Source organism: Spodoptera frugiperda, chromosome 4 (assembly GCF_023101765.2).
Source record: "Spodoptera frugiperda isolate SF20-4 chromosome 4, AGI-APGP_CSIRO_Sfru_2.0, whole genome shotgun sequence".
Taxonomy (NCBI): Eukaryota; Metazoa; Arthropoda; class Insecta; order Lepidoptera; family Noctuidae; genus Spodoptera; species Spodoptera frugiperda.
Genome location: NC_064215.1, coordinates 2,692,233 through 2,835,590, shown reverse-complemented (window position 1 = coordinate 2,835,590; position 143,358 = coordinate 2,692,233). Strand labels below are relative to the sequence as shown.

General features: G+C 36.2%; 13 protein-coding genes and 1 long non-coding RNA gene across 18 annotated transcripts; 5 read left to right on the top strand and 9 right to left on the bottom strand.

Annotated features, from left to right (window-relative positions):
• Window positions 1–15,282: 15,282 nt before the first annotated feature.
• LOC118281511 (uncharacterized) lies at window positions 15,283–17,795 on the bottom strand. 2 transcript variants are annotated; one of them, XR_007705290.1, is made up of 4 exons: window positions 17,059–17,795; window positions 16,635–16,842; window positions 16,297–16,485; window positions 15,284–15,981 (listed from the first exon to the last, which is right to left on the bottom strand). It is a non-coding gene; the product is annotated as an uncharacterized LOC118281511 (long non-coding RNA). The 2 variants fall into 2 exon arrangements; XR_007705291.1 differs by having other exon boundaries at window positions 15,283–15,981; window positions 16,297–16,842.
• A 9,128-nt stretch (window positions 17,796–26,923) lies between these two features.
• Window positions 26,924–42,959, bottom strand: LOC118272730 (armadillo repeat-containing protein 8). 2 transcript variants are annotated; one of them, XM_050693458.1, is made up of 15 exons: window positions 42,655–42,959; window positions 42,358–42,571; window positions 41,872–42,078; window positions 39,862–40,093; window positions 37,506–37,640; window positions 35,984–36,086; window positions 34,471–34,686; window positions 33,824–33,895; window positions 33,600–33,735; window positions 33,263–33,354; window positions 32,746–32,925; window positions 31,759–31,905; window positions 30,634–30,721; window positions 29,691–29,860; window positions 26,924–29,413 (listed from the first exon to the last, which is right to left on the bottom strand). In XM_050693458.1, the coding sequence occupies exons 1-15, from the start codon at window positions 42,676–42,678 to the stop codon at window positions 29,387–29,389; spliced, it is 2,043 nt and encodes a 680-aa protein (XP_050549415.1). In that variant the 5' UTR covers window positions 42,679–42,959; the 3' UTR covers window positions 26,924–29,386. The 2 variants fall into 2 exon arrangements, with proteins under 2 accessions (XP_050549415.1, XP_050549416.1); XM_050693459.1 differs by lacking the exon at window positions 30,634–30,721 and having other exon boundaries at window positions 42,655–42,956.
• Window positions 42,960–43,178: 219 nt separating this feature from the next.
• Window positions 43,179–44,690, top strand: LOC118272728 (ankyrin repeat domain-containing protein 54). Its single transcript, XM_035589379.2, has one exon. It carries the CDS (start codon window positions 43,532–43,534, stop codon window positions 44,330–44,332), a length of 801 nt encoding a protein of 266 aa, XP_035445272.1. The 5' UTR covers window positions 43,179–43,531; the 3' UTR covers window positions 44,333–44,690.
• Window positions 44,691–44,721: 31 nt separating this feature from the next.
• LOC118272717 (sphingosine kinase 1) lies at window positions 44,722–60,801 on the bottom strand. The gene is made up of 3 exons (XM_035589366.2): window positions 59,867–60,801; window positions 47,426–47,525; window positions 44,722–47,095 (listed from the first exon to the last, which is right to left on the bottom strand). The coding sequence occupies exons 1-3, from the start codon at window positions 60,733–60,735 to the stop codon at window positions 46,244–46,246; spliced, it is 1,821 nt and encodes a 606-aa protein (XP_035445259.1). The 5' UTR covers window positions 60,736–60,801; the 3' UTR covers window positions 44,722–46,243.
• A 259-nt stretch (window positions 60,802–61,060) lies between these two features.
• Window positions 61,061–62,525, top strand: LOC118272718 (tRNA (cytosine(38)-C(5))-methyltransferase-like). Its single transcript, XM_035589367.2, has 3 exons — window positions 61,061–61,271; window positions 61,466–61,944; window positions 62,038–62,525. Exons 1-3 carry the CDS (start codon window positions 61,211–61,213, stop codon window positions 62,494–62,496), a joined length of 999 nt encoding a protein of 332 aa, XP_035445260.2. The 5' UTR covers window positions 61,061–61,210; the 3' UTR covers window positions 62,497–62,525.
• On the bottom strand, window positions 62,488–63,915 carry LOC118272726 (protein JTB). The gene is made up of 4 exons (XM_035589377.2): window positions 63,683–63,915; window positions 63,436–63,590; window positions 63,078–63,171; window positions 62,488–62,999 (listed from the first exon to the last, which is right to left on the bottom strand). Exons 1-4 carry the CDS (start codon window positions 63,736–63,738, stop codon window positions 62,834–62,836), a joined length of 471 nt encoding a protein of 156 aa, XP_035445270.1. The 5' UTR covers window positions 63,739–63,915; the 3' UTR covers window positions 62,488–62,833.
• Window positions 63,916–64,198: 283 nt separating this feature from the next.
• Window positions 64,199–83,223, top strand: LOC118272723 (maternal protein tudor). Of its 2 annotated transcripts, XM_035589373.2 has the most exons (12): window positions 64,199–66,301; window positions 66,421–66,618; window positions 67,331–67,509; window positions 74,708–74,788; window positions 75,461–75,652; window positions 75,901–76,068; window positions 76,881–77,887; window positions 77,973–78,121; window positions 78,365–78,526; window positions 78,862–79,028; window positions 79,327–79,562; window positions 79,720–83,223. In XM_035589373.2, the coding sequence occupies exons 1-12, from the start codon at window positions 64,403–64,405 to the stop codon at window positions 82,479–82,481; spliced, it is 7,200 nt and encodes a 2,399-aa protein (XP_035445266.1). In that variant the 5' UTR covers window positions 64,199–64,402; the 3' UTR covers window positions 82,482–83,223. The 2 variants fall into 2 exon arrangements, with proteins under 2 accessions (XP_035445266.1, XP_035445267.1); XM_035589374.2 differs by lacking the exon at window positions 75,901–76,068.
• Window positions 83,224–83,431: 208 nt separating this feature from the next.
• Window positions 83,432–89,512, bottom strand: LOC118272724 (condensin complex subunit 2). Its single transcript, XM_035589375.2, has 12 exons — window positions 89,213–89,512; window positions 88,810–88,974; window positions 88,083–88,283; window positions 87,252–87,417; window positions 86,811–86,919; window positions 86,409–86,588; window positions 86,025–86,149; window positions 85,451–85,663; window positions 84,973–85,213; window positions 84,672–84,849; window positions 84,355–84,465; window positions 83,432–84,265 (listed from the first exon to the last, which is right to left on the bottom strand). The coding sequence occupies exons 1-12, from the start codon at window positions 89,336–89,338 to the stop codon at window positions 83,963–83,965; spliced, it is 2,118 nt and encodes a 705-aa protein (XP_035445268.1). The 5' UTR covers window positions 89,339–89,512; the 3' UTR covers window positions 83,432–83,962.
• A 459-nt stretch (window positions 89,513–89,971) lies between these two features.
• On the top strand, window positions 89,972–108,769 carry LOC118272864 (protein LSM14 homolog A). The gene is made up of 13 exons (XM_050693542.1): window positions 89,972–90,189; window positions 90,871–91,284; window positions 92,188–92,297; window positions 93,025–93,274; window positions 93,475–93,680; window positions 94,973–95,139; window positions 95,376–95,519; window positions 95,864–96,018; window positions 105,657–105,799; window positions 106,769–106,795; window positions 106,925–107,011; window positions 107,126–107,387; window positions 108,542–108,769. Exons 1-13 carry the CDS (start codon window positions 90,069–90,071, stop codon window positions 108,739–108,741), a joined length of 2,286 nt encoding a protein of 761 aa, XP_050549499.1. The 5' UTR covers window positions 89,972–90,068; the 3' UTR covers window positions 108,742–108,769.
• LOC126910668 (15-hydroxyprostaglandin dehydrogenase [NAD(+)]-like) lies at window positions 97,357–101,619 on the bottom strand. The gene is made up of 6 exons (XM_050693470.1): window positions 101,392–101,619; window positions 100,461–100,584; window positions 100,067–100,173; window positions 99,432–99,605; window positions 98,709–98,863; window positions 97,357–98,395 (listed from the first exon to the last, which is right to left on the bottom strand). Exons 1-6 carry the CDS (start codon window positions 101,482–101,484, stop codon window positions 98,290–98,292), a joined length of 759 nt encoding a protein of 252 aa, XP_050549427.1. The 5' UTR covers window positions 101,485–101,619; the 3' UTR covers window positions 97,357–98,289.
• Window positions 101,866–105,560, bottom strand: LOC118272721 (kelch-like protein 10). The gene is made up of 7 exons (XM_035589370.2): window positions 104,642–105,560; window positions 104,380–104,561; window positions 103,977–104,188; window positions 103,625–103,773; window positions 103,142–103,328; window positions 102,839–102,961; window positions 101,866–102,770 (listed from the first exon to the last, which is right to left on the bottom strand). The coding sequence occupies exons 1-7, from the start codon at window positions 105,482–105,484 to the stop codon at window positions 102,580–102,582; spliced, it is 1,887 nt and encodes a 628-aa protein (XP_035445263.1). The 5' UTR covers window positions 105,485–105,560; the 3' UTR covers window positions 101,866–102,579.
• A 236-nt stretch (window positions 108,770–109,005) lies between the features above and the next one.
• Window positions 109,006–112,614, bottom strand: LOC118272722 (folliculin). The gene is made up of 7 exons (XM_050693464.1): window positions 112,266–112,614; window positions 111,525–111,710; window positions 110,886–111,021; window positions 110,352–110,614; window positions 110,051–110,249; window positions 109,815–109,917; window positions 109,006–109,245 (listed from the first exon to the last, which is right to left on the bottom strand). The coding sequence occupies exons 1-7, from the start codon at window positions 112,530–112,532 to the stop codon at window positions 109,107–109,109; spliced, it is 1,293 nt and encodes a 430-aa protein (XP_050549421.1). The 5' UTR covers window positions 112,533–112,614; the 3' UTR covers window positions 109,006–109,106.
• A 1,841-nt stretch (window positions 112,615–114,455) lies between these two features.
• Window positions 114,456–120,297, bottom strand: LOC126910667 (uncharacterized). The gene is made up of 7 exons (XM_050693469.1): window positions 120,084–120,297; window positions 119,724–119,774; window positions 118,883–119,031; window positions 117,495–117,621; window positions 116,415–116,532; window positions 115,200–115,381; window positions 114,456–115,092 (listed from the first exon to the last, which is right to left on the bottom strand). The coding sequence occupies exons 1-7, from the start codon at window positions 120,201–120,203 to the stop codon at window positions 114,862–114,864; spliced, it is 978 nt and encodes a 325-aa protein (XP_050549426.1). The 5' UTR covers window positions 120,204–120,297; the 3' UTR covers window positions 114,456–114,861.
• Window positions 120,298–120,622: 325 nt separating this feature from the next.
• LOC126910666 (protein arginine N-methyltransferase 7) lies at window positions 120,623–127,854 on the top strand. 2 transcript variants are annotated; one of them, XM_050693454.1, is made up of 9 exons: window positions 120,623–120,799; window positions 120,873–121,108; window positions 121,376–121,621; window positions 121,974–122,152; window positions 122,956–123,181; window positions 123,506–124,287; window positions 124,911–125,059; window positions 125,631–125,787; window positions 127,696–127,854. In XM_050693454.1, the coding sequence occupies exons 1-9, from the start codon at window positions 120,741–120,743 to the stop codon at window positions 127,798–127,800; spliced, it is 2,139 nt and encodes a 712-aa protein (XP_050549411.1). In that variant the 5' UTR covers window positions 120,623–120,740; the 3' UTR covers window positions 127,801–127,854. The 2 variants fall into 2 exon arrangements, with proteins under 2 accessions (XP_050549411.1, XP_050549414.1); XM_050693457.1 differs by having other exon boundaries at window positions 120,624–120,799; window positions 123,506–124,281.
• The last annotated feature ends 15,504 nt before the right edge of the window (window positions 127,855–143,358 follow it).

Below are 143,358 nucleotides of genomic sequence, written 5' to 3'. Positions count from 1 at the left end.
AAAGCCCAAAAAAACCAAGATTAAAGAGATTATACCAGGCTAAAGTAACCGTCACGAGAAGCTATAAATTATGTAAACAAACATCTTTTACTAAGTAAACATTTTATACTGCGAGATAATAATAACTTGAACATATTCAATCGACATGAAATATAGACGGGTTATATGAAAGTAACAACCTATTTAATTTAGTCAAATTATATTTTAACGACGCAAAGCGCTATCGTTTGTGTTTCTTGGTACCGGAACGCGTCCGTCGCAGGGATTGTAAACTATCGGGACGTCATTTTGAAATAAACAGTCATTCGAGTTTCGAATGCTTACGAGTTTGTTTCATTGCTTTGCATATATCGCGGATCTGGTTGTTATTGTTAATTTTGTTATTGTTTCGTTATCACTTTTTACTTTTACGTTGTGAACTCCTGAACACTTGTTTACAAAATTTATAGCTTCTCGTGACGGGGACTTTAGGTGTAAACAAATACCCATAGAATATTCATGGGAAACAAATGAATCAGATAATAGCACAACCCTCCGTGCGGTTGTGTTACATATTAGATGGTGGGCTATCTATAAAAACAATGGCTTTAATCTTAGTATTGTAAATATCTGTAAGTATCTTGTCTTAATCAGATAATGGCGTCGATAATATTACCCGTTATTGTTCTAGATACTAAGTATTGCTTCAAGAGCTACATAATATTCTTTCATTATAACTTTCGTGAGACATACTAAATTAATTATTATGTTAACTCAGTGCTGCTAGTCGAGTTCCTAGTCAAACAGTTATATACGTGAGTAAGCCGATAAAATAATAATTAAATTAGTATGTCTCACGAAAGTTATAATAAGCCGATAACATAATAATTAATCTGCATAATATTATTATGTCTCCAACATTGATGCTAAAGAATGACAGAAGAAACATCCTCTAGAGAAGTCAGTTAAACCGGAGTACGAGTGTTAGTCAAGAGCTGATCTAGTTAGAATTAACCCGGTGCCTCCTCACAAGTGCTGAAGAGTGACCAGGGAATGGCTTTACCCCTCACCTTTCTCCCCAAAAGCTAACGCCTTTAAAAGAAAGGAGTAAAAATGTTTCCTTTTCAAATCTTCACCTTGACACAAAAAACACAAAAACCCATTGACATTATGTTTGCACTGAACAACAAAACAAATCCGGAACACGGCTTTTACGACGCAACCTACTTAACCGGAGGAAATGCTTTGAGGCCTCGAAAAGTCGGTTAATTTAAATAATTTGGGACCGGTAGAGAGCCGTTGTGGGGAATGGCACATAATTAGGTTTAATAAAAATTATAGGCCCGGCCCGTGGTTTATTTTATCATGATTTGTTGAGAAAGTTCACGGGACACTGGCCTCGGATGAGATTTAAGGACAAATTACTGTTATCTTATAAATACTAAAGCATGTTTTGTCCTTGAGTCAGAAGCGATTTGTGGTCTTACAAGTTTGTTGGAGGTATCTTAAGGTGTTACTCGTATGGGAAAGTAATAAACGTAAAAGCTTATTTGTTGATCGGTTAACATCAAGCGTTACAACTAAGGTTCCCAATATTTTTTTGTAGAAATATAATATTTTTTATAAAATATAGTACACTTCAAAGATATTTTAGTGTTTTAATTATAGTATTTTAGTATGGAAGAATAAATAATAGAGCTTTCCGTTTTTCTCAAGTTTTTTATACGGGTTATACCAATATTTTCAATTCGTAATTTTTTTTCTATACTTCTACACTAAAGAGTTTGTTTGTTCAAACACGCTAATCTATGGAACTACTGGTCTGATTTGAATAATTAAATGGTAAAATGCAAAAATATGTGTATATTAATTCCATCAAGTTTGGTTAATCTTCAAAATATTTTGTCTAAGCAAAGGGCGTACAGAAATATAGTATTTTTACATACTATAGGTATATATATATAGTACAGTTGGCAACCCTAGTTACAAACATAACGTTTGATGTTAATGGTGTCTGATTTCTTGACGTATTTGCTGTGTCATTGTTTATTTTGGTGTAAATATTTCTTACTGAACACAAGCCTAAAAGTAGACTTTCTGCTACGAATCAAAAAGGACTATATTTCTTTGTGACCGAAAAAGGTGATTGGTTAATTTCATTTGCTAAAAGTCATTCAAAACTGAACCCTATTTTTGTAGAAAAATAAGACTCAACCAATTTTGTGTTTTATAAATCTAAATACTAAATACAGCGAGGAACCCCAAATTCCGTAGTGGTTAGTATAAGTTGGCTAGAACTGAAAGCTAATCCCAATGTAATTGGTTAAACCTCTGGAGTTAATCTTGTTCTAATGGGCTAAACCCTTGAACAGTTGGTGGCAATCCTAATACAATCTATTTTGGAAACAAAGGAACACCTTCTGCCTTGTTGTTGGATGTATAATAATATATTTAGATCTTAGTATTAGTAGGTACATTTTTAGTTTCAGCATCATTATCAAAACACTGTGCCTAAAGCGAAATTGAACCCTGAACCCTTAAAGGACATAACACACTCAACGAGCACCACTCCAACCCAGAAATTATTATTTAAAACAAACAAACAATTATCTTGACATTTCAATTTGAACTTTAAATCGTATATCGTATGATATATTTCATAACGTCAATACAAAAAAGCCGACAGCGGGAGGCCAACGCGTGGTCCGCACGCTGGAAGCGCACGGGTCACGTGCTTATTGTTATTTAGGAAGCTTTTAATACATAGTTAGTGTAGTTTATAGTTATTCAGGTAAAGCTGAGTAACAGTAATCCTAACAATCTATAAGGTCGATTAAGAGTACCAAAATCATTTAACCAGTAAAATACTGGCCATCCTGTTTCCCAAAAGACTTTAAATTACAATAATCTAATCTAAAAGCATTTCCATTTTCCTTTAAAGTTTATCTAAATATAATTTTCTTGAAGAGTTCTATATAATTCTCAGAAATTCCAAATTAAAACAAGACAAGATTTCACGTGGATTGGCATTCCGAGTAATCGGAAAATATATTTAGTTTTTCCAGTTAATGGTAATACATAACTTAACGTCACGTATTTTATTCGAAAAGAAATTGTCAGAATTGCTTACCTATTTATAAAATGTAAGATCAATTATGTAATGCAAAGGCAGACAACGTTATATCTTTTATCCCCGAAGGGTAGGCAGAGGTAAACATTTCTGCACGCATTAATGCCGCTATATAATGTACACCGCTTTTTACCATTTGTGTAATTTGTGTTATAAGTCCTATGTAATAGGGGGCGAGTCTATAGCCATATTATTAGGCACTATTCCAGTGCCTAATAATATGGCTATCTACTCCGTGCTACTACTGAGAAATTTTCGAAAAACCGAATAAAGCTCAGCATTAATTTGCCCAACCAATCGAACCCACTCGACCAACGAGTCCGTCAGAAGAGACTAGAAATCACTAACACCCAACATTAGATAAATTAACGCATATTTGAGACAAATAGCAAACAACCTTACTTGAATTCAAAATTAAATATCCATGACAATAAAACTTTAGGGTAATGAAAAAAGGGAACAAGAAAGAACCTGCCAATGCCACTGAAATAACTTGGCATGATGATATTGGCAGGAAAGTATTAGAGGCAGGTATTGGCAACGTGAGAGATTCCCTGGCACGCTGCCATTCGTTAACTACAAACCTTATCTACACAAGTTGATCTGGATAAGGGTATAATATAGCCTTATTTATAGGTATTATGTATCCCATGTTTATTAAAAACAACATACATAAGTATATGTATACAACTGACATTTAATCTGACTGAGTCGAACTGAATATGTACAAAATAACGGTTGGCGCGGTTGGCTGGGCTGCCGTGCAACGTATAAGAAATTCGATTCCCGCATAGAGCAACTCTTTGTGTGATATACAAATTGTTGTTTTAGGTCCTGTGAACTTGTATACATATTTGTAAACGCAACCACGACACAGGAAAAATCTTAAAAAATTTATCAGCCCCTCTAAGAGGTATAGAGTTATGTGTCCTATTTAAAACGACGTGTACCTACAGCCATACGTCAAGTAAATTTCCAGACTCGTTGCTATTGCTAAGTACATTTGAAACACCCAATAAGATTCGTCAAAAAGTTATAAAAGGACTGATATTATTCATTCATAGTCAAGGAGCTACCCACAACCCACACGATTGAAGACGGTTCGAAGAAATCCAATAACTTGATCGTTATATCAGTGTTCATTGTTGTAAATGTCACCGCTATTTATTGAAGAAGCCAATACGATTTGTAGAAAATTCCAGACCGTTCAGTGGAAAGCTACAAGCACCTACTTACACCGATTTATTTTTACCTACTCTCAGAAATATATAAGACGAAATCAATTTGAAATACCCTTCAAATGTTGTTGTTTTATGATATTTCATCTGTGTAGAATTTAATAAGTACCTATGTAAACATTTGTAGTTATTGTTTACAATCCAATAAATTGATTATTTTATGTAAAACTATCATTTCTTAGGAAAAAGTATTCGGTGTGTTATTCTAGTCTATATTTTACTCACATAGTGAAAAAAGCAATGTACACACATACAGTTAACTGCATGGTTTGTGCAGTGGCTGGGCTGGCTGATTCGATTCCCGCCCGGAGCAACTCTTTGTCTGATCCACAAATTGTTGTTTCGGGTCTATATAAGTGTCATGTGTTTGTGAACTTGTATGTTTGTAAACGCTCACACTACACTAGGATTTTCCTAGTGTAGGGCAACGTCTTATTAAAACAAAACATTTTCAAACTTTGCATAGTAAGACTATTATGCACTACAAATTGATTTATCGATACTACACGCAGATACTATACCATAGATCCAGTGTCTCCTATCCTAATGTATTCCACTCGTTCCCTTTGTAACGTGATTACGTCTATCTGTTCACAGCTAGTTGCCGCGCCGTCCAATAATGTGGGACGTTCGATACTCTGTGCTCAAAGCCACTCGTGTAAAGAAAAATAGAAAAAAGTAAAGGCAGTATGTAGTGTCGTCAGCTACACTTGTAAAAAAAGTAGCAAGCTCTCTGACTTTAACACTACTCTGTGGAAAGTAATTTGAATTGAATTTGCAAGTTGCAACCAATAGACGTTCGCGTTCATGGATTGGTTGTAAATAGGACTTTTGTAAAAAGAAGGTTCTTTTAACCAAATTGAAAAAAAATAAGGTTACAGTTTTGTTATGGAATAATCCGGTAAACAAGCCCCTTACCAATCCCTGATTCCCCAACAACCCGCAAATTCCTAACCCCCAAAAGGCCGGCAACGCACTTGTAACGCCTCTGGTGTTTCGGGTGTCCATAGGCAGCGGCGACTGCTTACCATCAAGTGATCCGGAGCTGCGGACTACCTAGCGGGTTTACCGGGGCTCCGGCTCGAAAAGCAGGAGAAGGAACGGGGTGGTTTTTAGTCAGTAAGAGTCTGACACTCCCTCTCGCCTCGCCCAAGGCGGGAGAAGACATTGGATGATTTTCCCACCTCAAAAAAAAAAAACATCAAATGATCCGTCAGGTCGTTTACCGGCTCGTACGCTAAAAAATCATTAAACGACTAACAAATTAAAATAAACTATTAAAAACTTTTATAGAAAAGATTTAAAGCTATATTTCATCATGTTTTCAAAACAAATGTTCCCGTAACTTTATGAGTTTAGTTACAAAACTTCATTTTCAGCATCGCACGGAGTCCAGGTGAACTGAAGACAGATTTTCGAAGTGCTAATGAAAAATTGAGAAAGTTCCAACGCTCGCTACAGAGATTTCTCGGCGCCCATCCTAAACATTTCTCCTGAGGCTGCACTGGAAATATATGATTTTGGTCCTTTAAAATGGTACTTTGTGTTCCCAGTACCATTTTAACCTCTTACTGTTGTAAAAGGTCGTTTTTCTTTTGGTAATGTAAGTACTTAAAATTGTCACGTCTGTAATTACTTTTCTCTTTAAACTAGACAAAAGCTAGGTTCCATCGCTCTCTCACTTAAACTCGACCATCGTTCGAACCTTTGGCGAAACCTACGGCTTTGGCCGGGCGTTGGTTATTAGGTACCTATTGGTAGATATATCCATAACTTATCATTCAGTAGTCAACCTTACGGAAATACGTCGGAAATCTAAAAAAAAATACTTCATCTAACATTTATAACAAACATTTATAATCAGGGGGCTTACTCTTGCAACCAATTCCGATCGATCAACATCTATATTATGAAATTCCGTACTCTTGAGTTGCAACACTAGCGCACATTACGTACGTATTGCATGGATATTGAATGCACTAAATGGTATTAAATTTAATTTGAATGCTATTTTAACAGCTACGATTGGGGTTGTATAGTTTTGACATTGAATCATTATTGAGATTTTATTTGATTGAAATTGCATTAACATTGAGATTGGTTTCAACTTTTCTAGAGTACCTAAGCGCCCAGTATCACAGATCTCAATTCACATACTAACCAATTATCTTCAAATACGAACTGAAACTGTCGCCATATAGCTCTAATATCAAGCCCATATATGCCAATCAAATATAACCCTAACCCAGTTAGAATACCAATGAAATTCGCGTGCACATCAACCATGCAGGTGGCAATATGTGACCCAGTTCTAATAACTAGCAAAGTGTAGTGGAAAAGTGCTGCTCGATATTCAAGTACGAAGCATATGAAGCTAAGCTCAATACTTTAGATTTTCGACCTTATAACAAACGAGATAAGGTTGCAAATCAATTTAACAGTATAGAGTAGGTTGATATGCTGTCTACGAACCCTACTTCGCTTTAGGCTAAGATTTTAAAAAGTTTTTAACACGTTGTCGTGTCGGGGATTGCAAAGAGATCTGTAAGTAGGTGACTCCTGTGTACTTTTATGTTCTTACATCAACTATGCAGCATATGACTTATATAATACATAAAATGATCCTCGAATTCCCAAAAACCGAAAAGTTCCTAATATTCCTTTACTTGATCGAGACCTCATACATGACAGGCATTTACGCACACTCATCCATTGATCCAGTACCTCATAGTTCTTCAAAACAAAAGCAGGACTGACACAACCCACACGAGTTCAAATCCTCCAATGATTTAAAGACAGATTAACACTTTCATAAGCCCATGGGGAGTGCAAAACCTATATCACATGAGCTTGTCCCATGGATTGTATTGTGCAAGGATTATGACGGGTTCAACGTCCAGCTGAGCCGCGTATTAACGGACCCTTCATTTTTGGTTGATGTTCTAATGATTATATAGGTATTTAGCAAATATGCCGCGTGTTAGACGGTTTGTATTTTTTTTACATTTATTGGGTCGCCAGTGGCCGCTAGCTCACCTGATGGTAAGTGACGATGGAGCATGTCTGCCTATAAGCAACCTATTCACTCGGGCTTTGAAAACACCCAGGTTATACCCATCAGGAAATATGTCTGCATTTAAATAAAAAATCGTAATATTTTACATCAAAACTAATCTATACATATAATAAAATCGTAGAAAAGTGCTGTCTGTACATTGAAAATAAAAATAAAAAAAATAGCAGGGGTTATTGTTATGTCGATGTCGAACCCAAAAATGTAATTAACTTTTTTTTGTCTGTTTGTCTGTTTATCTGTTTGTCTGTTTGTCTATTTGTCTGTTTGTCTGTGCGTCTATGCGCGCTAATCTCAGAAACGGCTGATCCGAATTGGATGCGGTTTTCACGAATATATTGTGGTAGGCTTCAATTAACATTTAGTGTTTGTTTCATGTCAATCGGTTCATAAATAAAAAAGTTATGTCAAATTAAAAAATCACGTCGAACACTATTCTATGCTTATACCATTAATCTCCGCAACTATTTGACGGATTTGGTTGAAATTTGGTACAGATATAGTTTAGAACCTTAGAAAGGACATAGGATAGTTTTTATTTCAAAAATATTTAGTTTAAGTCCGTTTTTAAACTATTTTTTCAATGCCCTAAGTGAGTATACATCTATTAAATTCAAACGCAGAGCTCATTATGTTGATTTTTGAAGAGTTCCCTGGAATATCTTCTACATCTCATTTTTGAAGAGATTCCGCGAGATCGGGAACTATGTGGTTAAAACTAAAAGGAGATTGACCAATTTGTATGGGACTTTGGCTATTTTTGAACAAGCAGTTTAGCTAATAATATATGTTTGATTTAATAGTTCATATCAGTAAGAATGAAGATACAAACTTAGTTTTGTATCCAGATTTATATTTAGTTTTTTTTTACATTTTATTGAAGCTGTTTATGCATGATATAAAACATTTTTTTATTAAAATTCTTTATTAATCTGATTCAAATGTAATTAAAATATGGTCTAGCAACTGGGCAGGTGGATTAATATTTTCCTGGTACCTTGCCCAGCTCAAAAACCAAATAATAGTCATTATAATTATGTGCACAGCAATCTACTGTTCTACGGCCCACCATGCAGTTGCAGCAATATTGTTTTATAGCTGCCCTCCCTTCAGTGTTATTCTCATATAATATATATACAAAATATGTTTTTCTACTAATGTGTCTACTATGTATTTTCCCACGCAATAAACTGCAGTTGACTGAAGGGAGCGGGAAACCTTCCAGTAGGCTGCTGGCAGTATTTCTGCATAATTCAATCGTATAGGAACCATCGCCTCTTATGTGTTCGCCATAGTAGGTAGTAGTAGTGAAGAATCAGAATCCATTGAAGACTTAGAAAAACAACACTCACAATGCAAAAGAACAAAGCGAATAATATCTGTCATTTTGACGCAAAACACAACAGATTGACAGCACTGAAGTCAAATTCAAAGTCAACTGACTTGGTTATCATAACAAATACTAAAATAAATGTGATTTTTTATACTGCTAATTGATACAAAGTTATTAGGATCAGACATTTACTAAAATATAAATAAAATTATTGGTAAATTACATTTTTGTTGAGCAGCCTGTTCAAAAATAGCCAGTTTTGGACAATCTCCTTTGCCGGAAGTCACTATTCCACGCGAACGAAGTCGCGGGCAAAAGCTAGTGTGATAATAAAGTAAACAATGTAATGTTTTTATCTTTATATACTACTTAATAATATTTTTTATTGATTAAATGATAAGATAATGTACTTTGGAATGTCTCGTTATCTGTTATCCACTGAATAACAATAATATGCATACAAATATATTTCCTACAAAAAATATCTTAGTAAAATGTTAATAACATAATTTTAGAGTTAACTAAGGCCCTAAAGCGAACATGAGCATGCCTGAAACGTTTGTTCGCTCGTTTAATCGTCGTCACATACTGGAATGTGTACCTACGTACTGTGAGTAGCTCAGTGGCCTGAATACTCGAGCCTTACGAGCCCAAAATAACCTAATTTTACACACAAAGCCCTGTAACGTACTTGAACCTAAAAACCTAACCGGGACATTTATTAAACCTTAACTTTGCGGCTAAAATTCGACGGATAGACCTCGCGAGTCTTAACTCACGTCCCAACAATTTTCAGACCTTTGTCTGAACCAATTTATGCTCACTTCTAACTTACAACGACCTTTATTGTTATTTAAACAAAACGACTTTATCTCCACAAGAGTATACACTGCTCACTTTCTTTGAAGAGATAAATTAATCAGCACACAAAAGCAGCAATGTATATCAAAATACAAATTTCTCTCGATCTAAATATAGGCGATTGTGTTGAGAATTTGCGTGTTATTTCGCAGTGGTGCTGGTAAATCGTGGTGGATGCCTTTTATCTCGGTGACGGACCATTACACCTCGACTCGTGTTTTTGTTCAGACTGACTTATTGCATCGGAAGTGGCCGGTGGCTGTGGAGTGAAGAAAACACGCAGCGGTTACGAAGCTCAGGGACCAACAAATCACTGGGTTTTTGATGAATGGACCTTAACAACGTATGCTTTTTTGTTTAGAATAGGATTATGCCGAAAACGTTGTGTTGTGTTGCTATTGTTTGGTTGTTATTTATTTGATCTCTGGGAATCTTTTTTAATAAATGTTGAGAGTAGGCTTCTAATTCTATTCTTTACACCCTGAAACTTTCATAAAGAAAGGAAACCATACAAAGTAAAGAAAAATGTCAGGAAAGTGTTTCTTGGCCCGACGTGACAGAAGAAAAAGGGACGTATTGTGGATCATAAGACGCATCATTGTAGTTCATTATTATATTTTTCGCCTTACTCACGTAATTATTTAATGAGTAACTCGACTAGTTTCAAGCCATGTTAACGGCTCATATTCATGAGCAGCATTCTTCAACACACGAGACGCCGCGAATGTCGCGCTGCTACAAATTCGAGTAGCATCGTATGAGCCTCTAGTATGGTTTGATACTAGTTGAGTTTCTCGTCAAGTTAACACGTGAGTAAGCCGAAAAACATAATCATTATTTTAGTATATCCCACGAAAGTTACAATACAAACTCATTGTAGTTACTATTCAAAACCGTATTCCAACCAGTAACATCAATATAATAACCAAAACGACAACATTATGTAGGTATAAAATTTCTGCAATCTACAATTCATAACATTCACTGTTACCTAATATTTTATCGGAGCAATCGGTCGCAAGTACACCCCAATATGTAAGCACTATATAGGCTATATGTTTCCTATATGTAGGTAATATGTAGGCACTACGTAGGCGCCACGTGCTGCCTGCATATTTCCCAGACGTGACCTATGTTTTACCTAGGTAGACTTTGGAGTCTGAATTTGTTATAGAGCGCTTTAGGGACACCGTTTTTAATGCGTTTTAATTCTTTTTTTTTATCATCCGTGTGCGGTGCTTGCAACAGTGCCGAAATACACATATAATCCGTAACTCATAAAAATTAATAAACATGGTAAATATCCCGTTTTAAGTTCTAATGATACATTTTAATTCTGTTATCACATGGCCATTAATGTACTAAGTTACACTCATACATATTATGTAAAATATAATTGTAAAAATACGTGAACACAAACTGGTTTTTTTTTAATAAATACTATTGGTAAGGACTTATAATGCTTTCCCTATTTTCCTTGATAATTTAAGTAGCGTTTACATTAGTATATTACGTAATATATTTCCCGAATCAGATCAAATATGAGAGATAACATTTGTGGCCATTGTTGCGTAACAATCTTTTATAAAAAGACGGACTTAGCTGAACAACAGCGGAAAGACGAGTGTATATTGTACGTTGTATATCTATACGTTGTCCTATTCATACTCATTGTACGGTTTTCCTCTCAGATTGCGAGTTTCTCACAAGAAATTGAAATAACTGAAGCTAGTCGTATATCAAAGATAAGCTCTCTAATATATTAAATTCTTTCATAATGATGCTGTGTACGATATTGCGAACGATATACTTTACGCTGATATTTTCTTTTCGACGTTAGAATACAATTTGTGAAGATAGAAGCGTCCTATAACAAGTGGTTCCTAAAAATAAATTGTTTAAATAGAAATTAAGTCGATATAAAGAGAAGTTAGGATGTATGGTAAGAATATATATCTATGAGTATGTAGCTGTGCACTGGCCTTTTGTGCCTTATTTATTTGTTTCCTATTTGTAATTTGCTTGTGTTACGGTGTAAATAAATTGTTTTTCTTTCTTTCTATCAATAAAATGAACTGAAGTAATTTAATTCAGTTTTTCTATCAATAATTAATCCCTAACCTTTGCAATGTAAAATTGCTTTATTCTTTGTTGTAACTACAGCAGTGCATGCACAACAAAAAATACACCATAAAACAACATACAAAGATATCAAAATTCCATAGCCATTGCACAAACGCCTGTACAAACTGAAGTCAAAAGCTCTCACATTTGAATGGACGAACATTTTTCAAAAAAAAAAAAACAAATCTGCAATATTTCAAATAGTAGGCACGTACTAACTCAGCGGTATTCTGTGGACGTGGACTATGTTCACGGCACATTAATCTGGGGTAGGCAGAGCAACACACCAGGTGTAGACGGTACCACCGATAGTTCTAAACACCAGTATAACTTGACCCTGCATCACATGAAGTTTATATAGACCGAGAGGTCAAGTTATACTAGTCGTATACATTGATGTGCTATTTGTATCTACAGTTAGGTAGCAGTATATAAGGTATGCACAGTCACGCACTGCTTGCAACCATTTGCATAGTGTCTGCTGTGTGTGAATATTCACAGTAATGGCTCTCACATGACGCTCGAGTAACACCTGGTTTACTAGCGTCATAATATTAACGACAAGGCAACGAGCTCAACAAATGATATAAAAAGGATTATAAAGTGCGTTGGTTCGGTCAAAAGTTGTAAAGGATTGGACCAGTCCAGCTAAATCTTTAGATATTATCGTTGCAACTCAAGGGAGATTTTTGTAAAGACGAAAGTAAAATATAAAATCACATGTAAAAAAGACTTCAAAAGAAATATAAATAGTAAATTAAAGAGATGAGAAAATAAAGGCGTTGTAGTTTATTTGCGACTGAAGAAACGTGGCGGACGCAGCCGCGCAGCAATAGTGCGATAAAACTTAATGCTAATACTGCATTCTACGAACCATGTGTACCTAAGTTTCATAGTGCGATTTACTACAAGGGCCTATTTTTTATTTTGTTTAAATAGGTATCTCGCTAAACACGTTAGTTAAAATTACTCCCAATTCTGAGTATACGATTATGAGTTTTGTTCTCCCCATCCCTTCTACTTACACAGTCATTTTATTTTGCTAAGTCTGCTCCTCGCTTATCTATTACACAATTTAACTTATTAAGTTAATAAACAAAAGACACTGAAACCATACAATACAAACAAAATAATCCAATACTACTACATTCCCAAATACTACTATTTTCTTCCTACTATTTACTTCACCTTGCAGGCCGCAGGTACACAACATAAACAAAGTACAGCATCAAATATTCCACCTCAAGAGGTTCCATGTCCGTACGAGTTACGTACGAGCACGATACGACTCGACCACGTAGATACACACAGTTACACATCAAGTTATACAAAACCAGTATAAGCTGACCCTTGACTGTGTAGAAACATTATACAAAGCGAGACCAAGATAAACTGGTTTTGTATAAGTATATGTGGTCGCATACTACGGAACTACGTGTTTTCTATCTGCAGTTACCGTCCAATGGTGGGTAATGTAATTTCATTTGTTGTGGGTGCATTGGAGTTTTGTAAGGTGTACGTATATTGTTTTTCTGTTACATATACTTATATGTCGTTACGTTTTTCTATGCGTTGGGTAAATAGAGGTAATGGAACGTCTAATGGTATTTATTCCTGCATGATTCATGACTAGTCTCAATAAACTATCTACCTGTTCATTTGACTGTTAGTAGAATTTTCTATTATACGTTATCAGCTTACTCACGTAACTATTTGACGAGGAACTCGACTAGTTTCAAGCCATGCTTAAGGCTCACATACATGAGTTGCATTCCGCTTTACATGAATTTAGTATGTCTCACGATAAAAAATATTATTATACAGATTACATCAAAATGTTGCCTTTAATAAATAAGTTACCATCTAAAATCTGTTAATTATAGTACGGTACCCATTAATTAGTCGTTAACCGTAAATGTTGACATTTACTTCGAGGCTCCCGTAGCAAGCGTAGCCGCGTAGCCTCATAGCCTCGTAGCCGCGTAGTATAATCATGTCAGCTACGGCGTAGCACGAGAGATATTACAAATTCCAACGTGTTCATGCTCTTTTACTTAACGCAATGTCTTTATTATAAGCGTGTTGAACGTAGACTGAAGGGTAAGTAAATATATGAAGGAAAATCCCATTTAAATACATTTTAAATGTAGTTAAATAATAATGAAGTATTTTGACTTGACTTTGACTTTGACTGCAGGGTTGGCGCGGTGGCTGGGCAACTGGCTGCCACGCAACGTGTAGCGGGTTCGATTCCCGCACGGAGCAACTCTTTGTGTAATTCACAAATTGTTGTTTCGGGTCTGGATGTCATGTGCATATGAAATTGTATGTCTGTCAACGTACACGACAGAAAAAATCCTAGTGTGAGACAACGGTTAAAAAAACTGAAGTGTACGTAAATATAAGAAAGAAAAAGCCTAATCAAATACATTTTTTTTAAATGTAGTTAAATAATAAAAATGACAAATTTTGAAATTTAACAAGCTCATAAGAAAAAAAAATAAAAATACAAGTGAAGATAAAAACATAACCTTTAAGCATTACTCGTTGAAATTATCCGAACGCTTGTTTAACGGGTTTAACCTTTTCCATGATCACCCACGCCCGCATTAAACAAAGAAAGAATTAAAAGGAAAATATTTGGGAAAAATAATGACGTAAACCGTTTTTATTAAGGATTTGAGTGGCAGAATTAGAACTTTGGGGTTAGAACCATTCTATTTTCAGCATCCACTGCCATAAAAAATATATTCAAGACCTTTTTATTTAGATATAAATACTTAACAAAAAAACTTTGTTACGCTTTAAAAGTAAGTCTTAAATGAAATAAAGAAAGGTTAATTTTTGTAAGCCTGCGTCGGTGGTAAACATAATGAAGGCAAGAATCTAGGACTTCAAAGGAGAATGGCAGGTTTGTATGGGAGTTTCGTTTAAGCAAAAAAAAATTTCGTGTTCCCGAATATTTTTGGGTTTAATTGGTAGTAAACATGATTGGAAAGCCCTATAAAAATTCTCAGATTTTTAGAAGCTGGGAGATAAGAGATATAGCCAGTTTTATGTTTGAGGTTAGGTTTGTCTATGGCCAATGGGAATATTCTGTAAATATGGATATTTTACAAGATTTTCATATTATTTATAAGGTAGAATATACATATAGTAGGTATGGGCTAGTAGAGAAGCTTGTTGTTAATAATATCAAAAGCACAGGTCAATCGCCAAGGTTAAGCAACCCTTGCCGACTTTGGTGTGTGGATGGGTGACCATCATAGAAAGTCTCCTTCGTGTTTCGGAAGGAGAAAGAGTAGGAAGATAAGAAATGACTTATGGAACATTTATCTTGTAATAAAGTAAGCTACTATCATCATTGTCAAGAGTTTGTTTCGCGTTGGCGTTGTATTTCGTTGAGTGAGTGAGGTTACCGGAGGCGCAATTACCCCTTCCCTAACAACCCTTAAATCCCGAACCCCCAAAAGGCCGGCAACGCACTTCTAGCGCCTCAGGTGTACATGGGCGGCGGCGATTGCTTACCATCAGATGATCCGTCTGCTCGTTTACCAACTTATTGCTTAAGCTTAATTGTAGTACTTTAGTAAGTTTATTCAGTTTGAGAATATTTATCTATAGAAGGGTGTCTCATTACTATTGAGAGGTGGTCCCAACATTACCCTTTGTTCTTTATCATGTGTAAGCACGAAGCACATAAACATTGTTTTAATGAAAAAGAATATAGGAAGTTGATAAATTGACATGAGAATTTACCCATTCAGTAGGGTGCTTAAGGAGTGACCTGTCCAGCAGCGGTCTACAATAGTTTGACAATGATTAAGAGCTGATGAAGTTTTCGGTGTAGGTAAATAAAACAACTTAGTTTTTGTAGGAATTTCATTTACTTTATTTTCTTATAATTACTTGATTGGTTCTTAATATTACTTCATCCAAGAAAGGGGCAGGTCGGGTTACCCCATACCCTCATGGCAAGCATAACTCAAATACCAAAGAATGCTCATAACATGTGAGCAGCATCCCAATGTTCTTAAACCTACAATACAATTACAGCAATCACTTTTGATTATGTCCCGGCTATTCATATTTGTTTCTGCAACTATGAAAACAAAATAAGTTCTAGGAGAAGAGTGGCAGGACTTTATTTTAGCTTGAAGCAACATAGACCATCTGGAACATAGAAGTTCAAATTGCATACTTGGCCTCAGCAAACTTCACAAACTTCATTAATGGAAGGTGTCTGTAAATAAATAACATTCATGTAATTCAAAATTAAGCATTTAGATATGATAGATATAAATTGCGCAAAACATGACCAGGCTAGAGAATAAATCTTGACACACAAGGATTGGTTTTTACTGAAGACCTTTCCAAAAATACTAAATATATTTATTGTTCACTGGAGTAGAGAATGGAAAGACCAGGATCCTTTTGTTGTTAGTAGAGCCAACATCATTAGTGTCTTACATTTAGCAACATAAAATTGTAATTGCTTTTTGCATTGCGTTTTTAGAAGCTAATTACTATAAATATGTTATTTCATATTATTATATACCTGCTGGTGCTCCAACAAACAAGCAGTGTTGTTGGGAGTAAGACTTTGACCACATGCAGCACACATCAGTTCAGAATTATCACTTTTCTGCTGATTAGGTTCAACGGATTGAATATCTTCATTTAGTGAAGTATCCTTAGTTCTCACTCTTAACCAACACCGCACACAAGCTTTATCTTCAGGATGAAGCTAAAATAAATAATATAAATAAAGAAAAGCTTTCATTTAAACATACATGCTATTAGTGGAAAATATTTACATTGTTTTATTTCTTAGTTTATTTCAAATAAATAAAATACCGAATTGATAAAAGTTATAATACATGTTCTTATTTATACCTGTCGTGGTTAGATCCAAGTAGCAATTGTGTACGCCATTCTTTGTTCTTCTTCAATCAAAATTCTGCATTGCCTGATTCTTAGTATGGGTTGTCCACATACAACACAAACACTGATGGCCTATGTGTCTTCTCGGCATATTATCAGAAGAACATGAATGACTAGCTAGCTGCCAGCATTCATGGTAAACATGGTCATCTGGTGTAATCTAGAAATAATTAAATGATTTTGAGTATGGCTCACCATTAATCAAAATAATAGGTACTAATAAATTATAACAGTGTTATGCAAACCAAGTAAGGCAAGTAAATAATACATGTTACCGATTACTTATATGTTTATTTAGTGTGATATCACACGTAAAAGTTATTGAAGTTCGTAACTATGGCCCATTCGTACACAATGTTATGTGGAAACTACTTACATCTCTAAGATATGTCCACAGACGAATAGTGTTGACGATATCTTCACCGTCATTGGATATAGCGTGTCTTCTTCTTCGGGACAAGCGAACATTGCAATTGATGCATTGCAAACTCGTCATTTTCAATAAAACACGTACACACAACACAATTAATAAAGCGTCCTTTCGCGAAAGTAGTATCAACAGATAAAGAACGGAGAAGAAGTTGCTCAACTCAACGTAAAAATGGCCAGATAATTGCTAAATTGTTTAGATGAAGTTACAAACTACAATCCAAAACAAAACAACGGCAAAAACACGGACAGACTTTGACAGATTAGAGATTTTACAAACCTGTCAATAAATAATTGCCATTACAAAAAAAAATATTGATGGCAAAAATAATTCCTATAAATATAAAGATTCTATGCATATATATGCATTAATTATATATTCTAAGGTATAACGTGTAATTGGTTAATTATATTTACTGTTATTTCTATTTCAAAATATTTATTTATCATTTCGTACTTTCTGATATTTTATTAATGGCAACTAACTAAACATGTCTTCTACGTTTTGTTTCATTATATTACGTTTCGTTACTAAAATCTTTCAATTGATATATTTGCTAAACCCCAGCTTCTAAAAATATTATTTTTACAGAAAAATGAATGGTTTAGTTGCCTCAATAAGTGGTACAAATTTTATCAGGGAACACCAAAAAAAGTATGCTGTACGAATTCTGCCATTCTCCTTTATTTTTAAAATATGCTACTTCTTATGGTTTTTAATAAAGACAGCTACGAAGATGTGGAATTATGTGACCGTTTCCACCGATACTAAGCTGCATGAGTAAGATGTTCTATGAAGATGCGCCGCCGCAACATAGCTGTGCGAGGTCGAGTATGCGATGTTGGGAAGCCATCTATAGTACATATACATAGCACGCATCTTTCCATATGAAAACATAGCTTAGCTGAGTCCATTCCCACAGTGCTAAGAAGCTATGTGTGCCAATCATATTGGAAAAGCATTCTAACTGGGCCATTACAAACGTGCGAACTACAACGTTAAAAGAATATGACTATCCCGCACAACTGACATAAGTTTGAGCGAGAGATCTGATAATGGTGACTTACGATAGTTAACACGTTTGTAACGGCCCAACTATAGACAAGACAGTCCTTGGCAAATGTGAAACTATATCTAACCACTCATGCTGCTTATTTAGGCTTAGCAATATTTACTCGTACACTATCTAAACAAATACCTAGAACATACACTTAACATAAACCTTAATAAACATACTGTACATAGTAACTTATGTACAATCTGAAACACTACTAAGAGAACTACATATAAATCGAATTATACACCACTTCCATTACTCAGAGAAACAATTTACATCTAACATGTTACAAGTCTGCCTGTTAGTCTGAGTAATACTCATATTTACTCAGTAATACTCATATTTACTCAGTAAGCTAAGCTTGGTAAGCTCAAACTTAGCCGCGTCATTCGTTAGTCAGCTTAGCGTCACACTGGTCCATTATAAAATAGTGGAGCTCTGAGCTGCCCCACTATAAGGTGCTATGTAGACGAGGAACTTTGACCGACAAACATCAAGATATGTTTAGCAGCGAATTTTGGTACAAATTAGTTTAAGACGGTGATCATCGGCTATAAACAATAGTTCACTTTGTCGTAATCATTAGGGCAACTGGTAATTAGTGAATGATATTTAAACACGTGATTGTACTCATAACTACAATCAACTTTCCCAAAGAAACTACTCATTAGTTTAATTTTTATCACAATAACAAAACCATAAAATTTCATTAGCAGGCGCGCGTAAAGTACTAAAATACCTACTAGTCTTCCGATAACACGGGCGCGGGCGCGGGCGCCTCGCTGCTAACAGGCCTAACAGCTGATAATGCGAAAGCACGCCACTGGCAGAAGCTAGTATGATATACGTCGCTTATAAACAAAATCAAAGATTAACATATTACATACCGTTATGTAATTCAGTCAAGTCAATCGGACGAATTACAAAAATCCCTCGTTTGTGCCCTACGCCAAGTTCTCACGCTAAGCAGGAATTCACTTTACTTCACGTCGCAGCATAATGCAACGATTTCTTTTTGTCTTTGGGAAAGCTTTTATAGCAGTGATATAGATAGATAGTTAAATAATTTATCTTCTATGCATAAATTGCATTATTACCTGTAACAATATTCAATACATTTTTGGTAATTTGACTGCATGGTTGGCACGGTGACTGGGCAACCGACTGCCGCGCAACGCGTAGCGGGTTCGATTCCCGCTCGGAAAAACTCTCTGTGTGATCCATAAATTATAGTATCGGGTCTGGGTTGTCATGTGCATGTGAATTTTTATGTTTGTAAACGCACCCTCACAGGAGAAAATTATAGTGTGTTTGTTTAAAAAAATATATGCTGCACTATAATATAAAGTTAGTAAAAAACGCAAAATTATGCTTGATCACTGCATCAAGCTACCCTAATAGCTTCAAGTGATATTTGGAATCGAATTAAGTCGAATCCGTCTTAATAGTGATTATACCAGTGTGTGTGAAAAGTAGTATAGAAGCTACTTCTACTATATTTCTAATCTACATTATATATTCTTCATTCTAAATACACTTCTACTAAGTACAGTAGAGTAATATCTACCCACCCAAAACATAAATGTGAAAGGCTTATGCCAAGTTCGATAATATTGGAATGCTTCAATAAAAGAAGTGAGATCTAAATAAGTACCAAGTTCCATACACAGACCTCAGTTAAAAATGATATAAAATAAAGTTTTCACACACTTTTTTATAAACCTACTAAACGCAATGGTCAAGTATATATATTAATTTTCTAGTTAAAACTTGCCAAGTTAGTATCATTTTTAACTGAGGTCTGTGTATGGAACTTGGTACTTATTTAGATCTCACTTTCTTTTATAGGCGAAGCATTCCAATTTATCGAATTCTTGGCATAAGAACATTTATGTTTTGGGTGGGATTTCATTTATTTTTGTAAGGTTTATACTTTTTTTCTTATTTTACTTTACTTTGACTAAATACAAACCTTCGTAACGAATTGGTATTCGGTACGACTATTGGAAGATATAGATAATTTTTTTGTTTTAGTTTATTATATGAATTTACACCTTCATTATTTTTAAAACCGACTCACACTTGGCCATTTTCAGATTTTTTCCTTTACCTTGACCTAAAGACCTACCTCCATGCCAAATTTCAAGTCAAATACGACCATATGGAAGTGGTCTAGGTTTTTGATCAGTGAGTGAGTGAGTGAGTCGAAGTCAGTCAGTCAGAGTGTATAGTAAAAATAGCGATTTTCTGACGTCAATATCTCAAGACCTACAAAAGGTACATTAATGAAATTTTGTATTTTAGATAAGTACTAGATCTCGATAGATACTAGAAATTTCATATGCGTAGATAAAATAGATTTTGAGTTATAGGTGGGTCGAACTTACCCGAAATGGTTCGTGTAATATAACCCACGGCCGGTGTGTCGGTTTTTTGCTCGAACTTGGCGGACACAGCTACCGTGTGTCTAGATTGAGCTTAACACCATGTATTTACGTCCAATTACTGGTTAATTAACTACACGACACCAGCTAATGAATATTCGTGTATCGAGCCCATTAGATGGACATACAGACTTGCCAGCTTGTGTTTACTCTGTTGTTAGTTTACATAGGGACTGGCATAATAGATGGTAGGTTGGTTTAATCATCATATACCTACTTACGAGTAAGTAGTAAGATCAATTAACGGACGTATAAAGGTAGATATAATAAAAAAAAAACATTATTTATTTAGCATCTTACATTTCCATAAACAAGTTATCAAAACATTTTTGGTAATTGGTTAATAACACTTGTGTTAGGGTTGTCTCGCTTCTCCCCAGATTTGGTATAAATATTGAGACTTTTAAAATTTAAAATCATTATCACAATTAATTACATTAATAACTATTATTTCATCCATAGAACAGTTAATCAATAATTAGTATTCAATATATTCTGTTGGTACTTAATTTTTATATAAATTCTTTACATAAGTGAAATGATTTCAAGCCTACATTGTTTTAATAATTCAATGTGAAATGTATTACCATAAAGCTAAATATTCAGCTAACTGATTACTTTTTGAGTCATTTAATGATTACTTAAACGGTTCCTACTAACAACTTTAAACCGAAAACAATTACTAAGTACTGGGTTAAGTATAACCATTAAAAGCTTCTGAGTGAGGCAGTAAGACTTTTAGCTTGTAGTAGGTACCTATAACTAGTGAATGAATTCTGTCAGTGGTCAGCCAAGACCCCTCGGTAATGATATCCGTCGTCAGAGACTTACTAAGGAAGTTAAGACTAGCTTTGTCTGATTTTGCAATATAAATCCTTTGACTTCCTTTGATAATAGCATGACTGCATGACCTAACCGTTACAATTATCCATAACCATATATCTATTCACTATCTAACGTTCTTATATCTTTGTCACGAAAATGATAGTACTGTTCAATTGTTCATGCCAAAATTAATATAGGGGAAGTCAGCTCAAAGCGGCCATAGGAGGCAAAGCGGCCACTCTTAATTTTTCAGTTATTTGAAATGATAGCGCAACGTTACCGTTCTGTACGTATAACCAAACCTCCCGCCCCGCGCCAGTCACTCATTTTCAGGAAGGAGAACGAACGCGTGGTTCTAGTAACGACAAATATTTTTTTGTGCGTTTTGTTAAAATAATACGAGGTAAGTTCAACCTGTTTTGGTCAAAACTATTTATATTAAAATGCTTTTATTGCACGTTTAACGTTACTTATCTATTTTGCCTTTTTTGTGTGGTATTTGCTTCGAAATATAGTTACTAATGTGAGTGAAAATATTTTTTTGTAATAAAATGGTTGAAAAAGGCAAAGCGGCCCGGGCAAAGCGGTCAACTGACCGCTTTGCCCTTACTTTCATATTATCGCTGCATAGATATAATTCTTATTTATTTTGTTTACACCACAACAGGAAGAAGGCGTCTTAGAGTACTTGTTTCATATGGACAACCTCTTTTTTGGCCTCACAAAGGAAGATTTTTTGCAGCTTATGTTTCAATATGCTGAAACAAATCATATTCCACATCCTTTTAAAAATGAAACGGCTGGACACGATTTTTATAAAGGCTTCATCATGCGTCATCCTAATTAGACCTTGCGACAACCAGAACCCACATCCATAGCCAGAGCTCGAGGCTTCAACAAATCCCAAGTATATCGATTTTTATAAATTACTTTTATGACTGAGTGTGATTAAAATAGGTAAAATGTTGTTGATTTTTTTTTTAATGTGAATTATATGCGTTGATTTTTGATTTTGCATTTTTATTTTGTCAATCACGGTATTTTCCAACAAAAAACAATTCATTGCTTGAAAACTTTTGGGGTGGCCACGTTGCCCTTACCCCCGTGGCCGCTTTGGGCGACCACTCGGGCAAAGCGGTTTTATGACAAGTTATTCGCAATCTGCAAATCATCGGATCTATTGATTCAACGTGGGCAAATTTCAATTGGCCATTACAAAAATTCGATAAATTCTCTACTAAGCTAGTATAAAATTCTCTTAAAAATCTTTCGTTCAATGGCTTTTTTTTTATACTCAAAGTTAAGGTGGCCGCTTTGAGCTGACTTCCCCTACATTTCATACTGCGTAACTACTGGGTAAAGATTTAATTTAAAAAGTAAACAATTAGTTGAATAATTAGCTTTATAGTTATACATAAGACATTTTATGAAGAAATTAAATCAGTAAATAAATAATGAATGATGTGCAGAACTGTCCTTAGGTTGATGCACAAACAAAATCATTAAACAACACATACGGACACTATGTAAATGTAACGACGTAAGTTCACTATCTCTCAGTTAAAAATGGCGCAGTCTATCTGTGAGTAGTTAAAGGCCACTCCTCGGAAGTCAGCTCGCAAAGTGAAAAATGTCGGCGTCAAAGGAAGCTGTAATCACATTGCACGCTGTTTTATTTTCCCTGGGAATCATGATTGCTCTGTTTGCGTGTTTCTGTGTTTGTGCTAACGCTCACGCTGACTGGGAATTCGAAATGCCTTTTTGTCTGCATTCAAGATGGAATCATTATCGCTTTTGTTTTGTTTTTCTGACAATGCAGTTTGATGGTTTTTGCGTGTTTGTTTCATTACCAAAGTATGGAGAAAGGTGTAGGATAGCTATTTATGTATTGTAACTTTGATTGTATGCATTGTTAGTTCAAAAAGTGGTTGCCAATCCATGGATTATTCACACCTTCCGTTTCAAGAGTGCCTACAACTGTACAATTCAATTGTTTGCTATACACAACTTACGATTTTACTGTACAGTCCGATTGTACAGTAGAACCTGCACAGTTAAATCGTCAGGTGTGTAGCGTGCACTATGGGCTTACGCCTGAACCTGTCACGGTAAGTATTACCTATTAGGTTGAACAAATTAATAGGTAGCACTCTTCTGAGAATTATGTCCACTCCTGAGAATATTGTGCAATGGAACCTATTAAGTAACTAGACGGCAAGTTAATTAATTCCTTTTTCTCTGCTTATTGATCTACAGACAAATTAACTCCACGTTCCGCTAAAACTACACTAACTAACACTGCTAATTTCTTCTCAAAACCTTACTTAACAATTTGAACGTAACAAAATTCGTATTCAAATTCTAAAGACGAGCTCGAAACTTAGCTTCAACGGCGAAGTTATCTTCCAAATGTTTCGAGAACCACAACTAACGCTAAAGTTATCGAACCACCAACTCGTTTCAGTCACAACTTGGATATTGAATTCAACATCAACTATATAAGCTGACTTAGAACTTTTGAACTTCTAGTATAAACTAAAGTAGTTGTGTCTAGGTACCTATGTATGTAGGGTTTGGAAGATTTTAGGTCGTTCGTTGCTGTAGTAGATAAGAATAAAGTTGGGATGTTAAAAAGTTATTTCTTATTATGCAGACCGCACAGATATCACCATGCTTAAACCCGGGTGTCATAACTATAAATCGATATCAATTCTAATCGAGATTGAATTTTAAGTGTGGGAGAGCCATGCTTCGTCATAAATGGGCCGACTCGACCGTATTGATATCCCGGCCTCACAGAAAACCGACGTGAAACAACGCTTGCGTTGTATTTCATTGTGTGAGTGAGGTTACCAGTGGCCCAATTATCTCCCCTTCCTAATTTTCCCAATCCCCGATTCAATAATCAACAACCCTTAAAGTCTGCCCTAGTTGTCCATACCAACACATTATTTTACAGTAATTTATTATTATAAGTTATCGATTACGTAAACTCATAGAAGCCCATAGGTAAGTGCTATAATATATCAGTTACCCGGGTAACCGCACTTAACTGTCCCTATAGACGCACAGGGTCCTAATGACCAATTATGTGTATTGCCAATTTTTCCACCCATAGTGTCGATTACATCCTGAGGTTTAGTTTCCCACCTCACTCGTTATATGGACCCTTTATCGCCACAATAACCGAACACCGAAGATACTTAATTTTTATTTTATTAACCAAAAACATGTCATTGTATTGGTTAGCCAACGCAGTAGTTTCCAAATAAACTGCCTTGTTGTTTGAGTGGACGCAAGAGCGACTGCCAGACAAGGGGTCCCGGGTTCGATTCCCGGGACGGAAAAAGTATTTCTGGGCTTTTTGGGTTTTTGAAAATTTCTTAATAGTAGCATGGCAATAGGCTCAACCCCTATTACATGAGACTTATAACATAACTGGTGAAAAGTGGGTTTACATTGTACAGTGGCTTTACATGCCGTAAAGTGCATCTATGCCTCCCCCTTCGGGAATAAAAGCCGTGACATAGTTTCCAAACACTATAATATGGTGAAAAATGCGACTTCTGATTATACTCGATTCCGATCCGAATCGATATAAATTTATCTTTACACAGCTATCTCCATAAAAATAAAAACACGTGGAACGACTTACGAATCTGTTAATAGAACTTTCCTTCTAGAATCTATTTTGAATATCGACAGTTTTCCTTGACACCGCCACAATTAAACCCTCCTACTCCACTGATGGTCATTTTATCCCCTCTTTGGCTTGATCAAACAGCTTACTTCGCTAGTTGTCTCGATATGCATCGCAAGGTTATACACGGAGAGCTCTTATACGAACAACGACTAGACTACAATAGCCGAGCAGATCACAAAACGTTGCCGTTTTCCAGTAGTTGCAGATTTCAAGATTGTAGCAAGGTTACGAAGCTATTCTTAATATTTAAGGGGTTTTGAGCTGAAGGCTATTCTTTGATAGACTATAAAGGCTTTATAAACTGCTTGTTAAAAACCTTATCTCAATGTAGGTGCCTAAAGCCACGACCTAAATGTTAATTATGTTGTTACTGTGACAAAATATTAATAAGAACATCATTTGTTACTAAAATTAAGGTGGCTTTGTAACATAAAATCACGTTACTTAACCAAAGTCATTATTGTACCTAATTAAGTAAGTCATTATGTTATAATTTCCTCTGTAATATCTTCAGATTGTAGTAGCAATTAAAATCTTAATAGCGGTTAAGAGAGAATATAATGAACTGTGGAAAAGCAAGAACACAAGTTGACGGTAAGTACGTAAAACTATCTAAGGATAAAATTCATGTATGCATACAGTAGAAACGCGCCGCGTCGTGTCGTGGAATGCTGCTCATGAAAATGAGCCTCTAGCGTGGCTTGAAGTAGTAGTCGACAAGGTATTAAAAATAATAAAACTTATCTCGCCTCTTCTACGCTGCTGCTAGATAGATTTCCGCTATTTTCAGTTCAATCCCTTAGTCACTATTTTCTGTCCCAACCGTTCGGTTCGGTCCCATCGCATTTTTTTCACTAAAACGAATTCAATGAAATCCGTAATTAAACATTCTGTAGGTTAGCGTAGCCCACTATTAGAATTTTCTAATGTATAAAAGTGATTTTATATGGTGGTGAATAGTTAAATTTTCTTAGATAAAAATCAGATCGTCTAGAAAATGTGTAGGTACGTTTATTAAAGCTATATCAAATTACGTAGGCACCCCATTTAACAACCCTTAAAAAGAATAAATTACACTCGTATAGTGTTTTTATAAGGACAGAAAACAAAATAAACAAACCTTCAACCAAAATAAGCTGAGGAAACTAAATGTAGTTAACCTGCATGTTGGTTATTTACGTGGGTCGGTCGGATAGTACGTGACGATCGCTGCCGGCCGCCGTAGCCAACCCATTATCGGCATACAGGAGAAATATTGCACCAATAACCGACCAGTGTCGGGAAAAGGTGGGATAATGGAACGAAATGGTTATTGTTTTATATTATCTGTAGAGGTGGTTGTATACAATAGGCAGTGGGGATGAGGAACTTAATTTTATACAAGTGGTGTGTCTAGTGTGGAAAGAAAAGACTTGTGATTTCGGAATTTGCTTTCTAGGTGATATTTTATGCCGTACCAAAAAGATTACTTGTTTTTCAAGGTGTTTCCTGAGTCATGGTAGGAAAAAGTTAACCACAAAAAATCAATATACCTTTTTTATGGAATAGGGGCAATCAAGCAGACTGGTCACCTGATGATAAGCGATCAAGCACCGCCCATGGACACCCGCAACACCAGAAGAGGGGCAGGTGCGTTGCCGGCCTTTTTAAAAGGAGTACGCTCTTTTCTTGATGGTATAAAGGTCGTATCGGTTCGGAAACACCTCCGACGACAGCTCATTCCAGTTTTGCTGTGCGATGCAAGAAGTAGTATGTAGGGTGAATAAAAATAAAACAAAGATAGTTTTCGCATTATCTTCATATTAACATGAAAAACGTAACTTGTCATAAATAATAAAATTTTACAATTTCAGAATTTACATTTACTATGTCAAAGTAATGAGAAAAAATTAACAGACAACTTACAATTAAATAGAGAAATAATGAAATTGATGTTACGACTCATTCATTGAACAATCCAGACATACGTTCGTCAAAGAATTAGCCTAATCTATCAGTCGTTTGAACATAATTTTTATAATTTACAAAAAAAAACATCAAAAATGAAATATTTTCCACACTTGATTGCATTGATTACGACGATGCGATGCATTGATACCAATATTGGCAAATTGCTGAGCTTGCATTACTTATATTACATTCGAATATGTATTAAAAAACTTGAATGACACAGACAACATTGAATGACACAGATTCTTATCATGTAAGTTACGTACATTGAACATTGAGACAACAGCTAATTACAAATGTTAGCAACCAAGTGTGAAAACACAGATTCGTATTAACACAAAACAGAACAGAAACAAAACAATGTTCGCTACGATAAACCGCGTCTTTCTAACATAATCGAATGAGCAAACAATTTCATAAAGCTACCTTGATTCATTCTTAACTATACATACACAGCTTTGCCAACTTCTCATATAAATTCAAGATATTTTCCGATACTTAGAGCTCTTCAAACTATGTTTGGAGTCTACCCGTGTTCGAAAACGTTCGTTAAACTTTCAATATCGAGAAATACTCGAATAAATACGTCGAAAGTTGGGTTTTATAAGTTAAATTTGCATCAGATACATCAATGTTAGAAATCACATCAGTCTAACTGATCAGTTGGACTTCAAAAGAAACGACAAACGGGTATAGAAAAGGTGAATAACTGGTTAGAGAAGTTTCAAAAACTTAACATATTTTACAAGGTAAAGACACTCCGCTCACCCCTCCTTTCAAAGCTCAACCGGTAATAATATTTGATTATATAAATATAGTTTAGATACACAGAAATGGAAGAATTACATTTACACAGCGTTGGCATCGAATACATTTATTATTTTGTAGTTAAAGTATATGCGTATAAGCTATTATTTCGAAGGTAAGAAAGTATAAGGATGGATAAATAAATATTGCTTAACACAGCTGTAATCCCATCGCACAACCGTGACCAGTTCTCTTAGTACGAGTTTCCTTTATGTTTAACAAGATCGAAACGAGCGCGTTCGGCGCTCTTATTGGTTGGGTCATTGGATCCGGTCAATCAAAGCGCCGAACGCGCTCTCGTTTCGATCGCGTTAAACGTAAAGCAAACTTGTATTAAGGGCCCAGCAAGACAGAGACAGGAATATACGTTATAACGTGCTAAGCAATATTTATTTATTGAAAGTTTATCTACATTACATACATACATAGTTACATACATTCATACATTCAATGCGTTATCAAAAGCTACCTGTTTACCGTCGTCTAAGAGACTCGTTCTTAGCTTGGCGAAGCTCATTCCTTTCGTCTTTGAACAATTATTTACAGTATCTTAGGTACAAGGAAATGAGTCCGCCATATTTTCGTTCCCAATTTACGTTTTCTCGTCCGACCGTGGATATGGTGTTACTTGTTTAATAAGCACATTGACCGCCACAGCCTTTCCATATTTTAATTACCCTTCATACCGAGCCTTAGTCTACCTAGGATTTCACACACGCGGTCATAACGACATTTTAAAGACGCATTTAGTCATCACAGGAGATTTATTTCCAAAATATTTTACGTCAATTTATTAGACAAATATTTAATTTGGTTCTACCACACATTTAGTCATACAACTATTAATAAAACAATGATTATGATTTGGATGTAAAGCAAAAAGATATTATTACATAATATGAGTATTAAAACAGTACCAAACACCGTACATTAGGTACAATACTGATTCATTCGCGCAATAATTTCTACATTTATACATCCACTGTCGGACAATGTATACCGATTGAGTTGATTTCGTAAAACACACGCATAAAAAACGGTCGTAATATCAACAACTAACTAAATTACGCTATTGTAGTTTCACTACATTCGCTAGTTACACAAAAATATCCATTCTGCGAGGGATTCTAGCACCTCTGTCGTTGGAAACGCGTATCGATATCTTTGGGAGATACTCGTCAAACTGTTACATTAAAATGGTAGGAAACGTTAAAGGTTAGTAACGATGAACGATGACGACTACAGGATAAATTAATTCAATAAATAGTTGAATAACACACGTCGTCGACATAACAATTTGTGAACTTATTTTATGTACAATTAAATACTTAAAGCTAGACGTAGTGTCGTAATATCATAGGGTTTATGACTGGATAACTCACTGTCGGTAGTCGGTGTCGACTGAATCACAAGCGTTACTATATAACTAACAGACACTACCGCCTCATGCGCTTGTGTCTGTGCCCCTTGCGGCATTATGTGAAGTCGTTAAACTGCGCCAGGGCCGTCTTCACTCTGGAACAAAATATAATAATATAGCCTCTTGTTTTATTTCACGACATGCAATTGAGCTCTATCTTACATGATCTTAGCTTCAAATATAATCTCTAGTAACCAAATCGGATCAATACGACCCTTAAATCTATAAGAAAAGTGTAGCTTTGCATACAAGCAATAGTATCAGGTGATCTGTATACTCATTTGATCCCGATTCCATAAAAAAAATGGCTACTAATAGTTAGATTGCAGAGACTGGCCATAAAAAGCATAAAACGATAATAATGTAACGAACTTGTCGTGCAGATGAGCGGCGTCGTGCCTTGCGCGCAGCAGTTTGAGCGCGCGCAGCACGCCGAGGTCGGCCAGGCGCGCCTGCCGCGCCGCCGCGCCCGCCTCGCCGCGCCACACCAGGTTGCCCGCCACGAACAGCGCCGCCTCCTGCAGCTTGCTCTCCGGGTGCGCCTGCAATACACATACTTCTTTACACACGCCCACATATCTAACACTAGCTTCTGCCGGCAGGTTCGCCCGCGTTTCAGTGGGATTTAAAAGTATGTCTGTGTTATTCCAGACCATAATCTACCCCTGTTCCAAATTTCATCCCGATCCGAACAAATAAACATACAAACTTTCGCATTTATAATATTAGTAGGACTGAACAGAGACGTGTGACAAACAGTACAAGTCATTGTTGGTGGAGCACTCATAACCCTTAAATTGGTCGGATTAGTCTACTTTTGACATTTTCGCGCCTACTGATAATGGCAAGCTACATTACATTACCGCCTTGAGCAAAAAAACTGTTGTCGTCATTTTGCTATGCTTACAAACGTGATAAAAAGAAAAAAGCCTATGTAATAATGTTATGTAGAGTACAGGGAAAATAGACATCTCTGGATCGATATCACTGTTCCAATATAATATGGCAAAATTTAGAGCCACATCTTAAGCCTAACGTTAAATAAATAAACATTATACTTATATCTAACACAGCATACACTGACAAAAAGCAACACTCACATTCACACACAAAATTCACATCTCCGTTTAATGCCAATTTCAAAATACATCATAAACAAAAGAACTTTAGATTCAATTTTCAATGACAATTAACATCGCGGCTCATTCATACATTTGAAAATACGTCTTAATAAAGAGAACTTAAGATTCATTTTTGTAAATGAATATCGCGGTTCATTCATTCGTTCCCTCGCATCGTTTACATAGTGACATACCTTCCGCGGTCACTTGCACTGCCCACTGTATCGCTCTCGTCACGTACTCGGTCGAGGTTTGGCCCCACGACAGTTTCGAGGCCTGGACCTAAGGCCAACATCCCAACATCATCAGACATTCTTGCAAAAATGAACACAATCATTCATTTTAACAGAAACGTCTCTTATTGCTCGATTGTTAGAGTGGTGGGGTAGACTTTGTTAAATTCTGATATTTATAAAAGGGTTTATGAGTTTCTACTGAGGTTTACCAATCACACTTGCTTGCATCCATCACTTTCACACTTTTATTGATCCTATTTAATAATAAGCTTAAAATTTTAAAGATTCAAACACTCCAGCCATACTTCTCGCAATTTTAAAATCACTCATTCTTTATGCAACACACATTGGTTAGATAAGCCTAGTAAAGATATAGTAAAAGAGATATACGAAATTTAATTCATTTTAATAATTGTAAAAACAACAGACCAATCGCAGAAACGTGTCTTGACATTTGACTCTTATTCTGTAGCAATAAGGTCGATATTAACTCGTTCTACTAAGCCGCCATTGATAAACCTATCGACGGAGGATTTAGTAAGGCAGTCATGCATCGGATGATGATTTTAATTTACATATCAATCAAGGACAATGAATAGTGATGAATTTATGAATGACAGAATTGAATGGTGGGGAAATATTCGCTAATATATTTTGGAACGAACAAAATGTATCTATGTATAGTCTACAAAACAATACTTTTATGTGCCTGTGTGCGTTACTGTTTAGGATCAGTTCATATTTGACAGAACATGCGTCGCGCGAAGACAAATGTATAGAAAAACAGTTGACCGTTCACACTCAACCGATGATACGCTCGACGTATTTTACGTCACATATAAACCGACCCTTAAGGGCTCAAAATTAGCAACCTTCATTTTGCTATAGGTACAAAAACAAATTACAACTTTAACTGATGACAGTCCCTAACTCGCAAAAAAAACATAAATCGGAGACTAAAAAACAAAACGATGAATAACGAACATGACAAAACTGAAAGAACAAAAATGAAAATGATACCTAAGAGATGAAAAAAGGAAAAAAATATGACAAAATAATAATAAACATAAACAATGTTCTTACCAAATAGTCCACCAGTTTTCTAAGTACATCTTCGTTGGCCATGATGAGATCCTTGGCTTTCTCTCCGTCTCCAATGTTCCCCAGGATACAGAGCGCTTGCTCCTTCACCTCGGCAGGGTAGGAACCTTCCAGCACTACTATCACAGCCTGGAAACATAGATAGAGTATGATTTTATTGTAACTTTCGTGAGACATACTAAATTATTATATTCATGAGCAGCATTCCGCGACACACGACGCGGCGATTGTCGCGGAATGCTGCTCATGAATATGAGCCTCTAGCATGGCTTGAAACTAGTCGATTTCCTCGTCAAAACAATACGTGAGTAAGCCGATAACATAATAATTAATTTAGATAGAGTATGTTCAAAGTCTTTTATTTTAATTTAATTATTTAATTTTAAAAAGCACTCAAAAAAGGGCAGTAATTAAATGAAAATGTCTGCCTGTTGATCGAATCCAAACTGAAGGTATTTGTGATTGTTCAATAAGTGGCATGTATACTCTTCAAGAGTGGCACTAGGCTCATACCTACTTTATATCCACGGGGATACTGAGAGGCGGACTGGAACTGAGAGTTGGACTGGGACTATGAGTGAGTTTAGGACTAGAGAGATGATCCACTAAGATGTGGGACTGGGCCTAAAACTTTACAGAGACTAAAACACATGAAACGGGTACAGGTAACATAGAATACAATTAGACCCGTGTCAATATTTAAGATCATTTATTTCTACACTAGCTGCTTCCGTGCGGTTTCACCCGCTGTGCTTGGCTCCTATTGGTCATAGCGTGATGTTTTATAGCATATAACCTTCCTCGATAAATGCACTACCCAACACAAAAAGAATTATTCCAATCGGACCAGTAGTTCCGGAGATTAGCGAATTCAGTCAAACAAACAAACAAACTCTTCAGCTTTATAATATTAGTATAGAAATATAGATATAGATTTAGTAATATAAATGATCATCTTAGAGAAGCTACCTGCATAACTTGCGAGGAGTACTCGCTCATGATGGCGTCGATATGGTGCCTGGTGGACAGCAAGTTCCGCAGCAGGCCGAGGGTCTTCATGATGACGCGCGTGTCGCTGTCGCCCAGCAGACGGAACATCTGCTCCGTGCCCAGGCAACTTAGGATGCGCTGTTTCACTTTTTGTTCGGCCTAAAATAAAATATTTAAAAGTATAGCATTTATTCCTAATGTTCCTATCACCGCTCAAACTGCTGTGGTTCTTTCTTCAAAAAACCAGTACTGAATCAACTTGCACGAATCTCTCACAACTTTATTTGATTTGTCTGGACTTTAAAAGACTATGACCTCTGAGTTTGTTTCGGCATTTCTTCTCAGAGTAGTCCGATAGGAAATGCCGGCCTCATCTAGTTATTTTAGAGATTGAAGTGTAAAGGAGTTACATTGTAACCTATTTGCAAAATAAATATCATTTATCATTTATCACATAATAAAGTGGACTTAATAGCGACGTGATTGTGATATTTACCTGAAAAGCCATATTCATAAGCGCCCAAATCCCATTCAGTCGTAACGCAGCTTCGGGCATCTTTGTCAAATTACACAACATTTCTACTGCACCTAGAAAAATTAACGACAAATTGATTTCAATGCATAACTGTTACTACCTAAAACTAAGAAATTTACATTATATAATTAAGTCTACAATAAAGGTGTGCGAGAGTGGTCACCGGTGACCGCTTGGGTGTCGGGAAACTTGGGTATATAAGCAGATCAACAAAATTTGGCAACAAAATAACAAAAATCTGTTATTCTATTCTTACTTACGTACTAATAACAAAGTGCTTGAAAAATTTGTCACAAACCTTGATCCAACATTGGTTCTTTAGCTGGTGAAAACTCGAGAAGTAAATTGCAGAGAGTTGATGAGCCAACAGTTAAGAGTTCAGTTCCGGGCGAGTCACCAAGCAGTTGCATTAGAGGTTTCCATACGGCATGATCCTGAAAACAAAAACGTACGAGGTAATTTGCCATTCTAATTTGAACCTTAACCTTATAAGGATAGATTATTATTATGTTAAGTTGTTACCTGAAATGTTGTTCGTAGCTGTTGTACAGATCTTGACAGCGAGTGTAAGCACCTAACTGCTGCTAATCGTACCTGGAATAACGAGAAAACAATTGCTGATCAATTTATATTCGTAACAGTTTATGTCATACTTTGATTATATCAATATGCACATTGCTGTAGTGTTCTGGAGCTAACATTTTAATACATTTACAACTTTAATATATACAAGTGATGTAACGAATGTGATATTTTAGACATTCGCAGATGCGAATGATTTGTCACGATCATTTTGTCTTATCATCCATATATTATTAAATATTATAAAGCTGAAGAGTTTGTTTGTTTGATTGTTTGTTTGTTTGAACGCGCTAATCTCCGGAACTACTGGTCTGAATTGAATAATTCTTTTTGTGTTGGATAGTGCATTTATCGAGGAAGGTTATAGGCTATAAAACATCATGCTATGACCAATAGGAGCCGAGCAGAGCGGGTGAAACCGCGCGGAAGTAGCTAGTCATCCATATATTCTTAAAAAAATTCCAAAAACTTAAAACTTTCACTTTTGTTCCAAACGTTTCCATTCATTCGTTCGTTCGTTCGTTCGTCCATTCTTTCGTTCGTTCGTGTTTTTTTATTTACTGATTACATTAAAAACTTCCACTCACCGAAGCCTCAGGATTATTCATTCCATTGACAACATGGACCATCAGACCGTGAGTTTCAATGATCCTCTTCCTAATGTCTTCGTCATTGGCACCGAGCGACGCGAAGCATTTGAAGGCACCTTGCTTGGCGGCCGGCGACGGACAGTTAACTATCTCAGCTAGTGACGTCATCAGGTGGTTGGATATTGCCGCCAACCGTTGCAGGGATGTGTCTACCTAGAATTGTGTGAGAATAGATTAATTTATGTTGTTTTGGCTTATTGTAAAGGATGTATTTTAGAATAATTCTGTCATTTGGTGTTCCATTTTCTCTGTTTACTCGAATGAGAGACAGAATATGTGAACACATTAAGTGCCTTTTGATACGTTGCTGGTGCTGAGTGAGCGGTAACAAATGTACCGGGTGAAACCGAATGTACGCAATGGATAGCCATTATATACCTATGTACAGTAGAACTCCAATTATCCGAACTCCGACTATCCGAATCGCCGATTATCCGAATCACAAAAATTGTCCAAAAAAGTCTAAGTGCGCTATTATTCTCCCCCCCCGCGAAGCCAGTGTTTGCGCGTCAAGTCTTGACTTGACTTGTCTTAAATTGCCGTTGTGCCTACACTGACTTCCCCCCGCAATTTAATTCAATAAAAAAATAGTGCAATATCAAAACGTAGCTTTTATTCTCTTCAATGGCAATTTTTTTTAAAAATCCGATTATCCGAATATTTGATTATCCGAATGGGTCCCGGTCCCCATTAATTCGGATAATTGGAGTTCTACTGTATGTAACATACAGGTTTATACACACATGTTTGAGCAAATAAAATTTCTTATTCTATTCTATCTATACTCTTCACCCCCAGGTCTCTGGCACCAAACCGTGCGAAAAACCCATTAAGTTGCTCTTTAAAAACCTAAACACTGGTTGTTTTCTGTTGTAACCCTCGTATGTACTAGTTTCTTTGTTATCCATTACATGATTCATTTTACAATGCCAGTTAATCTTGTATTAGCAAGTTAAGATGATGATTACTAATACTATTGATAGTTAATAGTTAATACTGTGCCCTAGTAAGGTCAATAGTCAACTAAATGAACAGCTGCATGACCTAGTGTCGCAAGAACATGAGATGAATAATCGATTAATATATGTAATTGCAAGTAACTATGCAGTCTGCCATGACAAGATTCTGTATTTAAAAACCTACAAACTACAGAAACTTTCGATAAAATAATAAACAAAATCTATAGTTCCCACTAAAAGCGATCAAGCCTGTGCTTAATATTTTACACTGCCCACCCCTAGGATTTTCTACAAGAGTTCTCAAGTACAGTTAAAAAGGAATGCAAATAACATACAACAGATATGTGCATCCCTTTCCAACTGTACTTGAGTGTCATTCTATAATACAAGCCTATAACGAGTAGTATACAGTCTACTCATAAGACTACTCATGAATAAGATATAGTCTACTCATGAATAAGATGTTCTTACATGAGGCAACTGTAGCATACCTCTGCTAAGTAAGCTAAGGTCTCGGCGGCCGACGCCCGGATGTCCTCCGGCATGTCCTTCGTACACAGCCGCGCCAGGCAAGGCAGGGCTCCGAACACCACTCTACAATACAAACGAATAACATCTGTAATGCTAAATGATAAATGATATTTATTTTTGCAAATAGGTTACAATGTAACTCTTTTACACGTCAATCTCTTAAATAACTAGATGAGGCCGGCATTTCCTATCGGACTACTCTGAGAAGAAATGCCGAAACAAATTCAGAGGTCATAGTCTCTTTTAAAGTCCAGACAAAATCAATTAAAGAAGTCGGCTATGTACATATGGATTATATTACTCAAACAACTGTGAATGTTATATTAAGTAGCCTATTTACCATAATTATACATGTACTATAGACCAGTAATAAAAATCAAATGCTTTACTTATTTCATATGATTTAAATGCGGGAGAGCCATGTTTCGGCACGAATGGGCCGGCTCGACCGGAGTGATTTTGGAGTAATATCGGGCCTCACAGAAAACTGACGTAAAACAACGCTTGCGTTGTGTTTCTTAGAGTGAGTGAGGTTTCCGGAGGCCCAATTACCCCCCTTCTCAATCTTCCCAATCCCCGATTCCCTAACAACTCTTAAATTCCTAACCCCCAAAAGGGGTGGCAACGCATTTGTCCTCTGGTGTTTATGTATATGATTTTGTAAACTTTTTATAATATTATTATTGTAAAACTATCTATTTTTATTTTCAGGGCAAGTTTTGTCCAAAAGGTCCATTATTAATATCAAAATATTAGAAGCCAAGAAGTCTAGTCAATACAAGTAGTACAAGACACATTTGTTTGGTGCTGATAATAATCTGACATTGACCTGTGTGCGATACCTATCAAAGTTCATGCAAACATGACACTTACTTGTGTACCTACACTAAGTAAATACTCACACTTCTGTACACAGTTATTGATTCAGTCATTGTCAATATTACAGTGACACTACACTTTTTTTTAAAGAGTTGTTGATGGTACTATCATCTCTATATTATGTGCATAGGTATGTAAATGCTACTGCTATTGTATTGGTATAAAAGTTGAAGTGTATTATTCCTCAAACAATCAATGCTTGGTTATTATCTAAACTTGTTCTGTTCAAGTAACAAACTTTAAGAAAAAAATGTTTTAGTAAGATAAAAAGTTAGTCAATAAACGCGCACCACATATCAGGCACTTAAGAACCACTAAGTACTTTGACTGTAAACCTATAGAACTAAAGTAGTATTATGTGACTCATTCAAACACTCGGACGTCACACAATTTTAAAACGTTCTCAATAATAGTTCATAATTTCTTATTAAAGACAGAGACAGAAAGATATTTAAGTACAACTACAACTTAAACTTCTTTAGCGTCAGACGTATGGCAAAAGAAAATCGAATTTGGATCTATTCAGTAGCACAATAGAGTCTAAAATTGTTTAAAATGTAGACATACAAACTTCAGACAACTGAAATAAGGCACTATACATACCGAGCATCATCAGCAGGTATGGCATTAGCGCGATGCATGAAGGTGAGACACCGCGCCGCCCCCATCGCCACCGGGAGCGGTTTGTCTCGACACACCAACGTGGACAACAGCTCCGGTATCGTCTTGTCACCATGCCTGTAACAAACATATTTTATTATAAGCTTGTGTTAATTAAATAATACAATATTGCTAGCCGCTGGTGTTGTAAGAGCCAACAAATGGCCTATACATTAGGCCGCAGCGCTCTCCGATGGACAAACTTTTTAAATGATCTCTAAGCTGCTTGCCAGGCGTGGAGATTATGGAAAAACCTCTAAAATATGCTGATAATCCAGTGTGTTTGATGTTGAAGAGATATTTTAGCATGAAGCAAATACAATGAAGACGTGTCATAATTGGATTTCCCTTTAATATAATGCGTGACACTTCATGGGCAGCGCGGGACGTTACAAGCCCCCCTCCCCCTCTCTATTTTCCATCTAGCGGTCTCATACTACAAATATGTTGCCAATTGTCCATGTTTTAATGTGCCACTTTAAGAGTGCCTATAACCTATCTACACCAATTTACTTATAATATCATTGGGCAGAGCCATTGTTTTGTGTCACAGTGCACAATCACGTTAAGGCATCTCCTCTTTGTACTTACTTCATGTATTTTAGTAGATCTCAAATTCCTATAATAATATACACAATGAACATTCTCATGCCAATCGCTCCCATTTGTTATTTAAATACCTTCCCTTTCTTGGCAGCTGACAATGAACTTTGTCAAAGTCGAATCAATGACAAAACGGATCTATGCAAAAATCTGACGATGCAAAGATTAGATTTTCATCTTACATCCTGTACAACACAAATACATGCTTTGACTTATATAGTTAAAGTTGTCATACTATGATAATTATATGGTTGGGAGGGAGTAGAAAGGTATTGCATTACGCATAGAACTGAACCAAATATGTCACTGTTAGAAGATAATTACAAATAACAAATGGTTGAACTTTATTCTGTAGGTAGTCATACTTTTATACGTTAATATTAGCTACTTGTGCCCGCAGTTTCGTGTAGAATACGGACATTGTAAATTATTCTAAATTAAATGTAGCTAGCCTAAGTTACTCCTTACTACATCAGCTACCTGCCAATAAAAGTCCCGTCAAAATCGGTCCAGCTAATCTTTGAGCTACGTCGTTAACTTTAGCTCTCTGTCGGATCACCTCGTTACAGATTTGATCCTTCAGAAAGACTCTGAGCATAGCTCTCTCCATAGCTCGGTGCGCAACCTAAAATTGGTCGACCAGTCGTGTCGGAACCACTGATAGTCTCAGCTCCGTATGTACTTACTGGAATTCTAAATTATCATATTCAAATTAAAATAAACACTTCATGTCTGTTATTGTACAAGTATAGAATATGTAGATAGTAGACACTTAACGTTATTCGACTTGGCAACTAGAGATATCAAGTTGTTGCAAATAGCGAAAGCTATTAACTATAAACATTAATAGATTAACTACATCGACGTAACGTTCTACGGAGCAATAATTAATTACTTGCAGAAATAAATAGCTACTTTAATTAAGTAATCTCTCAGTAAGAGCACAAATTATGTATATTAGTTAGATTTCATGCAGAGACTACAGTAGTCTAAGGGCCGCGGCCGTAGCGACCGTTAATAATTAAGTCTTTGACTGCCAATAGAAAACTGTTGAAGGCTACTATTTAGAAAAAATAATAATAATAGCATAGCAACAAGTAAAAATCTAAAACATATGACTGTCATATAAAAAAAATCGATAAAACATTACATAATATGCAGTTACATCATCACCAATAAGTAACATAAATATATAGTTCTTTTCTCTTTCACTCTTTTGGCAGAGAGTGAGATATAACATACTACTGCTACAATAACATAAAGTACCTTCAGTCGCTATTAACACCAGTAGGAAGAAGTCAATCAAGTTCAACTCAAAACACATAATTTTCAAGGCCGAGGCCACACCTCTATAACATGCTGTATAAAAAAACCTATACTTAATATGTATACTTACTTCTTGATAACTTGGCTTGGCTATGGTATATTTTTTAACTTTAAAAAAAAATGTAATAGGTAGATTTTAAATTAGGATCTTAGTTATTTATTACATATTTAACCCTTTAACCGCCAATTTAAATATAATTACCGAGCCAATAGCGCGCGGATACAAAACAAAAAAATATGTACACTATACATATAAGGAGGAGCAATCATGTGAATAGAACGAAAAAATCATGCATGTTCTGACACGGAAATATGTACACAGGCAGTTATAGGGTTAAATTCTATTAAGATAAACACAAAAAGTATTTACCTAGTATTCAAGGCAATCTGTGAGACGCTGGTATTCTCAAAGCACATGGCAGCTAGAAGGTCGAGGGCCGGGAGAGCCGGCGCGGCAGGCGGCGTGGCGGCCAGCAGCGCCGCGGCCGCTTCACAAGCCCCCGCAGCACACAGCGCCTCCTGCTCCCCCGCGCCCGTGCACCAGATCGAGAGGATCCTCACCACGCAAGCTCGAGCCGTCGGTGATCCTTCCCGTGCTATTTCTGTTGAACATTCTTTTGTTAACTTCTGACTGATAAGCAAGGTCTCCGAAAATGAGTATTGGTTGGGTATTATTGGGTTTTTTGAAACTGCTCAGTGGGAGTAGCAGGAGTCTGGTATTCATCCTGAACATAATAATAGACTTGCCCCTAATTACATGAGACTCATAACATTTGGGGAATGTATGTATTACATTGCTATAGAAATTAAGCTAGACTAACAAAATGTACACTATCTAGGTATCTATTACAGGTTTTCTATAATAATGTATCAAGAGATTTCTTTGCCTTTATTGTTTATAAACTTGGTAACAAAAATGAATAGGTAGTTTTACCTAGACGAATGCCAATAACATTACTTCACATGTGTATAATTTAACGCTTATTTTAAAAACAAACAGTAAACAATACCTTGGCATTGAACATACTTAAAGTTGATTATATATTTTTCAATCAAGTTTTTATAACATAACACAAAGATTTCTAAAAATCGAAGTCTATTCGAAATGAAACTTTAAAAATGGGCTGTAGGGTTTATTTTTCCACTGCAAATGTAGAAAGACATGAGTAATTGTTAGACAATTGGACAGCACTATTTGAAATATTTGTACAATCGAATATTTTTGCATTATATCAATTCTTTGGTATAGATTTATCAGAAATAGTAAAATAGAAATACAATTAAAATTTCTGTCAATATACATTTTTGTGGGTGAGACACTACTGTAACATCGTGAGGAAAGCTGGGATAATAATTTCTAATTGAGCAAGCATGGTGATTAATACTCAAACATTAAAAAGAGCAAGCATTGTGATTAATGCTTCAACCCGAACCTACTGTACAACACTATTGTATAAAAATATTTGTTGTAAACTCATGTTTTTACGATAAATATATTCTATTCTATTTATTGACCAATATCTGGATTATGATTTAGCTTAGACCTAAATGTTATTATACATATCTAAAATACTTATTATAGGTATTAAATAACAAAGAATATTCTGTGTTTATTAAATGGTTGCAACCTCGCCTGATGAAGTATAAGGGTTGATCCTTATAACCTCAAGTTTAGCATAAAGTTATGTTATATTTTATATTAGAAACAAAGTTTATTTCTATTAAGAAATACCCAACAAGTTTCAACTCTAACATAGAATAACATAACATAAGGATAAAAAACTAAAAGTGAATGTTCATCCTATTTGCTGAAGGAATCGCTAAGATTACGCAATTGATATAAACCAATACATAAGACCTTATTATCTTAAAATCCTAGAAAAAAAATCCATGTAATATGATGTGCATTATAATTGAGAAATGTAAGAACATTAGATATGACCTTGTGGCATAGAAAACATTCACCGTTGTCGAAACAACCTTCAGGCAAGTGAGATCAGAACATTGCAACATCTGCAAATAGTATTGTCTTAAATTGCAAAGTTGATGGACTAGAAGATTAATTGCTTGTATTATATTAAATAATGACTAATAATGATAATGATTATTATTTAAATAATTATATTATTAAATTTCATTTATATGATTAATTGCTCAAGAGTGAAACTACAATGCAACCTTGCTTGAGGGCTCTTGAGTTAGTCTACTAAATATGTAAAGGCTTGGTTCAAGTAGTATACTAGTTGTATCAAAATACTTATTCTTTAAATAATCTCAATATGCAAACAGCTATCAGTATCAGTTCCACTCATGAAAATGACTAAAGATTACTTTTATGTTCAATTATATTAGGTAAATAAGTAACGAGTTTCCAACTTACGTGTAAGTCTGCTCAACAGCCTCATATCTGCTGGTAAAGCAGATATTGGTGCCGGTGGATGCAGGAACACACTCCTTAGCGCACATAGTCCAGCTTCTGCCAACTTTGTACCAACGGGGGCGTTCCTTAAGAGGTCCACTAGAGCTGTCGCTGTGCCTTGCTCTACTAATGATCTGACATTTTCTTCTGTGCCTTTTGCAAGTGAACCTGTGTGAATGAAACATTAAATATTAGTTACAGATGTTGAACTTAGGTAATACTGGGTGGGTCATCTTATTTTGAAGTTGCTATGCTTCAGAATAGTAAAAAAAGCATATAAACAATGTCACAATATCATTTTTAAGACAACTATTATCAGTATCATAAAACTTATAGGATTTGAACTCCAATTTAATTTAAGTTTGGACCACAGCATTAAAATATTTTCTTAAATCAGACATTATTTTTAATATCTATAATTTTAATTACTAATTTAGGATAGCTTACCAATTGTGATAGTAGCTTCGAGTCTTATGTTAGGGTCCAATGTTTCATCAGACATTAGCTGAAGAAGACGCGGCACTACTCCTTGCTGTATCACTGAACTCTTCTGTCGATTGCTGCCTATCACTGAGTTCTTCAGCGTCACTAAGGCATCCACAACCTTTGGCGTGTCTGGTGAGTACAGCTCGTCGATATACGAACGTGAACTTTCAATATCCTATCGGCAAAATGTTTTAGGTTAAACACATAATAACTGACCAATCATAAGTTTAAACCACAACATCGACATCATTAACTTACCATGAATACTGTTAATTGTTGCATGTTTTATCTATAATTTACGCAGTATTGTTGGTAAAAATAACGTTCGAAATTTCTTCCGAGGCCGAATACGCTGTCAATTCGCCACCTGTCATTGAAGCTCCCGTTCGTCCACAGTCAATGAGTTTTTATTTTTTCATGGGAACTGTATGGGTGCGTTCCTATTGTATTTTTTTGTAACATTAACGCTGGTGAGATTCTATTTGTTTTATCTTTCAACTCAACAATATGTCATATTACCAAAAATAAAACAAGGGTATGATTATATTCAGTTTTTAGTAACTACCCAATCAACAGAAATAGAAACTGAACCCTTAGCCTTTCCACTTTACTATTCTTATTGTCTATGATGAATATTTTTGAACTTTGGACTCGGACTTGGATGCACATTACACTCAGGTGGCGTACTCTAGTCATCGAGTTATTGTTTATCATAAGACTGGATGAGATATATTTGTTATTGAATTTGAAAATTTTATCCAAATATTAAATTTAATTATCAAATGAATTCATTTTCATTTACGTTCACGTGAGAAAACCTTACACCGTTAATAATTTTCAATAATAAAAACAAATAAACAAACAAAAAAAGTTGCATCTATTAACAATGTTACAATACCAAAAAAATATCAGGTGAAACTTGGTGAAAGAAAGAAAGGAAACAGAAATATAAATTATGACAGCTCCTCGCCTAGTATAAACAAGTCGATTTTAACTTTCTTCTACTTTGTTTTATGCTTAACTAATTATTTCTTAGTGCAAAGTTTTATGAATCCTGGAACAGAAGTTGACACAGAAAGTTTGAAATTATCAAGAACATTGTTTCTACTGTGTGGTGAATAGATATTGGTATACCATGGCCGACTCTGGGGTAGACACCAGTAATGAGAGCAGCGATAATCCAATATTTGACCACTCCCAGTGCATTTTAGAATTCAGCCCACCAGCTATACCCATCAATCAAGCTGGCCAGCCGATGCCAATAGACTTTTTAACAGAACCACACGAACACGTCGGAAAAATCAAGTGTTCTACTAAAGCCAGACAATACAGATTGAAATACAGGTACGGTGGTGCAAAATGTTCGTCCAAAAACCACAAACTACGCTTCGCCGCCTCCACTAACAACACAGAACTTGTGGAGAAACTTCTGTTATCAGGAGCTGACCCAAATTCTTCAGATGAACACAAAAGAAGTCCATTGCATTTAGCTGCTTGTCGTGGTTACGTTGACGTCATTAAAATCTTGTTGAGACATGGTGCTAACCCCAACATTAAAGATACATTGGGCAATACACCCCTTCACCTTGCAGCCTGCACCAATCACATTCCTGTTGTGATCGAACTACTTGATGCTGGCACAGATGTGAGTTCTCACGACAAGAACGGACACAATCCTATACAATTAGCCCAGAGCAAACTGAAATTAATACAAATGCGTCCCAGTGGGGCTGGGCACTTTGAGGAGACGAAACACCTGATTGGAGAAATATGTTTAGTTGTTGAAATGATGCTAAAGTATATGAAGATGCAGAAAGCTGACGCTAGTGATTTGGAGTCTGTCTGCCAAAGACTAGAGCGTGTCAGTACTCGTGAACAAGTTGATTCTGAAGTACAAAACCTTTTGGACAGTTTAGATTCTCTCAAATTGAGATAATTGTTTAAAATTATACAAATGTTCATGAAGACTGTTTTTGAATGTAACTTTGAATGTCTAAGATTAAGAGAGCTCAGTAAAATGTTTAGATATTCTAAACCATTTTATTGACAAGATAAATAATAATGTTAAAATTTAAAACTTATTTTTTGGCAATTTGTTATATTTCATTATAGTCTATGTATGTAAAATTGCCATATAAGTTAATTGTAATCACAAAGCTATGATTTTGTATTGTGTGTTGGTTTTCGTTATAATTATTTCCTTTCAAAATGACTAACAAACAAGTCATATTAGTTGTAAGTATACTTTAGTGATTGATCAGATGAAGATTATAATAAAGAGTTATTACTATTTCCATATTTTTTTATTAATATAAAACTCCAACAGCTTTGAAATGATCATTTATTGACAACAGTTTCATAAAATTGAAAATTATATAACTTTTATTCACAACATTACTCATTAAAAATTTGCTAATATGCTACTGTATTTAAATCTAAAATTCTTACACTTGATAAGTATTAAAAAGCCCAAAGACACCTAAGATTACGGAATGTACAAATAAGATTTGTCCAGTAACAAACAACTATGATATTAAGTAGTATTTTATTTTTTTAATGTGCAAATGAACACTATAACTTGATACATAAAATAAAGTCTTGTGCAGAACAGAAAACGAGTCATAGACAATACCACTGAAACAATTCTACGAGATATGTACACGGAACCTTACATCTGTAATTCTCTAACTCTATAGACAACAGCAGCACTTACTTTTGTACATTACATCTTTATATTTAAAAATGGACATAATATTTTTCAAAGTACACAAACTGGAATTATCACAAAGTTTAATCTTTCTTTTCATTTTATGGGGTTTTGTCAGACAGTTCTCATGTTGCCTTGGTACAAAATTCAAATGAAATATGGCAGAATAGTTATTATCACAGAAAACATAATTGCTATAATAATAATTAATTAATACTGCTAAATAAATTACATTAAGTTATACCAGCAGTCCCAAACCAGTTTAACGTTAATAAATTAACTAAATTATATAAAAGAGTTGCCCCCATCCCCAGCCCTCGGTCCACAACACCAAACGGCAAGTTATATAACTTCAACTTCATAAGTATGGCAAGTTATATTTGTATTTACTAATTATCTGATTCATTTTGAACTCTTAACAAGATAACTATTATACAAAGCATGCAACAGCTTCAGTAAGTTGATTTGAAAAATTACTTTAACATAAAAAGTAAGATTTTCTAAAATATTCTATATGTTACCAAGAGAGCGTAAATTATGTTCTCTTTTTCATTAAAATGCAATTATAAAGTATTACATAATTAATATAGTTTGCTTTGAGCTACATACTATTACTTAATACATTTTTACATTTAAAATATTTATAAGTAACACGATTGCTGAAACAATAAATATCCTAAGTAGGAATAAAAGTGCAAACAATTGCTCTACAATTGAGCAAGTACTGTGAATGATCAATTCCTCATTACAATTTAAAATGAATGTATTTAGAGTGCTAACATTTGGCACTAATTCATTGTAGAAGTGTAAGCCTGGACTAGCAGCTATTTGCTCATATTTAGGCTCTTAATTCACTTACAAAATTATATCACATTTTCAGTTTTTGAACCAATTCATAATAAAAAAAAAATGTTTAACATAAATCACAACATTCATGGAATGATCAACTCAATTGCCACCGCAATCAATAACTTTTGGTAAGTATTTAACAATATAATAACATATCTCTCACACAACCATTAATTTACACCTTTGCTCGGAATCTTGATGTTCCCTTATATTGCACATGCATCGGCTCGGTTATGGTTCAAATAATTATATCAGTCATTTTAAGAATACCTTTTACTTATTTACGCGACGTTATTTCATTTCTGGCACTAATAAATTAATTATGTTCGGAAAGATTTCAGCCTGTATGGGTCCGTATTCCACAATTTCACCGTCGACGGTGATGTTGCCCGTGGTACCCTCCGGAACTATCCTAAACGCACTGACAGGAACCATCTTAATGTATTCATTGTTCATATCGGCGTGCGTGCCTTGGCCCACACCCATGAGGAACGAGAGTAGTTGAGATCGAGAAATCCCTGCTTTGATGATCAACATCCACATGACTCCATCAGACAGCTGCGATCGCGGAGCAAATAAAAAGTCTTCACCGATGTATGGTTGATACGATACGTGCACCATGACAAACTCTCCGTGCTCGTGCACCCAGTGCGCGGGTAGCTGCGACATGAGCGAGGGCAGGTGTGACGCAGGCCCGTGCATGCACGCGTGCACCGGCGACCGCATCTCCGAGCCGCTGCTGGTCACGCTGTGGTACTCCGAGCCGCGAGTGCTGTAGAACGCGCTCCTCCGTGAGTTGACTGAGTACCACGAGTCCACCCTTTGATGTTGTTTCCCGCTAATAGCGTTCACGAACACTTCGGAATGCTCATCCGCATCAATGAACGCTTCCGCATCAGGGGAGTCGAGCGCGCCGTCCTGACTGATACTGTGACTGAGGGTGAGCGGTTGTTTTGGTTTAGGTAGATTGCTCACATCCTTAATTTTCGCATAACTCACTACACCTTTGTATTTCCTCAGTCCAACGAGCCTCGCTAGTGCCCAGACAGCGAACCTTTGGCCACCGATTGCTCGTAATCTTTCGCTTTCGATATCAATGTCTGATAGGAGGCCCCAGCCAACGGAAAGAAACGAAAACATAATCTGCAAAAAAAGAAACGCTCATTAAATCAAATATTAAAAATAAACACAAGCGGATCTGTTGACGTCATATTATGGTCGAGAGAACTCGTTATTGGCGGCTAAAGGCCGGCTGGACCTCACAAATGGTCAGCGTTTGAGTTAACTTATAAGATAATAACATAACGTGTAAATATCAACAGTGTCGTATCAACGTGGGGCTAATTGTATCCGCAAGGCGACCTGTTGTTTGTTGTGACGGACGTAGTCAATTGAATATTGTAACGTAACACATCCCCACGGTGGCCGTGTGCCGTACCACGTTACATAAACTGCATTCTCATGTATACTTACACTGGTTTTTGTTTCGATTCTAACAACATCCATAGGTGCTGTTTCGCCCTTCACTATTCCCATCGTAAGACCAGTCAGGTTTTGAGGAATATACGGTTCACTGAAACAAAAAAATAATGTAATTTGAGTTCTTTTCAAAGATAATTATTTGGCAAAAGATTTTCATTCTACCAGCACAGCCAAAATCACAAGATCAGAATAACAGAGAAAACAACAACACAACAACAAACAAGTGTATAGTTTTCCTCAAACAACGTTTTGGGTTTTTCCGTTATCTCAAAGAAACTCCATAAAATGTAAGTAATTACGGCCACACAAATGATCTCCCATAATTATGTTGTAAGAAGATGATGCTTTACAACCGTAGCAATTTTCATGCCAGACGATGACAGAAAACAATTCTTTATGGTTCACATAAAACAATTGTTTATACGATTGTTACTAGATACTTAAGGATACGGACTAAATCCCTGAGTAAAGAATTGTAAATGTAACTTAAAGTCTGAGGTAATCCACAGGTTAGTAAATACTAAGATCAAAATCTCAATGATACGTGTGGTCTTGTCTCGGAACTACTCATTAAAAACTTTACTGCAGGTTAAATTAATACGAAAGTTTGTGAGGATGCATGTATGTTTGCTATGACTTAACGGATCTGAGTGCGATTTTCTGGACTTTTTACCCCGATAACTCGACATAACTTAGTGTTCAATAAATATTTGATCAATAGTCAGGTCTATGGGAATGCAACAGATGGCTTGAAAGAAAATACACTGCAATCGATAGCTAATGAATCTAACCTATGATTAAAACTACAAAAAATGTTATAACTTAGTGAGTTTAGTAGAACACACACTTTAGTGGATTCATAGGAAACCTTACACGTATTAAATGGCTTATATTTTTAGCCGAACTTCTAAATATTCAGGTGAACCGTATATGACTGTTCACAGTAAAGATTTAACGCAGTAGGTAAGTGTTATACAGGAAAAAGTAAAAGTTCAATGGTTCAATGACATCATATTCATGAGAAAAGATTAAATCATGCCGTTTTCTCTGATGAGGTAAAGGTAAATTAAGGTTTATTATGCCTGTACCGACTGTTAGCCTATTTAGCTCTTTTACTAACTTATGTAAAATGTTATGAATGTATCTTGCTGCATCTTGCGAATAATGAAGAAAATCATCAAATCTTAGGCATAATAATTATGTACTCTGTACTGGTTTTAACAAAGAAACTATTATCAACTAAAAATTAATGGATAATATTACTGGGTTTGCTGTTAATACAAACATGCAGTCCAATAACGTAACGAGCTTACCAGCATTCAAAATTATGGCACTGCGTCACAAGCCAACGTTGCTATCGGTGTTACCTATTCAAATCAAAATTGCCATTTATGTATTTTTATCGCAAACCGTAAATTACGTTTGCCATTTATTTTGTTGATAAAATAAATGGTCAGTAAGTATTTTCTAAGGAGACATTGTCTTTGAAAATAAATCCACTATAAGTATGGAAAATTGTTGTGTGAACTGAGAATCAAAGGTATTTGAATGACCTCATGCCGACCTAAGGTTTTGTATAAGAATAACAAATGGTATGGCCATTACAAATTGAAGGTACGAAAATATTAAAAAGAAGAAACTTGTTTTTGGCTGTTGTGAACCGATTACGGTTAAGAGTCAACACAACATGAGTATCAAAATAAATACTTAAACATGAATGACGCTGCAAAATGTTCATTTAGATATTATAGTCATTGCGTTAAAAAAAAACTAATTAAGATTAGCAAATAAATTAAAAAATAACAAACAAAGAACAAAGTGCAAAATACACACATAATTTCGAAAATCCGAATTCATTGACATTAAAATAGATTAGTACAACACTTGAAATACCGGTTTCATTTCTAAAAGGTAACGTGTGATGATATCTAGTCATTTTACATATCTGTGACTATATCATGTCGCGGACTTCTGTTATTTGCATTAGTAGATATAATCCACACAGTTCTTGGTACATTTTAGGTACACAAGCACTTATCTTAGGCTTTTAACTATTAACTTTAATCTATTAATTGCCCAAATATTTAACTCTCGCTGAGACGTTTACACTTTTTTCATAAACAAAATGGTGATCTCATTTTACTTATAAAAAAATACTACTTCAAATGATTAAATGAAACAAAAAGCACTTAGTTTAAAATTTCGCAAATTACTTAAAATACTACAACTAGGTATTTTTAATGGGATAAGGCCGCCACAACCTCCCAAAACCGCTGCAGCTCCTGTAAGCCAGGATCTACAGTAGATACAACCATGAAAACACCGGTACATTGAAGAAAACGATAGTTTCCATTTCCCTCGGTGAATTTAATGCAGGCGACAGAATGACTTAACCCTAAAAACCACAAAAGAGACTGCATAACTGGGAGAAGCCCAGTCGCCGAGCACCACGCGAATTTATGTGTGAGCTGTTATATTTGCTTCCAACAATAAGTATGGCAAAAACACCAAATAAAATACAACAAGGTATATTATAAGTTAAATGAATTTGCAGTTGCAGATATGGAACCAGTAGAAGGCCTTGGGTTCATTCGATAAGAGTCAGCGTAACACCGTCGCGAGATTCGTCTCACATAGGTTTACAATTACATTATATACAGTCATGCACCTACGTCAAATAATTTAAGTACAAAACGTTCATTGTTAGTAGAATAATATTAATATCCGACCATTTTTGTAAAATAATCGCAAGAGTAAATTTAAATACGGATTTGTTCATTACGGATGCTAGAACCATGAAGATAATTATGTTAAATCATAACATATTATGTTGTGTACCTATGACATATAACATTTTTCCTCTATTGCTTGTTGTTTTTGTTAATTATTCTACTATGTATCGTTTTTTTTTTTGCATGATGTGTTAAGCTATAATTAATTGTTGCACTTGTTTATGTTTCTCTAGCCATTTATCCACTCTAACGTCCGGCCCGCGCGACCGTTTATCTCTCTAACGTCCAGCCGCGCACGGCATCCGAACCGCGCGCGACTCGCAAGTTCGTCGTAACAAAAAACCTTTATAGCTACTGAACCGTAATGCCTAGAATAAAGAAAAGAATACCAAAAAAAAGATTGAAGAATACTGATCAATCTTAACGATTTTTTTATATCTTTAGTTAATCTTTAAAATACAATAAAACGGGTTAAACATGAAACACAGAAAAAAAACAGAATTATTTCTACCTTTTTAGAATATACGGCACAACTATTGCATATTTTATCAATAAAATATTTTTACAACAAACTAGACTCATTACCCTTTCTTTTGATGTATATATGATTATATTCGGTTAACCCTAAGTATTGTAATTAAATCGAAAGAAAACACTACTCGTAATTTTACACATCAAAAAACCTGAGGAACACATTGACATTATTATGGAATCTTCAATGAATTTAGTATATTTCTCTTTGAAAAATGTATTATTTTGCTTATTACGAAATGTATTTCGATATTTTATATACTATTGTAATGCAAAGTATGTAAAATATGTATAAACAAAACTAAAAGTGGCCAACACCAGACCGGCCATTTTTTTCGAAACAACAATCGTTTGAAGTTAAAATTAGACTAGATTTATCAGCTAAAACTGTGACATTTATACATCATCGTAAAGCACAAATCTTCTAGTTTATTTTGATGTATAACACTTGCAAGATGAATTAAACAAAACTGTAGTATTTACGACATAATTGTTGGAACTCACAAAAACACTTCAAAAACGAGTCAACTAACTTTAAAAAATTATATTTTGTTTGTCAAAGCATATTACAACGCCATGTCTTATTTTTTCGTCGAACAATTTATTCAGCTGTATAGATAATCAGTCAAAACTCACCAAACAAGACCGTATTTTAAACTAGAGGGAGTTAAACAGAACTCGTCACTTTGGATACTATAGTATCCATGGACGTATGACGCTCCTTTTTTTGGATACCGTGCTATCCATGGACGTTAGAGTGGTTATTTAGTAATGTATATAGAGTAAACATTGCAACGTAACGCCTTTTATAAGTCCCATGTAATGTGAGGTGAGTATAGTGTAAACAATTTTTGATTAATAGTAAAACTAACCAGTTTAACTCACTGAGTCACTGTTCCAAAAGGTCTCTCAGCTAAAACTAGTTAAAAATGATTCAATTGGAAAGTGTCGTATTATGATTACTCCGATAAAATCAGAACCCAGATAAAACCTATAACCTAAGAACGGAATTGCTAAATATATTTGGATTTTTGATAAAGTTGTATACAATCCGATATCTGTTCTACGCACATTCGTTGGTACGACAATAGTGATGACGTCATAGTTTTCGATTATCCATATTATACTTACAATGGACGCCAAAAAAAAACTGGTTTAAAGGAGCTATATAACATTATTTTTGTCTGATAGGAACATCTGTTATGATGATGTATAAAAGATAAGATAACAGCCAATGAGCGGATTAGGACATGTCGGATTTCAATATTCTATGCTTCCATATTGATAGAAACTATGGAATCCATTCAATAATATGATCCTTTAATGGTGTGTCTCGTAGTAAAAGATCCGGTCATGAGATGCCCTTATCTCTTGCACTTGTCTTATCATCGATTGATTTTTATCAATCCATTTCAAACTATACGATGAACTGGATTTTTATTTCGTGTCATATTATTATTGGACTTAATTACTGCGCATTATTTATCAACGATAGCGTTATAGTATTAGAAACCGCAACTTATACATTAGAAAATGTAACAATGGTGTCATTAAAGTAAAATTACGTATCCATCTTTGTTGTTTACACCTTAGCACTGCATAGTTTATAAAACAAACTAATGACTAATTGCATTCAGACCATTATTCATATTGTCAACATAGGAGACCTTTGGCCGGCTCCAGGTATCTACTTAGTACTTAGTGTCGCATATGCACAAAAGGTATTAAAACGTTTAGTATTTTCTATTGTTTATCAGTTATCACACAAGACACTGTGATTGTTTTGCGAATCTAAGTTTTATTTCCTATCTACAACTACATATAACTAAAAATAAATCACTGAATTATATGTAAGCGCAAAACTCCCGAACTACTAGGCCAAATCTGATAAAAATTCTAACTCGTTCACCAGGAGAACGTCGGGAAATAGCACTCGAACAAGGCTAGAGTGACCCGCTAGTTAATTCATTAGAAGATTTAATGAAACTAGTGGTCGCCTAGTGGTCGAAATTCGACCATATACGATTTAATTTACAATACCACTTTCCATACGTTCAAGGATAATTTTTATTTAACGAATTGCTATTAGTTTTGTGAAATTCAAATTAATTTATTCCGGCGGATCATGAATAACCAAACCTCCTTCAGTGAGAAACCTCTTTTCATATGAGACGTGAGAATATCATCGCAATGTCTGTCAATTTTGACATTTTGTCAAATACGATGCTATGCATGGTAGTGTGTGTAATGTTTTATTTATTGATTTAATGTACTTTATAAGCATTATTTTTGAAAAATATTTGCATTTTTCACTTCTCCTACACATAAACTATAAGTGTACCAAATTTTATGCTCCTACGTCCGCGCAATTTTCGTAAAAAGGTTCCGAAAGTTTTTGCATCACGTATTAATATATAGATACTAGCGGCTAATAGTAAGTCATTATCTACACAAAGCTTTTGTGACAGGCACATACCTAATTATGAACTTGATAATCTTCATCACATATTAATTTCAATTATCATTTTCAAATTAACCTGTGTTTTGCCAGAACGTTTGATATAGCAGTCGAGAGGTTAAAATTTACTATACTACGTTTATTATTAAAACAATATTATGTTATTATTAAATAAATAGCTTGTAATATTACTGTCGCTATGTGAAAATTCTACACGAAACACTATTGATTTTCTACACAAAACTATTTCTGTACTTTAAAACTACTGGTATCATTATTTGTTGTATCAATCAACTGCCAATTCAGAGGAGAACCTTTTTATTAAAGACTCATTTGTGATCATTACGTACACAGATATCATACTATATTTCATTGAACATTTCGACTACTTCTTAAGTGGCATATGGTATGTTTCAAAGTGACATCAGTCGCCAATTAAATGCTTTAATATGCCGATTTATTGTCCTACTCACTGTTGTAGACCACTCTATGTCTATCTCAACATTTAAATATTATTATCAGGAGACGCACAACGTAAATAATTAATTAATTCAAGATATGATTTGACAGTACCGAGATCTAATCTAATGTTAGCGCCTCAAAATTATCGGAGGAAACGTGAAAGATTAATTTCTCGGAGTGATAAAGATAGGCTTACAGGTAAGCGTCCACAGTCCCGCCTCGTACGCATCGCACGCAACGGATTTTAGTTTGTCTTGTATAGAAACTCATACAATTGCGACCACTGATCCGCATCGTACGGATCGCATCATCAGCAATGCCTACATGCAATGCGTACTGATGACGTCATACGGAATGCGTACGATGCGTGCAATGCGTACGATGCGGGCCTGTGGACCCATACCTTTAACGAAGAAACTGATAGAAAAGAATAGAACACCTGACTATCGAACAACAGTCAGTAAATTAAGACCATATAGACTGGCTTCCTTATTCATAAAACACTCACAAGACCCCTCTCATACGATTTGTCCACACGACCTTGGGGGAAGCGATACAGATACGATTTCAAGGCGATTAGCACTCGCTGGCCGTAATCCATATGATTATTTAATTAACAGTACTGATTTTTATTCCGACAATAATAAAATCAAGCAGAATATCGATACTGAATCGGTTATGAAACGTCCGTACATGGCCAAATGAATTATGGATACGTGTTCTATTGCAATTTAACTCGCAACTACTTTTGCTATTTGCCACAAAAGCGAATAAATTACACTTTCGCTCAATAAGCTGAAGCCAAGTCGTATAGAGAGGAAATTTAATGTGTTAACTTGAATTTTATTACTCTTTTGTCGTTATCAGAGTAATAACTCCCGAGATTAATTAAAACAATCAACCGTTTAGTTATACTGAATGACTCTTGATCCTAAATTATACGCACTAGGTAACAGAATACCGGTGATCTTAGTTTAAATAGCAACTCATAAATAAATACGTCCTTGTGACAAATCTACTTCTAAACTCATTAGACGGTGCATGATCATTTAAACAAAACTAGGTCTAAATACGCATGCAAAAATTAAAACACGTAACGAATACACACTAATTACAATCCTAAACCGACCGAGATAAGAATTACAATTGAATAAACGTACGTAAAATTGGTATCTGTACCGTGGAAAATAATCGTACCTACGGTAAAACGTGAATGTTTAAGTTAATATCTGTCATGTGCGACTTATTATAACTAATCTGTGTAAACTTGATACGAATTAGTCAGCCGGCGCAGATTACGAAAGGCTAATAATTTTTTAAACAGGATCTCTCTTCGATTAGTGTTTATTTTCCATAAATAGCGTGGCAATTTTTTGGATAGTAAAAATTGGAAACGCTTATGTTACTCGTGGATGGATCGGATAAGCCAACCGATGTTTTTTTTTTTTCTTTTTAGGGACTGGAACACATATCACGTCTATTCCATTGTCTACAGATGATAATGAACACATAAAAAAAAAATGGTTTTGGACGAAGATTCAATAACCAAATAAACACGTTAACTATTGGTAAGCACACTGTTTGGATTTTGTTTGGTGTATTGGGTTTTTTGTGAGATAAGGAATTATCCTTAACTAACTTTGCTAACGAAATAAAAGCGGAAGTCGATGAACGAGTTTTTTTTTATACAGAACGGCAAATTACTATAAAATCATAGTAGCAGACGGCCATGACAGCACGGCAAGCAAGTAATTTCCTTCGCTTCATTTCCCCCTCCTGCTTGCATCATAACCAGAGTTGCGTGAACGACATTTCGATTGTACGGATTAAACTGTCGCGGTCTATTGAAATAGAAAATAAATAATAATGATTGTTACGTAAAATCAAGGGTAAAAGTTCATCTCTGTAAAAGGCACTTTCCCATTCTTCTTTCTGCTCAATCAACCGTAGTTAATTAGTCAGTGATTTCTTCGTCGTTGTATTGAGGGATGTGCTGCATTTTAAGGAATGATCTTCATAAGAATTTCATGACCAAACATGGCACGGAATACAGCAATATATCGATTAAATCGTCAACATTGTAGGAATGAAGAAAATAAAGCTAATATAGGTAAAGGAGGTTCGGAAAGATCGAGTGGATTCGCAATATTTGTCCAAAGATATCGATATCGGTCAAATCAACAGACGTATCACGCACACCTTTATTTGGCGTAAGAAGCATTGTTGAATTTGTAAACAGCTTCTAAAATTAACGACCGCAGTTGTACAGAAACGGTCTTACAGAAAAAAAAATGTGAAAAAAGATTGCTAATTTTCAGAATTCAATCTTTATACCTGTTAAAAGAATGGCCTTCACGTAAACAATTATTGTGGAAAATTAAGTAATTAACATATGTAAATAACGCAAGTCTTACGTGAAAATACTTCTTAAAAACAAAACACATTATATTCATTACTTTTGTTGCTTAATTACTCTTGTAAGACAATTTCATAACTCGTTGGCACAAGGTGCTCAAGGTGACTACAAAATATTTTAAATAAACAAATGTTTAGGTTAATCGATACACCTGTTCATAAATCAATGGAAAACAGTAAATAGGTATTCAGATAACAAAACAAAGTAGGTTATCATATTATAGTTAAGTCAGTGTGTCGAAAAATTAATTAGGTTTTAATAGAAACGTAAACAAGATTGCCATATTTGCCTTTAGTGACCGGGTCATTCAGAACACCTAATTGCTCTTATTTTACAAGAAAATTCGTGTATGGGATCGATTTTGGGTAACTACGGCCCACCGAGATGGTCTTTTGGAATGTAAATAGACAGGTAGTCTACGATTATAATACTTCGATTAAGAATAAGAGTTGCCTAGAATTAGGTTTTTTAGCTGTTCATGTAGAAAGTTTGTCTACCTGTGGATTCGATTGCAAATACATATTATTTTAGATGGTTAAGGACGTTTTTTGGGCCTAATGCCGGACTCGGAGCTGCTGATTACTAGCGGGGCTCCAGTTCGAAAAGCAGCAGTATGACGGAGTGGTTTTTAGTCAGTAAGAGTCTAACACTCCCTCTCGTCTCACTCTAGGCGGGAGAAATCATTGGATGATTTATCCCGCTCAATAAAAAGACGTTTATCGATGACATTTGGCATAAATTACTTTCTGGAAATTTTAATATGAAGAACTTAAATAACAACGAGGCAATCACATACCTATTTCGTGATATCTCAAACTTAAATAAATAAAATAAAAAAGATGCAACTTGTCTAATTAAAAATAACAGGATTTTCCTCGTTGAACTAGTTTTTTGAAGACAAAGATCTTCCAAACTTGCTGCAATCAAGATATTAACCTGTTTTCTGCCGGTATATGATACACAATAGAAAACACATTATGTCTCACGTAGATCTACCTTCCAGCATAGTTACCAGGGGTTCAAAGCTTAGTAGTATCCATTAAAAAGTTCAATAATTTCTGCTACTAAACTATACTTTACTAGGTAAATCAGAATTACTTTTCTGGAGTAAAGACAGCAACACTCCGAAATTTTGAAATTGGTCATACAATAGGTGCATGGACTACACGTAGGTACTTAGAAGCAAGCTTAACATAAACCTATCTAGTTAATATAAAAAATAAAGGACACTTTTATATGATTCATTGATTGGTTGTGATTTTTCGTCATGCTTACAAAGTTTTGTATTTTAAAAACATAAACATTATTTTTTTCTACTTTAAAAAGGGCAAGGTGACTTGAGACGACCCACGATTTAGCGAAAAAAACGAACACAATGGGTTTAAGTTAAGTGTTCCTTTGACCCGATTTGGATGATTATTTTTAAGTTAGCAAATCCACGCGATCATCTTGTATGTGATCAATTTAATATGAAGGAAATTGAAGAACAGTAATGTCTTTGTGATAGGGTTATCATATAAATGACAGCATAATGAGGGTTGAGTATGAATAACCATTTTGGAAGGTAGGGTTCAATTACTAGTTTTAACAATGGATGAGCCTGAAGGACACCAATTCTGTAGAAGTGGTCTCAAACTGTACCTAGTAACATAAATGGGAAAATGGACATAAAATCAATGATTCCACAAAGCCAGGACTTTTTATCAGTAAAATATGAAACAGTAATACTGGAAGTATAATATTTTCACCACTAAAATATTTCTTTTGAGTTTATAATACATTTAGCTATGTTATGTAAAACTCAGTTACACCTTATTTGAATACAAACAAAATATTTAAAGCAAGATTATCGTAATAAATCACTATACCCAAGTTTTTACAACTGTTGTGTACAGAGGTAACTTTGCAATTCCAAAGTGTGCCAACAGTTTTGAGTTCAGAGCTATTTGTCATAATTACTTAACAGATTTAAAAGACAAATAACACAATTTTTTTTTCTTTGAATACAGTATACAGAAAAAAAAGTCTTTATAATTTTAATTGCTTTTGTTTTCGTGTTATTCGTGCAATATCAGCCTTAAACAGTTGATTACAACTATTATTACATAAAATAAACTTTGAATTCCATACGTTTTTTGAAAATAAACCTCGTTTTTTGCCATCACTTATTTGCGGCATTTGTGAGTGTGCCGTTTTCAACATGTAACTATAGTATACCCGGGGTACTTTATTATTTTAAACTTACAACAAATCAGTAGGTATTTATTTTTTGATATTGCAATTATTTCCGTATTATATCAGTACTGGTACCTACAACTACATATTGTATAATATTTTCATAAGTACTTGCTATTCAGGTACCAATTACAACAAATAAATAATCATAAAAAATCTAGCAGTCATCATTTCGGTACTAGTTTTTAAACTACATTTGATGTTGATTTTAATTATTATGCTCTAGATAATCGTGCCTCATAATTTAGTAATTCCATTAAAACAGTTGGGAAACTATTAAACCTGTAATCAGTTCAATGTGTTCTTATCATGCAATTTGTTGATTTCAAAATAGGTAGATAAATTAAATACCTACAAGACAAAGTATAATCAAAATTGTTCTAGCTAGATAGTTTTATTAAATGAAGGTTTTATAATAGGTAGTTAGTATTTATTTATTGTTTTGTCTCTGAACTACCCAAAGACAGGCCAGTAAAGTCTACCTATGCCATGTGCTGTAGCTTGAAATATTTTTCTAAATTACTAACTGACCAGGCAAACTTCATACTGCCTCAAATATTTTTTTTCTCAACTTTTAAGCCTTCCCTGGACTTTCACAAATAATTCTGGAGCAAAATTAGTAAAATAAGTCCAGCTGCTTTAGAGTTTGAGCAAGACTAACAAACAATAATTGATTTTTATATATAGATATTTCACTTATTTGCAAAATTGACAAAACCTGCCATTTTTTAGTAAAATTATCACCTTATTGTTGGTCATTAAATAACAATATTTTTAACATGGCTATATCAGTAACAAAATGACTCAAGAAGAAATTATCTACTCAGCCACATGTTACTTTGAACTCTTACTAAAAGTGTAAAAATAATTGATATTCTGTAAGATAACTTCAATAACACTTTTATCAATCAAGTGCTAGTACTTGAGTAGTTGATATACTTAGGTGACATTCAAATACCTTAATAAACAATAGAATTCCTCAATGCATAAAGTTCAACAGATTATATGCATGAACAACACAATGAGATCTCAGTTTTACTCTGATCGGATTTCAGTTACATTCATCCAAATAATTTTGCATGAAATATTACCGTAATCAAAATGAGTCATGTGTGAAATTATCTGATAATATCAATAATTGTTGCTTTTTGTGTAATGCTTAATCATAGAATGTTCATGGTCATTGGAACTAGGAAATTATGTAAAGTAGCATTCCAATAAGTTAATTAATTATATTGTCATTAAGTGTTGCATTAATTATCTTGACTTTATTTGAAAATCAGATTATAATAGGTACATGTTTGTAAGCATAATTTATTAGAAATTACCAGAACTTCTGTGTGAGTTCTTTTATAAGAATATCAATGTGGGAAATGAGTCTCATTCTACTTATAAGTCTTATAAGAAAATACATTTTGTTATTATGTGTGCACCTGTAATATAAACATGTTGAGATACTAAATTCCAATTGGATCCACTTGTAAGTGAGTAAACATTACTTATTGGGGGACAATGCAAACCCTTGCTTGTTTTGCTATATAAATTTATATCCATATTGCAAGTTAGACAATTGAATAAACAAATGTAAAGTTACTTACTTGTACAAATGGCATATAGTCCTTGCCAATCCATTGCCTGAGCCACAGGGTAATATGGCTAGTGGTACTTCAGCTAGGGCTTGCTGCCAGTCTAGTCTCTCAAACATGCCATTCATCACCTCGTAGAGTACGCCGTCTCCACCAATAGCCACAATAGCGCGCCAACCGTACACATTCCTGGTGCGCACAAACTCCCGCGCGTACTGAGCATACTTCGTAACATGAAGGTCGAACGGCACCTCAGCCTCCTGCAAAATAGGCACCACCTTCGACTGGAACAACTCTCGAGCTTTACCCGGCCCCGATTTTGGATTTAGAAGCACTAGTATCTTCTTTTCGTTAGTCGGCGGCGAGGACGTTATCGGCTGGCGCGCAATCAAACACTTTATTGTAGTCCTCCATTTCTGTGCTTCTTTATTATTATCTTCATACTTATCGAAAGACCTGAAGCGCAGTGTTATTGTTGTCCTCTCTCTTTTCAAGGTACGTCGACTTCTTTTCAGTATGTAAGCATAAATATACAGGTAGGCGCTGATATCGTTTTCGTCCAGATCGCCACTGTTTTCATCTACAACTTTGAGCTGGTTACCAACGAAGGAACTGCAGACACATGAGCCGGCTCCAGGGCGTCGTCGTTTGCTCCTCATACATTTGCTGCCAATGATATCTGCTAGCAATATAGTTTGTTCTTTTGAATTGCCATCTGTTTCTTTTGTTAGAGACAAACCTTTAGGTGTCAACCGAACACGAAATACTGAGTTCTTTTTAGAAAGAATGTAAAATGTTTCCTCGAGATAAACAACATCTTTCGAAACAGAGTCACCCTCGCCGACGTTTGACACGTCCTTCCCATTCTTTAGATCCGCCATGACTAATTTTTATTTTTTTATTTCACATAGAGTGGTGACATTTCGCGACACAAAGATTATGTCAAACTTTAGAGACTAACACAGTCAGTCAGTCACACAACAATGTCATATCGATAACGACAAGAAAATTAAGAACAACGTTCACGGAATTTACAATATAACATTACCTATCATTGATAGGCTATCAAATTCTGTTACGGTTCGTTGAAAATGTAAAATTTAATACTATGTATAATTCATTTTAGTAATTTTATTGGACCTCAGTGTAGAGTCCATAATACGTTTGGGGTGTCTTCTCTAATGTCAATATGTGATACATTGACAGATATATAACTAACTGTCACTGTCATGCCAGCATTGCACGCATGTTGTCAAAAAGTAACCTTTTCATTTTGTAAATAAATATTAATTTTGTTGCAAAAATATCGTTGTTTTCTGAGATGAATAGTACAAATTGTTAACTATACAAGTTACGATGTCGCATAAAATTTTAGAGCTTTATAGTGGCATTGGGGGCATGCACTGTGCATGGAAAGGTAATGGATACAATATTATACAAGTTTCAGTGATCATAACAGTTTTAGTCTGTAACATTAAAAACAGAAACAGAAGTAGTCTTAGATGTATATTTGTATATTTTGGCTACTGCCATTTAAATATTTGTAATAGAATTCTACCCTTTGAATGAATGGTATTCAAATACACTAATTTATTTAATCTTTATTTTCAGAATCTGGTTTAGATGGAGAAATAGTAGCTGCAGTAGACATAAATACCGTAGCAAATTCAGTATATAAACATAATTTCCCAGAAACTAACTTACTGAATAGAAATATACAACAATTGACTCCTCAAGTAATAAAAAAATGGAATGTTGATACAATACTTATGTCACCGCCATGCCAGCCATTCACAAGGAATGGGAAATATTTAGACGACAATGATCCTAGGACTAATTCGTTTTTATACATAATAGGGATACTAGATCAGCTAGACAATGTAGAATATATTCTTATGGAAAATGTTAAGGGCTTTGAGAACTCTACTGTTAGAAATTTATTTATAGACAAGTTGAAAGAATGTAACTTTATTTACCAAGAGTTTCTGTTATGTCCGTCAACTGTTGGTGTGCCCAACTCTAGGCTAAGGTATTACTGTACAGCAAGGAGGAATAACTTGACGTGGCCTTTTAAAAGAAGAGATGAAATTGTAAGTTTAAAATGATATAATTTGAGCCCAGATACTTATTATTTTTCTAGCTAAATTTTGGTGCAAAAAAACAGTTATTCTTTTCTTTTGCAGATTACAAGACTACCGAAAGATTTTGGTGTCCCACACTCTTTAGAGTCCATAATTGAAGAGGATGTAGATGAAAAATTTTTGGTACCAGATAAAATACTGAGGTGTGCCAAAGTATTTGACATCTGCTATAAGACCTCAAAGCGATCTTGCTGCTTTACAAAAGCTTACACTCATTACGCTGATGGTACTGGGTCTATATTCACAGATAAGCCTCGAGAAGTAGTACAAAAATGTTACGAAGAAGCTAAACAAAACGAAATTGGTGGTGAGAAGTTTGTTGAACTATTTAAGGAATTGAAGTTACGGTACTTTACACCGAAAGAAGTATTAATGATAATGTGTTTTCCTAAAAGTTATAATCTGCCTACAAATATATCTATGAAGCAATGTTATCGGTTGTTAGGTAATAGTGTTAATGTTAAAGTTATAAGTGAACTGTTAAAAATACTGTTCGAATGATAATAAATATTTATTTTATATTTTTACAATGTCCGTTTTTTATTTACAAAATAATTATGAATTGAAAATGATGCCTGATGATATTTTGCATTATTATAATTAAAAGGATAACATGATAACTTTTGGCAATTAAGGACAGTCACCATTGTAGCTAATCTCACTTCGTTCTGAATTAAGCCTTACAGGTAGACTTAGTTTATCACATAAATGGGCATAGTGGTATTTAAACATCTACTGTACACAATTTTAGTGCCCATATACAATTATGCAGACAGTAGTCTGTCATATAAAATTTATTAAGTAATCAATAATAGAATTAAAGGATAATACTTATAAATTAAATTGCCCCATTGCTAAGGACTTGTCTTGCTCTTCGTTTCGCATGATAGTTCAGAACTCGTAATCGTAACATAACAGCAGTTGAGGAAGCTGCTCCAATAGCAAATGACCATATTGTGAACTTCCAAAAAGCTCTTTCTTCAAGATATGCTACTCGATCACAACTGAAAACCAGAATGAAATAGATTTAGTACAATTTTACTTCGTATAATCTTACTATAATTCATTTTAGTGTTATTCACCTTCTTGTGACTGTTTCTCCATTTTCACATTTAAGTATTTCTTTGAAACTTGTGTGTATACATACTCCTATGCTCTTACTTCGTATCTCGAAATCTGTAATATCAATAGTGATGTTTTAATAACTAAAATTATCTTAAAATGATGATTCAATATAAAAGTATGATACTGTTTAATGTTTATGAGTTCCTAACGCAGTGTCTGATAAGTTAGTCTGACAGTTCAACTGACACATTTTTATTGAACATTATAAAAATAATAGGCATTAACTGTTCGAGAAGTCCATGTAGGATGGCCCTTAATACTTTCAGTGATTTCATTTTATAAATTATTATGAAATTATTTTGTAGCATAATTTACCTGAACAAGGATGGCATTCACTAACAATAGTATATTTCTGTCGCATCCAACATGTTGAATTGTTCTCTGTAGGGAATGTCTTGTTCTTCATTTTGTAACTCCCAGACATAGAGTCAGCCAAATGGGACTCTAGTATTAGCACTACTATCGTCAATCTGCAAGATATAATGACAAATTTGATATTATTCAATGTTGTAATAAACTTAAAAACAATAGTGTGTGGATACAAATTACCAAATAAACTTACATTCCTAAACAGACGGTCCCAAATAGCATACATTTTTTAGAACAAGTTTCAATCATTTTGCCTACTGAAAATTATAGTTGTTATTTTGTATTATATCAGCAAACACATCCTACAACTGTAGCAGAACTTTATGCTGCAGAAATACTTTCGAAAGCACACAATTTACAAAGAAAAAGTATTTCTTATTTACAGTGACATCAGTCAGACATTAACTAATTGACAAATAACAACATGACATGACAGTAATATACAATGACGTTTACAACATCTGGAAAGTGAAAAATATTTGGATTCTACGTGTTTAAGCAGGCAGTATAATGTACATAAAATACCATTAGGTTATATAAAAACAATAATTTGAATTTAACTATAATAAATATTAATAGCACTGTTGTTAATTTTTACCTTTTTTTATTATTACTATTAAAATTACTGAAAATTCAAACTACTTTTTGAAAAATATTTACTTAATCGACTAAATTATTTTTTTCTGCGTGTCGCAACTCTATTTTTAATATGGTTGAAGTTGAAACGGCGGCGGACGAAGCGCCATGTTTATTGAAAACGTAACGTTATCGGAAAAGAAAGCTGGCTGTGTTGTTTTTTATAAATTAGTTTAGCGAAAGTGCGATGGTATTTACTTCAGTTTGATATTCCTGTTTCTAATAAGACGTGTGAGTTGTACTATTGTAGTTTCTTCTATATACTATTGTCGAAAAAATGGCTGGGCCGTCTGATAATCAAAGGTCTTTTCGACTTTTTGTTACCCATGTAGACGGTGACTCTCATTTTCTGAAAATTAGTGGTCAAATAGATCAACAGGCTTCGTTAATGATAGAGAGCCTATTTGAAAGTTCCCGAGATAGTCTAGAAAAAGGCATCGGAGCGGTGCCACCGGCAGCTATTCACGAAGGTGTCATTTGTGCCGCCAAATACAAAGATGGTATTTATTACCGAGCTAAAGTTGTAAGCACAAACAATTTGTCTACCGGTTTGGTTGGAGTCCACTTTATTGACTATGGGAATAAAGACATAATTTCATTGAGCGCTATACGGTTCTTGGAAAACTACGACCCGCTATTCTTACAACTACGTGGTCAAGCGACTGACTATTACCTGTCTGGGGTTATGCATCCGTCTGGAAGATGGGAAGAACCACTTTTACTAAAACTGCAAAGCTTAGTGTGCTATTCTGACTATATTGTGACTATTGAGGCTCAAACTCGGACAATACCTTTAATATCTGTACAATTTAAGGGCACGGATCTAGCGTCACATCTCGTCTCTATTCGTTTTGGTGTACCTTTACCTATTGCAAAGCAAGAAGTCTTACTACTTCAATTATCTGGTGATAACCAAAATTCATCAAATTGGCAGCCTAGTGTTTCAAATGATGGTCCAAATTTTCCAGAACACATCCCATTTTTAATGAATCAGAACTTCCCAGCTAATCCAGCATCAACTATGCGCATTCAGCAAAATGCATCATTACCATTCAATGGAAGTATACAGATGGCACCATCTTTGATTGGACAACGATTGCTAGTCAACAAAGCATCTAGGAACCCTGGGAATTTAAAAGCTCCAGTGCGCCAGCCACAGCATGCCCCCAATAATAGCATCAACCTTTCAACCCCTCCACCAGCACTAATGATAGCTTCAAAATCTGGTTCTCCTAAAAAGTCATCTACTTATAAGAGCAGATTGTTGGAAGTAAACTCTCAACACAAAGTTTTTGTGTCATTTGCTGAAGAAGGACCAGAACTGTTTGCAGTGCAGCTTGTTAGTGATGCCAAGAAACTTCAGGATATGATGGATGACATTAATAAGAGACCACATAGCAGTCTTACTGAACCACCAATGATAGGCACAGTCTGCTTGGGCAGAATGTCAGGTGACCGTATTATATGTAGGGCTATTGTTATGAATCTCTCTGGATCTCAATGCAAGTTATTCTTTGTGGACTTTGGGGACACTGAAATGGTATCATATTATGATATCTTTGATATACCTGATGAGTTTGTGAAGCCTAATGTGTTTGCAATGAGGTTCTGTTTATCTGGTGTAAAGAAATTGGAAAAGGGCCTCCATTTGAATGAGACTTTCAAACAGCTAGTCAATGGAAAAGTGATGACCCTGAAAGTAGTGGCACCTGAAGGACCACCATTGATTCAGTATGGAGAACTGTACTTGGACAATAAGAATGTGCTTGAATTGTTGATGGCTAATATGAAAGACAAGCTGCAGTTTAAAAGGATTGACATACTGCCTTTGGGATCAAGGCGCTCCGTTCTTGTGTCTTATGTGGATAGCTGTATCAAGTTCTTTGTGCAGTTGTCAGATAACATTGATGATCTGAATGCTGTGATGGATGCTGTAAGGGCTCACTGTGAGAACAGCTCTTCTCCTGGAGAGTTGCCAGTGGGAGCAGCATGCTGTGCACGGTTTCCAGATGATAACAACTGGTACAGAGCAACGGTTAGGGACACTAAGAAGAACAAAGTTGTAGTTATGTATGTGGACTATGGTAATGAGCAAGAGGTTGAAGTATCAGATTTGAGGACCATTACTCCAGACTTGATAAGACTGCCAGCTCAGGCTATGAAGTGTGCTCTGAAGGTGAGTTGTCTCTTTAATACACTGTAATCTAATTCATTCTTTCAATCATTATATTTGTACAAGAAGATTCTTATTAGAATCTTATACACACCTATTACAAAAATATGTTTATTTGTTAGGGTTATGAGAACAAACCAGTAGAGACTAAAACATCAAACCAGTTGGAGATGCTAGCTTTAGAGAAGACCCTGACTGCTCACATAGTTGGTATGTTATCCACCACGATGGTGGTGTCATTGACTGATGAGACTGTAACCCCACCCCTGGATGTGGCCCGGAAGATGACACAACTGTCTCAACCTAGGAGCTCTCATGAGGTAAGTTATTATTTTGCTATAATTCTTACTTTCTGTATTAAAACAATTCTTGTTTTGTGCAGAACAATTTCTAAGTAACCTACTTTACAACATTTTTATGCTATCAATACCTGAATGTAATTAGTAGTAATAAAGCAACTCAAGGCTTAGGTAGCCAGACCAAATAATCCGCTGACCCTATTTCCTTGTGTTACTCTGTGTATATCAATTTGATTTTGCCAGCAGTTTGAACCTACTTATAAAGATAAGTGAAACTTGTGTTGCATACATAAAGAATCTTATTAGCATTGAAACTGCTTGGTGACTCAGATTGCCGAAAAACGTAATGGATGTCATAATCCTTATTTAAAATACATTTACGTAACTTTGCGTGTAAAATTAGAGCATCCCAATAAAAAGTATATCTATCCTTTTGTTAGTCTATAATTTTCCTTTCTACATAACGGAAATGCATCGTTTATCATTCGCAAAAACTGTGCTACAAGAATTGCGTTTTTCGTTTCAATAAAACACTTTTCGCGTAATACAGTCTTTCATAAAATTGGGGTCAGTTTATAAATTGCACAAGAGTTTTAATAAAAACTAGGGTATTGTTATCGAAATGTAGGTAGACGGTGCAAAAATTTAAAAATCTACCTACATAATAGAATTATTCGTAAGAACTCAGTCTGGCTAGAAATAAATCAGTCTGTTATTATTATCATCCCTGCAGGCCAAAGCAACAACCCCAGTAAGGAAAGACCCTCCAGAAACCTTCAGTTCTCCAGACAGTGCGTCTGATGATGGCAAAAAGAAAGGTTTCCGACGAGAAAAGAGCTTCAAGGAAGAATGGAGACCACCAAAAGAGGGCAATGAAGAATTCCAGCAAAGAGGTGGCAGTTTTCGAAACAGGTGAGTTCACCCAACCCACACATTTATAATGTCTTAATGCTATCTTCAGAAATAAATACGACTTTATTTAATGCGTAGTAAATGCGATTCTCCCATGTTCTTAGACATACTATGTTCCGCTAATATTCAATGAAGTGTAGCAAAGATACTGTTTGATTGATTTATCAATAATCGGAACAAATGAGTTGTTAATAAAGTTATAACATGGTGGTCTTTGTAACTGTATTGAAATTCGTGTGCCAGGGCTGTAGTTTTCTTATCTGGGACCATATGCATAACGTGTTGTGAAGTTTTGAGGCCCTTATCGAACCCTTTTTCATAATTCAGGAGATTAAACGTTTCCGTCATATAATTCTAAGAAGAGGTTTTTTAACGTAATATTGAGGTTCGATAGCAAAATAATAATCTTTAAAAATAAACTAAACTTACGGTAGTTAAATTAATTATTGTAAAACGTGGAAAAATACAGTGCAGCAATATTCTATATTCTATTCTATTTATAGATAGTATGTTGTACATATTATATTAATTGGATATTGATAAATAATCACGAAGCGAATCGGGAATTACCCTATACATAACTGTTTTTATGACTCGGTACTGCCAACATTGTAGTAATGACGTTATCATAGCATAGAGTAAATGCATTGATTATGCGTTCTAATTCTTCATAGTTATTCACTTTTGCGCGTGAATTTACAAGATTATTTTGCCAAGAAGCATTGGAAAATACCTATTAAAATTGCGTTGCTTGATTTTTGAGGGTTAGAAATTTAAAGGTTGTTGGGGAATCGGGGATTGGGACGATTGGGAAATTAATTGAAAGTATTAGACCTCCGGTAACCTTACTCACACAACGAAACATAAGGCAAGCGGTTTTTCAAGTCGGTTTTCTGTGAGGTCGTGGTATCACTTTGGTCGAAACGACCCATGGCTCTCCCACACTTAAATAAATCAAGTATAGTAAGCGTAGTATTAAAATAAACCAAGACATAACGTGATATTGTTATACAATCCTTACATATTCCTCGAAACGATGGGCCCCTAGTCTACCAGTACTAAACTAATACTTAATAAAAGCCGGCCGAGCGACTAGGTATCTAAGTATATGTAGCAATGAAGTATGTACTATGCCGCGGCAGACGTTTGCTCCATATTAAATTAAGGCCGCCTTAAGATCAAATTTCATACTTAATTAACTTTGTAAATTGAATATTAGACATATTGAGTTATTGATAAAGATGACTAACAAATATCCTTCTTGGCAATATTTCATATTGTTAATTCGGCGCGTGAAATATAGGGGAATATATAAATTCAGCATCAAGTTTGGTCTCTAATCTTATCCATATAAATCACTCGCACGTGGTTATCGCCTGTTATCTCGAGTCGTAGCTACTAAACCTCAGGGTAAATAATGTCCCTTTTAAAGTTCAAGGTTTTTTGAACTGTAGTAATGGATCTTTGGATTCATGAAATTAAAACTAAAATGTTTAAAGAAAGTCTTGGCTAGCTATTGGTGTTTAAACTTATATACTAAACATTAGTCAGTCATATTGCCCAATTAACCAGTCATTGCACCAGATATTTAGTGAACAAAACCTGAAATTAATCACTTCTGGAAACTCGTCAACGTCTTTGTTCAAGCCACACAAAAGAAAACAGCCATTTAGCTAATTTGAACGGTGGTACTACTTCACAAGAAATTAGCGAATGTGTCTCCGTTAGCGTCAGTTTTCAGAAATTTATCCGCCTTTTTATTTTTTGGAAACATAAAGTGCATGTAGCTGTTCTTGCCATGCAATTGCAGTTACTGTGAATTAGTAAGAACGTAATATAAATTTCCTCATTTATCTTAAGAACGCTTCAAGTCCTTGTATTGACAATATCATTGGCTGAAAGGAAATAAAAGCCACTTGACACACTTATAACTTAGAGTAAACATTTCAATCATAAAAAATATATTATTTAGAGTCCTACTTATAGTTAGATGTCAAATAAAACTTCGTTCTTAAGTGCCTATGAAGTGTAAGCAGCTGTTGTTAATGTTTACATAAGTATTTCCCTTCGTTTCTTACAAACTAATAATCTCTGCTTATCGCATGTTGCAGCTGTATTTATATACACCTTATTTCTTACGCATCAAGAGCTATTTCCGTAACAGTAAAAGTGTAAACATAATCATTACATCGTTCCTCGAAAATAATGAGCTTGATCTTAAAATAAATGTAACGAAACTGTGTCGGAAAGAGTATCTACACCTACTTAGTATAATTCATGTACACTTTTTTTTTTTTTTTTTTTTTTTGAGGGGAAATCATCATTGACTTTTCTGACGCCTTAATTGTAGGCAGCAGTGTCAGACTGTGACTGACTAAAAACCACCCCGTTCCTTCGTTTAACCCGCTAGGTAGTCCGCAGCTCCGGGTCAGGCATCAGCCCTGCTGGGCCCCATCTAATGGTCTGATGGCTATTTGAGGCGCAGAAGATCGCGTTTACTATTTGGTCTGGTTCTGTTCGGGCGGTGAGTAACTTGCTCGCCGTCCAAAGGTCAGGTGGCCGGAGATCGTCTCGCGATCCCCGACGCCCGGACTGTCTCCCGACGGCTGGGGCGTATTTTGTTCACTAGTGCGCCCCGCCTCCTCCTTAGCTAGCATGACTGCTTCGCAGAAGGAGGAACGGCATCCCATCCCTTTCGCTCCGCACCATGGCCTGAACCAGTGCCGGGCGCGAGAGGTCGCCGTCGCCAATTTTTATGTACACTAGTCATTAAATCAAGCAACACTTAACATTTATCAATTTTGACGCCTTAATTGTATAGCAGCAGTTAGCATGATGTTGTGTTTTCCTCTGATAGGTGTTTAACTATAGGTAGGTAGGAGGTACTTAAAGTAGACCAAATTCAAATATGAATATTTGAAATCAGAAAATCTAGTTTACTACTCGGCTACTCCATGCCCCCGCTAGTTATTTTTCTGCATCACCCAAAGGTCAGATTGGCAGAAAATGCCAATGGCATTATATCCACCCATATACCAGTGTACCTATTTATGAACATAAAGCTATTTAATAAATAAATAAATGCTTAATATGAATCTGATCTAGCAGCTATTTTATAATTACGACTATGACCCAGCTGACTCAACATTCGCACTTGCGCATGCGCATACTAAACTATTAAAACAATAGAAACGAATACTAATTAAAATAATTATCCAATAATTGTAATAACAAAGAGGAAAAGTAGGTGATTGCGTTCTCACTTCTCACTTATACCGCTCGACTGATCGAAAGCAATCTATACGAAATACTTGCTCCTTACTTGTGTTGTTGTGTTTCAACGTTTCACCGTTATTTTGCGTTTAGATAATGGATATAATGATACAGTCATATCGTGCACTTAATACTTAGTAGTACATACATATACTTAAAATGCAAAATTGTTGATAAGTAGGTGTATTGTTAGCATTGTAAATATCTAAGTGTCTTCGGGGTTCGAAAAATTCTTCGTATACAGGCCACGAAATTTGGAATTGTGTAGACGGTATAATGCAATTAATTAAGTATTAAATTCTGTGGGATCAGTTTCATGTTTTTTGACCACAGACGAGCTGTAATGAAGTCATAAGAGGTTTCTCCATACGGTACGACAAGACAATCACCCCCTATTACTTTGGCCTCATAAAGTAGCTGATGAAAAGTGAATGTTACATTGTCTATCTACCTTTTCGGGGAATAAACGTTAAACAAACAAATCCATTATTTTAGCAGCCTCACTAAAACAACTAAGCAATTTTGGAAAGTAATACTTACACGTGCTACTTTCAAACGGCAAAAACCATCAATTTACTTGTTGATTGCAACCGCGGAGTATGAAATTTAAAATTTTAATGCATTTTTGTATGTCTGCGCACTATCTATCATACTATTTTAGACTTCAATAGTGGCTGCGCGAACAATGAACGCAGTTGATGACATGACACATAGTTTAGTTTGTCGCTGTGGCCGAGAAAGTAGTTTGCGCAATTTGGATCGCCAGCACAATGCGTACAATTGTTTGACTGCATATAATGTTTTTTGGACTTATTTTAGTCCATTTATAGTGCTGATCACAGTAGTCAGTACAGTCCAAGTACAGCTTGGAGAAAGGTTAAAACTGGAAATGATTTAAGGGTTGTTGGGAAATCAGGGATTGTGGGAAGATTGGAAAGGCGGATAATTAGGCCTCCAGTAACCTCACTCACACAACGCAAGCGTTGTTTCACGTCGGTTTTCTGTGAGGCCGTGGTATCAATCCGGTCGAGCCGACCCATTCGTGCCGAAGCATGGATTTCCCACACTTCGACGTTGTAAACATTCACTCGAATACAATTATTTTTTACCTTAGCTATAATGGATATAAAGTAGAAATAAGTACATAAAATCTGCTGCCCAATAAGATATGATATCATCAGATAAAGACAGTACAATGAACTTTCTCTTCACTTCGTGATTTGGCCGTCTAGTCCTGGTAATCTATTGATAAATATTTACAATTATGTGTTGGCAAACATTAACCAAGAAAATCTTCAGATTTAGAATTGGACAGCTTTAGATTTCATATTCACATCGCTTTCCATTGATGGTTGAATAAAATACATTTTTTTATGGTATAAACCGGTAAACGAGTACACGGATTACCCGATGGTAAGCAATCGGGGCCGCCCATAGCCACCCGAAACACTAGAGGCGTTACAAGTGCGTTGCCGGCATTTTGGGGGTTAGGAATTTAAGGTTTTTGGAAATTGGGGATTGGGAAGGGGCGTAATTGGGCCTCCGGTAACTACACCCACAGAACGAAACACATCGCAAGCGTAGTTTCACGTCAGTTTTCTTTGAGGGCGTGGTATCACTCCGTTTGAGCCGGCCCATTTGTATCGAAACATGGCTCTTCCACACTTAAAAAATTAGTATGTAACCGCCATCCCTACTCTTCCTGCGAGTGTCGCGTGTCGTAAGAGATCAGAAACTGACTACATATTTTTCAGAGAGATTGGCGTGGAAATTAAAGTGTATTTTTGTAAAGGATGCCCCCAGTGCACTGTCACGGCCTGTTGATATTGATTCACGTTGAAAATGAAAGTAGACACGTCAATTGATTTGTCTGATAATATTTTTGCTTTATTTTTTATCGTGCTAGAAAACCGATAGGTATTCTTTTAATCAGGTCTTGCTGTGATGTAATTGATATTGCGACTGTTTAAGTATATTATTGTTAGTAATACAGTGATTCACAGCGAAAATGACATCATTAATATATTCATGGGCGAATAGGAGATATTTGCAGTACGTGTACATAGTTAAACATTAATAGTTTCCTTTTGCCATTATTGAATAAACAGTAGCCTATAGTTAAATATTAATAGTTTCATTTTGCCATTATTAAATAATACATAAAACAGTTATAATTTTAATCATTTCATCATGATCATCATAGCAACCACAAAACAGACCTCCCCTGATAAGTTTAAATCGACCTGATTCCAAAATAAATCCCATGTTCATACTTTGCAAAATACAATGGACACATCTAAAAATATGGCATCGCCATTTTGAATCATTGAAACGTAAAAGCATCTTATAATCTAGACAAAGTAAACAGACTTTCTCTCGCTTGTAAAAATAGCACATAATAACTGCAAAATAAAATCGAAGTTAATCGATTTGGTCAATTACCTACAGTCTACTCAGGTACACTCAATTCTTAAGTAGGTATTCTACAAAATAAACAAAATGACTACATAGGTAGCGGATAGAAGTTGCTTTGAAAATATGATCTCATGAAGACAAACACTAAACTCTGCCCTGTGATGGCAAATCTCGCATACTGTATCGATTATTAAAAGTCAATTTTTGAATTCTTTGATCAGTATTATAACTTTCGGAAGACATACTAAATTAATTATCATGTTATCGGCTTACACACGTAACTGTTTGGCGAGGAACTCGGCTAGTTTCAAGCCATGCTTAAGGCCCATCTTCATGAGCAGCATTCCGCAACACTGAGTCTGAGAGTAGCAGCGCGACAATCGCCGTGTCGTGTGTATATTATATGAAATAGATGTTTGCATCCAATTTGTATTGCAATGTGCGCTGAGTCGCGAGCGGTCATACATCAATGGCAGAATTTACAGGATGAAGATTGAAACTTGTTTTTAAATATAATACTTACATAGAGTTTACAATGTTCAGCAAGCCCAACGGAGACCTACTAAACGCTTAAACAACTGACAAATGTATTATTGAGAGAGAAAACATCATACTTACTACTTACTTAGTAGGTAACTACGATTTTCAATGGTCAAATTGACGTCAACCAAATAAATCATTAGTTAATTTAATGAGAATGCTAAACAATACATTAGTTGGCAAACATAACATTAAATATCATTAAGGAAATACTAAATTGTTATAGCTAATTGCATTTTTAATTTCAAATTTTCAAACTAGGAAAGTTCGCAGTTTTGCTCAGCTAAACATAAATATAGACATCAATGAAATTCGTCGAGTCGGGTGTTAGAACATTTACCTAACTTCATACCTATTTTAGGAAAAACGACTTCAAATACTATTTCAACATAAACAACTTATCTTTAAAGAATAAATCTAATGCGTGATATTTCTCTAATCCGACATGACAAAATCTCAACATGACAGCTAAGGAATCGAGATAAAAATATCGAGTAACAATTGTAATGTGACTAGGTAGAAAAATAAGCAATGAATCTAATAGTAATTTAATGGAACCACGTAATGATAGTCTGGTATTTAATTTACTAACTAGTGCAGTAATGACACTTTTGTGTATAAAAAGATGGCCTAACAACATTATCTTTCTGTGTCTCCCTGTCTCCCAACACCATACCGTGTTCCATTACAAAATCGAGTCTATGCAATACTCAATACGTAATAGTTCAGTTTTTATTTTCCAACAAAAAAGTAATAACAGAGCATGAGTCAGGACTCATGGACAGTTTGACCTTCACATCGGTTCTTTGAACCCATGAGTTTAGTCGAAGCGAGACTAGCTACAGATATGTATAGGTAATCTGTTGTTTTGTGATTAAAATTATGATTTATTAGTTCCTTGGTGATTAAGGTACGTTGTGAAGTGTGTGGCGTGTGTTTTGTAACGTGTGGGTCTGTTTTCTGTGTGCAGAGACAACAGGGACGGCTTCGATAGGTCTGGGCCGGGCCGGCATAGCGAAAAGTTTGGCGGCAGGCCGGAGCGAGCCGAGCGGTGAGTGCATACTATTTATACTTGTTTTATACATACCCTTTTCTTTGTTATAACTTTAAGATTCGATGCTATGAAACTAGTTTAGTTTGTAAAGAGAAAAATAGTTGTTTCAGTATATCGATCGCTATGGCGTTTTCCGCACATGCGTCGTGCCTTAATTAATTTGTTAATTAATACAATTTTTAAGTTGGTAATTAAGTTTTAAAAGCAAACTTACGAAGCGATATCTTAAACTTTATGCATAACGGTAATTTAAATCATGCTAATTGTTTGGCAGCGTACATTAAAAAAATGTGCCTTACTATACTTTGTACGCTATTGAAATCTGACACAAGACTTAAACCACGCGAGTAATTCCGAAGTATGCATTATATCGAATTACAACGCAGTTATGACTGCACATTAATATGTATCAAGAGAAATTGTCAGTAAAAAGTGATCACTCGTGCTAATCGAGACTACGCTCATTTTAAACGTATTCTACTGATGTCTGCTGATATCTTAGTTGTCTCCATGATAGTGTAGTTTAAAATGCTCAGAGAGTACTGTTAAAGCCATAAAAATGCTGTTTTACCATTATATTGCATAGAAATGTATTACCGCTTTAGGTCAGTTGCGTTTAATTTAGTATTTGTTAAAGATTAGTAACTAAAGTACTTGTTTTATTAACAGTCCTCACAACGACAGACGCGGAGGGCCGCCGAAGCCTCGTGAGAATGTGCCGATGTCAGTCGGAGACGACGAGTGGGAGGAGACTCCTCCTCAACCTACAACCTTCCAACCTCCTCACAGGCAAAACAGAGACAGGGACAACAACCCTCGGGAATACGCCCCAAGAGACAGAGAAAATAACCCTAGAGACAGGTATGTAACACCCATCATAATACACTTCCCTACTTATACAAACTTGTTTTTATACGTTAAAACTCCTTCCGAAAGTATAGACCTGTTTCCGATAACATCGAACTAGAAGTACCCATTTATAAACACGTAATTTCCCAACAAAAAGTGAACGCATAAATTAACTTCAAAATTCAACGTCCACTTTCCCCGATACAATGCGTTAATTACGAATTAGGCTGTTTTATAAAACAGTTGCAATGATTCGACAGAAGAAAGCCTAGGTCGGAAAATCAACACGATAAACCCGGTCAAAGACCTGGTTGGAAGAAGGATTCGAGTGGAGTGGGGAAAAGGCTAAGGCAAGCCGCGGAAGCCGCCTCCTTGGACGCCCAAAACGCTCCTACGAAGGGTGCTTCCATACAGGATAGACTGAAACGGTACTGTGGTGTATGTAACTCGACACATCACACGCCCTCGACACCGGCTGTTCCGCTTACTGCTCCATCAACATTAATGCTTTATCGTTTCATCATTGTGTGCCCATTGTATGCGTGCTATTTGCCCAAGTGTTATGTTTTTTTGTTTGCGTTTTTTCTGACCACCACTGATTCTCCCTCTCACTCTACCATAAAGGAGTCAGTAGTTTGTTGTTGTATGTGGTAGCTGGTGATTGCAGCACGTTAGATTGCGCGATACCAAGCAATTATAAACTAAAGCATTAATAGTTGAATCAGCGTCGTTCTCGTTGTCTCGCCCTATTTGCTTGCCACGCTTGGTTTGCGCCGCACATTTGTATCGAGCGTATTCAATACGTTGCATCTATGTCGGCTCTTGTTTATAACATTCCATTGCACAATGATGTCTTGAGGAGTTGTTAAGACTTACAGCAGCACTGCTCTACCGCCTCTGTCATTTCATGAATATAATGTAGATATTCACAGCAAATCCTTCTTCGATTTGGTTTGTATTCACGATATATGCTTGGTGTGGTCAGCACTGTAATTTTGTTTACATTTTAGGTACTTAATATGATGCGTAATTCTATTAATAAGAACTAATTTCATTTAAACTTATTCCACTTTTCACCAGTTTCACAGGCTCTGGATAAAAATAACTTAAATTGTATATATTATTTCCTGTGAACTTGTGAAACTGGTACTTAACACCATAGTATTAACATATTATAACATGCATTAACATAACATTTGAAACTAGTATTGTTTTTATACAATGTTGTTCCTGGTTTCAGGGATAACAAATATAGCCAACATGATGACCGTGATGAAAGACCTCAACGAGAAAACCGTTTCGACCGTTCTGACCGCCCTGACCGTCCTGACCGGTCTGACAGGCCTGACCGGCCCGACCGTCGTGATAACCGGGATAGCCGCGGCGACAGGCGCGATAACTGGGGAGACAAGAAAGAAAACTGGAACCAAAAGAGGGACTTCCGACCGAATGATAGGGCGCCAAGGAGCAACTTCTCGCCAAGAGACCGCGCAGATCGTTCATTCGGATCAGATGATAAGAAGTCTGACAAGAGCTTCAGGTCCCAGGATAGCGGCAGGGGAGAGCGCGCGGGTCGCGCCCCGCCGTACAAGAGCCGCAGCAAGTTCACGCAGGTCCAGTACAAGGAGCTCCCCGACCCAGTGCCGCTAGACACGCCGTTCCTCGAGCCCACGTCCGTAGAACCTGGCGCACAACACGAGGTCTCCGTCACTTGGATCATCAACCCAGAATGCTTCTTCGCACAGATTATGTCTCTGCAGCCTAAATTCCTTGAAATGATGCACAAAATACCAGAGATATACAAAGGCGTTAAATCTTACACTGGTGAAGTGCCCGTGGGCGGATCCGTGTTAGCCCGTTACCCTGTTGATGGCGTGTTGTACAGAGCTACCATCGAATCTGTACAGCCATTCTCAAAGTTCATTGTGAGATATGTAGATTTCGGCAACAAACAGCTGGTGGACGCTAAAGATATTTGGCAGATGGATAAACAGATGATGGAGTTGCCTAAGATGGCGGTCTGTTGCTCGCTATCGGGCGTAATGCCAGTGGAAGGTGAATGGAAGCCCAACAACCTGGATATGGACTTGTGCTTCAACGCGCCGCGGTATCAATGTATATTCCAGGAGTTTGTTGAGGACCGCTACAAGGTGTCGCTATGGAACAATGGAGTCAGTGTGGCCGATATGTTGGTGGAGAAAGGGCTGGCTAAACTATCTGAACACCAGTCGTCTGTTACTTTGAAAGGTAAGATCTGTGAACTGCAATACAAAGCTATGTTCTCTGTAAAAACTCTTAGAAGATTTTGTGCTAAACTCTTCACTTATTTCAGACGAAGCGATCGACCTGACAATCATCGTCGGTCAGCAGATACTGTGCCGAGTGACTCACATAGAGTCTTATGAGAAGTTCTTTGTGCAACTCGATATGGATAAAGCTCAGCTAGTCGAAGAAGCTATTGCCAACTTTGACACTGCAAAAGTGAGTAAAACGGGGAAAAAATTTCATTACAGTAATCTTACCAGAACCCTTAGTACGAGTTTACTTAACGTTTAAACTCGCCGGCTCGAATAAACCAACCAATCAGAGCGCAGAATGCGCTTTCGTTTCGATTACTCTTAAACTTTATATAAAACTCGTACTAATGGTACTGTACACTTAGTTTAACAACTGAGTGAATATATAAAGAGGTGCTTTTACCTACATATTTTTTATTCCCCACAGTTGACTCCATTGACCGCAGACAGCCTTGCCGAAGGGATCCACTGCACGGTGAAGCACGACGGTAAAATATACAGGGCTATACTAGAAAATGTTACCGACCCAGCCAATATCACTGCTGTGTTGCCAGACTACGGAAAATCTATTACTACTTCTTTGGAAAATGTAAGTAAAATCTTATGAGATAAATCTTTATAAGTAATCTAATATTTTGTAATTTTAGATTTGTTAAGCCTCCTTTATTATTTTCTCAAATAGATCTTACATAGTATGTTATTATAATAATATAAAACTGCAAATAGAATACAGTCATTGAGTAATTGCAAGATTACTGCAAGAATTTCTAACAATAAATATCTTAATTCACGTAATTGTTTGACGAGGAACTCCTTTCGTTCCTCTTTCCTCGTCAAACAGTTACATGTTTAAGCCGATAACTTATAATAATTAATTTAGAATGTCTCACGAAAGTAACAATAAAGTTAATATCTTTATTGCAGCTCATGATCTTACCAACGGAACTGAGTGTCTACTACTACCAGTCGCTGGAGTGCAGCCTAAACAACTATACTAATCACGTTAACAAACTGATACTGCTTGAAGACCTGAAGGCCAAGCTTACAGGCAGCAAAGTCATTGTCTATATCAACCATGTGGAAGAGATCACGTAATTATTTTTATTATTTTTTATAATATTTACAAAGATAGTTTAATAAAACCACTAAAGGTTGGCAACACACTGGTGTTACTCCTCTGGTGTTGCCTCCATAAGCGATGCCGATTGGTTACCATCGCCCTATAAAGAACTTAGCCCGACATTATATTTTTTATTTAAGTGAACAAAGATTTTAAATAGTTGATAATGTTCCAACCATATGGCTCAAAGCTTAACCTCCTACTTGCCTTTTTTGCAACTCCTTGCAACAAAGTACCAATATCTAAATACTATCATAAATTGTTTCCAGTTTGGTGACAACATTGTACGACTACCAGACCGGTCACAAGATTGCCGTATTCGAACCGGATGAAGGTGCCTACGATGAAGTTATCCCATTGTGCACGAGATCCGTCTTCAACTACAACTTTGGAATGGCGTACATTGTTCACGCTGTGAACTTGAACGAATTCTACCTGCAGAAAGCAAGCGATGGCGACAGAATCGCTCAGTTACTCGACGAACTTTATAAGTTCTATGAAGAAGGTAAATAAATAATTAAATTGGTCTATTTATTACTATAATGTATGTTATAAAAAGAAGCAGTAACTCTTTTCATATTATGTGGGTTATCATGGTCAATAAGTATTCAAGAGTTTTGGTTCAATGTTCATTATTCAAAATGCATTTATGTTTGTTACAGGAACTCCCAAATCCCTCGCTACTTACGAAACAGACGCTATCTGCGCTGCGCACTCCGCGGACGGCAACTGGTACCGTGCCACTATCATCAGCGTCGAAGATACTCAAGTCAAAGTACAATACCCTGATTATGGTAACACAGAAACACTTCCCAAGGATTCTCTTAAAGTACTTGACCCCAAATTCTATGAACCTTGTGCATTAGCCTTAGTAGCTAGCTTAGGTCTTGTAGCTCTACAAGAAGACACTCTCACTAAACTCAAGGAATGGACCACTGAAAAGGAAGTGCAAGTTACACTTGCTATAGGCACTGATGGATGGCTTGCCAGCTTGCATCTAGATGGTGTAGATTTGTCAGTGAAATTGGTAAATGAGAAATTGGCTACACCACAAATAAATGCAGTTGAAGAAGAGAAAGTTGAGGAAATCCCGACTCCTGTTCCTTCCGAGCCGATATCTTTGCCTGAAGGTTGTACTCAAGTGTACATCAGCCATATTGACACTCCTGGCCACTTCTGGTTGCAAATGGCCGAGAAAATATCCAAGCTCGACGAACTCCAAGCAGAGCTGCAGACTACAGCCAACACCTTTAGTGATCTGGAAAATCCTGAATTGGGTATGTGGTGTATCGCCAAATATATGGCTGACGATCAATGGTACCGAGCTGAGATCCTTGACTCGGATTCTGACATCATTACGATTCGTTTCATTGACTACGGTAATACCGATGTGCTAGACAACCAGCCCGGATTACTAAAGGAAATGCCTGCAGCTTTAAAGGAAGTGGAAGCTTACGCGATCAAATCTAGCATTAACGCCGTGCCCACTGGTACCGGCCAGTGGTCAGAGGCATCCTCCGAATATTTCACGCAACTCGTAGGCGATTTATCAAACGCAGTAGATGCCATTATTGTCCTTAAAGACGTAATAACGTACGTCGATATCTATGTTCAAGGGAATAATGTGACTGACAAATTGGTCACTGCTGGCTATGCCACCAGATCAGAAGAACCTGACTGCGGTGACTTGCCGTCCTGCTTCGCCAGTCATGTTAACTCACCATCCGAGTTCTGGATTCAATTAGAAACCGCGACCGCGGAGCTACAAGCAATGGAAGCTGCGATGGTAGATGCAGAAAACTTCCCAGAATTGACAGACAAAGAAGAAGGTGTTATTTGCGCAGCTAAATACCCTGAAGATGAAGCGTGGTACAGGGCACAAGTCATTGTGGATGGGTCAGAAGGAACCGAGGTGCTATTTATGGATTACGGAAATGCGTCGATAGCTAACGAATTAAGAAGTCTACCAGATGAACTTAAAGTGAAGCCTGCGCTTTCCAGAAAATGTGCCTTGCAGAAACCTCGTGACGTTAAATGGTCACGCCAGTCTGAAGTTAGGTTTAATGAATTAGCTGCCGAAGGAGCCACTATTTTTAACGTCCAATTCATAGCGTCTGGTGATATATCCATCGTTGAATTGTTCCATGAAGGAAAATCCGTGACTGAAGAACTTCTAGGGCTTTGCGAACAAATTCCGACTCCAAGACCCACTCCTGTGGGACAAGATATATTTGGTAGCGGCAAAATCTGCTTCGTCAAAGATTTGGACGAATTCTATGTACAACTAGATGAAGTTAACTCCGATCTCGATAAAGTGACGGTAAGAATGAACGATTTTGAAGAATTTGAACCTGCTACTGATTTAAAAATAGGATCTATATGCGCTGCATTCTGGGCTGACGACGAACAGTGGTACAGAGCCAAAATATTAGAGTTTTGTGATGTTGGTTATCACGTACAGTTTATTGACTATGGCAACAAAGCTAAATGCGAGGAATTTAGAAAACTCCCTGATGATATCGCATCAATTGAACCTTTAGCGAGAGGCTGCCGTATTATCTTAGAAAGTGGCGATGAAAGTTTGCAGGAAGAAGGCAAAAATAAATTAGATCAGCTCACCTTAGACGACACTACTGTTCGTATTGAATTTTTGGATAGTACAGTTAGTCCAAGTCTTGTTAAACTGTCGTATGATGGACGCGACTTCTATACTGACCTTAAAAGTAGTAATGCTACCAGCCAACCGGAAGAAACATCAAAAGAAGAAGCTCTTGCGTCTACTGAACAAGAAGTTGTAAAAGAAACTAGCGAACCAAAAGCTGCAACAGCATCGGATGTTGCGACCAATGACATAGACGCGTTAGAATCAGAAGAAACTCAAAGTGAACAGAATACATCACAAGCTGATCTCAATGAAAGTACGGAGAGCAACCACACTGTTATTGAGAACAAGTCTTTCGAGTCTAAACATGATAATCTGAGTGAAGAAATTGCTGCCGCTGAAGTAAAGGCTGAGGCAGAAACTGGTAAAGACTCTGACAATAACACAGAAGTTCCTGAGCAAACCGAAGTAAAGGATGCGAAAAATAATAGTGCAGAAATTGTCGACGATGCCAAAAATAAGGCTGACAATACTGAACAAGCTAGTGCTCAAGTAGAAACAGTAGAACAAACTGCCGAAACAAAATCTGAAGCCGCCGAAAAAGAAAGTAAACCTGTAGATGTCGTGACAGAAAATTCTGACAAAGCTAAAGAAAACTCGGAAAAACCTGAAGTAAACGCGGAAAATCCCGTTGTCAAAGAAAATGACGTAGAAAAACCTGTTGACAAAGTGACAGAGCCGCTGGCCAGCCCAGTAAAAAATGTGACTGACTCAACAGAAGTGAGTGAAGCCGGTGACACTAAGACAGAAACTGTTAAGTAGACTTAGGATGTAAATACGCCAGTATAAGATATTTTAGTGAGTAAAGAAAAAAAAAATTACATTGTATCATATTTATCTTTTTGAATGTAAAGTGTCTTACAACTGTTTGAAATTATACATGACTTTAATTTGCTTCGTATATGGTAAAACCAAGTGCCGTAGTTGTTTCGGCATTATTGAAGCAGCTTATTTTTATACATTGTCGTACGAAGTACATAAAGACTAAACGTAGTTAGGCTTGGCGTATGATTGTTTTGCGTTATTTAAAATTTTTTAACGTTGTTTTTTGTGTATGCTTCTCGAATCACGTAACTTGATGTTATGAAAGTTTCAGGAAACATTTATCGTTTTAATGTCTGTTTTTGTTGTGTGCTTAAATTGATTTAATGTTATCGCAAAGAGTATAAACGTAAACTAATGAAAGTATATTATAGTGATTGTTTTTACACGCATATAAATACTCATAATTTGATTTATTTTAGGTTTATCGTATGTTATGTCGGTATTAGTAGAGTTGGTTATTAGAGCACATTTCATTTATCAGTTCATGAGTAACGGCTGGAACCTGTGTATGTATACATAATTTATTGTAATTAAACACATTCCCTTCATGATCCGTTTGTAGCATGTCACCACAACTACATACCGAAGGTATATTTGATTATTGTTGTTATGTTTAGTAATCATCTTATAAGATTTAGGACTGATGTCTGTCTTGTCCAGAGAAGGATGTTATGTTTTTTTTTATTAAAGATATGCAAAAAATTTACGTTTTTTATTCAATCACATAAAACTTGCTTTTGTAACCACAAGTGAGCTCGATCGCGTCCGCCATGCCATGGGTTGTGAAAAGATTTCGACCAATGACGTGCGAGAAGTACTTACACTTAGAAAATCTGTTTACGTATGTGAAAGAGGAATTTCTTTATTGGAGTAAAAATAACAAAATATTCTTGTTGAATGTTTTTATTCTACATTTACAATATTACGTAGAAACAAAATATAACAAAACATCTGTACAATGTTACTAATATGGCCTTATTTCATTGCTCTTACAAAAAAATATGAGATTACCTAAATAAAAATTACAATAAAAAAGTAAAATTAGAGGATTGAACAAAATGGGAAAATTGAATTGGATGTACAATTTAATTTCAAATCATGTTACATTATGCGGTTTCTAATTATTATAATTTGACCAGTATGACTGCATTCGCTTTGTAGCGATAAACCAAAAAGTACTCTATATTCCATGGTGTTGATAACATAAATAATATCATATTGAGCATTATTTCGTTTACTTTATTTTCTAGTTTAACTCTTTTTGAGGAAAATACTAATTTTTCCTCGCATGCATTTGAGGTATTTTTCAAAAAGGCGAGTTCTGTACAAGCACAGAAATAGTAATTACAAATGTACAAGACAATATGAATCTGTACTATTACTGAAAACTCAAACACTGAAATATACAAAAATATTAATTATTTTATGAGGCCTATTACTCCAATATCTTTCATATCTTCCCTTTTCTCTAAAATCAGTCCTTTCTCGTTTGCTAGATGGAGTAAAGATAGTAAGGCTAGAGGTATACTGAGTGATTCACGCATATTTGGCGTCAATCTGTTTGGTAACTGTTTATAAATTGTGGCGAAAGAGGTTTGTTTAACTTCCTCTTTTTGGCAGTCCACCGGTTTATCCGTGAGCAGTTTCCACGTGCAGTGTTTGAGCTGTTTCATGTCTACTTTTTTCGCCCGCATCGCGTATGGTATAAAGATTTTCGCGACCTGCAGAAAAAAGTATTTTTTTAATAACAATACTTTTAAATTAAAGGCAATTAGACAATTTGAAAACCATGTAGGTAAAGGAATATTACCTTAGTGGGTGGTTCCAACATATCTGTAATTTCCTCTGGTTCCGCTGTTTTTACTTGATCGTGCAGATCTCCTGCCGCTGTCGCGTCTTCGTTGCCCCAATCGTCGCCATCCTAAAATATATTAACAATGAGTCCTAGTTTCTGCGACTTTAGGCTAAAATGTGAGTGACTCAATGATAAGCATATTGCAGACTATGCATATTTTACTGAGACGTTTGTTTGTTTTTTTTTAAGCAGATTAGGCCGCAAAATAGTTCTAAACAGAGAGGAGTAATATGCAGAGGCTCAACTACAATGGTGTTAGGTACAATACTTACAGGAATATTATTAGGACAATAAGAGGCGTCATTCTCGTTATTATAGTCGTAATCTCTGGCCTCCTCCACGGTGACGGGCTCCGGTTCAGGTTGCTTGCTCTGCTCCAAGTCACGCTTGCGCAACAACATCACATTCTGACGAAGGAACAGCTTCCGGAAATGAGATTCGTCTAATCCTCTGTAAAAGAAAAATGTTTTAATAGAATAATAAACAAAAATTACAAAATAGCTTAGTATTCTGATTTCAAGGTTTACCTACAATTTATCTGACCAAGTCTTTTTCCATCATCATACAACTTACCTATCAATAGGAGTTTTGAAATTAGCTTCATTCCACGTGTGTCCTGTGGCCAATGTCTTCCTACTGATCATGATCTTGGCTGGCTGGGTGGGCTCGTACTCTCCTACGGGATCTGCCCGGCAATCGAACGCAAGACCTGCCCCTAGGAAGTCTAGCTGACGTTTTGTACGCGCCGGCTTTTTGCCTTCCACTGCTGTTATGCGACCGGCGGTAGATTGGGTGCGTTCCGTCATCTTTGAGGCTAGGGAAATAATATTCGAATATTAGAACGCATTTTATTAAACAGGTAAACAATCAGCGTCGGCCAAATAGTGGTCTGCAAAGATAGTGAAATACCCATGGAGAGCCGAAAGTTGGACTCAGTGGTATGTTAATGTACAATCCTGAGCTTAGTAGTGGATGGAAATGCGCTGAAGATGGTAAAATCTTCAAAGCAATCATCTACTGTGCATATAATTTGAAAGAGAAGAACAAATACCTCTATTATTCTTCAGCCTCCAATGCGAGGGTCCGGCCCATGCGGCGACTATAGCGCCGCAGTAGGAGTACTCGAGACGGGTGTCGTGGGGCGCGACGGGCCGCATGTCGGTGATGCGCGCCAGGCCGGGCCCCGCGCCCGCGCGGGCCACGCACGCCGCCACCGCTACGTCTGCTTCTTCTTCGCTTTCTATACCGCCCAATGGTTCATCGTCTAGAAATTAAACATTTCATGTAATTAAAATAAGATCATAGACAGTTTACAATATAATCAATAACTAGGTTTCCCACCTGACTCTGGCTGCGATACACACAAACAATCTTTCTCAAAAATTTCTCTAGATAAAAGTCAAATAAACCGCAAAAGAAGGTAAAGCCGGAGGGGATTTCGTTTTGTGAAACTTTTTTAAGTTGTGTCAGTTACGCCATTTATATCAGGAGAAAAGTTGAACTGATTTTGATGATTTATTTTGTTGATTGATAGCTGTAAATAGTTGACATAGGTATCAACTTTTCCTTATCCTTATTATGTGCTGAAAAATTAGCAGGGATATTACATAAAGTAGTTTACATACCATACAAATCATTGTGCTGTTCATCCTGCGGTATTGGTTCGACCTCGGCATTGACATCGAAGGCGAGCGCCTGTTGTGACAAGTTCAGCCGATTCTCTTCCACCCAGTTGTTTACCCGATTATCACTGGTAAAATAAAAAACATATTGTCAAAACGTGATTTACATCTAAGCAAGTTAACAAGGTTTTTAGAAACTAGAAATTGAGAAAATGATTATTAAAGAGGCACTGAGTTCTTATTTAGCTTGTCTCATTTTAAAAATCTATAATTGAATAAGCAAATAACTTCCCCAAAAACCAACTAACAGAATAACAGTATTCTTTTTTTCAAAATTGCCTTTTTAGTGTAAATGGAGAAAAAATCATAAATTATTAATAAACTTACGTGTCTTCCGTATCCGGATCCCAGTTGGTGATGGAGAAGCCAGTGAAAGGTTCACAAATATGGTCACTGGCTGTAAACGCGGGCAGTAGCTTCGAAGCTATTGTGATGCGCTCCGATAAGTCTATGTTCTGCTCTTCCGGAATATTCTCCTTAATTTCTTCTAAAAACCGATCGTCAGTTCTGGAAAATAAATACAGCATTTGGAAGGAGGCAGTATTTAGAAAAAGTAGAAACATTATTATTAAAGACTTATATCATTTAAAATCAGTTTGTTTAAAATTGTTTCTTAAAGGCTAAGGGCCTTTAGCCGCCGCCCATTGCGTACACAAGCCGTCAGTGAGCCCGGCCCTGATGAGGCATCTTTTTCAACAACATTTGCAGCATAATAATTTGCTTATTTACCTCAATATCAAGGCAAGTGTTTTGTCGTGTATGGGGAGCGTTGCGTTAAACGCTCTATTTGACGATGTCAAATCACCAGTGGTCGCCGCTAGCCTCTCGAAGAATGGATCTGCAAATAAAAAAAAACTCCAATATCAATAAATTCACTGACAAAAACATATAAAACGAGTTCAGTAGGTAGTTATTTTATTATAGCAAATACGCAGACAAATTAAATTTATTTCATGAATGTTTCAGATACCAATTTTTAACGTGTTTTCATTTTATCTCCATTTAGGCAGATACAGGATACACTCCATATAAGCTGAGGTTCCGCATTTGCGGAAGAGGATGCGTATATTCGCAAGTCCTATAATTCCTGATTTGATTAACGATGCTGATTTACATACAAAAAAAGTAATAAATATAATTATATGTATTACAAGATTTTGTATAACCCACCTATACAGTCATTAGTATCAAAATCTCCATTGAACACTGCAGGGTTGGCAGCTATGGCGCCTTTGGCCTTCTTTTTCTTCTTTTTAACTGGTGCTGCGGCTTCTCCTCCATCAGCCGCTCCATCATCTTGTGAGTTGTTATCATCATCCTTTTTACCTCGTTTTGCCTGTAAGGAAAATGTACAATAGATGAAAGTCTTGCTTATAAACAATATGTCTTGCATGTTAATCTGTGACGGATTGGGTAAAGGTGAAAGTGGACTGCACGGTTGGTGTGTTGGCTGGGCAACTAGCCGCAGTGCAACATATATCGGGTTCAAGTTCCACAATTAGCAATTCTTCATGTGTATGTGACCTTTTAAGTTCCACACCACCCACAATACAGAGGAAAATCTAAATTTGGATAAATATTTTTATGAGAAAAAAAAAGGTTCTCATATATTATGTACTATTGGTAAAAGTTATGGCACTTAATAAGTAAATCTTTTAAACTATTTTTATTAGAAATTTTATTTTAAAGCACATTTGCTTTAAAATAATATTTCTATCTATCTAGGATATCTAATATCTTCTTCAATCTGGCTCAATTAATTATCACAATTAAGGATGAAATAGGTAATTGTTAATATTGATTTCCATCTTAGCTAGAAATAAGTTTTCAAATTAAAAAATAGATATCCTCTTCAAATATTTCATTTGACCAGTTTGATTTAACTGCCACATTTAAGTAGAGCAGACATGTTATGACATGTTCAATTTGGGTCAACAGTACAGCAAACACATTTTCTTCATCAAGACCACAAATCTGTCACAAATTATCTATTTAACTTACCTGAGCAGCTTTACTTAATCCTCCAGCCATCTTCAACACATCAAAATGAACAGCATCAACTCTAAATGAGTATATCCGAGCCGACGCATCCACTACAGTTGAGGCAGTCTGAAGGTTATCCATCCGAGAGTCATGTCGCCTCAACATAGACGTCATGAAATCTATGAGCTGGAGGTTCCATGCATTATCTTTTGTTATTTTCTGAAATTGATAATTAAAATATTTTTATTAATTTGCTGTTTGTCTGAAGGTAAGTTGATACAATATCTACACAGCTATGTTAATAGCTGCTAGTCAATACTCTGATGTAAATGTAACAGTAACTTACTAGAATACATTATATCCTGGAAGACATTTGAGGAGCATGTAAAAAAAACAAGATAATAAAAGATTAAATCAACTTTTGAGTGAAAAACACAAACATGCTAAATCCCAATACTTTGCTGTTAACAAATTAGTTATTAAGTATATTATTTTATTTATAATGTTCTGCCGTACATTTGCCTATGTTCCACATACAATTTGTGTTATACCAGATAAGTGCCAATTTATACAGATTTGTTTAGTAGTTTATGAGTGGAAGAGTAACAAAGTAACATACATACATCCATTTCATTTCTATCATTTATAATATTAGTAGGCTTAGCCTGAGGAGGTAGGCAGGGGTCCACATTATGGCACATAAAATTAGTAGTAGGTTTAGTAAAGTACATATTTTGGTACTTACATTTTCAGCATAAAGTTTAAGGCATCCTTGAAAATGCTCTTTCTGTGGTGATGAGGCCATGGTATCTCTGCCTCGCCTGGGTGAGGCAGTGTGTGGAGTCGATGTAGCCAGGGCACGCTCTGATGCCACCAGCGATGACCTCTCAGCATCATCGTCATTACGTTCCTGAAAAGTTTTTTAAGTACTTGAGATATTTATACCATATCTTACACTAGTTTCATTGTCTGATAAGTGTTCTAAAGTGATGTACAGATAATTTTAACAGAAACTACTATTACACTAAACGATTTCGGTGTTCTAGCTAGAAAACGAAACTCCGGCTATGGAACTAGGATTATAAGTTAGTTATGTAAACATTGAAATAGTATCTATAGATGAACTATTAAAGATATATAGATTTTACCTCATTTTTATTACTCGCTGGTGGTTTCTGTGGTATAAGACTTCGCCTTCTAATAGAACTATTGCTACTCCCGCCAATACTTATCCTGGTTAGACCAGGCGTAGAACTTAGCGGAGTTTCTAACATAGTTGCGCATACGTAACATAAACCACTATGCAAACAAACACTACAACAACCACTTAAATAACAAACACATAAAACTAAAACACACAGTAAACACAAGTATTTACAATTTTTCTAATATTCCAGTCAAGCTTCAATCGAAATCAAAAATCAACGATCTTTGAAGTTTGAAGTTTGAAACGGACACAACAAAAATAGAGGTGCCCCACAAAAAAAAGCTGAAACTTACTATTGTTTATGAAAAATGTATTCGATATTATTTTGTTGGTTTTATTTATATCTTTCAGACATTAATGCCTTTATAGATGTTATTTACAATTTAATTAGATAAAATGATGTTATAAACTAATACATTGCTAATACCAGGTGAAAAATTGTACGACATGAGTGGGTGACATGACACTTTTTGTCAACTTATTATTTTTAAACTTATATCAAAGCTTGTATCAATTCTATTATATAATAAAAATACGAATAATTTTGATTTATACATTATCTATTAATGTAATTTTATCTTGGATCTAATATAAAAATTATTTTTATGGAATTATATTATCTACTTTTTTAAAGCCAAATAGTAAGGTTCCAAAGTTCCCCCACTCATTACAGCTGTTTGTAAACGCATCGCTTGTTGCCAACTTCCCGTCAGTCATTTTGTTCAGTGGCTGATTTCTATGGTCGACGATATCGTTAAAAATCTTTAACATCGGCGAGTAATTCCCAAAGTGACATTATGAGTTCTGGAATGCCTGAATTGGGCTCCAAGATAAGCCTAATATCTAAAGCAGACATTCGCTACGAAGGCCGGCTTTTCACCGTTGATCCTCAAGAATGTACCATCGCTTTGGCTAGCGGTAAGTTGACAAATGGATCCTGTTAGCTTCTAACAAGATTTTCTTTCCCACCGAACTCCAGCATTTACCTGTTTTCCCTCCTTAATTTCTTTGCTATGCCGATTTTTCCGTGCAGGAACATCGATCGACGTCTCTAGAAGATAGTTCTCAATTTCCCTCCCGATTTATGCCCATCTTTGTTTATTGTTTGGGAAAGCGTTCCAATATGTTTATTATTGGACATTTTACTTGTAATTTTCCATCATTTTACATTAAATTTTACACATTGTTTTTCTCCTACCCTCAAAGAGAAATTGTTGGTCCCGCCTATGACCGCGGTTTCACATTGATGACGTTGATAACGTCTATATGTATGCTACAATATTGTTTTCTTCAGCAGCCGATGCATCAGCTGAACGTAGCCTTTGTAATAATGTAATAATCTGTACTTTCACTATTTTCAGAACAATTTACTACTTGTAGGTAGTTGATAGTTAATTTCACTTACATAGGTACTTTATTATATGAATAGTGCCACTGTATTGAACTAATTTAGATTGTAATGCCACTTTTTTAGCTTACCATCTGTGTAAAACACAGCAGGAAAAAATAGCAATATGAAAATTAATATTTTTTTCCACCTACCCTACATATGAATTGTGTTACGAGAAACTAAAGGTTTTGTATTTTTTCTGTCTCCAGTGCGTTCGTTTGGTACGGAGGATCGTGAGACACAGTACCCTGTGGCACCACAGAGCCAGGTGTATGACTACATCTTGTTCCGTGGCTCTGACATCAAGGATATTCGAGTGCTGAACAATGTCCCGTCCATACCCAATGACCCGGCTATCATGCAGATGTCTGTGCCACCCACACTGGGTGCGGGCAGTGCACCGGGCCAGTTCACGGGGCAATACAACCACCCCGTGGTCGGCCAGGCGCCTTACCCCCAGTACCACCCGATGGCAGGATTTCCAGGAGGTGTCCACCCCCAGATCAACAAGACCAGTGAGTTGTCTCCACAAACCTCAGTGGAGCTGGCACCCCAGCCCCCGCCTGTCACGGGTCCGATTGGCTCAGGAGTGGCGCATCACGCCAATCAAGTGAAAGACCAAGGTTTTTGCTCTTGGATAATTATAGCTTCTGCTTCAACACATGCTACTTTGCGATTTTTGCAATCATAAAAAGATACTTTGATATTGTCACTCTTTGATTTCTTCTCTGGTAAAATATTAATAATTTACTGAAATTTGTAATAAAGTATCTATTTATGATCAAACTACCTGTGCTTTAACAAAATCTGACTGTTCTAACTGTGCATGCTATCTAATATTTTCCTAAATCTTTTAACAGCAACTCTAATATCTATGTATGATGTATATTTGTGTATTCCTATTTAGACTCTTCTAACATTTCTTATTAAAAAGTAATATTTTAATTCAAATTTCTAAATAAAATTAACTTCTTTAACAATGTGAGGGTGAACATATTTATTCTAAAGTTTTAAATATTTTCTAGTACCTTCCATATATTAACAAGTCCCTAAAACTGGTTAAGAAAATCTTATAATTGAATATTTGAATATCTTATAATATTATACATAATTAATTAGTAGCAGTAGTTAGACCTAAATTGAACCAAAATTTTTTTCCAGGATTACAAAGTTTCTCTTGCATAAATTTAATATTCATTTTGTGGTGTTTGTGTACAGGAATTCTCTAAACTAAAACAATGAATCATTATACATCATAACAATATAAATGGTGGTGGTCTAATAAAATAGTCACAATGAGCATGCAATATTAATAAAAAAAAAACCAATTATACAGCATGCAATTCAAAAAACATTAACAAAAAAAAAATCGCAACATGCATTTATCACATCTCCTTGGTCTGTTGCTTGCAAATGAAGAAGCAATGTTTGATTGTCATCAGAAGCTTATGCAGAGCGTCGGCATTTACTGAATTATTATTGGTTTTTTTATGATTACAATGTGTCTACAAAGTATTGTTTTTTAGGCTCAATGCTTGATCTTATTGGAGGAGGATCTCAGCAGAGCGCATCGCGGTCAGGTACGCCGGCCGTGGGCGCGCACAGGAAGAGCCCTACTGCGGACCAGGGCACGCAGGTGAGTTCATAACACCTCTTATTTTACTAAAAAATAACCATTACACTTAACGAAATACAGTAAAAATCACGGTACATAGTTATTAACAGTAGATAGTACATTAAGTTAGACTAAAGTAAATAATAAATGTTTTTCTGGATGCGGCCTTGCCATAGACTACCACAGCAGATTCTGGAGGGATATTCTCGCAAACATTACAAGCGGCAAGTGAATTAAATGTTGCTTACACCTATTTATTTATATCCCAACTAGACTAGTCATCTTCCATTTCTTATATTATTTTAGTGGAACGATGAGCTGGAGAATCTGTTTAATTTTAATGTTATTTTGACCTGCATTAAAATATTATTTGTGTATTCATGCATTGGTTTGAATGTTAATTTTAATTAATATATTAAGGCAAGTGGCGTTCCTGAATAACTTAGAATTATTTCGTTTTTGTTTATATTTTATAAATTACTACAATAAAAAAAAGACATATGTTATAGATGTAATAGAAGGTTTTTATAAAAAAGCTATTTTTATAAGTAAACATTTTGCTTACTGCTCATTCATTACAGATTACATTACTCATTACTATGAATTAGAAAACAGTAGAACTCATCATCATCTATTATTCGCTGCTACATCACTATGTTGTTCCATCCAAAAGGTGTATTACTTATCTGGTTTTGTTTCTATATTCCCATTTGTAGAACTAAGGTATTTAAATGACATGGTTGTGTAGGTCGGCTCTGTGGCTAGTGGGTCTAGCCAGCAGCGGGACAGCCGACGCGGCAGCAATGGTCAGGCGCAAAAGGGTCCGGGAAACCGTAACCGCACGAACTCGCGCAACCGACAGCGCTACCCCAGCGGCGGCGCCCCATCCACGCACCAGCCGCAGCACCCGGGCCAGCAACACTCGCAGCAACACGCGCAGCACAGCCAACACAGTCAGCCCAACGCCAACCAGCAGGCACATCACCATCACCAAGCTGGTATGATCTCTTTTTGGTCATAAAATACTTAACCTTTCCAAATAAAATGAAAGGTACTTATTTGATCTCTTTATTTTTTTTTATTGGAGGATGAAATGATGAATTCCGCGGTTGCTCTTTCCATTAGTCTATGAACATGAACATTCATAATAGTTACATTGTTATAGACAGATTTTTTAAATATCTTATTTCATCATTAGGTAACTTCTCTGGAGCCGGGCAGGGCTACAATCGTGGCGGTTGGAGAGGCCGGCCCCGTGGTCGCGGTCGTGGTTTCGTCCCCCGCAACAAGAATACCCTGAAGTTCGACAAGGATTATGACTTTGAGCAAGCTAACACTGAATTCGAGGAGCTACGTAGCCAACTTGCCAAGACTAAGATTTCTGATGGAGAGGCGAAAGTTGAGGTAAGATTCTATATCTTGTACCTTTCTAAATTGGTTTTCTTTAGTTCTGTTTATTTGATTAACAATGATATCCATATTAAATGGACAAAATCTTGATCATTGATAAAATAGGAATCCTGGAGACATGCTAGGTTTGCGTTTTATTACAAAAATATTATCTAACTTGGGTAAAACTAGTAATTTTAACTGCCCAAACTTTATGAAGGAAATAATTTGCATCTGAATCAGTATGTTTCCTTAGGAAATAAATAACAAGTTATCAGTATGTTAACTTGAATTCTATGTCGTCATATCAGGTGTTTCCATACAAAATCGCTAAACACGCGTCGTTACAATTATGTCATAGTCGATTTATTATGTTACGTACAAATTACGACCGATCATTGATTCGAGATTTGCGTTAAAGCTTGAATTACACAATCATTCATTGACGTCTAATAAGATTACGCGAAATCATTTTGTTCTGCTAAATTGTAGAGACTCGGATACTTATTAAATGACGTATCATTTAATAACTATTATTTCCGAAATCAGTAGCTAGATTTCAATCCAAAATTATTTTGATTAAGATGATTCATGATTTTAGACTGTCCATACAAATAATGCCAAAAATAAATTTACGGAAGCTCTCTGTCTGTCAAAAACATAGGTCAATCCACAGATTTTTTATAAAGATCAGTTATTGATATGGACCGTTGGATAATAGAAATCTTGCTAATATTTGGCCAATAGATGATGTTGAACACAAAATAAATCAGTTCATTTCCTCTTGTTTTCAATTTGCCTATCCTTCCGCGAGCGTTCGCGTCACGCTCAATCAACCGTTCACTATCGAATACTTTTTGCCAACATAATGAGTTAACAATTCTGAATAAGATTGACAAGTTACTATTTCATATAATAATACTTTTAAAATCGCGGCATAAATGTATTTTCTAAAGGGACCAGACTGTATGATGCAATTTCTTAGGTGATAGTCTAATCTGATTATTAAACTTGTGATCGTCAAAACAAGATAAGAAATTACAAATTAAATGGAGTGCAAGTGCATTATTTATGAAATGTTATTTAATATTTTCTGGGAAGCAAGGTTTTTGAGTTCAACTCCTTGTGTAATGCAATAAATTACAAGCCAGCTAGTATGTCTCCCAGAAACTGAATCTCTTTATTTCCATTTTTTGTTTTACTTCTTGTTTTTACTTGTTTACTTACCTTTTATTTTTTTAATTTTTGTTTTGTATGTTTTTATCAAAATTTTTAATATTTTTTTTTTTATATTTCGGACATCACAGGAGTCTGAAGTAATTATTATAACGCAGGGTGAGGTTGACAAGAAGGATGACTCTGGAAATGAGACTGGTGCGGGAGAACCCGAAGTTGATGAAGACCAGAATGGTTACACAGGGTATGACAAGAACAAGAGCTTCTTTGACAACATCTCCTGTGAGGCTGTTGAGAGGTGAGTAACTTTTAATACTGTACAACAAAACCTTTAATGCTGATTTAGAGCTTACAATTTACAATTCAGTCATGAGTGTGTCCTCTGACACAAAAGTCTTCTGTACCCTTTTCCATCACACTATTTCTGAATATGAAATCTGGGTGAACATAGAACCTAGTAGTTTTTTTTATCTATCTAGAAACGTGACGTGATATTTTTTAAAACGATTCTTATTTAATGCTTATCATTTACAGGTCTAAGGGCAGAAGCCAGCGAACAGACTGGCGGACGGAGCGCAAGTTGAACTCTGAGACGTTCGGTGTCGCGTCTGCGCGCCGGGGCGCGTGGCGCGGCCGCGGGGGCTGGCGTCATCACAACCCTCAGCATCAACAGTACGCGTAAGTTACTCATCACACCATTATGTTTACTTAGTTCCTTCTGATCTTCCCCACTTCTCCAATCAAGATATTATAAAGTTGTAGCTGAACCTCACGTGCATTAGGTTTCATAGATTCGTTGAATTTTATGGGTTGGTTACTACTGCAAATCCTGTCTGGCTTATAGATGCATATATCCTTACTTTTTCTTAGCTCATTGTAGACTAACGTCACGTGTAAACCAACCGTACGCGCAGATAAGCTGCATGTGAGCGGCGCGTCGTCAAATCTAAGCACACACTTGAATAAACCCTTAATTTGAAGTTGAGTATTTACCAGTAGTAATTATGAATGTTTGTCCACAGTAACTACGTACACAGTTTCTCAGACGACGGTAGATGGCGTGCGATGCGTGGTGGTCCCCGTGGCGGGCCCCGCGGCGGAGGGCGAGGTCCCCGGCCGGCGCCGGCGCCCGTCGCGCAGCCCTCCACCACGCAACCGCAGCCTGCACCCACTGCGGGTATGTAATGCCTTTGTTACCCTATACATTGTCTATTTCGTAGTTCCAAACATGTTTCTCATGAGAGATTTCTTTTTGTCCACAGCTAAGTAGGGTTTATTGAAGAGCGTCCGCTACACCGAAAGAATTTTTTATCGCAGCAGGGACTATTCAAAAATGGATAAGTGACGGAAAAGTGTTAGTTTGGTGATAAAGTGTCTTGTATTGATTTGAAAAGTAATGTCTTGCGGGAAGTTAAAATGTTGTGGAGATTCAAGTTGATGGACATTGTTTTGGTGTGATAGTGTTGTATCCAATATAATGGAAGGATAAAGATGGAATTTCCCGTAACCGCGCGACAGAACAAAATGTCGGTACACTGAGAAGGCTCACAGTTAGTATAATGTAAGTATAGGAGTGTCGTGAGCGATAACGCAATTAGGCAAGACGTTGGCATCTACTAAATTGAATTGTATAATGTCACAAGTCGACCAATAGCTGGGATGATATTAGGCTCATTTATGTAATTCAAACGATGCCAATGTTGTTGGTGAGTGAGATGAGGCCACTTGTAAATTTTCAGGGAGGCTGTGCAATGAAAGATTGCATACGACATATATTTATGCAATGAATTATAAATATTTTCATAAAGCTTACCTCCTCACCTGTATGATTATTTGTGCCTATTTAGTTGTAAACCATATATTTAAAGTACTAAAACAGTCTGCTATCACTCGAATGGTCATTGCGCCTCAACTTTATTTATTAACTAGCGATGACATGCGACAGTCTACGCAGCAGTCCTACTAAAGTGTTAGTAAATTAAAATGAGGATAAATTAGTTTAATACCTGCTGGCCAGATGTTTGATGTGTAATTATATAAATCATTGTGGGTTAGAGGCTGCCTCGGCAAGTTATTAAATGTAAAGTGTTTATTGACTGTCGTTCATTTGTAGTTAGTACTAAATAAATGTGATAGATGGACTGCTGCCACATTGTATGTAGGAGGCGTGTTGGTGGCTGGCCTGTCCGAGGCGGCTCGCTCCTCTATACTCAACCTGCATCAACACGTGAAATAGTAAAGTCTATGTTTATCCAATTTAATAAAATTTTTGTAAAACTTTGTTCTCGAAAAGGACTATCTTATTTTCTTGTACTTTATTTGGAATCATCAATTTTAACCAATGTGTGTTCATATTGGCAGGTCCTTTTCATGCATAAAATCTTAAATAAATTTTGACAAACATAATATTTGTAAAAATCTGTAACTCGAAAGCTGTACCTGGTGATTGTATCAATATAAAAATATAACTTTACTACAAATCTTCCAATGGGCGATTTCATTTAAAACAACCAAGTTTAATTCTCAATTTTATTGCAAATAAGCAAAATAGCATAGCTTTTGATGTCATCAAATAAATCAACAAATGTCATACAAAATGTTTATAAAAACATCGAAAACAATCTTACAATCTTTGGAGGACACATACATGCGACCTGCCTACAGTAACATGCTCACCTGGCGCATCTAATGGCTACCAATTACTGCAGGCAGTTCGTCATTATAAAACCAAAATGTTTGACATCCGTAACTTACATTTTCCAAGCAGTTAAAATACAAAGTATGCACATACTTAAATACATACTTGTTTGTATACAATATAAGTATTCATTACAATTGATTAAAGTACACAATATATATCACGACATACGACATTTTATATTACATATTATTTTGGTTTTAAAAGTATATCTTAAAAAATATAATGCCTTACGCTGGTAGGCTTTACCGACTAGGTGAACGAAATATTTACACAACCACGACCATTCCTCTACTACGTGTTATGTAAGTCCAATTAAACATACATGAAGTAAAAAGGATTCATCCATAATCCATAAGTATATTAGAAGCGTTTCCTATCCTATCGTATTCCTTGAGCTTACATTATATGCCCCAATTTCTAAGTGACTTAGATTTTAACATAAGAAAATACTAAGCACATTCACATTGTTCAAATGTATGTCTGAATGTGGCCTTAGTAATAGTTTCCATTGAGATATCGAAATATTGGGACGTGGGAGGGTATAAAAGAGGTAAAAAATTTAATACTAAATAAGCAAGGGGTCACATCTGAGTATAATATAGCCATTCCTTATGTCCTTCTCATTTTCATAAGTCTCCTACAATTTTCACCAATCAATCCATGAGCTTCCTAAATCGTCTCGACCCACAATGGAAAATGCGTTTATACGCATAGTTGTGATAAAATAAAGGGGTTTTCACGACAGACTTAACCGCGCCACTCCCGCGCTGGTGTTCCATTGTCCACGATCCATACAGAGCCGCTTTGACCCTTTGCCAAAATCTCCACTAACGCACGGCCCACGTGCTCAGAGCTGGAACGTAATTATTGTTATGTAGACTAGTGCCAAAATATATAACTGAAAAATAGAAATCAGTACATGAGACATCCGTAATTTTTAAATCGTTTTTTACACTCGTGTTTTCTCCCATATTCTGGGTGCGTTTACAAACGAAATTCACCATACACACCACACCTAGTAGCAGTAGAACCGAAACAGCAATATTTCGGTCGCACATTGTTTGTGCGTGAATCAAACCCGCTACACGTTGCACAGCAGCCGCTGCGCCAACCGTACAGTTCAGCAAACTACCTTACCTACATAGGTACATAATATTCTTTTGTACCTCTGAATTTTGCAGCTAGCATTATCCCTCTGCCAAGCTGCCTCGTACTCCGACGACATGAGCTGCTTACGGATCTCCTTGACGAGACCAGTGTCGGTTAGGCCGGGGCAAATCACCATACTCCGCACTCCAGTCAAATTGACGTGGTACTGATCCTATAGAAAAAAATATATGATTAGGTACGAACCTCAGCTAAAGATAATTTTCTGAATTTTATTTGCCTTTATATTTACTGAAATTATCCTTGCTTATAGTCTTTATAAGTGACTCTAAAACCAGCGATCAAATCGTAAAATTCAATTTGTCACTCAGCGTGAAAGTTCACTCGGTAACTTCATTCCTTCGGGAGCGTCACGAGAATGTATGTAAGTACCTACTGTAGGTAAAGTGTATAAAAATGTCGAGTCGAGAATAATCTAATCACCCTTCTTTATAAGTCTTATAGGTACTTGGGTAGTATGATTATCTAGGAAGTGCACGTTACCTCCTTATTCGGATTATTCGTTTAGTTTGAATAGTAAAACTGATAAAACTGCAGAGTATAGGAATCACCGTGTTATTAAGTTTCACGGATATCCAAATCCCTTTTCCCCAAGTGGTCGGCAACGTGCATGAATCTCGTTTGAAATTGTGTATGTGCGGCGCCGATTGCTTAACATTGCTTACCATCAGACAATTCGTCTGCTCGTTTATCGACTATCTACGAAATACTACAAAACTTACCCCATAAGCCCTGGTCAATCCCACGATAGCGTAGTTGGTTGCAGTGTAGATGGGCGTGGAGACCTGAGGCCTGGTGAACGCAGTGGACGCCGTGTTCACGATGGTGCCGCCCTGGCCGCCGCGGTCCTTACTCATGAAGCGGTAAGCCAGTAGAGTACCGCGTATTACGCCGTTCTGTCAGGTAGAAGGTGGGATCTTGAAACTATGACTTGTATTTGTTATCATTGTTTATTTTTTTAGTATTGTTTCGTGCAGAAATCGAACTCGCGACTCTACGCGCTTTATGTGGTTGCTTAGCCACCGTGTCAACCATAGAGTGATAGTACTTGTACTTATTATTCTGTGGTGATAGGTACCGTACCGTGCCAACACTTAGATGACAATCATGTCCAGTACCTACACATTTTTGCTTTCATAAAAGAATCAGGCGAGTATCCAAGACGCTAGAGTACTATGTAGGTATAATACGTAGATATCATAAATTCATAATATTTTATCATGCACTTTCAAAAAGTAAAAGCTATAAAAATATTCAAACAAAATTAATAGCTACCGGAAAAAATAGAGAAGGGACTTGCGACTTCCTCCTTACAAAATTAAATTTAGTCGAACTTCTATAAATAGAAAAAACTTACTAAATTAACGTCAACCTCCAATTCCCAGAATCGGTCGTTCATTACTCCCGCGTTGTTGATCACTATGTCCAAGCGATTAAACACTTCCATTGTCATCTCGAACGCCTCTGTAAGATAATATTAGAAAAATACAGTAAATATCTACCGAAGAAGATTGTCATAAAATGACTTTTGATAACGGTTATTACAGTTTTTAGGGGATTCCTTCCTTAATATTATATCGGCTCCAAAGTGATTTTATTTCTCTCCTCCATAATGCGTTCAGAAATACATTAGTAAAGTTCCCCCTTTCAGGAATTACGTCTATAAATAACTTCTTACGGCTCACATTTTAACTTTACTTAGAAAAGTGAAGGGTTAAATTTTATATTTGCACGCGATGCCCTGAACTTACCCTCGTATTGGGGATAGTCGGTGACGTCACAGCGGCAGAACAGCACGTTCTTCCGTCCATACTTGGAACCGAGATCGTCGACCACCTGCTCGCCAATTTCCGAGTCGATATCACAAAGTGCAACCTGTAAAGTGCCATGAGGATGTAGTAGCGACCCGACGCTTGGTACGCACTCGTAAAGCTAAAGCTGCCTACTTAAAATTCATTATTTTATTAATCCTAATGTTTACCTAAATAGTTAATTGATATGTAGGTATCTATTGTAGTCTTATTTGTTATTCATATGGATCACAACGCTATAAATCCATTGGTGATTCATGTTGCTGTTATTATCCTCTATATTCAGTACCTACAAAGAATATTTCCCTATTTTGATTGCATATCGCGGGTATAGGGCTAACTAGTGTATATAATACTATTTAGTTGTATCTAAATAGTAGTGTATGTAACTCGCAAATCTCGTTTAAATCGAAAAAGGGAATGATCGTAGCGCAGTGGTGTAGTCCTATATACTGTATAATATCCGCAGTTTACCTATAATACATTTACCACGTTTTCAGACACTGCCTAAAGATACCTACTAAATTAAATAATTTATCATTAATAACTACTCTGAATAGGCACATCAATATCTCTTTATGTGAACGCAGTGTCTAGAGAAGTACAAAGAATCTAAAAAGGAAAACAATCACACCAATGACCGGGGCGCCGGCAAAAATCAATACAAGTGAGCGCCGGCTCTCCGCTGATCCACCTTACTATCAATTAGAACATTTGTCCCACACTCAAGTACGACACTTGTGTTGTGTAGTATTGGCGAATATCCAGTACACTCCATTCAACAGTTATTTACCTTGAACTTAATATTTCTTTAGGAACTACGCCATGCGCAGAGGAAGTCCTGGAAAAATATGTACTGAGTTGAACATACCTTGGCTCCTTGTTTGAGCAACTCCTGACTGTAAGCGAGGCCGATGCCGGCCGCGGCGCCGGTGATGAGGGCTACCTTCCCTTTTAGCTCCATGTCTAATTATTTGGTACTCGATAATGCGCCGCGCCCCGAAGCGACCGCGTTCACTACCGCCTCCGTTGTGGTTCGATCGCGACGGAAACTCCGCACGGCGGGAGGGGCGGTCTCTCCCGTTTTCTCCCTAATCCCCCCTCCGGTAGTAAATATACGCACGATTGCACTACACTCTCGCCTGCCCGTTGATTCAGGCTTGTTATAGGGATGTATTATAATTGCTGTCGGCTACTCGCCTGTGTTTCTACGCGATTGTATGTGCGGATAATGTAATGTAAGCCTTTAATGAAATACAGCACTTCCAAATTTTGGTTCCGGATAAAGTATGTGTTGGTTTCAAAAATTAATTATAACTATTTTCTACAAAAATAAAACGAAGAATAGTCATAGTTTTTTCTTTATTTGTCAATTTCTCTATCTTTCAATCAGGTACAGTAAATTTTTCAGTAAATTAAAAAAATTAACAATTTTACATTTTTTTGAATTTTCTCAAGCACTAAGTGAAAAATATCACAGATACAACAATATCGCGAAGGTTCCGCCCACCGCAATATCGTACACACATCCAAAACGCGACCACTCTGATTTCCCACGGACGCGAACTGTACACAAATATACGAAAATAAAATTTTTCACAAACTACACTATAAAAAACTTGAAATTTACAACAAATCCCTCGCTTTAAAACAATATCTAAAATACCCATAATATTATTTTGGGGACCTGCATTCCCTTCATTATCGTAAGGCAAACCATTTTGCCTGTACTTAAAACAATAAAATACAAAATATGCTTGGACATGATCTGTACAATAAAATAAGCCCATACCACCATGATTTTCGATACATAAAATAGATCACAAAACTCTATGTACAATGAAAATATCACAGAGATATACGTATCAATCACAAAAGCCACACAATGGCCGCCATTTTGGTTCAAAAATCGGCCAATTGGAGAACTTGAAAATGTATCTGAAAATATCTTGATCATCGTTGGCGTTGTACTTGTTTTGGACGAAGCGAAGGATTGATGGGGAGTAGCTGCATCTTGAGTGGAGTGTATTTGTGTGGTTGGTTTTGGTTTGAGGGATGGTCAGGAGTGGTGTGCCTGGTCTGCGCCGGCGGCAGGCACGGCTTTGGCGAGGTATGAGAACGACCGCGCGTTGGGTAGGCCAGCTAAAACACAGGCACTCAACGCTGATCGGTTCAAGTTCATGGGTGCAGCGTCGTACCACTCCATCGTGTCACCATCATAGCACTCCACGTGGGGTATCGTAGTTGACCCTGGCAAAATTAGATCATGTTTTATGGACACATCAAATTAATGAAGCAATTTAATGCTTGCTAGTTACCGTTAAATCCTCCGATAACGAAGATCATGTCGTCAAGTAACACCGTAGCGAAGTTACTTCGAGCGCTGAACATCTCCGTCACCTCCTGCCAGTCCCCGCCGCGCTGCGGGTTGAACCTTTCGCCTGAGAAGAAAATATACGAATACTGAAGGAAGAACATCACATTACATCTTTACAAGTTAACTTGTGACTAGAGCTATAATAATTGAGTATAAAGTAGGATTACAAAAGCTAATATTCATATGGGGGATGAAATTATTAGTGTTACTCAAGTAACAAGGATTGTGTCTACTAAGCGTTTACCTGTGTTCAATCGGCTGTATCCATTAAATCCCCCAAGTGCATAAAGGCAGTCCCTATAAGCGATAAGGCTGACTCCGGATCGGGGACTGAGCATCGATCTGATGAAGCTCCACTGTTTTGTGTCTGGATCGAACACCTCGGCGGAACTTAAAACTTCTTGGCCGTTGAACCCACCAACGATGTATATCTAAACAAATTAGTCACTATAGAAAGTCATCATTCGAAATGCCTACATCTTTTGCTAAACAAAGGCTTCCCACTTATAAGAGTTTGCTCATCCTCATACTTGGTAGGTGGCTTCAGGATAGAAAGTAGGTAAACTTGTTGTCTTTAAATTCTAACTACCTAAGTAACAGATTTTCTTGCTTGATTAGGTAGAGGAGATTTAAGTCATAGACTATACCTAGATCACTAATTGACTAATTCTCATCAAACATTTACGTGAGTAAGGCGTACAACATAATTAATCCAATATTCATTCACCTTTCCACCAAGAGACGCGGCACTAGCGTCCGAGCGTTGCTTGTTCATCGGCGTTGTCATTTCCCATTGATTCTTGTCGGGGTAATAGCGCTCCACCGAAGACATGCGCGTACGACCGTTGTAACCGCCCAGGGCGTAGATTAAACCATCTTTAAATAAACGTAAAGACATTAGTCAACTACCTACCCTACCTAACAAATAAGTTGAAAAATTAATTTATAAAACGTCGCTGTTATTAACATCGAACGTTAATTGTGTATCGAAAGCACAGCACAGAGAATTTATTTTGAATGTTTCTTATTTGGCAAAAGTCGTTATAAATTTCGTGAGTTGTAAATAAACATTAACTCACCATGAGCCACAACGCTCACGTAGCACCGCGCCTGGTACATGCAGGCTCTTTCGTGCCAAGTGTTCGCCACGGGGTCGTAACACCGAACTGTGTTGAAATGATCACTCCCATCGAAACCACCGATCATGTAAATTAAATTGTTCAACGTACAAAGGCCATGGTACGCTCGAGGTGTCAGGTCCATGTGAATAGACAGAAACCATCGGTCCGCCCTGATTGAGTAAAATTAAATAATTAAAAAGATTAACGAAATTATTAAACTTCGCGCCATTTCTGCTATACTACCATAGACAAAATCTGCTAGAGGGACTAGAGGGGTAATCTAGTTTTCCGATTGTCGATGTAATTATAGTATGATTATTTATGAAAGTGGTTAGTAGAATTAAAACAAAGCGAAATATACCTTGTATCGTAAGTTTCAACAAAACTAGTAGGACTGCCAGCGCTCCAACCACCAACTGCAAAAAGTATCTCAAAAGGTATTCGGGGCCTTGCCAAAGGATCGTTAAGATCTGCTTCTGTCCCTGGCCTTGAATCCAATAATGTAAGGAATACCACGGCTGGATACAAAGCTTCTTGACATTTCTGTAAACAAACAGACGAGTAATTGTGATGACTACAGGTCAATACATTAGTTATTCTAGATAATATTTTTATTGTTTTACCTCGTCTTCAGCAACCGGCTGCCATTGCAATATTTTCGATTTAAAATATTTATAGCTGATGTGACCAAACCGTACACACAATAGTAATGGTGGAATACATTTTCTTCTGTTTTCCAAATCGTGTTCCACCCATGTTTTAACTGCTTGGAATACTATTTCTTCGTTTCGAACATTCAGTTCGTCATCTCTCAAAATATCTTCTAATTCATCATATGAAAGTGTTTTAAATTCAATACATTCCTTAAGTATTCTGCTAAAATTCTGTCTTATATACAACTTTCCTTTCTTTTCTAGCTCACTACAGAAATAATATCTTGCGAATTTAAATATTCCAAGACAGTTATGCGGCCTCAGCTCGTGCAAAAGGAACTGACAGCATAGCTGTATAACACCAACAACATCAAATTGATCCGCATACGGTAAGAGATATTCCACGTTTTCTGCAGTCACTGTGCAAGTTCCTGTGTAGGCATAGTCCAGGATCAAGGTCATGTAATAGCTAGGGACATCGACAAAAATTTCCGTTTCCTCAGGCTCTCCTTTCTTTAACGAATTTATAAATATGGCTTTGAAGTATGGACTAACGGCAGATAGTATCGCCCGATGCACTCGTATTGTTTTCATGTCCCTGCACACGATAGTGCCATCGCACAGCTGACCGTTCTGTCTTAGTTCATTCCATATCGTAGGGAACTCTACAACTGAATAATTTTCAGGGAGGCAAACGCATTTCCGTTTTCGCGTAACTATCTTTTTTTTGGTCAATCTGGGTTTCGAGGATGAAGGAGTACGAACAGAATTTTTATTTTTTGATAATTTTCGATGTTTCGAATTAAATTCCATTCCTTTCGAAAAAACGGCGGTCGAAACTTGTTATCTGTCGCGATGACAGACTTGGCGACAGTTGAGATTCATTTGTTCAAATTCCCTATGGCACATCAATTCAAATTATCTTCTATGCAATTCTATTCCTGCCTGACTTATTTTTATCATGACAAAAAACTATATTGTCCAGACCTGACGACTGCAAGCTGTGCGTTAATGGCAGTAGTGGCGCGGTCACCAGGTCTAGACCGATTTAAGAGACCAAAAAGCCTTTCGACAGTCGCGCTTGAGACCACTCAACCAAAGGGCACCATAGGACATGTCATCTGCCAGGTGAAGAAAATAATCGACTCTTGCATTGTTGTTCCTTATCAAAAGGCATACCTACGTAGACAATCATGCATGATTGTGTGTTGTATCCGTCGCGTTTAAACGACGTTTTGGACATTGATGGTTTGATTTGAACCACGTTTGAATTGAACGAATATAGTATTGCAAAGAGTACAACATTAAAAATAGAATACTGTACAGAATTTTAAAATCTAGAACTTTTATAATAATTTTATTCCATGTATTTTAAATTTCAACATAATTTTTTATCTTAATATACCTATTGTGTCAATATACAATGTGATAGGGGCGAGACTTCTAACCCGTTAAGGCTGAGTTCTACACCTAATTTTATCAACAAAAGTCGGGGGTCGAAGTGGTCGAATCCCCTCCCCTAAAAGTTATGGCTATTTTAATATTTTTTTTACTTTTTTTGATATCAAAGGTTGTATGCGTCGTAGAAACAAAAAAAAAACAACAAACGGTAGCTAATAACCTTGGCTAACTAATTCATTACTTTTTTCATATGTTTGATAATGTTTTGGTGAGAAAAAAAATCATTTGTGAATTATTTTTACCGAAAAAATCACTATTTTTCAATATTTTCAATTAGGGGTTCAACCCCCTATATTATTTTTTTGTCGATAAAATTAGATGTAGTACTCAGCCTTAACGGGTTAGAAGTCTCGCCCCTATCACATTGTATATGTATGTTGTCGGGCGCTAATCTGGTTTCATGTTGAAACTAATCTGCTAATGTGTAATCTCGGTGTCTACACATGAATGCAATAAATGCTATGATTTTGAGTTTTGCCTTACCTCTTTACAAGTTTTGATACAGAAATCAAATGTCTAGTCTATGGCAAGATAGAGATCTAAGCACTTGCCAGACTAGAAAAGACCGTCTTTATTTTTATTTTTTTGGTGCTGGCAGTATTTTTTCTAGCTGTCAACAATCTACTTTGTCTATAGTCTCTTTTTCTTCCGGTTGTCAAGATGGTGAGTTTTGGTTACTGTGGAAATAAAATAAATCTTTGAAAATCGTGATGAAAACAAAGTGTTGTGTGAGTTCATGGTGATTTTTACTTAAAGCAGTGTTATCAATATGTGTTCCTTTACATATTTCAGGGTATCGACATCAACCATAAACACGACAGGAAAGTTAGGCGCACCGAAGTCAAGTCTCAGGATGTGTACCTGAGATTACTTGTAAAAGTAAGTATAACTAAATTGTTCTATACGGTATTAACCCTATTCATTACCGTCCAATTCATAAACATCAACTTGTGAAACTTTCAGTTTCTAACCTAAACTTGTTATTGTTTCCAGCTATACAGGTACTTGGCTCGCCGTACGAACTCCAAGTTCAACACGATCATTCTTCGTAGGCTGTTCATGAGCCGTATCAACCGACCTCCACTATCGTTGTCTCGGTTGGCCCGTCACATGAAGAAGCCTACTCGCGAGGGCATGATTGCCGTCGTGGTAGGAACCATCACCAATGATGTGAGGCTCTACAAGGTGCCTAAGATGTCAGTCGCCGCTCTGCACGTTACCGAGAAGGCCCGTGCCCGCATCTTGGCCGCTGGAGGTACTGTACAATGTTGTTATTATTATTTTAATTGAGGTTAGAAAGCATGCATGTAAATACAAAACTGACTAAGTGAGCTCTTTGAATAAATCTCCTATGAATTAGCTTTAACTCATGCTCAAATGTGTCTATTAAATTGCACAAGTTTGTATGTTACTCCTCTACTACCCTTTATTCCATAAAATCTGAAGTTCCATTTACTTGTAATATTTATAGTGTATTGTCTAACTCAGTATCCCATTTATCAAAGAGATGAAATATTAACTTACTCGTTTAGTAGAAATAAGCAATTGTTGACCTGTTTCACAATGTGGAGTTTGTTTCTGTTCATTTATGTATTTTCAATGGAAGATATGGGTTAGTTTAGTTACAAAGAACCAATTAATGTGACTCTGAAAAAGTTCTTTCCACTATTAGGTTAGTTTTTCATAGCCTTGTTGAATTATTTAATGCTAAACAACATTGTTGTGGTTATTTAATCTGTGATAGTATAACTTTACTAACAATTAATAAAATATGATGTGTGATCAAGTAGTCTATTTATAACTACATACTATGTCAAAATTTAAACTAAAATGTGGATCTTCCCGCCATACTCAGTCATTTAATGGTGACTTAACCCAGTCCTTAACAATTGTTTTTAATAAATACTAAGGAACAGTTAAAGTTATTATTAAATATTTCTGAGTGCAGCAGTTAGTAGTTTCACAAATATTTAATGTTTCTTGCTCAGTTGTTGAATGTTCTTTTGGTGATATTGCGGAATGAATGTAATTTGCAATGTATTTTTTAAATAATAGTGTTGGTTTAGTGAAATACTCCACCTCTAATGATATCCACTGATTGAAAGTAGGTTAGTTTAAATCCCACTATTTTCGAATATCTACTATGCATAACCATAAACCACCTGAAACAAAAACCTTTATGATCATTGTAATCTGATTTTTGTAAAAAAAAATAAATGTGTTTTTGTTTCGTTCCATACTCGTAAGCCAGCAGGAATTAACTTAATTCTGTTTGTCTTGCTATTGTTTGAGGATTCTTCACCAAAGCTCCTTTACCCTGTCATGAAATAACCTAAACTTACAGTATTATTTAGTCAACAACACACAACTTTATTTTCAAGTTACTAAAGTTAACAATTTAATTTACAGGAGAGATCCTGACATTCGATCAGCTGGCTCTGCGCGCCCCAACTGGCGCCAAGACCGTTCTGCTGCAGGGACGCCGCAACGCCCGTGAGGCCGTCCGTCACTTCGGCCCTGCTCCTGGAGCACCTCGCTCGCACACTAAGCCTTACGTGCGCACCAAGGGACACGAGCGCGCACGGCCACGCCGTCGCTCTAACGTGTAATCTTTAAATATAAGGACTACAAATCTAATTCTGTGGTATTATTTCTAGATTTTTAAGATACACATACCCTATTCATTTGAGATATGCCTAGAACTAGGCAGTAGACTCGCCACCTATTACATGGGACTTACAACATAAATTGTGAAAAGTGGGTGTACACAGTGGCATTACGTGTCATAATGTGCACCTCTGCCTACCCCTTCGGGGATTAAAGGCGTGACGATATGTACGAATGTATGTATGTATAGGCAGTAAAACAATATATTTGATATCACAGATTTTATTGATACTATTTACAATAGTATAGGAATATCACTACCTCCCCTTTCAAGGGTTTACAAGCGTAATTTAGTTTAATTCTACATTCAGCTGCAAAACACTGTCATCCAGTAACTCACTAGAGATTCATCATGCTGTCCTATTCCAAAGACTTGTTTTAATTTGGCCACTGCATCAGATTTAGAACCCGAGGAATCTATAGCTGCCTTCACTGCTTTTGCTATTCTGTAACCATAAAATAATATGTGCATCAAGAATAGTAAACATTACAGAACAAGTTCTATAAGGGCGCGTTCACATATAACGTCCGTTTTAACGAATCCGTCGCTACTGGAGATAGTATTTACACAGCATTTATAGGATCCTTTTTAACGGATCCGTTGCTGCTGGAGGTGATTCAGGGCGAGTTCACATAGAACGTCTATTTTTACAGGATCCATTACACCCTGTGCCGAGCCTGGCGCAGTTCGATCCGATAAACCGATCAGTATACTGGATCCGCTATACTGTATTATGTGTGTACTGGCTCATACAACTACATACGCTAATAACACATACGTTTTAACGGACCCGTAAAACGGATTGCTGTTATTTTGTCGAATCGGTATTTTTTACTGGATACGGAATACTGTATTATGTGTGTACTGGCTCATACAACTACATACGCTAATAACACACACGTTTAAACGGACCTGTAAAACGGACGTTATATGTGAACGCGCCCTAAAGTTTATGGGATTTGTCTTACAAGTCCCAAACATGTGCTACAGGATAAATCTTGTGTTCACACATACCCAAGCCATTCTAACTGAAGGGATTTTAAATGCTGATGTAGAACATCATCATTGAACTTTTCATTATTCATTGAGTTCTCTATTCTAGTCATCAATGTCGGACCTGAAACAAAAATAGAATTATATCATCAACAGTCTGGTGACTATCCTCTTACTGCTATCTATCTAAGTATGTATGTAATGTTTGCCACAATCTACACTTGCCAGGTGGGGAAATGAGTAAAATGTAAACTTACATTTAGCAGGCAATGCACCACTCCATTTGTAACTAAAATTGTTGTTTTCAGTTTCTTCCAATAGACATACAGTGGGTGGTAGCTGCTCATCAACTCTGTACTGCCGTATTCTAGGGTTATTTGGCAAATTAATTGGTAATAGTCTAGCCAAGCCATTTATAATGGTTGCTGCGTCAACATTACTTGATTTTATGACAATCTGAAATGAAAAGCATGCTAGTTATTATATTTATTTGGTTTTTGAAGATTGCAAAAACAATAATATAAATATTTAGTCACCAATCATAGATCAGTAACTTACATAAACTCCAGTCAAAGTACAGTACATCAGTATCCTAAACACTGCTTTTGAAACTGTCTTCTCCAACAGTCTGAGGGCTATACAACTTTTGTCACTAGACACAGAACAGGTGCCTGGCTCAAATATAGATTTCTTTACAGCGTGAGGTTGTAACTTTTTCAGCAAGTCCTGGCTGGTGTACAATGTTTCCGAGTATGTGTGTGCACCAGCTTTAAGCATCCATGTAAAGTGGGAGTGTAGTCTTTTGAACACATTGTCATCTCCTGAAAATAGATGAAGAATACAAGTCAGTAAGTAAGTTAGGTTGGTAGAGATTATATTTGAATTTGCATTCTTGAACCTCATTCAAAATGATCTTATGTCCAGTATATGGGAAAAGGCTCACCCCCTATTACATGGGACTTATAACGCAAACGGTAAAAAGTGGATGTTCATTGTATAGCGGCATTACATGTTGTATAAGCACCTCTGCCTACTCCTTCGGAGATAAAAGGCGTGACGTTGCTGGTGCTGTTTATGAAATAAGTTACTCACCAGTTAAGTGCATCAATGACCTGGACTGTACAAAGTCATTTCTTCCAGTCTTCAGCCTGAGAGCTCTTTGGGAACAAACTTTTTGCTCAGCATCAAACACTACTTCAGCTAGCTCTTGTAATTCCTTCGCTATTTTCTATGGAAAAGAAAGTTGGTGGTGAAATATTGCATTAGAGGCTTACATTGCTCTCTTTTTTTAGGGAGGAATGTCATCTAATGTCTTTTCCCACCTTGGGTGAGGCGAGAGGTAGTGTCAGACTCTTACTGCCCCTGGGTGAGGCGAGAGGGAATGTCACTCTAACTGACTAAATCGCACCCCTTTCCTAATCCTGTTTTCCGAGCCTTTACAGAGCCCCTGTAACTCCCTAGGCAGTTAGCAGCTTTGGGTCTAATTTAATGCATAGGCACACTCTATTACATATATTTAGATGTCATAACTTATCTGACAAAAAGTGGCTGTTACAATGCAATTTATGAACCTCTCTTACATCAAGGATTATTTTTAAGGTGTTATGATAGCAAGGTTTACAAGTTTAACCCGTCATATGCTGAAGCACTAATCAGTGCAAGACACAATGTCAATTCTATTATTGTCTCATATACTCTCAGATGAAAGGTTCAACAACTGTCTGTATTTACCTGCATATGTTCAGAGAGTAGAGGAGTGATATTTAACAATAACATTTTGTCCTTCATCAGAACTACTATGGAGAACCATCTCTTCAACCCTCGTGCCCAGGTATCTTTCAGCTGGAATGTGAGGCTCAACACATGTCCATGGGCATCATTGAAGTATACCACACCTCCTTCTTTATTCCAATTTACCTGAAACATAAAAGATATGCAATGGACATTCGCACTTGACTTTTACATAATAAAATGTGAAAGAAAGTTGTATTGCTGTTAATAATACATTTCATAATTTCTTGTATTTATATTTTGTATAGTATTTTATACAGAACATAGGTACAGTTAAATTATCAGGTTTCCATACTAAATGCTAACTTGATGAGTTAAAAAGGTCAGTAATATAAAAAATGTTTGGGAAACAGCTGTTCTTTGTTTACATTGATTTTTGACAAATAAAATGGATATTAATTTCAACATTTTTATTAGGTTTTAACAACATAGTGCTAGTTTATTTGTTTCCTTATTACTGTAACATAAATACTTTCAATTTTTTGTAATTTATTGGGGAAATGTACTGAGATGAAAAAGCGACTTTCTTGTTTCATAGTTATTCACCACTTTAGTATTGAGAAAAAGGTGAAATTTTAAGTTGCATGCTTTAGAACTCTACAGTATAGCAGCTAAGCTATGAATCGTCTGAACAATGACTGAAAGTAAGATGTTACTGAGTCTAAAGTGCGCAGATCTTACTTCGCAAGTGATACTTCGTATCGCGGCTTGTCTCAAAAATGATGTGACGTCAGCGTTGGGAACAGATTCCCTGCTACAATATATTGTTCCATCATCTTCCCGAGACACAAATACTGTCTCTGGACCCAAAGAAGTACAACCACTGCACTGAACACTAGCTCTTGAAGATTCAGTCGTGTTTTTATCACTGTCTGTGGTAAACGTACAAAACAATGGCCGTGGGCCATGAGCTTCACAGAAATGACATAAACCCACGATGGCGTTCATTTCATTAAGGTTTAAATTGGTTTTGGTAAATAATTTTACTTTATCAAGAACATCGTCTTCATCTTATAATATTTTGACATTTGAACTTGAATTTCTGGTGACAGTTTAATGACATTGACATGATAAGACGCGTATTCACGTATTGTTCAAGCTAAAGGCTATTGCGCCTTGATTCCTAATATTATGATCTTTTTTTAAATATCCACCAGTCACCATCGCCATCTTACCAGTTGGCAATATTTTTATAATTCAGCTCATTTTGGGGATTATTAGTTATGTAACTTCATTTTTCGTGTAAAGCATGCGTTCAAAACTTGGTAACAACTTTAAGAAAATAAAGCTGGACTCGCTGTTGTAGCATCGGTAAGTCCCCTTTTTGCGGCTTGAGAGACAGGGCGAGAAAAGTCATAAAATGACAAATCTGTACGCAGTTTAAGGTTCTACACTACACACTGAGGTAAGGTGCGTAGTGTGCATTCAATAAAACGGACTTGTAGTGAGACTGGAAGGGCGTTACGTGAAAGTCGTTATATTATATAAATGATAATTATCTTAAAAATTTAATGATAATAATTAGAAGACGATCGTCATATAGGTACCAAAGCCCCGGCACGAAGCAGGTGTTGGAACGAGGTGGATTTTAGTCAGTAACAGTATGGCGGGAGTGCCACTTCCCTTCGGAAGTTCCACCGAAAAAAAAAACTACAACGAAAACTTTTCGCATTATCGTCATAATTGCCTCAGATACTTTATCCTGGCAATATCGATTATTATTTTGCGTTTTCTAGCACCTTTTTTTTTTTGAGTAGGGAATATCATCCAATGACTTCTCCCGCCTTTGGTGAGGCGGGAGGGAGTGTCAGACTCTTACTGACTAAAAACCACCCCGTTCCTTCTCCTGCTTTGAGCTGGAGCCCCGGTAACCTTTTACGTTATCGTCAGCTCCGGATCAGGCATCAGCCCTACTGGGCCCCATCTGTGGTGGTTTGGCTCTTTGAGGCGCGCGCGGAACGCGACGCGCCGTACGCACGGGTCTGGTTCTGGTCGGGCGGCGAGCTACCCTTGCTCGCCGTCCGCAGACCCGCACTTACGGTGGCCGGAGATCGTCACGCGATCCCCGACGCCCGGAGTGTCTTCTGCGGCGGCTGGGGCGTGAGGAGGATCGTTCCCTCACGCGCTCCGCCTCCTCTTTAGCTAGCATAACTGCTTCGCAGAAGGAGGAGATGGCGTCCCATTCCCCCTCACTCCGTACCATGGTCTGAACCTAAGCCGGACACGAGAGGTCACCGTCGCCAATCACACCCCTATGAAAATGATGAATCTTCAAACTTGTATAGCTTCTACATCTTGGATCCTACAACTTTAGTATACATATTAATTATTGCTCCAAATGGATGGATAGTTCTGTCGATACATACCACTTTTTTTCGTTGGCACTTTCAGATAAGGCCCCTATAAATGATGAATCCTTTGCGATATCACCCTATTTTCGAAAATCATTCCAGACAGCGACCATATGATTAGTACCGAATTACCGATACATTGAGAGTTTTAGTTCATTCTATGTGAATGGATGAATATCCTGATTATCCCCATAAATCTGACGCTGACTACCTATACTCTACTCCACACTTACATACTAATTTATTTTTACTAATGTACATATAAAGCTGAAGAGTTTATTTAAAAGCGCTAATCTCCTGAACTACTGGTCGAATTTAATAAATCATTACATATTTTGTGTTGGATAGTGCATTTATCATATTACGCTATGAAGGAATAGGAGCCGAGGAGTGCTGAAACCGCGCGGAAGTAACTAGTCTTACTACTTTAAGGATCAAGTTGAGAAAATTATGGGAAAAAGGGGTCGTTGGGAAAAGGAAATGGAATTTAAAACAAAAATGTTAATTAAAAGGCCAATAATTCTGATTTTCAATAACTCATTTATTCAACTGTACACTGATTCACAGTTATAACTTTAATGGAAAATCACAAGCACAGTTATAATCGGATTACCTAGATTTAAGTAATTTGACTGTGCTACATCATCCAACATACGTGATGACGAAATGCTCTATCAATCAATATTATTATTACACAGTAGCGCACACCGAGGCTAGTCTCCTATCGCCACACGATGCGTCCCCTTATACGTATGGTAACGGCGGTCACAACGAAGCAACATGATTACGAAACTTGAGGAAAGAAATAAACGCGATCAATTATAAAATAAATTAATTTAATAATATAAACAAATAACATGTTACTGTGCCTATCGAAAAAAATTGTCTAAAACGTTTGTTTATACTACTGTTGTTTTGGTGGCGGTTTATTTCTTAGAGACGGGTTTGTAGGCTAGCTTTCTAGACTTGAGTGTGGACCACTTGTGTCGTTTGAAGTAGTAGGTGACAGCGGCGAGCATGGAGAACATGCCGATAGCCTTGATGGTCATGAGTCGCCTGTCGTCCAGCTCCGGCTCTGAGCACCATCTCAGGAACGTCGCCACGTCCTTGGCTAGCTGCGAGGCCGTCGCAGGCGTGCCGTCGCTGTACTCAGCGGCCTGGAATATTACATTAGCACGTGTCATTACATACATAAAAAATACACACCTAAACCACCATAAAAAGTCAACTATGCCACATTTTCAGCCGATAATATTGTACATACCTCATCGAAAAGTACTTGGGCCATTGAAATAGCACCGCCGGGGAAGTACGGGTTGTAGTTCTGTCCTTCACGGAGCACCACGCCAGCGGGAGCGTCCATGTAGCCGGTGAGTAGAGCGAATATGTAGTCCTCTCCACCCTTACGGCCCGAGCAGATCAGCGACAAATCCGGAGGATACGCCCCTGAATAGATACAAGGTTTATTATGAACTTCATGTCTCAATAATTAACCATTAGAGTATTAAATCTACTAAGATTGCATTTTAGATATTTTTGAGTAGTGTCAATTTCCTATACAAATAATACTTTGACTGAAATAGACCTAGATTTAATAACATTTAGTCCATTTTAATTTTCACATTTACTGCTTCTAAATAAAATGTTATAATTGAATGAATTAATAATCAATTTGTGTGAAAATAGTTTCTATTCAACTGTTAGTTCAGCATAGTTTTTATTTTGTAATATATTTTGTAATATTATGTGGCAAATGTAGTATTAATCTAGAATCTATGTCTAGATTGTCTATTTACAAAGTGCGTTAACGCCCACGTTTTAGTGCTAGATTTCTGGCATGCAGTCTGATGTACTAAATGTATGTAAGTATAATATGTCAGTAAGTCCATCAGGAAATTGGTCTATTTCTTAAGACGTTATTTCTCCAGGTACATAAAAACGATTTCGAAAACTTTAAAACATTGGTCAGAGAATAGCATGAGTTTGATTTAAATATCGTGCCCGGTACATGGCAAGAGGCTTTGGAGGTGCAAAGTGAGTCTTATACTACTGTACCTCTGCATAGGCAGCCCTTCGAGGGTGAAAAATTTTGAATGTAAAGTTATTTCAGAATTTTTTGGGATCAAAAAACTTATAAATGACTCTCAAGATGACGCAAATAGTAATTTAAATCTGCATTAGATGGTGATGACATCATCGTATTTGTAATGTTAGCATAGCTATCTGCTACACTTATGGTTACATTGATTGGTTTTTTAGAACAAAGATATAGCAAAACAGTCAAATCTATGCTTTAAAGAAACTTGTAATGTGTGGGAGATTTTTGATAATAGCATAATTAAATGTTTAATCAATAACATCTACTACACCTAATACAAAAAATATTGTTTTTGATATTTGTAGCTAATTTAGACTGACTATATTATATATTATGTGTATATATGGCTATATTATGCAATGTATGTTCGTGAAATCTTACCGTTGTTAGCCGCTCGAGCAGCATTCTCGTTGGGGTACGGCGACGGGAGGTAGTCAGACAACTTGCCTGGCCTCTCGAAGTAGTTACCCTCCTCATCGGGGCCATCCTTGATCATTGCCTGCGTTAAGCAAAGTTATAGAGGTTAATAAAGTCAATTTAAAGTTACACAAAAGTAACTACAAGACAAGACACGGTTATTAATAGAGATCTAATCACATGTTAGTAAAATTCTTGCCTGATAGGTATGAGTCATCAATTATTAACATTTTTTGTTAACTTATACATAACTATATAAGACTATTATACCTTTAAAGATTTACTCTAATTAAACGTTTAAATTATGCCATCTTAACAATGTATTTAGGGTCAATAGACTGCTTTTATTTGGCATTGATAGAATCTAATTTTCATCTACATGGCAACATAGCCTCTGCAGTTTGGCAACACATATTATTATACAATAAAACTTTACTTATGTAAAATATAAGTGCACACATTAAGTTTGTAGTAAATTGGCTTGATGCCAAACAACTGTTTATTTAGTTTCCACATTGAGGCAGGTTATTCAAGGCATGCGTTCTTGTAAAAATCGCCATATTTGTTACATAATTTTTCATGGAACACCCTAAATTTTCCATTAGTTATTGTGTAATTTGTAATGTATGGTAATCTTATGGCAATGGCTCAATTCAATGTTATCATGACTATATCGCCCTTGGACGAAATATTATGGCGCCCGATAAGCACGCATGAAAAGACTGATCATTGTTGATGAAGCGATAGAGGTATGTAAGATCGGTAGCAATTGGCGTCCCATAGTCACTGCATATGCCAGAGACAGGCGTAAAAAACACCCTATTACAACCTATGTGGCAGCCCCAATCATTGCATAATATCTTAATAATATACTGTTTAACCAGCAATATATTGGTAAACCTGCAATGAGCAATCTAACCTTTAGCTGAGCACTGGCCTTTTTGCGCCGTGCACTTTATTTTTTAATTTTTGTTAATTATTTTTGTTGCTGTGCAAAAAACTGATTTTCTTTCTTTCTTTCTTGTATGCCTACAGAATACTTACTTCAGCGGCTTCCGCCTTCGCCTCTTCTTCAGTGTGGGTCACATTGACGAGGTTTCGGAAGGCGATGTACTGCAGAGAGTGGCAGGCCTTGCACACTTGCTTGTACACTTCGTAGCCTCGGCGAACACTGTCATACAAAATAGTTATTGTTAAACTCTGTGAAGTGAGAAATAGCCAATTTCCGATATAAAAGATACTGTCTGTATGTCTAGTGTTCTAGAATAACTTTTAAGCAGCATTGAGGTGGTGGACACACCCTCTTCTTTGCAACTATTCATTAACTAAGTTCTACCAGCGGCTTTGCCTGCGGTCCCATGGGATATAAAGTGTCCTTTTGACATGATTGTGTCACACACATAAAACTCACAAACATTCACATTTATAATATTACTAAGATTGAAAGGCTATTGAGAATTGTTAGAACTCAATTAATAGAGCAACACCAAAAATGTGTCATTGTGTAAGTTATCCCTTATTTTTATTTTACATATTTCACAGTAACTAGTGGCTTAGGCAAACAGAACAGTGTAGAAATTTATCTTCTCTTGATAACATAAATATTTACATTAGATAAATGTGCTATAGCTACACATAGCTCTCCGATTTGTAGGTATGTATAAAATACTATAGCATTAATAACTCTTCATGAAAATGTGATTATCTGTTTGCAGTTATGAAGATAACACAAGCTCGTAGATAACATCAAACATGATTACCAATTTAATAGAATTTCATTTAGTTTAATTAAATTATTTAAGTTTAGGATGTAGGAATCCCTATAAATACTGTTAATATAAGAAAGTCTTGAGTATCATATAGACAAGGAGTTGAGTATCTATTCAGATCCAATCCCCGCATTTTTAACAAGTTCAACAATCAATAGCATCTCATAGGTACAGATACAATGATTACTGAATACATGTTTTTGTATTCTAATACAATAGTTGCTGAATAGTTATAAAATAAAATTTAAAACCTGACAGTTTTCTATGGAAAAACTGTCGAAATTTCAAAACGAATCCTTCGATAGAGATATTTATTTAATTATTTCCTTTTTAATGTATCCAAAAATAATACCTAATGGCTTTTTCTCTGAGCCATATACCTGTGAGTCTCTTAATCTGGCATTGGAAATATCAGCTTTTAATTATTTATCGGAAATGTTACATACCGTAAGATCGGGTTTCTTTGACCCTACAGGGTAACTTTGACCCAAACTTTTAGACTAATGAAAAACTAATATACGTTTTGTTTTGGATTCCTATTCGTTCTAGAATGTGGCTCAAAATTACCTCCTTATTTATATTCTCCTTTTTATAATTACTTATTAAGTAATTGGTTCCTACAGTTATGCTGTCTTTAAAAAGTTTAGATATGTATTAACTTACCTAGCATGGTCTAATGATTTGAACCATCCATCGTGACTCCAAGGCTGGTGAGGGGGGTGGGCTTCTGATCCTGAAGCCTGGACCGACTGTTCAAGAGCAAACAGCAGTGCCCCTACACCAGTTCCAACTACTCCTACTGTTGAGAGCCACTGTTTGAAAAAGAACATGTGGGCATTAAAATGATGTAAGAAAAAAAAAACAGTCCTTAACACTATGGTTGTATAAAAAAAAATTAGGTTAGTTAAAAAGAACATTATCATGTACAATAATATGTGTGGGTGGAGTATCTAAAAACATAAATACGTGCACTTCTCATAGATAGAGTTTTGGAATGCCGCATTAATATTATAGTTAACATTTATATTTCATTTATTCTGGTTATGAATACAGTGACTATTAGTCTGGGATATGTAACTTCATGGTAGGCATAAGATCACATTTGTTTTTTCTTTTATTATGAATCATTACATAGAGAAGTATTTACAACCTTATCTCCACTAATGAAACCTAAATCGAATTATGATAGTAACCATTCTAGCCTAATTTACAAAGCACCAACCACTGACATGTTATTATTACACAATACATTTCTTTGCTTGACATTTGGGGAATTTTTCAAGGTACACCATTTTCCTGCTCAAGTTTGGTAGCTTTTCACATAAAAGTAGGTTCAATATAATCTAGGGCATTCAAAAGTCTGTTACTACACCTACTAGTGCACCAGGGAATACGACAACACCACAAAATCAATACCGTTAACTTTGAATGCGTATTTTCGAAGGTTACGTGGGCCAATACTAATTTATTGTCTTTTACTAAAAGTAATGTTAATGTATCTTACCAGTTTTCTGTTCTTTGTCCATCCTTGGGCGCCGGTGGACAGCTGACAAACCTGCAATGGACAGCCTCCATTAGATTTCTTATGTACTTGTTACATAATGCCGAATAGGTTATCACTTGCCCATGAAAAAATATTTTGAAACACTCGTGATTATTATAGATCCAGAGGGTCCTGAACACCACGTCATTACGTTAATCACGTTACAAGGCTCATGGTACGGCACAAATTGATAAAATACATTCGTTTTCCGTGACACTTCGAACTTGAACTTCTTCGTCATTGGTAACATACTGAACACACCTATGGTATCTACTTATAATTTAGACCATGGAACAAATTGTTTAGACATATTTCCAGTACCTGGGGTGCCACTAAGCCATAATTTTTCAAAAGACGTGCCCCACAAATCCTACCGACGGCGGACGCCATGATAGAAAAACGTCGTAATGAAAGCTGATTCCACTGACAACTCCTAGTCATACTGCCATTAAAAATATTGTCAATGCGGTACTTTGTAAAAATTCACAAAAAATGAGAATATGAATTACAAATTATTTGATTAGGTTTCTCGTAAATATAATGTTACTTATTGATATATGTCAACTTACTTCATTATTGACGTAAATTTTTTAAACTCACTGGCTGCATATATTTTATTTAGTATTAAATACTATTTCATTTTTAATCACTATATAATTTTTTTATGAATTATTAGAACATATCCTACACAAGAAAATAAATTTCGCTCGAATTAATCACATTTATTAATTATTATTTATTTTATTTGTATCTCTTGGCAAAATTAAAGAAGGTTTTGTCTATGCTCATTAGATTTCAATTCGATTTTGTAACGAAAATGTTAGTGTCATTTGTGAGTATCGCTTGACATTGTCACTGTCAATGTCAAATGATTGACAATAGACATTTAGGTTAGAAAAAAATGCACTTTTGTTTCTTTCTGTATTGTATAAAATTATCTTAAAATACGTATTTCATTTCAAAATAATGTTGTTATAGATGAAATTGGTACATCTGTTTGGTACACGTAGATTTTCTGTAGTTTTTTCAGTGAAAAGGTATGTTTGTAATAAGCATAAACAGTCGGCGTTTTAGAAAAGCACAAAGTCGATGAAGTATTGTGAATTACAGGTTCAAAGCGTGCGTTTCCAGTATGAAAGTGTTTACTCAGAAGAGAAACCCGATTACGGGTAGTACTGAGTGGGATGTACAGGATGAAAACTACGATTTTCACCAGGAAATAGCGCGAGCCGGATTTGCCGACATGTTGCATGATACTGAAAGAAATAAGAAGTATCAAAGAGCACTGCAACTTGCTATTGAAAAGATGCACAGTGATGGAAAGAAGGCTAATGTTTTGGACATAGGTTTGTAGATTTATTACCTTTTTTATGTAGAAATATTATAGGTTAACCTGTAAGCTTATGTATGTAAATGATTGAATTTATATTTAAAGCAGAACATAGTTATAGCAGATATTTCAAGCGGGACAAACTCAACATCTATGGATTGGCCACAAAAAGCTTTAAACAGAGAGGAGTGAAAGAAGAGTAGGGACGCTTTTGCCCTGCTGTAATACAATCATAGCTGAGATCTAATCTAAATCTAAATGAAAACATTTAATTCTATTACAGGTACAGGAACCGGTTTATTATCAATAATGGCTGTACGGTCCGGTGCAGACTCTGTGACTGCTTGTGAAGCTTTCAAACCCATGGCTGAGTGTTGTGCCAAGATCCTGGAGATCAATGGTGTTGCGGACAAGATTAAACTTATTCCGAAGAGGTCTACTGATGTTACGGTTGGAGAAGACGGTGACATGACGGAGAGAGCCAATATTTTGGTTACTGAGGTGTTTGATACTGAGCTGATTGGTGAAGGTATGGGTTTTTTTTATAATGTTCTGGAGTTTCTGTGCAATAAATTACATAGTATTTTTTAGTGCTTACAATCTTTTGTGTGTAAAATAAGGGCAATCTATAACTAGTGCTTCTAATTTTACCTAAAAGAAGTAGTGAAGTAATTAATTAATCACAAAATAAATTGTGCACAACACATGCATTAAAAATAGTTACCCATGAACCTACAGCCTTTCTATTAAAGGCTGTAGGATTCTTTTACTAAGGAATAATAGTTTCATAACTGTTAAAACAGTTGCCTTCTTGAATTTGATTGTATCAAGCTGAAAAAGTTCTCTAAAAAATTAATCAACTTTTAATATCTAATTTTCAGGAGCATTATCAACATTTGCACATGCACACAAGTGTCTTTTGGAACCGGACTGTATAGTGGTGCCTGACTCTGCGGTGATCTATGCTCAAGTGGTGGAATGTCCCACCTTGTGGAAGTGGAACAAACTCAATGATCTTTCTGATGCTGACCTGGATATTGTGTTGAAGACACCTCAAAAGGTATAATCTGAGTCGAAAGTCAAAGTCAAAGCATTTATTTCTATTAATCCTTAATTAGGCACTTTTGAAACATCAGATTGATTGTCTGTCTGTCGGCCTGTCAGTGGAACTAGGGGCTCATTCCATGTAGCTTCGAATGGAGAAGTACTAGCAAGAAACTTTCTCATAATAAAACATGACATTAGGACATGTTGTATGACTAGAACAGCAGTGCTCAAACACAGCTCACAGAGTTTTTTTGTATACAGTAGACGCTCTTTATTCGCGGGGTATGCGTTCCGTAAATATGCCGCGAATACAGAAACCGTGAATATGGAATGGTAATTTGTATGGGGTTATAGGGGATATGTTCCTAGATGACGAAATCAAGAAGCAAATAGTAAATACAAAAAATGTTTAATTGAACATTCTGATCATACAGATTGCTTGATTGTTTATTTCACACTAGGTTTAGGCAGGAGTCACAATCTAGACGTAGTTGTAATAGGGTCTATTTTTTTTTATCCTTCTACTGACGCGTTGACAAAGGTTAGCGATTGTATTTTGTAGATAGGTACGCACCGATATTTCGATTCGATCCGCGAATAAAGGAATCTTAGACTGCGAATATAGGAATAGGATCGCGAGAATAATTATGATACTGATTCTGTCTGATATTCCCAAAAAACTTGTGGCTATAAACTGAGTACTCTATTGCTGAGATTTTGAAATTAAATATCCAATAACCCTATGTCCAACTTGGGGATTAAACCTAAGACATTAAAAGTAATAAATTATTAAAAATACTTAATTTCATTTTCCAGATGATTGATTGCCCCGGTTCTGCAGCAGTACATGACCTCCAACTGTCCCAGCTACCTCGTAATACATTCCGTGAGCTCTCAGACCAGATTCCAGTATTCTACTACGACTGGTCGGGCAGAACTCCTATCATTATGAAGCGCACTGTAAAGCAGGACTTCACTGTTAGTGGCACAGGAAAGGCGCAGGTCGTCTTTATGTGGTGGGAGCTTAATATGGATACTGAAGGTAAGATCTTTGATGGGATTAGAGATTTCTTCATATCATATAACACCGGAGAAAAAAGCCTTATTGAATTTTCGTTAACAAGAATATTCAGAGGTTTACAATAAACTTTGCTATAAATTTTCTTACTAACTACCTCATTTTACCTAGTTCATGTTTGTTCCCAATGGTCCCTTATTGGAGCAAAATATTAGCCTTTCTCACTATTGAAACTCTCAGTCATAACACAGCAGACAGCATGCAACATATCTAGTGTGTAGTAATACCCTTAGCTAACGTCTAGTCTAAGAAGAAGAGTCTAAATTAAAAGTAAAATATTAATTCCAGGTAAGATCATCCTAAGCTGTGCTCCATGGTGGACTCATCCGGATGCAGACTTAGCATCCGAGCGTCCACAAGACAGTATACCATGGAGAGATCACTGGATGCAAGCTGTCTACTACTTACCACAAACTACTAATCTAGAAAAAGAGAAAGAAGCCACATTAATCTCATGCCAAGACGAATACTCACTCTGGTTCTACATTGAGACCGAAGAACTTAAAAGGCAGAGTTACAAGCGACCGAACTGTGAGTGCGGAGTACACATGGCCCTATCAAGAACCCACGTATCATACTTAAACGATGGCAGACGAAGCAAGAAGTTTCTGGAACAACTAAAAGAAGAGATTAATAATGAATCCGTAGTTCTAGACTTTAATGGAAGCAGTCTCATGGGTTTGGCTGCGGCAAAGCTTGGTGCTAAAGCCGTGTACATACAAGAAGGCTTGAACTTAAACCTTGGGATTCTACAGGACTACATAAGTGCGAATAATCTAGAAAATATACACTTTATATCTGAGTTAACGGATGAAGTTCTTAGTCAAGTTACGAATGTGATTACGGACCCTAATTTCCCTAGTGCGATACTGCCTTGGGAGAATTTGAAGGTAGCATACCTTCTGTATCAATATAGAAGCAGATTGAGTAACTGTGTGTCCGTTATACCCAGCAGTTGTGAGATCTGGGCCATGCCTGTGGAATTCCAAGATTTGCACAAGATCTCGATACCTTTGGGACGCTGTGAAGGGATTGATATGGCTGTGTTTGATGGATTAGTTGAGGTGAGCGTACGTATATTTTTTATAGTGACATTTCTTTTTTTTAATGATTTTAGATTATGACTTGAAAAACTTTACTCTTGGAAAACTTTAAACAGCACTAGCGCCTGTCATAATCGAAAAGCAATAGGTCACAGTATTATGCAATGAAACAACACAAGATGCATGCATACTATGATATTTCATTTTCAAGCTATGCTAAAAATTTAATTCAGTTTCCACTAAATCTTTCTTCACAATAATTTCAACATTCAGTTTATGATATGATTTTTAAATTTAATTTAATATTAAACGATTAATTTATTTTTGTAAATAGGCTACAAAAGAACAATTTTATGCACATCAAAATTGTTATAAAAAAATCTAAATGAGGTCGGAAATTCCTAACGGAGTACTCTGAGAACAAATGCTGAAACAAACTCAGAATTAATTCTCTCTTTTAAAGTCCTAAAATAATTGAAAAAAAAAGAAACGAAAATAATTATTTATAAGAACCGTTGTATATCCCTTGAAATAGATTACTACGAGTATATCCCTAGAAATAGTATAAACGATATAGATTAATAAATTCCTAGAAAGTTTCGTTATTGAAAATTACTGAACTGAATAACTGATAATAATTATATTCTCAGAATTCCCGCAATATAAGCGACGCAGATATCGAAGCCCAACCGTTATGGGAGTATCCCTGCAAGTGCCGCGGAGAGCCGGTGCAACTCCTGTCTATTGACTTCAGCAATCTGAAGCCTGCTTACGCCATGGATGGTATCTGTGAAGTTAGGTAAAGATGTTGTGTATTTATTATGTAGTGTAGTTAAGCCTTGTGATGATGCCAGAATTGGCAGCACCACTGGTATGTTTGATAAATCTTTTCAACTGCCTTCCAAGAGAGGAGATTATGGAATAATCTATACTAATATTATAAAGAGGTAAAGTTTGTAAGTTTGTATGTAATGGGTAATCTCTGGAACTAATGATCCAATCCTAAAAAAAATTTCACTGGTAGAAAGCTACATTATTTCTGAGTGCTATAGCCTATAAATTATTTTTATAACTTGTTTCTTATATGTATATATATATTGTGTGATAATGGCTATTTCAGTATTCAAGTATTTTTGGCATCCATAATATACACAGGTGGTGCAAATATAATATTAAGTCACAATTACGGATCCTGTCGGGCACAGAAAATTAGTACTAATTCATGTGGCTCTTAGACTACTTTGATACCCAGGTAAATCTCAACTGTGATTACGATAAAAATTGGGTCCTAGACATTCAATTTTCAACCTTAAACCTGTGTAGTAAGGTGGAAATTCTATTAATAAGACTTTTTTACTTATTTTTTTTAGAAAACCAATAAAAGATGAAGAACAAATAGTGAACGGCTTTGCTTTATGGGTGGTGTGGAATATCGGCGGGCCACAGAGCACTGGACCGATAGTACCTCCAGAGGTCGGACAGAGAGTGGCCTGGGACCCTCACACTAGACAGGCTGTTAAAATATTTGTAAGTATTGTACCTATGTAATATAGAGTGATGGAAAAATGTCTTTATTGTATAAGATTTAGAGTGCATTTTTGAGTGAGTGGCTGTCAAGATTCTTAGAAAGTTGTCGAAGACTGCATATTTTTACAATTTTGTTAATGTATCTAAATTATGCGATGTATCCATAGTAGGAAAACTATCCATAGCACAGATCCATAGCATAGCACGCATTAGTGCACATCCATAGCACGCATCCATAGCTCACATCTTTCCATATAAAAAAAGATATCATAGTTCCACCCGTTTCCACCACCTATGTGTACCAATGAATACGTGGATGGTATATGATAATGGTGGAAGCCAAACGCATCCACAGCAACGTAGCATAGCACATCTCTGGTAGAAAAAGCACCCTTAGGCTACACTATTAGCGCCTCTAATGACGCGAACGCCGTTCATATCCTCGACTTAAAACACATTATCACTACTGAGAGATATTACAAAAGCTGCATTCATAAGAAATGTGTCACAAATATACCATCAAACATGCCTACGAATAAACCGTAGGCAATTGCGCAGCCCCAACACGATTTACAACACATTACAAGCATTTGACAAGTAATTACAATATTAAAGTAATTATTTAAAGTCTTTAGCGATGTAATGAGACCGAAACGAATAGTTTCCTCAATAATGTACGTTTGTAAACTACACTTATCCGAAGATTAATGGATTAAAACTATAGCCGCGAGCCTGGATTTGAATTACACTGACTTAAAGCGGATTATCCATTAGTTATCCATTTAATTGGTTTATTTGTGTCATTCTGGTACTGGGAATTAGCATTTTGTGTGAACACGTTGTTTGTTGGAGGTACTGTACTGTGTGAATGTTGTTTCTTCTAGCTTTTAGTGGAGTCATTGTAAGTAATTTGCAACTATGTAGATTATTGTAGTGTTGGATAGAATGGCATTCTTGAATTTTTGAATTCCAGGCTCATCAATAACTATATTGATGACGTATTATTTAAATGATAATTATTATGGTGGAGACAAAAATGTTTGTTTTTGAAAATATCCATCTGTATCGTACTTATTACTTACTTAGTTTGACATAGGGTAAAGTAAGTTTCATGCATTATTTGGAACCTTCTTATAGTGGGTTCTTGTTTTGATACTTCATTAAACTTATACAGGTACTTCTCTGTTCCTAAGTGATGGGTATAGTCAAGTAATAATTGAGTCAGAATATTTATTATACATACATTATTAAAAAAAACTTTATTAGACATGGGAACAACAATATTTTATTACTTAGTTATTAAAAAGTGGCAAGAAGACTTATTGCGTGATTTTATGCTTAGCTCTAAGTTGCGGTTAAGTTTATTGCATGCTTAAGTGTATGAGAATCGGTTTAATTAAAGTTTTTATAAAGGGTCGGAGTATGGGTGGGATCAACGGTATTATAGTCCGCGCTCAAAGCATTGACGTTTCGTGTATACGAAGAAGATTCGTGTAGACAGTCACTATTGATTTGTTTTATTAGACATGTTTCACAATTTTGTCTGACATGATAATTTAACTGCCGCGTTGGGGTCAAGGGGTCTCGGGTTCGATTCCCGGGTCGCAGGAAGTAATGCTGGGCTTTTTTCGGTTTTAAAAACCGCTCAGTAGTAGCACAAAGTGTAGTTTTGTTGCTCAGTATATGATAATAGGCTTACCTCCTATTACATCGGACTTATAACACAAATGGTGAAAAGTGGGTGTCATTATGTGTCGTATTGTGCACCTACCCCTTCGGGGATAAATAGCGTGACGTTGCGTGTTTGATGATAATATATTTTTTAAAGATAATGAAATATAATTTAATTTACTAGTTTATACAAAAATCTTCAGCTAATATAATAACGAAAACAATTTGAATTCACAGAAAAAGTCATACGACGCGACGATGCCATTCAAGTGGAAGTACCAAGCAGTCTGTGACCTTTCCAAGGGACAATTCAATGTCGATATAGACTTAGTACTGGAGTAGACTTTATAAATGTATTTATGATCTGTATTTTATAATACACTGACGTCGATATGATTGGCTGTTTTATTTATTACCTGTGTCAACCATAGATTAAGTAAGAGGTTTTTGTGAAGGTTGTGTGTCAACGATTTATGATCGATACTCTGTTTTTGCTTTAACGTGAAAAAGCTTGATAATAACTTTAGGAAAAATGGTAATGATCCAGAGGATTGAAAAGAACACAAACAAACTTAGTAATACACCTTGTGATTGACGCGGTGGTTGGGTAACTGGCTGCCGTGCAACGCGTAGCAGTTCGATTCCTGCACAGAGCAACTCTTTGTGTGATTCACAAATTGTTGTTTCAGGTCTGGGTGTCATGTGCATGTGAACTTGTATGTTTGTAAAAACACCCACGACACAAGAAAAATTCTAAAGTGGGGCAACGTTTAAAAAAAACTTAGCAAGATAGATATCTACATTTTAATTTAATAGATGATCTTTTCTCTATAATAATATTAATTGCAATTTGAGCGACAAGCAATGATTAACGTTTCTCGCATAATTAACTAATATACTTTTTATACAACGATTATAAAGAACATTCACCGATTTGTGATTTATGATTGAAGGTCTCTGACCTCAGACCCAAAGGTGGACCTTATAGTGACCTACTGCACTATGTTATTTTTTTTAAATTCCAAGGTCAATTTTTTTGTACTCTTGTGTCAAAGAGACGTAGTAGGTTATCGTACTCATTTATCAATTGCGAAATGTATGGTAATGTGTTTAGGAGCTAATGGTTGTAATCTTTGTAGATAAACACGTAATTTGTCTTTTTTTTAAACGTGGGATACTTATTTGTTTCGATCGATTTATTGTCTTGTCAAGTGCAGACTAATTGTTATTTATTTCCTGGCATATTTGGAGTTTAATTAATCTGGTGATAGACAAGTTAAAGATCGTGCAGTCTTTTTGGAAATGGTTACTGAAAGGTTGTATTGTTTAAAGCAGGGGCGTATCGTGCCTTGGCGGGGGCTCCGTATAAAAATTGTTTCGGGCCCTTTCTTTTTGGTGGTGAAAATCATCCATTGACCTTGGAAGAGGCGGGAGGGAGTGTCAGACTCTTCTTACTGACTTTTAAGAAGTTTTTATTTTACAGCTGAGCACGTTGGGTTCCCCGTAACCCATAACTTGAAATCACTGATTTCAAGTTATGTTTTAAATTAGCTTAGGTAGGTACGTTCTAAAACTTCGAAAAGTCATTGTGAGTCGGACAACAGCATACTCGTTGGTGACATTATTTCAAAGTGCAATACTGCTTGCTACGTCATAACATAATGGGGAAAATATGCTCCTCTGTCTACCCCTTAAGGATTAAACATCGTGACATTACGTTTATGTAAAAGAGCAATTTTCTTGTTCATCTCCAAGCAATAGATTAAAGAGCTTGCACAATATTGTAGTGAGGTAAACGTAAATAAGTATAAACTAAGTGTAGGAGTGATTAATGTTTCATTTGCATACACCGCGTGGGGTTGCCATGGATGAAATTTAATATCTACGTACACACGCTTACACATACAGCTATACAAACCAGTATAAACTGACCGTGGATTGTGAGGAAAGATTATACAAGGCGAGAGCATGATAAACTGGTTTTGTGTAGCTCGATCTGTCGTCGTATGTAACTGTGTACTATGACAAGGCAAATTAAAGTTGTTTCCCACTAGTAGGTACCTCTGATTACTTGTATAAGTTACGATCATTATTGTAATTGAATAGATGACAAATAACTTGGTCTATGTTAGCTGATTTGGAAAGGACAGTACTTACTTTACGCTTAATATTTCAGGTGGCTATTTCGTTAGGTCTTAAGCGCGACTGGAGCACTGGTTCTTAGCTTAGGCAAATTATCATAAACATTTTTTTTTAGTTGTTCGGTAGTGGAAACTGGCGGTGTCTGGAATTGCACCCTGTACATGGAAAAATCGTTTGCCCTCTAGTATTACCTTGTGTATATGATGAAAATATAAATACCGTATAACCTATTTAATACTTTAAATGCTTCATTTGACCCAGGATTTGAACCTGGACACTGCACATTAAAAAAGGGGGAAAATAGCGTATTTTGTGGCCACACAACCGACTTACACAGTCGTCAACACTAAATCAAACGATTATTTATTTAATTAATCGATACCTAAGTTATAACTGAACTAATTATTAAATCGATTGACCGTGTTCTCAACGGCTACTTTATTTTCAAGATCTTTATCTGTTTAAAATTAAATCGAATTTCCTAGACATTTAGTGGGTGTTTTATAATTTAAAAATTAAACTGTTTTAGAGTTAAACCGGGTTGCTGTGGAAAATTCTGTGTGCAAGCATCTTATAATCTTTCGGAAATATTTCGATTGATGTTGCGGATAACGAGAGGTGAATAGAGGGAAAAATAGGTATGAATCAATACTAGAATATTCTAATACCTATTCATACATCTTCTGTCTTTTTTTGCATGTCGATTCCTAGTCATCTCGGATTATTTATTGATGGATTTGATTTCTAATTATTAATTAGAATTTCGTAATGGAGATTAGTGCAGAGTTTAACAATAGGTTAGCTTTATTCAAATTGATAGTGGAAGATGAGTAAGACTGTACTCTCTGTATCTTTACTCTACTTACTAAGGTGTAGACCTTCAGCGCATTACAAGCGTAATGTTAAAACCAAAACGTTTTTTTTATTTATCATTTTTACAATAAATACAGGGTTATGCATATTTAATAGCAACCAAAACCACTAAGGATTAAACTTGTGCTATCCCAAACCTATGTCAAAATCGAAATTGTATAAAATTTGTTTTACAAATACATATAACTAAGTATTATATAGGTACAGAACCCGTAATGTCCAAATGCATTTGACAGCAATTTTTTACAACTAGTAACATTTTTTGTTACAAATTCCTAGTTGATCTATGGAACTGGGTGGGTTTCGCTTTAGGCGATAAACTTATAGTTTTTAGTCGATTCGCATTTCCTGCTAAGGCGATATTGAATAAACTTGGATTATAAATCTTACTGCGTGAATATATTGAACACATTTTTTTGTCGGATCAACATAGCTTGCATAGTTGGAAACAGTTAAAAAAAGTCGATTATCATTAGGTATTAGTGAATTCTATTAATCAAGTTTGGTAGCTACATATGTTTTGGGCTTGCTGCGGCCCGTATATATTACTTTTTGGGGATTGTGCCATAAAGGGACACATTGTGACAGTGCACTACTGGACTGTGGGCCTCCTTGTGCCTTCCTGTAGAGGGTTAGAGGAATTTCCCTAATTTATAAGTTTAATAGGGGGTTTCAGTTCAAAAGATTATACCTAAGAGATTGGTGCTACTTAGTTAGTTTCTGTCTTTGCAGTCCTTTATTCGGCTCTTAATACAGACGCGGGAAGAATAGCGATGGTGTCAAATGTATTCTACATTATCGGCCGAAGAAACCACCTACCACTACATTATCACAATACCTTTACACAACCATAAACCCACAGCAATACAGAAGTAATATAAAACAGTAACGAAATGTGTCTTACAATGTATTTGACACAAACTGTCCATTTACATTCAAATGCGAGCCTACGTATTGAAACTCAACTCAATGCTTAAGTTCGTGATTACCTACTACTTGAAGATCTAAGGGGCTTTTCACACGATCCGGTTGCCGGTTAGCCGGTGACGGGTACGGGGCGGTTAGCGGTAACGTTGTAGCTATTAGATAACCGTTGTACTATGTGATGAGGCAGATACTTGTAACCATCCCTATTCTTCCCGCGGGTTTCGTACCTATATGAGTCAATTTAGGGACTTGACATTAACAAAGACTGGGCTGCAGCGCTTTCTGATAAACCTGAACTTCACAAATTGCGATCCGAACTCCAATCCGCCTGCTATGCATGTAGTTAATGGCAAAACTCTCTTAATCAGAAGAGGAGCGTAATCCAGTCGCCATCCGGAGCTGCGGACTATTTAGCGGGTTTACCGGGGCTCCGGCTTGAAAAGCAGGAGTAGGAACAGGATGGTTTTTAGTCAGTAAGAGTCTGACACTCCCTGTCACCTCGCCTAAAGCGAGAGAAGTAAATCGATGGTTTTCCCTCCTTAAAAAAAAGTGGATTATCATGGGCTGATAATTTATAGTATCTTCAATCCGGTCACGGGAGTGTGTGAAAAGGTCTTTACGAATAAAATCTCAACAGAAAATCAATGTTATTTATTCACCATCGTACATGGTAATGGTAGTCAACGATACCTCAATACTAAGACATTGTTTCTAACATAAATCTACGTGTAATGGTCTATTAGGTGACTTTAGAAACCCATTGTTGGGTTTGATGAAAATTGATGTAGACTTTGTGTCATTAGGACTTAGAAGGTATGAGTGAAGCATCTGTGATGATAAAGTCATGTTTTTGCTCAATATGATATGTTAGGATAGTACAGGCGATAGAGTCAACTAGTAATTTTCATTTAAGAAGGTTTATAATATTTTGAAAATCCATGTTACCTATGCTGACTATATCTATACTCGAGTCTCGACCGTGGTCAATACGTATTGTAGAAGTCGGTTTCCGTAATGGGAACCACGTTCGAAGTTTGTGTCCCGTTACGGGTAGTAATGGGTTTGTGTACCTACCTAGGACACCTTTGTCTGCCTCAAGGCAGCGCTTTGTAAATTCTATACACCTGTCTCAAAGTGACGACGTTACTTAGATCGTAAGTTACTGATTTCCTCACAACTCTGCCCATATAATAAATACCTCTTTGAGTTAATAGGCAGGTAGCTCAGTATTATTACTTAGTAAAATCCTATTTTATTGTTCTACGAAACATCAACTACTTTAATGATAGCTAAATGCCATGTATAAGTATAGCGCGCTAATATCATAGCGCTGTATTAACAAGCGTTTGTCAGTTGCTAATGTCAAACTTAATTCGCCGTTCATTCCAACAATTGTGCGATAATGTAGGCATCGTTAATGCAGACAATAACGCCAATTTGACGCCTGTAGGCGGATAAGATCAGAGAACTTTGTTATTACAGTAAAACATTTAGCCCACAGCTCCTGTTGCAACGTCTCAACAAATGGCATAACACAAGCGACGGGCCGTCTTGTGAGCTTGTGACAGCCTTACCGGCACAAGTCACAACCTCGACAAACGGCACATCCAGCAAAAAGGTTTCCGCGAACTGCATAACAACGTTTCCATAATCATCAGAGACTTAGACCGAGCGATACCAAAGCCGGCGCGTCGAGGCTGAGACGCTAATAGTCGCAATTTGTCATGTAATAGGTACGATATTGTTAGTTTTTCCGGTACTCCATATGCGGGTTGAGTCGGAGGCTAGGCGTTAAGGATCGTACGGTATAATGCGACAGCGGCGCGTGAGTTGTGCTGAATAATGCAGCCGCGCGCGTGATCACTGGCAGAATGCCGATGTGGTCGCGACGAGCGCCGCATACAACGCTCCCCGCGGGTCCACGCGCACGACCCTCACTGTGTATGTACCTGTATCTACTTAATGGAGACTCAAAGCTGACGTACAATGGAAAAGTGCTTATTCAATTGTCTTTTTTCTAGTAAAACAGCGATGTTCCACGGATGATCGATCGTGGCGCGGCGGGGAGTCTGTCTGGAGCGGATGTTAAAAAATGTTCGGTGCTATGCCAAGCTATCTGTTACGGCTCATTTACTGTCAGCTCAGTCATCTAATTCACGTTACTTTGTTGACAATGTGTTGGCAGTTACACGTCACTACCGATATATCATGTAAATTAAATACAGGATGGTATAATTTGTTCATTCTCAAGTCACCTGCTCAGCTCGTAACATATTTTATCGTATGATATGTAAATGTAAGTAGGTGTTCTCTCGCGTGGGTTTTGCAACACACATGATCAAGATACATAAACAATAACAAACGAATCAGACGAAACAATCAGTCGCACACGGTGCAGTATGGAGAGCCGATAGCAATCAATCGTAGCGAAATATCGCAATAAATCTGCTCGTGTTCAGATTTCAGTTTCTCAATAGATAGTGGGGCGCCACGGTGCCACAGCGCCACGGTGCCACGAGTGCCACGACAATACCATGTGACGTGTTCAGCCGTGTTCCGATTAACCTTTGCCGCCGCTGCAGGCGCATCGACCTTATTCCATTTATGAGATTATAAATTGAATATCTGCCTTGCCCACCGTTCCGTGTGTTGTATCTCCGCTAAATATCGTCATTTTGTAATAGCACGCTAATGCCGCATTAAGTACTCAACTTATGCATAAATCGTGACAGTTGTACTCGAATCATTGTACCGATATGTCGGCCAAATGATAATGTTTAACCAAATTAAGTCTTTACGAAAAGCTTTGTCATAATCGTGGATGCAAATATGGCTACCGAACGAGAAATGGGAACAAGATTTTCACGATTTATTCGTTATTTCCTTTACAAGCTTGTGCTCACTTGCATACGAAAGTGGATGGCTAAAATACTTGTTCATTTATTTAATTCAATCGTGATATAAAATCGGGGACAATAAATCGGTAAGCAATTTAAATGTTTCACATTACCGATTTTATCGTTTAATGAAAATAAAATGCGGCGATCGATAACCGACTATAGGTTGGCTTTAAACAAACATTCTATAATTAAAAACAAACAAACGAAACGAAATTAAAACGTTAATAAAGACTATGGAATATTTATTGCTATGTGCCTATTTAATTGATACTGTCCGAAGATATATTAAAAACATTACATTTTTATTTCGACGTGTAGAGGCGTTTGACAAATCGCTGTGCAGTTTAAAAACTGTTTCGACATAAAAATGTTGATGTTATCGATACAAAATGAATTATAATTTATCGATTAATACAATAATCGATATTTGGAATCGATGAACACCTTTCGATTCTATAAAACGTACATGGCCTATGATTGTAGATATTAATTTCTATCATAGATCTTTTTTGTGGAAATTAGTTATAGAGAATGTAATAAAAATTTAATACCTATGATGTTAAATACTAACTTCACTTTTTTTCTTCTTGTGATGCATGACGTAACACTTGAAAGATCATCCCTTAGGGGTAGAGGCAGAGGCGGAGACTACAGATAACTTCATAATAAATACTTACTTTTAATTAGTTATGTTATGGGTCCCATGTGGAACACAGGTGGAGTGATCCTATTCCCATACCGTTCACAATTCCAAGCTCCGTGCTAATTCTTCATACTATACTTATTATCGAGCTGGGCTGGGAATTGAACCTGAGACCACTTGAAATGTTTTTTTTAATGGGGAAAAGTCATCCAATAACTTCTCCCGCCTTGTGGGAGGCGAGAGTGAGTCTGACTCTTACTTACTAAAAACTAACCTTGTTAATACGCTAGGTAGTCCGCATCTCTGGATCAGGACTGCTTGAAATGCTTGCAAACTGCACTACCCCAATGCAACGAAACAATCAGTATCATTGTACATTTTTTTTATTCTCTGCTATCAAACGATTTCGCCTTCTAATTACTATTTAAATAAATGTAAGAGATCCGTGTTTAACCCATTGGTTAATTAGGTATTAACATGCGTTAACTGACATGGTAACATCAGGCGGGTAATTAGCGACACCTGGCTTTTTAACTTAATCAAATTAACTTCGTTGACCATTCACTTCGCCTTGCACCGTTTTGCCTGTAACTGTTTCGCCGACAAAGATGTTCCGTTAATGCCTTTTGTTAAGGTTCCATTGTACTTGAGTAATATTTAAAAGTTATATTATACCTATGTACTTTTTAAAATTAATTAGACACCACTTTGAAGGAAAACATGGGCTTATAATTTCTGATTATATGTTTGAAATCGTCAACTCGCATTGAGCATGCGTGGTGGTTAATGCTCAAAAATTCTCCGTGTGAGAAGAGGCTTTGGTCAGCAGTGGCCATTTATAGGCTGTTAATGTGAGATACAGCAATGTAGAACAAATTAATACAAACAAACTATTAAAAGTAAAAAAGATACTCTTAATAAATATATTTTTAAATAGCATTTACAACAATGATAATAATATCTAAATAATTTACCAGATAAATTAATAATAACAGGGTCCTATATAGTACTTGTAGTGTGTAATGCTTCTCTGTATGGACATTGTGCAATAAATAAATGATTCCTACATTCCCCTGACATTAGTTACAAAACAAATATGTACATTATTTTATGTACGAACAAAACAAACACACAAACAAATATTTACTCCCAAACAATTTATTAGTTTGTTATAATTGAAATACAATGGTAAATGCCAAGTGTAGGTTTATATAAAGGTCAAAGGAATCGATTAATAACTGCATTTACTAGATACTGATACTATCTTTGTAAAATCATACGTAGTTATGAGAAATAACGGTTAATGGTGCACCTCTATCGTTATTAGTGTTGTTAACTGATAACTACAATTAAAATTATAGAGATGTTCCCTGTTTAAAGTTAACTGTTGTAAGTATTTTAATGGGATGGAGTGCAAACGAGCGGATGATGGTGTAACGCCCATGGACACACGCAATACAACAAAGGAGTTGCAAATCCTGTGTTTATATAAGTATAATCTAAAACAGCTTTTAATTGTCAATAACTATATCTAAAACTCTTGCTAAAAAGTATGCTATGGCAAATAAAAAAAGGTTGCCGTAATTTACCATGACATTTTAAAAGCACTGATAATATAACATGTTTTTCATATAATTCTGCTATTCATTATCATGTTATCGGCTTACTTACGGCACTGTTTGACGAGGAACCCTACTAGTTTCAAGCCATGCTAGAGACTCATATTCATAAGCAGCGACATAGGACGCGATTGTCGCGCTGCTACTAAATTCTGCTATTGATAAACTAGTATTCAATTAACTTGTGTTTCTTATTTATCAAGTCAACAATAAAACAATGACATTACAATTATTAATGAAGGTACAATTAATTTCAACAATCGACAGTATGTTTTTTTACCAAAACCAACAAAACGTTTAACCTACTATACCTAATTGTAAAACATTAAACACATTAAAGATTGCACTCCCAATTAACTTGAGATACACCTGTAACAATGACCTACCATTATATTACTGGTTAAACGTAATTGAACCCTTCCTACATACATATTAATAATATATATTAAGAGCTTGCGCCAATAACTAACATTCTAATCATGTAATTTCGATGATAATTGGAATTATTTAACATTTAAACGTTCAGTTGGTATGATGGCAATCGCCATTAATATTTCATGATTGAGGTTAAGTAATGGATTCCTTATACATAGACGATACATATCGCTGTTTGACAGTCAACGTTAGAATAAAACGGGTTGGGTATCTGATTAATATAATATAATTAAAGTTTGTCGTTCTTTGTTGGCCGGAGAAATAAATTTGTCTACCATTTTGTACTCTTTTTACAGTCTTTAGGAGCAGATTCTATGTTTCCTGATAGGTGTAACCTGGGTGTCTTCAAGCCTCGAGTGAGGTTGCCTTCAAGTGCCCGAGTGACCGCATCAGGCGATTAGTCCATGTTGACAGAAATATATTTGTGTGCTCCATCGTAGGGTGTCATGTGTATCTAAGTTGATAAACGCATCCACAACACAGGAAAGTATAAAAAATAGATTAAGGATCTAAGTACACATTGGACAGAAGTTATGCAGCAACGCCATCTGATTAACCAGAACATAATTATTCAATGGGATCTCGGTTTCGACTTGCCAAACGTGGAAATAATGGCAAACCTGGATATATGATGATGATGATATGTGATGAATCAGCATTGATATATGATGATGTGACTCCAGTACTCCTTAGTATATTGCTTTACGAATACTTTTTGCTTAAAGTAATCGAAACGAGACCGCATTCGGCGCTGTGATTGGCCGGCTAATCAGAACAAACCAATCAGGGCGCCGAATGCGCTCTCATTTCGATGACTTTAAACACAAAGAAAACTTGTACTAAGGGTGCAGATCTGAGCCGATAACTGAGAACAATAATTTAAACAGTATAAAATCAATCATAAACGATGTTTTAGTGTTGTTGTAGTACTTATTGAATGCAATAGCTGTGCTAACGATCTCGTAGAATGTATTCGTGGGATGGGCCTGGGAACCGGGTCGTTTGTATTTCGTGCACCATTCCGTAAGGGCCCGCTCTGACGAACTGTGATTAATTGAATTATTTGCTTTGATATCGAAGATTTATATGTTAGCTGAGAGGTGCCCATGCTTTGGTGTTGAGCATCTGTTTATCTCATCTTCGTGTGGATAGGTATCATAAATACAATAACATTCAATCGGTTTCACTTGCCTGTATGTGTACTTATATCGTGTAACAAATGGCAGATTTTGAATTGTTTAAAATTGTAATGCAGTAAGAGATCAATGAAGTTATTAATTACTATATGAATAATTGAATAGTCATTGCCACGTTTGGAAATGCGTTTTTTGCAATATAAAGCCAGTGCAATAGATGGACGGACCTTCCACAAAGCAGCTAAAATTAAGGTCCAATTTAGGTGCATATGGACAGCAATGGAGAGCAATAGTCGTCAATGGTCGATAAGTGGCGTTAGTTTACTTTAGGCGACCCGGAGCTGCGGACTGGCTTACCGGAGCTCCGGCTCGAAAACCAGTAGACATGGGGTGGTTTTTAGTCAGCAAGAGTCTGATCCCTCTCGTCTCGCCATAGGCGGGAGAAGTCATGTATGATTTAAAAAGCGGTTCCTAATTTAGTTGGAATCATTTGATCCACCATTTCAATCTTTCCGCCCTTTAAAACTACAATCTCGGATACGTACCATAATCTCGGTTCGACAAGTTATCGGGCTAATAGATTTTCATCAAATGCCATTAGCACTTTAAATACTTAGTACACACGTATTCTGATGTAACAGAAACTCGTAAATCGACAACAAGGGCACGGAACAAGCGCTTGGCATTTGAAAACATTTCGTTGCAATCAAAGATACATTTTGACACGTGAACTTTAAGATGAAATTAATTTGTCTTCTCTATTCAGGTACTTGCAAAGTGTTTCCTTGAACTGACTATGTTGAGATTGGATATTGTTTATTTGCTGTCGTTTTCTATGATATAAACAACACACCTTAATTCCTTCAATAGAGATGATGACGGAGTGTGAACATTAAAAATCTATTTAGTCCGTCAGTCCGTGATAAAACGAATCAAAGTTTAGGAGTATATATGGGTAAATCAATATATCTTCGAAAGTATTTATTTCCGTAAGAAAAAAAAAGTACGTAATATTTGAAATACTGTACAAGACAGACATTAAAATAAGATATTGTCATTTACCTTAAGTTATTTTAAAGTAGATTTGTAACTTTAGAACTTACTACTATGTGTATTTTATTACAATTTACTATGTGTGTGTGTTATTACTATGTACAGTGATTACTAGTATGTGTACTTAAGCACTCGTATCTTAGCAATGTAAAAGTTCTGTAGACACATTATGTACCCATAATGAGTATTTAAGTCCCATAGGGTGGATACGCAGTAGTACACATAAATAGTATAACACCGATTTTTCTCCAATTAACACATGGATCGTATGTTAGAAGGGAAATAATTGTTTGCACTTTTTGGAAGACATAATATTAGTAGATACCTACATTTGTATCTTTCATGAAACTGACTGACACGACTTATTTACAAACATGTTCATAATCTGTTCTCTCAAATGAAATGAAATACACCATATTCTGGTATCTGGTTTCTATCAAAATGTGATACAGATACCAGGTATCGCAGTAAATTTATACATTACACCGGTCGATTGTTTCACACAGTAAAGTCGATGGTTTAATAATACAGAAGCCGTTTTGGCTATCAGTGTAATCTCAAGTGATTATAATCTCTCATTGTGTTAACGCCTTTACAGTTTACAAAGGCGTGTTGGCATCAAACCTTGGAACTATAAATTAACGCAATAATTAGTGTATTTTAGAAGACATTATAAATAATTATGTGAATATAGACTGCCTCGTTGGTCGAGTTGTCGCAAGTGCGACTGCCGGACAAAGGGTGTCAGGTTCGTTTTCCGAGTCGGGCAAGTATTACTAGACTTTTTTCGGACTTTCAAAATTTCGAATTAATTACTCAGTGGTAGCACGGAGTCTGGAAATATGCCCGGTATATGGCAATAGGCTCAACCCTGTTACACGGGACCTACAACACAAATAGTGAAAAGTACATTGTATATTGACATTACGTGTCGCAATTCGCACCTCTGCCTACCCTTTCGTGGATAAAAGGCGTGACGATAAATAAAAAAAGTGAATATAGTTCTGAAACAGTAAATTGTTGACTGATACAAAGAAAGATATTGGACTATAAGTTAGTTCGTAGTCGGAACGCGATAAATTTAAAGCTTTCTCGACTTTGATTACAAAGTTAGTAAAGTTTATTGCTCTATTTTTGTCTTAGAATATAATTGATTCTGATGTTTATGGGGCAGTTAGAAATACTCTGTTGTCATTTATAAATCTTCCAATAAAATCGAGGATTTCTACGACACAAAGCATTTTGTTTAAAATAGTGTCTTATACATATATTACGTGCCGTAATGTGCTCCTTTCCTACCCTCCGGGCATAAAAGGCGTGATGTTTCGATGTCTTATATAGGGGTATCTTAGTTTTCCTAGCACAGCGCATCTTGCTTTAGGATACTTGATTAAATAAACTATAAACAAAATAAATAGAGCACAAAACTTAATTATACAGAATATTGCCTTCCTAACTTCCTGGCAACACCAACACCTACAGTGTTACCAATCTTAAAATATTCAATATCAATCGACTGCATAGATTAAACATAACAGTTCATCGAACCGCTCATTCATTCTCTATGCTCCAATAAATATAATCTGTGCCATTATTCTAAGCGGGCCATCTTGTTAATGCCCACTAGTTCCTGGTCGCACCTCTAGCCAGTGTTGCCAGTCTCATTAGCATGAAATTTACTGTCCAATATCAATATTTCAAAGCGATTAGAGTTGTGCTATAAATACTTTGGCTGAAAGGTCAGGGGGGATTTATTACAGTGAAGTTGGAGGTAAGCTTTGCTATGAAGTGATAACATTAAATTAGTATGATAGAGAGTAAGGTAACTACTGGTTTGGCCCGGTAAGGATACGTTGTAGGATATTACGACCTCGTGAATGTGCTATTAGGGATTTAAGGCTTTCCGTTCCCATGGTCACGTGTGTGTGAACTGTGAAATTTTGATTTGCGTAACTTGTTGTATGTAGGTGAATGTAATTCGTTGTTTTATTACGATGGAATAAGTCATGTATTTGTTTGAGCGCAACCTACTATCCTTTTACCTACATATAAAGTATCGTCACGTCTTTTATCCCTGAAGAGGTAGGCAGAGGTGCACATTACGGCACTCAATGCCATCGAATAATGTACATACACCACTATTTACCATTTCTGATACGGGCCTATTTTTTACCAAACATTTTTACCTACTTAAAGCCTGGCATACAAAGAGTGTCATTAGTTTTTTCATAACAGATCGATAAACAAAATATAGTTTGACCCATGTTTCTTATCCAACATTGTCACCTGAATGGACATAGGAAACAACCACTTGGTAGTGGTTTACACACAATCATCATCAACCTCATTATTAGTAAATAAAATAATAATATATTATACCAACAAAAGATGATATCAGTTATCGCGCTAACACTACAAGTTTTCGAACCGTAAACACAAATTAATGTAACATAATACCAAATAACCAAAAAAGCAAATTATTGCATTATGTTAATCAATGTTTCTTTTATCGGAACACGTATCGAAGTAGGTGCTTGAAAAGTAAGTTATTTGACGTTTCGCTTTTATTCTTGTATTCATATTTTGTGTAACCGACAGCGCATGAAGCTTAAATTGTCCAATTTCTTTTTAACACACTTTTATAAAACTTTATTATGCATTTGTCGAACAAAGGATTTCGGGTTCGATTCCCGTTCTAGTATTTTTAGAATTTGTGCCTGGTAATTAAATAGGTGTTACACATTACATTAGGATTTACTCCTGTGTCGTGGGTGCGTTTACACATCAGATCCAGACCCGAAACAACAAATTATAGATCACACAGAGTTGCTCCGTGCGGTATTCGAACCTGCTACCTGTTACACGGCAGCCGGTTGCCCTGCCACCGCGCCAACCGTGCAGTCCAGTATATGTCCTGATGACCCGGTAACCTACGCGGCAGCTAACGAGTTAATTGTTAAGTGCACCTTGGCCTTCTCTTCAAGAGTTTTTTTGAGAGGGGATAAATCATCTCTTCTCCTTAATCTCTTCAAGGGGTCGACGCTTTTTAGGGGTAGGCAGAGGTGCACATTATGGCACGCACTTTTCATAATATATGTTGTAAATCTCATGTAATAGGTGGTAAGTCTATTGTCATATCCCGGGCACATTTCCAGACGCCGCGCTATTTCGAAAACCCGAATAACGTTCAGCAATCCTTCGCTCGACCTAGGAATCGAACCCGAGACCCTTTGCCCGGCAGTCGCACTTGCAACCACTTAAATAAAAGTATAAATCCAAAATCTATTAAACACACTTTAACACTTCGAGGCAACTTGGTATACAAGTAACTGCACTATAAACGGTTTTTTTGAAAAAGCGTTAAAAACAGGTAGGAATGCACTTTCATTAAGTCGGTATTTTATGTGGAGATTTTGAAAGATAGCCGTTTACGGTACGAAGTGGTTTCCAGTTGTTTGTAATCAGCTGTGTGTATCTGCGTTTACACTTTGTAATCTGTATTAAATATTTTAACACGAAGTGTAGGGAATTGTTAATGCGCTTTTTGTATCCATTATTTTACTAACTAATGTTATTTGAAGGGATAGTAGTTATTTAAGTCTTATAGCATAACTGGTGAAGAGTGTTCTTACTTATATTATAAATACGTTTGTGCGATTGTGTGTTTATTAGTCAATCATGTTAAAATGGCTGAAGGAATCAGGATAAAATTTGGAACATTTGAGTATATTCACACACAACACACAACATCACGCCTTTTATCCCCGAAGGGGTAGGCAGAGGTGCACATTACGGCACGTATTGCCGCTATACAATGTACTGTACTGGGTATATTATTGTTTCATAATCAATATCAACCAGCCGGTTTGACCGGAGTGATATCACGGCCTCATAGAAAACCGACGTGAAACAATGTTTACGATGTGTTAGGTCGTTCGTGTGAGTGAAGTTACCAGAGGCACAGTTACCTTCCTCCCCAATCTAAGTCCAAACCGGCAACGCGCTTATAACGCCTTTGTTGTTTCGGGTGTTCATGAGCGACGCCGATTGCTTACCACCAGGTGATATGTCTGCTCATATATCCCATAAAAAGTCAATAAAAAATTAGTAAAAAAATAAGTTTAGCAGCACAAATGTTTAGCAAACGTATTTGTAAATTGCAACGTTGCAAG

What these genes read in the sequence shown, in the direction of transcription:
- LOC118272730 (XM_050693458.1), bottom strand. Translation starts at nt 42,678, where the DNA reads ATGCAACAATTAACAGTATTCATG. An exon ending in ACTCCTCGCAAGTTATGCAG is followed by an intron (nt 31,906 to 32,745) that starts GTAGCTTCTCTA and finishes CTATGTTTCCAG; the next exon opens with GCTGTGATAGTAGTGCTGGA. An exon ending in GAAAACTGGTGGACTATTTG is followed by an intron (nt 30,722 to 31,758) that starts GTAAGAACATTG and finishes TGTTGGCCTTAG; the next exon opens with GTCCAGGCCTCGAAACTGTC.
- LOC118272728 (XM_035589379.2), top strand. Translation starts at nt 43,532, where the DNA reads ATGGCCGACTCTGGGGTAGACACCAGTAATGAGAGCAGCGATAATCCA.
- LOC118272717 (XM_035589366.2), bottom strand. Translation starts at nt 60,735, where the DNA reads ATGGCGGATCTAAAGAATGGGAAGGACGTGTCAAACGTCGGCGAGGGT. An exon ending in ACTATATGCCATTTGTACAA is followed by an intron (nt 47,526 to 59,866) that starts GTAAGTAACTTT and finishes TTTTTGTTTCAG; the next exon opens with TGAACCGTATATTCCTCAAA. An exon ending in GAATCGAAACAAAAACCAGT is followed by an intron (nt 47,096 to 47,425) that starts GTAAGTATACAT and finishes CTTTTTTTGCAG; the next exon opens with ATTATGTTTTCGTTTCTTTC.
- LOC118272718 (XM_035589367.2), top strand. Translation starts at nt 61,211, where the DNA reads ATGTCGCATAAAATTTTAGAGCTTTATAGTGGCATTGGGGGCATGCAC. An exon ending in CATGCACTGTGCATGGAAAG is followed by an intron (nt 61,272 to 61,465) that starts GTAATGGATACA and finishes CTTTATTTTCAG; the next exon opens with AATCTGGTTTAGATGGAGAA. An exon ending in TTAAAAGAAGAGATGAAATT is followed by an intron (nt 61,945 to 62,037) that starts GTAAGTTTAAAA and finishes TTTCTTTTGCAG; the next exon opens with ATTACAAGACTACCGAAAGA.
- LOC118272726 (XM_035589377.2), bottom strand. Translation starts at nt 63,738, where the DNA reads ATGATTGAAACTTGTTCTAAAAAATGTATGCTATTTGGGACCGTCTGT. An exon ending in TGAATGCCATCCTTGTTCAG is followed by an intron (nt 63,172 to 63,435) that starts GTAAATTATGCT and finishes TTGATATTACAG; the next exon opens with ATTTCGAGATACGAAGTAAG. An exon ending in GGAGAAACAGTCACAAGAAG is followed by an intron (nt 63,000 to 63,077) that starts GTGAATAACACT and finishes TCTGGTTTTCAG; the next exon opens with TTGTGATCGAGTAGCATATC.
- LOC118272723 (XM_035589373.2), top strand. Translation starts at nt 64,403, where the DNA reads ATGGCTGGGCCGTCTGATAATCAAAGGTCTTTTCGACTTTTTGTTACC. An exon ending in GAAAATAACCCTAGAGACAG is followed by an intron (nt 75,653 to 75,900) that starts GTATGTAACACC and finishes ATGATTCGACAG; the next exon opens with AAGAAAGCCTAGGTCGGAAA. An exon ending in TTATAAGTTCTATGAAGAAG is followed by an intron (nt 79,563 to 79,719) that starts GTAAATAAATAA and finishes TGTTTGTTACAG; the next exon opens with GAACTCCCAAATCCCTCGCT.
- LOC118272724 (XM_035589375.2), bottom strand. Translation starts at nt 89,338, where the DNA reads ATGTTAGAAACTCCGCTAAGTTCTACGCCTGGTCTAACCAGGATAAGT. An exon ending in GATCCGGATACGGAAGACAC is followed by an intron (nt 86,150 to 86,408) that starts GTAAGTTTATTA and finishes TTATTTTACCAG; the next exon opens with TGATAATCGGGTAAACAACT. An exon ending in GAGGCTGAAGAATAATAGAG is followed by an intron (nt 85,214 to 85,450) that starts GTATTTGTTCTT and finishes TTATTTCCCTAG; the next exon opens with CCTCAAAGATGACGGAACGC.
- LOC118272864 (XM_050693542.1), top strand. Translation starts at nt 90,069, where the DNA reads ATGAGTTCTGGAATGCCTGAATTGGGCTCCAAGATAAGCCTAATATCT. An exon ending in TACCATCGCTTTGGCTAGCG is followed by an intron (nt 90,190 to 90,870) that starts GTAAGTTGACAA and finishes TTCTGTCTCCAG; the next exon opens with TGCGTTCGTTTGGTACGGAG. An exon ending in ACCTGAGATTACTTGTAAAA is followed by an intron (nt 107,012 to 107,125) that starts GTAAGTATAACT and finishes TATTGTTTCCAG; the next exon opens with CTATACAGGTACTTGGCTCG.
- LOC126910668 (XM_050693470.1), bottom strand. Translation starts at nt 101,484, where the DNA reads ATGGAGCTAAAAGGGAAGGTAGCCCTCATCACCGGCGCCGCGGCCGGC. An exon ending in TGGAGGTTGACGTTAATTTA is followed by an intron (nt 99,606 to 100,066) that starts GTAAGTTTTTTC and finishes TCTACCTGACAG; the next exon opens with AACGGCGTAATACGCGGTAC. An exon ending in GATTGACCAGGGCTTATGGG is followed by an intron (nt 98,864 to 99,431) that starts GTAAGTTTTGTA and finishes TTTTTTCTATAG; the next exon opens with GATCAGTACCACGTCAATTT.
- LOC118272721 (XM_035589370.2), bottom strand. Translation starts at nt 105,484, where the DNA reads ATGGAATTTAATTCGAAACATCGAAAATTATCAAAAAATAAAAATTCT. An exon ending in GTTGAAACTTACGATACAAG is followed by an intron (nt 104,189 to 104,379) that starts GTATATTTCGCT and finishes TTACTCAATCAG; the next exon opens with GGCGGACCGATGGTTTCTGT. An exon ending in CCGCGTCTCTTGGTGGAAAG is followed by an intron (nt 103,329 to 103,624) that starts GTGAATGAATAT and finishes TAATTTGTTTAG; the next exon opens with ATATACATCGTTGGTGGGTT.
- LOC118272722 (XM_050693464.1), bottom strand. Translation starts at nt 112,532, where the DNA reads ATGAACGCCATCGTGGGTTTATGTCATTTCTGTGAAGCTCATGGCCCA. An exon ending in TACGAAGTATCACTTGCGAA is followed by an intron (nt 111,711 to 112,265) that starts GTAAGATCTGCG and finishes TTTATGTTTCAG; the next exon opens with GTAAATTGGAATAAAGAAGG. An exon ending in TACTCTCTGAACATATGCAG is followed by an intron (nt 111,022 to 111,524) that starts GTAAATACAGAC and finishes TCTTTTCCATAG; the next exon opens with AAAATAGCGAAGGAATTACA.
- LOC126910667 (XM_050693469.1), bottom strand. Translation starts at nt 120,203, where the DNA reads ATGACTAGGAGTTGTCAGTGGAATCAGCTTTCATTACGACGTTTTTCT. An exon ending in AAATCATTAGACCATGCTAG is followed by an intron (nt 117,622 to 118,882) that starts GTAAGTTAATAC and finishes TTTGTATGACAG; the next exon opens with TGTTCGCCGAGGCTACGAAG. An exon ending in TGCTCGAGCGGCTAACAACG is followed by an intron (nt 115,382 to 116,414) that starts GTAAGATTTCAC and finishes GTATCTATTCAG; the next exon opens with GGGCGTATCCTCCGGATTTG.
- LOC126910666 (XM_050693454.1), top strand. Translation starts at nt 120,741, where the DNA reads ATGAAATTGGTACATCTGTTTGGTACACGTAGATTTTCTGTAGTTTTT. An exon ending in TACTGAGCTGATTGGTGAAG is followed by an intron (nt 121,622 to 121,973) that starts GTATGGGTTTTT and finishes TCTAATTTTCAG; the next exon opens with GAGCATTATCAACATTTGCA. An exon ending in GACAGGCTGTTAAAATATTT is followed by an intron (nt 125,788 to 127,695) that starts GTAAGTATTGTA and finishes TTGAATTCACAG; the next exon opens with AAAAAGTCATACGACGCGAC.